The 115,225-nt window shown below is 39.8% G+C and overlaps 6 protein-coding genes across 16 annotated transcripts in view; 3 read left to right on the top strand and 3 right to left on the bottom strand.

Annotated features, from left to right (window-relative positions):
• Window positions 1-9,071: 9,071 nt before the first annotated feature.
• tmem151ba (transmembrane protein 151Ba) lies at window positions 9,072-43,004 on the top strand. 4 transcript variants are annotated; one of them, XR_008603543.1, is made up of 4 exons: window positions 9,072-9,470; window positions 14,189-15,747; window positions 40,120-40,831; window positions 40,929-43,004. XR_008603543.1 is itself a non-coding variant. In XM_023264317.3 (2 exons), the coding sequence occupies exons 1-2, from the start codon at window positions 9,393-9,395 to the stop codon at window positions 15,629-15,631; spliced, it is 1,521 nt and encodes a 506-aa protein (XP_023120085.1). In that variant the 5' UTR covers window positions 9,072-9,392; the 3' UTR covers window positions 15,632-18,732. The 4 variants fall into 4 exon arrangements, 1 of the variants encoding a protein (XP_023120085.1); XR_008603544.1 differs by having other exon boundaries at window positions 14,192-15,747; window positions 40,120-43,004; XR_008603542.1 differs by having other exon boundaries at window positions 40,120-43,004.
• On the bottom strand, window positions 21,971-30,013 carry tcte1 (t-complex-associated-testis-expressed 1). Its single transcript, XM_023264318.3, has 5 exons — window positions 29,866-30,013; window positions 27,128-27,259; window positions 26,467-27,035; window positions 25,469-25,918; window positions 21,971-23,480 (listed from the first exon to the last, which is right to left on the bottom strand). Exons 2-5 carry the CDS (start codon window positions 27,222-27,224, stop codon window positions 23,325-23,327), a joined length of 1,272 nt encoding a protein of 423 aa, XP_023120086.1. The 5' UTR covers window positions 27,225-27,259; window positions 29,866-30,013; the 3' UTR covers window positions 21,971-23,324.
• A 1,261-nt stretch (window positions 43,005-44,265) lies between the features above and the next one.
• On the bottom strand, window positions 44,266-55,569 carry rnf8 (ring finger protein 8, E3 ubiquitin protein ligase). Of its 6 annotated transcripts, none has more exons than XM_023264356.3 (9): window positions 55,427-55,569; window positions 55,095-55,223; window positions 53,477-53,925; window positions 52,512-52,719; window positions 50,234-50,296; window positions 49,980-50,069; window positions 49,771-49,878; window positions 46,883-47,094; window positions 44,266-44,669 (listed from the first exon to the last, which is right to left on the bottom strand). In XM_023264356.3, the coding sequence occupies exons 1-9, from the start codon at window positions 55,547-55,549 to the stop codon at window positions 44,663-44,665; spliced, it is 1,389 nt and encodes a 462-aa protein (XP_023120124.1). In that variant the 5' UTR covers window positions 55,550-55,569; the 3' UTR covers window positions 44,266-44,662. The 6 variants fall into 6 exon arrangements, with proteins under 6 accessions (XP_023120124.1, XP_023120125.1, XP_023120121.1 ...); XM_023264357.3 differs by having other exon boundaries at window positions 44,266-44,666; XM_023264353.3 differs by having other exon boundaries at window positions 46,890-47,094.
• On the top strand, window positions 55,454-74,624 carry aida (axin interactor, dorsalization associated). 2 transcript variants are annotated; one of them, XM_055016013.1, is made up of 12 exons: window positions 55,454-55,592; window positions 60,160-60,524; window positions 62,292-62,358; window positions 62,442-62,495; window positions 63,744-63,798; window positions 63,885-63,948; window positions 65,722-65,825; window positions 65,996-66,004; window positions 67,029-67,151; window positions 67,368-67,490; window positions 70,814-70,931; window positions 71,021-74,624. In XM_055016013.1, exons 2-12 carry the CDS (start codon window positions 60,418-60,420, stop codon window positions 71,118-71,120), a joined length of 924 nt encoding a protein of 307 aa, XP_054871988.1. In that variant the 5' UTR covers window positions 55,454-55,592; window positions 60,160-60,417; the 3' UTR covers window positions 71,121-74,624. The 2 variants fall into 2 exon arrangements, with proteins under 2 accessions (XP_054871988.1, XP_054871989.1); XM_055016014.1 differs by lacking the exon at window positions 65,996-66,004.
• A 2,255-nt stretch (window positions 74,625-76,879) lies between these two features.
• On the bottom strand, window positions 76,880-104,698 carry mia3 (MIA SH3 domain ER export factor 3). The gene is made up of 26 exons (XM_035945472.2): window positions 104,518-104,698; window positions 103,233-103,366; window positions 103,049-103,135; window positions 100,854-102,936; window positions 98,737-99,060; window positions 98,123-98,253; window positions 87,917-88,048; window positions 87,679-87,700; window positions 87,502-87,590; window positions 87,339-87,416; window positions 87,038-87,148; window positions 86,891-86,962; window positions 86,711-86,815; window positions 86,461-86,583; window positions 86,280-86,367; window positions 86,059-86,111; window positions 85,880-85,970; window positions 85,600-85,738; window positions 83,368-83,530; window positions 83,224-83,259; window positions 83,042-83,109; window positions 82,683-82,768; window positions 80,862-80,975; window positions 80,058-80,104; window positions 78,996-79,401; window positions 76,880-77,651 (listed from the first exon to the last, which is right to left on the bottom strand). The coding sequence occupies exons 1-26, from the start codon at window positions 104,636-104,638 to the stop codon at window positions 77,392-77,394; spliced, it is 5,163 nt and encodes a 1,720-aa protein (XP_035801365.2). The 5' UTR covers window positions 104,639-104,698; the 3' UTR covers window positions 76,880-77,391.
• Window positions 104,699-110,151: 5,453 nt separating this feature from the next.
• The window catches only part of taf1a (TATA box binding protein (TBP)-associated factor, RNA polymerase I, A), a 10,430-nt gene continuing 5,356 nt past the window's right edge, over window positions 110,152-115,225 (top strand). The window contains exons 1-7 of one of the 2 annotated variants that reach the window (XM_055015671.1): window positions 110,177-110,310; window positions 111,597-111,667; window positions 112,805-112,998; window positions 113,152-113,315; window positions 114,171-114,284; window positions 114,378-114,573; window positions 114,826-114,944. In XM_055015671.1, coding sequence (XP_054871646.1) covers window positions 112,869-112,998; window positions 113,152-113,315; window positions 114,171-114,284; window positions 114,378-114,573; window positions 114,826-114,944 — 723 coding nt within the window. In that variant the 5' untranslated portion in view covers window positions 110,177-110,310; window positions 111,597-111,667; window positions 112,805-112,868. Of the gene's footprint in view, window positions 110,311-111,596; window positions 111,668-112,804; window positions 112,999-113,151; window positions 113,316-114,170; window positions 114,285-114,377; window positions 114,574-114,825; window positions 114,945-115,225 lie in introns of both variants that reach the window. The other variant, XM_023264384.3, reaches the window with a different exon arrangement.

Genomic DNA, 115,225 nt, shown 5'->3' with positions numbered 1-115,225 from the left:
ATTCTATGTAGGTGTTAAAGTAGGTGGTCAACAGATAACAAATTTAAGATATGCTGATGACACCACCCTGGTCTGTAATAGTAGCAAGGCACTGATGGATGTGCTAAGAGCAGTGAAAACAGTAAGTGAAGAAAGGGGACTGTTGTTGAACACGAAAAAGACCAAAATGGTTGTTGAGGATTGCCACAGTGATGCAGATTGAATATTTTCTCTGGACATTGATGTAATGGAAGAGGTGGCAAGCTTTGAGTTCCTGGGTTTGATCATCAGCACCAAAGAGAACTGCACACAAGAGATCAAAAGAAGACTAGCAATGGCCCGAAGCGTAGTGCAAAACATGACCAACCTATGGAAACGTAAACTTCCTTCATCCCTCAAAGTCAAACTGCTGAGCTCAACAGTCTGTGCAGTAGCATCATATGGCTCAGAATCCTGGACTTATGAGGTCAGCAGATAAAAAGAGACTGGATTCTTTTGAAATGTGGTGCTGCGGACTTGTCTGAGGACACCATGGACAGACAAGAGAACAAATCCATCTCAACTCGAGCTAGGAGTTGAAAAAACACTGCAGGCTAACATCATCACAAGGAAACTCAGCTATTTTGTTCATCCTACCAGACATCACTGCCTTGAGAAAACAATCATTCAAAGAATGGTTAACAGAAAGAGAAAGAGAGGTAGACCTGCAGCAAGTTAGTTTGACAACATCAAAGAGATCACAGGAACTGGCATTGCAGAGGCTGCCAGAGCTGCTGCTGACTGTAGACCAGTGGTTCTTAACCTGGGTTCGATCGAACCCTAGGGGTTCGGTGAGTCAGTCTCAGGGGTTCGACGGAGGTCAAGACACACAGACGACTCATATGATTCGAGATGACATGCCCCGCTTGGTCATCGCTGGCTGCAGGTGATCATGCTACATTGCTTGGCCAATCTGTGCTGCAGGGAATTTGGTGTGCTCAGTAATCTGTGGATGTTCTCAGTCATCCAGGTCATGATAAGTCTCAAGCAAGCATAAGTTATGGCAACTGGACTAACCTCGTGTGAGTCGAAAACGTTTCACCTCTCATCCAAGAGGCTTCTTCAGTTCTGAAAGCCTGGTGGGGAGTACCAGATATTTATCCACCAGGAGGGTGGTGGCAAAAACAAGTGGACAAAGACCCGAAACCAACAGACTCGTTAGGTGTTAATGTGAGTCGTTAGCCTTTGATGGGCGGTCGTTACCCCTCCCAGCCCTCTAGGAGGGTGGTTGGGGGTCACCTGACTGCAAGTGGGACAGATGGCTGCACCTCCTTGGGAGGGCTCTAAGAACGGCGTTGTAAGTGGGAGACAAGTGGTGTCTGAGGCCCCCTCCTCTGTTCAAAGATGGCCGTTCTAGTTTGACATGAATGGCTTCTTTTACCCCTCTCTCAAACCATCTGTCCTCTCTGGCTAGAATGCGCACCTTGTGGTCATCAAAGGAGTGCCCCTTCTCCTTGAGGTGGAGGTGGACTGCTGAGTCCTGGCCTGTGGTCGTGGCCCTCCTGTGTTGTGCCATGCGCTTGTGTAATGGCTGCTTAGTCTCTCCAATGTACAGGTCAGAGCATTCCTCATTGCACTGCACTGCGTACACCACATTGCTCTGTTTCTCCCTTGGAATTTTGTCCTTGGGATGGACCAGCTTTTGCCTCAGAGTGTTGCTGGGCTTGAAGTGTACTGGGATCTGGTGGGTGTTAAAGATCCTCCTGAGTTTCTCTGAAATTCCTGCCACATAGGGGATGACAATGTTGTTTCTCTTTTTTTTTTTTTTTTTTTTTTTTTGTGGTCCTCGTCTTTCTTATCCTCCCTGCGCTTTTTTGCTGTTTTGATAAAAGCCCAGTTTGGATAGCCACAAGTTTGAAGAGCAGAGTGAATATGTTTGTGTTCCCTTCTTTTTCCATCCGCTTCTGATGGGATGTTCTGTGCTCTGTGCTTTAAGGTACGGATCACCCCCAACTTGTGTTCTAGTGGGTGGTGTGAATCAAACAGGAGGTACTGGTCTGTGTGAGTGGGTTTTCTGTAGACCTCAATGTTGAGTTCCCCATTGGTTTCAATGCGTACCACGCAATCTAGAAACGCCAGACAGTTGTCTTGGACATCCTCTCTTGTGAACTTGATGTTTTTATCCACCGAGTTGAGGTGTTCTGTGAAAGGTTCGACCTCACCCTTCCTGATGGTGACCCATGTGTCATCCACATATCTGAACCAGTGCCTCGGGGAGTGGCCACTGAATGTTCTCAGTGCCACAATCTCCATTTCTTCCATGTACAGGTTAGCTACAATGGGGGATACAGGGGATCCCATGGCACAGCCGTGTTTTTGCCTGTAGAAACCATTGTTGTACTGGAAATAAGTGGTGCTGAGGCACCTCCTTAACCTTTGCCTCAGCACCACTTATTTCCAGTACAACAATGGTTTCTACAGGCAAAAACACGGCTGTGCCATGGGATCCCCTGTATCCCCCATTGTAGCTAACCTGTACATGGAAGAAATGGAGATTGTGGCACTGAGAACATTCAGTGGCCACTCCCCGAGGCACTGGTTCAGATATGTGGATGACACATGGGTCACCATCAGGAAGGGTGAGGTCGAACCTTTCACAGAACACCTCAACTCGGTGGATAAAAACATCAAGTTCACAAGAGAGGATGTCCAAGACAACTGTCTGGCGTTTCTAGATTGCGTGGTACGCATTGAAACCAATGGGGAACTCAACATTGAGGTCTACAGAAAACCCACTCACACAGACCAGTACCTCCTGTTTGATTCACACCACCCACTAGAACACAAGTTGGGGGTGATCCGTACCTTAAAGCACAGAGCACAGAACATCCCATCAGAAGCGGATGGAAAAAGAAGGGAACACAAACATATTCACTCTGCTCTTCAAACTTGTGGCTATCCAAACTGGGCTTTTATCAAAACAGCAAAAAAGCGCAGGGAGGATAAGAAAGACGAGGACCACAAAAAAAAGAGAAACAACATTGTCATCCCCTATGTGGCAGGAATTTCAGAGAAACTCAGGAGGATCTTTAACACCCACCAGATCCCAGTACACTTCAAGCCCAGCAACACTCTGAGGCAAAAGCTGGTCCATCCCAAGGACAAAATTCCAAGGGAGAAACAGAGCAATGTGGTGTACGCAGTGCAGTGCAATGAGGAATGCTCTGACCTGTACATTGGAGAGACTAAGCAGCCATTACACAAGCGCATGGCACAACACAGGAGGGCCACGACCACAGGCCAGGACTCAGCAGTCCACCTCCACCTCAAGGAGAAGGGGCACTCCTTTGATGACCACAAGGTGCGCATTCTAGCCAGAGAGGACAGATGGTTTGAGAGAGGGGTAAAAGAAGCCATTCATGTCAAACTAGAACGGCCATCTTTGAACAGAGGAGGGGGCCTCAGACACCACTTGTCTCCCACTTACAACGCCGTTCTTAGAGCCCTCCCAAGGAGGTGCAGCCATCTGTCCCACTTGCAGTCAGGTGACCCCCAACCACCCTCCTAGAGGGCTGGGAGGGGTAACGACCGCCCATCAAAGGCTAACGACTCACATTAACACCTAACGAGTCTGTTGGTTTCGGGTCTTTGTCCACTTGTTTTTGCCACCACCCTCCTGGTGGATAAATATCTGGTACTCCCCACCAGGCTTTCAGAACTGAAGAAGCCTCTTGGATGAGAGGTGAAACGTTTTCGACTCACACGAGGTTAGTCCAGTTGCCATAACTTATGCTTGCTTGAGACTGTGCTCAGTAATCGACTTGTGACTGTCGTGATGGTACGTTGTGTGATTTCTTTCTTAATATTTTAATCCATACTAACTACAGTATGTTGAGCAAAAAAAGAAAGTGGTCGGACGAATATGTACAACATGGATTCACATGTATAATGGAACGTGATGGGAGTCAGCGTCCTATCTGCATGATTTGCAATGCCAAGTTAAGCAATTCTAGTCTAGCACCGGCAAAACTAAAGGAACACTTCCTTAAGCTGCATGGAGATGGGAAATACAAGAACACAAGTGATGTTAATGCATGGTTCATTTTGTGCACCAGTAAAACATATAACTATGTCCTGAATTTGAAAAAAAACATATTTTATTTTTCAGTAAAGAAGGGTTCGGTGAATGCGCATATGAAACTGGTGGGGTTCAGTACCTCCAACAAGGTTAAGAACCACTGCTGTAGACGATGGCACTCTCTCATTCGAATCACACCAGCATTTACTTATGCTACATGACATTAGAGAGAGAGAGAAACATTTAAACCAAGAATAATATTATTTTAGAAATTCATGATTTAACCACCAAAACCTAATTAAACTATATTCTCAAGACATCTTTAGTGTGGGGGAAACTATGTGATTAATCTTGTCTGCTGGTAAAAGTGTAAAGGTATAACTGATTACAAACCATCAAACAAGAACTGCAACCCAAAAATGATTATCATTCCAAAATATGACAAGGTGAAAATCAAAGAAATGTAAAATCAATTGCCTGTCTTTTGTTTTGCATTTCTTATTTTTGATTTGTGACTCTTTTATTTGTTGAAATAAAAATTATAGACCACATAATTGTATGTCCAACTGAATAAATAAAAGAGCAAAATTCCAAATAATAAAACAACTTTAGAAATCATGGACTCTTGATCTAAATATTTCTATACTCTTAATCCTGTGTGAGTTGTTTGTGAAATTTGCGTTATTGTTATGATGTCCTGCAAACCAGACTAATAATCATGCCACAATAAAGAACAATTAACCAAAATAAAACCACTCAATTCATGGTCAGAATTATTTGCAATAATATTAAATATGTATGATTTTTTAAAAAAATAACTAAAACTTGCAACTACAGTTATATGGGGCTTTAAGCCTTCTGGGTTTCATATCTTCATGAATAGATTGTCAGTTGAAAGTGTTTTTAGGGTTCCCGGCAACGTAATTATAATCCATATGGTTAATAAATGATATATGTTCTTCACTCAGACTTATGGTTACTATTAACCAAGTCAAGTTTCATAGTAGTCAAATTTCAGTGCTCACTTTGTGACCCAAGTCTGGTTCCTGCCAAAGTATCAAGTCTCATTAATTTGCTTATTAATAAGACCAAAAACATATGCTTGGTGCAACGTGTTTTTTACTTTTAATACATGTGAATTTTATTTCTGAAATCAACACAAGTCTTATTCCTCAGACTTGCCACTGGTAGCAGCCACAAACCACAGGCACATTATCATTCATTATTTGTCGCTTTTCTAAAAAGCTGCAAAGTCTGAGCTTGCTTATTTAAATTTTTCCTTGTGTAAGTTGACAGTGGTTCAGAGTGATCATTAGTGATGTGATGTGTCTGCACTTTGTTTTGCATACTTATGTAGCACCTTCAGTATCTTTCTATTGATGCACCCAAACAATAACTTGATTTATCTCTCAATAAGTTGCAAAATATTTACAATTATTCACATTTTTCAGTCTTGTATACAGAAAGCTATAAACCATACAAGCAGAATTTAAAGAAGTAACTTCTGATACCCGAAAAGACCAGGAATTACCCAGCTATCATGTCTTGTTTCCCTTTTTTTAAAATTCTTGTTGGGGTTTGCCCTATAGAGGGCTCACTTACACAGCTGCTGTGTTTTCAGAGGGCCAGAAATGTATGAATCCACAACTAAAGGCATAGACTAAAGTTATCTGCAACAAATGCAAATATCTATCTCACTGCTGAATTTGCCAAATCTAATTAGTGTTTATATGAATAAACTCCATATTCTGGAGTTGTAGCTGGAGACAGTGGTTTACAATGACAGTTGTGACAACAAAATGACAATGACAACAAAAACAATGTATGGAATTCACAGTGCAATGTAATTTGGGTATTTTATGATGAACTAAGTAGGGATTTTAATTACTGGGTCATTAGATCCCAAATTTTTGAGCAAACGTTTTTTTTTTACTGCATAATTCCATATGTGTTCATTCATAGTTTTGATTCCTTCAATGAGAATCTACAATGTAAATAGTCATGAAAATAAAGAAAAAACATTAAATGAGAAATTAGGTTCAAACTTTTGACTGGTAATGTATATGTCCAGACTTTAGGGACACCCTATAGTATAACCTAGCAGTTTTTGAAATGGGCCATTTAAATTTAGATGGGGTCACAAATAAAATCATGAAGCTATTAGGATGCAGCTCTGAACTAACCTGCTTTACACTACAGTTCAAAAGTTTGGGGTCACCCAGGCAATTTCATGTTTTCCATGAAAACTCACACTTTTATTCATGTGCTTCAAGAAGTCAAAACTGAGACTTAACTCGAAGTGAGAGAGAGAAAATTTACAGAATAGTCGAAAGCAAATGTGAAGATTCATCACTTCAAACAGTGACACAGTTAGTCCTGTGCTGAGTTCTTTCTGGTTGCCTTATTTCCTCTCATTTGTTATTCTAAGCCCTCACATTTGGATACATTACTAAGAAGATTTCTCGTTTTGTCTTTTAGTTGTAAAAAGAAAATTCACCCTAAAACATTTGCCTGCTTATTTATAAAAAAATCAGTGGATGACGCATTTTTAGGTCACTTTGTGTGTTGCAGAGTTACAGTTTAGCCTTTCTGGAGAACTGTGATAGCAAATGATATGCAAAAATTCAATCAATCACAAAAAGGAGGCAGAGGAGTCAAATCTTAGACCTATACTAGTTTCAATGGACCAGGATAGAGTGTAAGCACAATACTTGTTTATTTCAAGTTTGTGTCTTTCTCAGCTGGAGTTGTTCTGTTTTTCTGTCTATACATCGCCGTTCAAAAGTTTGGGGTCACCCAGGTAATTTCATGTTTTCCATGAAAACCCACTTTATTCATGTGCCAACGTAATTGCACAAGGGTTTTCTAATCATCAATTAACCTATCAACACTATTAGGTAACACAATGTAGCATTAGAACACAGGAGTGATGGTTGCTGGAAATGTTCCTCTGTACCCCTAGATATTCCATTAAAAATCAGCCGTTTCCAAATAGAATAGTCATTTACTACATTAACAATGTCTAGACTGTATTTCTGATTAATTTAATGTGATCTTCATTGAAAAAATGCTTTCCTTTCAAAAATGAGGACATTTCTAAGTTACCCCAGACTTTGGAACAGTAGTTGCTACAGTATGTACATTTAACAAACAGTGGAACCAAACAGATACTGGCTTTCACCCTGGGCTTGTTCAAAAACATTCAAGAAATGAATGGGAGATTGTGACTGAAGTAGAAATGATGTAAGGACAGCTTAATTTGGACTGCAGCTAACTATTATTGTCAGCATGGGATAATGAATTTTCATTTTTAATTTAATTAAATTTTTTGTTTAAATGCTTGAAAATGTCAGAAAATGCTGACTATTGTTTGTACCAACTGAATGTTCATATTGCATGGTTACAAATCAGAAGACATTCCATATGTACACACAAAATTGTTGGTACCCCTCGGTTAATGAAAGAAAACCCACAATGGTCACAGAAATAAATTGAAATCTGACAAAAGTAATAATAAATAAAAATTCTATGAATATGAAACAATGAAAATCAGACATTGCTTTTGAACCATGGTTTAACAGAATTATTTTAAAAAATAAACAGCAGACTGCTCCAGTTGTCTCAGGTTTGAAGGGTGCCTCCTCCAGACGGCATGTTTCAGCTCCTTCCACAGATGTTCAATAGGATTTAGATCAGGGCTCATAGAAGGCCACTTCAGAATAGTCCAGTGATTTCCTTTTAGTCATTCTTGGCTGTTTTTAGTTGTGTGTTTTGTGTCATTATCCTGTTGCAAGACCCAGGACCTGTGACTGAGACCAAGCTTTCTGACACTGGGCAGCACATTTCTCTCTAGAATACTTTGCTAGTCATGAGATTTCGTTGTACTCTGCACAGATTCAAGACACCCTGTGCCAGATGCAGCAAAGCAGCCCCAGAACATAACTGAGCCTCCTCCATGTTTCACATTAGGGACAGTGTTCTTTTCTTCATATGCTTCATTTTTGCATCTGTGAACATAGAGCTGATGTGCCTTGCCAAAACGTTCCAGTTTTGTCTGGTCTGTCCATAGGACATTCTCCCAGAAGCTTTGTGGCTTGTCAACATGCAGTTTGTCAAATTCCAGTCTAGCTTTTTTATGATTTGTTTTCAACAATGGTGTCCTCCTTGGTCGTCTCCAATGAAGTCCACTTTGGCTCAAACAATGTGACGGATGATGCGATCTGACACTGATGTACCTTGACCTTGGAGTTCATCTTTAATGTCTTTAGAGGTTGTTCTGGGCTCTTTTGTTACCGTTCGTATTATCCGTCTCTTCCATTTGTCATCAGTTTTCCCTCCTGTGGCCACGTCCACAGGGAGATGGTCTTATAGCCTTTACCTTTAACATGCTTGTCTATAATTTTCTTTCTAATCTCCTGAGACAACTCTCTCCTTCACTTCCTCTGGTCCATGTTTAGTGTGGTACACACCATGTCAACAAACAGCACAATGACTACTTGTAACCCTATAAATAGGCTGAGGGACTGATTCCAAGTTTGTAGACACCTGTGATGCTAATTAGAGGACACACCTTGATTGAACATGTCCCTATGGTCATATTATTTTCAGTCTTTTCTAGGGGTACCATCATTTTTGTCCAGGCCTGTTTCCTGAGTTTATTTTTTAAAATAATTCTGTTGAACCACGGTTCAAAGGCAATGTCTGATTTTCACTGGTTAATTTTCATAGAATTTTTATTTATTATTACTTTTGTCAGATTCAAATTATTTCTGTGACCATTGTGGGTTTTTCTTTCATTAACCGAGGGGTACCAACAATTTTGTCCACGTGTGTAGATATTCCATTAAGTCAGCCGTTTCCAGCTAGAATAGTCATTTACCACATCAACAATGTCTAGACTGCATTTCTGATTAATTTAATGTCATCTTCATCAAAAATAAGGACATTTCTAAGTGACCCCAATCTTTGAACGGTAGTGTACATCTGAGTGTTATTTCCATGTTGGTTTCTCTCCACAGCATCACTGGCTGCCATGGCCACTGTCCACAGGGAGAGCAGCACTACCGCCTCTGTCATTTCCGAACATTGCATCCTTAGCAGCACTCTTCTTTATCATCTAATTATTGCATTGCGGGAGGAGTCTCAGGCTGTTTTGCGAGGCACAATGACCGAATTCCCCTCGACTATACCCAGCCAAGTCTGCCCTCCTGCTCGGCGCAATTGGGCTGGGATGCGTCTTTGTGTTTGGGCTCCTGCCGGACGGGTTTGTTTTGGATGATGCGCAGAGGGGCTCTCGGCGTGTTCATGTCTCATCCCAACAGGAGATCCATGCACCGCTTTTTGTATCGCTGTCATCATGTCCCCAGCATCGGCTACAACAGAGAACAACACCTCCACCGTGCCCGAAGAGGAGTCCGACAGCTCCCGGGAGGAGGTAAGGACCAGTTGTTGGCAACGTGTTTTCTAAAATTTGCCTTTAATTAGTCAGGTATGTTTAATTAACGGGATTGCGGACCCCACAGTCTCACTTGGGGTTCCATTGGTACACCATTGTGTACACCAAAACACTGACGTGCTTTGTGCTTCTTTAGTGGCTTATTATGGTCTGGCTATTATGATTATTATTATGATTATAGTGCGTGGAGCTGTGCGTCCTAAAGGCGCGTCATGGAGTGAATGTGCTCGTCCCCTTTACTCAGGTGTTTCCAAAATCGGGTCCAGTCGGGTCAATGAAAGTGTAAGGAGAGAATCAAAATAATGAACTGTTGTTTTGACCGACAAGAAGCGGAAACAAAACGGCATAAAGACAATAACCATAAGGGGGGGGGGGGGGGGGGGGGGGGGGGGGGGTTAAAAGATTGTATTCAACATTACAAAAGTAACTCAGTGCAAAAAATTCAATGTAATAATGCATCTTTAAAATATTACAGAAATATTGCACAAATATTGACCAAACTGTCAAAAATGAACACTGTTTTTTGTGATTTCATTGGCAACCCAGATTATTCCTTGTCTGACCTATAGAAACCTACCCAGGAATTAGTCTGATTCTTAGACACTGTGAGCATTTACAACCCCATCATCATTCCAGATCTGGACCATATACAGCATCTAACCTTTGTTCTAAATCTGCACTGTTTAAAGCATTGGTGTCAAACTCATTTTAGTTCGGGGGCATACATTCAGCCCAATGTGATCTCAAGTGGGCCAGACCAGTAAAATTTCAACATAGTAACTTATAAATAACGACAACTCCAAATACTTCCCTATAAGTGCAAAAAAGTACATTTTGAAAATGTTCATATTTAATGAACTATCTTTTTGCAAAACATTATGAACTGAAATTTCTTAAGAAAAATAAAATAAATTTTAACAATATTATGCCTTAGTTTATCATTTACACATTACAACTTGCAGATCACAGTGTATCAACAAAAGGCACAAAGCCTTTAGTCACAGCTATCTGGAACTGAACTATATAGTATTTTACTTTATGATCAAAACAACTTGGCAGGGTCTAGAAATTATTTTAAATTTACATTCATGTTCACATCTGTGTAGTAAATCCTGCGCACACAAACTAAAGTGGGAATTATAAGGAAAGAAGATTAAGTTGTCCCCCTGCTTTGTAAATGTTGTAAATGTATACATAAAAATACATAAAAGTTGTGGCAGTATAGTGGACAAATTTAAAATAGCAGTTACTTTTTTTTGAAAAATTGGAATTAATGTTGTCTGTAATTTTTGCATTTTGCAAAGTCATTCTGCAGGCCAGATTGGACCCTCTGGCCGGCCAGTTTTGACCCGCGGTTTGCATGTTTGACACCCCTGGTTTAAAACCTATGGATTAACTTATTATGCACAATGCAAGAACATAAAAATACAGAGAGGCACATTCAATACCATTCCATTTAAAATCTTGTTTTTTTATTTAAAGCCATCCATGTGGGTTTGTTACTCTAAAAACAAAAGAAAAATCATCATCCAGACAGTAACTTTGACTTAAAACAAAAAAGTGATTGAGGTGTGTTGTTTTCCACATCCCTAGATTGTAAGGACAGCACTAAAACAGATTCATTTGAAAACACACCATTGTTCCTGCAAATGGTGATAATTTTTCCTTTTCATGAGATGTGATTTTTCCTTATCTTCAGTGACATTGTGTAGACTTTAGTGTGTGGACTTCGGCTACAAACACACGTGTTGGTTTAAGTTACATATCCATTACACAAGAGGCTTTTTATATAACCCAGTTGGACTTGTCAAGAAAAAGTGTCCGTCAGTGTGACACTGAGGTACCTCAGTGGTCTAATGAATCGTGAAGACTGACTTGTATAGATGTGAACCTTCCTGAAGTAGTTTTTTAAATGTTAGATACTTTACATAAGATAAGATTAGATAAGATAGCATTATTATTCATCACTCACTAGTGAAATTCACGACACACTAACAAGGTTATATGCAGCACAATTTTAGGTTTCAGTACAGTACTTTCTGCTTTTTGCACTGTATTATCACTGTAGCAATTATCCTTTTGCACTACTGTGTTTATATATTCTTTTCATATGTATAAATATGTGTATGTACTTTTTTTATTTCTATTACTACTATTTTTTTATTATTTTTTCTTTTTCATTTTTATTTTTTTCTCTTCTTCTTTCTATAGTTATTTTATTATTCTCTTTCTTTATTCCTAGAGTGACACCAACATCCGAATCTGAATTCCTTGTATGTTATGTATGTCCTTGGCCATTAAAGCTGATTCTGATTTACTGATATGATTACATGATACTTCCTGTATTTTTACTTCTATGTAGCCTGAACACAACTTGTTTACAGTACAATAAATGCAACAAAACTGTAAACAAGTATCAAAAATAATATCCGAGCCTTCCTTTTAAGAGGCAGATTTTAAATCCAACAGTGCACCTTCAAGTGACACTGTAAGAAAACGTATTTTTGCACCATAAGAGCAATGTAATTCATTAAATACAAATGAGATATTTGTCCTTTCTATATACTTAATTAGAATCTTGTATCACTATTCAGGCAGCAGAAGGAATTTCTTTGTGTAATGTAGTAAAAGCATCAACACCCTTGCATTTATTGTGTTGAGTCATCTCCTATGTATTTTACTATCCACACACCAAATAGACAATGGCGGCAGGATCTCATGCAGAGGTTTTCAATTTAAATATCAATTGTTGTGAAAAAATATCTTCCATTTATGGCTCTTTAAGTCTTGGTTGTTACTCCTTGTCTGTGAATATCGCTTCAGGATTTTTGTTTCTTTTCTTTTTTACGTTTATAATCAAATGCTGCCACATAGACATAAACTAGATTACAGATTATTTGTGTTCTATATGCTAAGTCATGTTTTCTGCTGTACAACTGTTCATCATCACCCTTGCTGCTAAAACAGTGCCTGTAAAATGTAACATGAGCCACAAAGTATGTCATGTTGTATTGATTGTAGTTGTTGAGCATGCACAGGATGCTAGAGAGCAAATACTGGTCCTGTACTAGGTGTATCTCAGCCGGGAGTTACATTGTTAATCTCCTTCGCCCAGTGGGGTGTAGTCTTGAATTGGCAAGGAACTTTGGGACCATGTTACCAAGGTAGAGAAGATAATTATGGAGAAAGAACATCTATTATTTATGCTTGCCTGTCACTCAAAGCGCACAGAGCTGAAATGCTGAGTTCAATACATCAATGCAGTGATCCTGCTAGTTGGATGTACAGACTGTCCAATGTATTTAGACGGCAAATGTAGCATTTATAGTACAATACGAAGAGAAGAGTTTCCTATCTACTAAACAGCAGATTGTGTTCTGTAAATGTTGTTGAATGAATTATGTTACTTTTGATCCTGCCTGGGGCTTATGAATCTCTGCCAGGTTTGTGCAGCTGCATTCTTTTAGGGTGGTAGTAGCTCTTCAGCTCTTGATGCAGCCACTGGGGCTTGCTGTGCCCTGAGATAATAAAGAATGGCACCAGCTTCATGCTGCCAGAGTCAAACAACCGCTTTTTTCTGCCTTGCTTGGTATTAAATGTGGGGTCTACCCCTTAGATTATCTCTATCGCTTTACCTTTGTTCTATTCTTTCTATAAAGCATAGCATAGCATCGCATAGCATAGCATAGCATAGGATAGCACGGCACAGCATGGCATAGCCATATATCTATATCTACAATGCCGTTCAAAGGTTTGGGGTCACCCAGGCAATTTCATGTTTTCCATGAAAACTCACAGTTTTATTCATGTACTAACATAATTGCATAAGGGTTTTCTAATCATCAATTAGCCTTTCAACACCATTAGCTAACACAATGTAGCATTAGAACACAGGAGTGATGTTGCTGGAAATGTTCCTCTGTACCCCTATGTAGATATTCCATTAAAAATCAGTCATTTCCAACTAGAATAGTCATTTTCCACATTAACAATGTCTAGACTGGATTTCTGATGAATTTAATGTTATCTTCATTGAAAAAACACTTTTAAGTGATCCCAAACTTTTGAGCGGTAGTGTAAATATATATAAAACCAAGGTAATATATAACTGTAACTGACAACCATATCCTATCACAGCCTCAATCAGCCCAAATAAACATATTACAATTCAGAACAAGCAGGACAGTATCAACAGAGTATATAATCTGTGAGGAAAAAATATTGTACTGCCTTATGTATTTTTACAAACCATCACCATGAGCACACGAACACACAAATCAAACAGAAGGTCAAGTAGCTATATACTGACAAAAAGGTGTTTTATACTTTTGCATTCATCAGACTTTTTCTTTTCAATTTTCATGATAACAGTGGGTTCTGATTATAACAAGGTTAGAGCATGACATGAGAAGTTGGCTCACAGCTGATGCATTTACTATGCAAAAGCACTTACAACACAGAATATTTCCTTAAATATTTTATATACATGAGGCACTGCTTTTTAACTTTATGCCTGCCATGGATTTAGGTCATGTTCTTCAATATACTTTCCATTTTATACTAACATATATGGTAGCTTGTTGGGTAGAGTTTTCTCTTTCTTACAGTTGTCTTATTTTCAGACAAATTATGTCTGCGCACACTCAGATTTACTAAATATTATTCCTGATCTATTGCTTTTTTCATCTTCTTTGTAGCAGCTGCCTCAGAAACAGTCTCTGACTAAATCCTTGTGTCAGAAAACCCACTGGAAATGCCTGCTAATGTCCCTGCTGATGTACAGCTGTGTCGGGGTGATGGCCTGGTGTCAGGTGACCAAGGTTACACACCTCTCCTTCAACAGTGCTTACAAAGGAAAGTCTATGATGTACCACGACAGTCCCTGCTCCAACGGCTACATCTACATTCCTCTGGCCTTCCTGGTCATGCTCTATGTGCTATATCTGGTGGAGTGCTGGCACTGCTACACCAGGAATGAGATGCAGTACAAGGTGGATGTGGATAACGTGGAAGAGTGCCTACAACGTATGCAGCAGGCTATGCCCTGCATCTGGTGGAAGGCCATCAGCTATCATTATGTCAGGAGGACACGGCAGGTGACCCGTTACCGCAATGGAGATGCCTACACCACTACACAGGTTTACCATGAGAGAGTGAATACCCATGTAGCTGAGGTAGAGTTTGACTATGGCAACTGTGGGGTTAAGGACATCTCAAAGCACCTGCTGGGCCTGAAGAGCTTCCCCATCACTAGGCTGAGGTTCACAAAGTGCTTTAGCTTTGCCAATGTGGAGTCAGAAAACTCCTACCTGACCCAGCGGGCCAGGTTCTTTACTGAAAATGACGGCCTAGATGATTACATGGAGGCCCGAGAGGGGATGCACCTAAAGAATGTAGACTTTAGGGAGCATATGATTGCCTTTTCTGACCCCCACCAACTCCCTTGGTATGCTTCCAACTCTACTTTTTGGGTAGCAGCTGCTTTCACCCTCTCCTGGCCTCTGCGGGTGCTGACAGAGTACCACACTGCCTGTGTGCACTACCATGTAGAGAAGCTGTTTGGCTTTGACTATGTGCCAGTAACACCATCTGAAGAGAGGTCATATTGCAGATGCATCCCAAGAGTCAACACAGTAGACAGCACAGAGCTAGAGTGGCACATCCGCTCCAACCAGCAGCTGGTACCCAGCTACTCGGAGGCAGTTCTCGTGGACCTGAACCAGCTTACAGGGAGGTGTAACAGCTACTCCATTTGTGGAAGCTATGGTAGCTACAGGCAGAACTGTGAATGCTGCCACCGTGCCATCAGCAGTTCCTCCATTTTCTCTCGCAGTGCCCTGAACATCTGTAACACTCGGAGCCCTCGCATTCCCTTCAGCGCCAGTCGCTTTTCATTGGGTCGGTTGTATGGCTCCAGGCGAAGCGGCCTGTGGAGGAGTAACAGGAGCCTGAATGAGCAGTCCTACCCAACAGAAAGTACACTCTGTCTATCAGGCCAGCAGACCAGTGAGGACAACCCTCCAGCATATCAGGATGCTCTGTACTTCCCAGTCCTCATTGTACATCGCAATGAAGGCTGCCTCAACCATGACCCCGGCTCTTTGCACAGAAATGGCTCCTGTATAGAAACGTCACTATGATTCACAGCTGCCACACTTGTCTAAGTAAGGAATACGATGACACGAGCGAAGGCAGAGAAACCTCATGGACCCTGGGCTGGGATAACGTGGAGTCTTGATTCTCTGCTTCACAAGAGGTATAACCAAGGATTCATTCTGATTTTGAAAGAAACTGTAGCCTCAAATAACAACAAGTACAAACAAAATATGTCTGGCAATTTGTCATGGTATATTCAATATGTCAGGGAGAAAGAGACTCAATGAGATTATTGTTTAAAATACGTGGCTTTAAAAGATCATACTTCCAAAGTGTCACATACAGCCCTGAAGCATCTAAAGAGCTGAATATCCAAGGAATAGTAAAGGAAGTCATGTCCCACTGTAAATGCTTTATTTCAAGAACTTAGTCACAGACAATTTGCAAAGATATGAGTAACACTTTCTAGAATCTTAAGCTCAAAATTCTTGAGACATACACATCATGTGATCATGTGACTTTAGTAAATCACGAGGGGCAATGCAAAGATATCAGCTTCCTTGTCAAAAAAATATAATATTTGTTGAAATAAAACACATGCCTTATGGCACTTACAAAATGAAACTGCCATAGACCAGAATATAAGATCTAAACATCTGCATGTAATAAATTTAGATAATGGTCGATTTATTTATGTTTACTTAAAGTCAGAAGTACAAGAAATTCATTCAAAATTTAATTTCCATAGAATAAAAATAAATGTCTTGGTGCAGATCAACTATCCAGTCAGCGGAAATCGGCTTGTTTGCAATGACATTATACTCCCTGGCTTGCCAAATATAGCACAGGAGGAACATGAATAATTTAGTGCAGTAGGACTAAAGGACACGAGAACTTAAAACCAAATCATTAACACTTCTTCAAACTGTTTTAACTGTACATTTTGAATAGTGGCCTGTAAACTGCCTAGTAATAAACCTCACTGTAATATTAATAGAGCAGTGTCATGTAGTTTAAAATCTTTAAGATCCATTTAATTTTACATTTGGCAACATTTTTATTCAGCCTACCTCTTTATTTAAGTGCCTAACATCAACTGTAACTGACAACAATATCCAATTGCAGCCTCAATCATCCCAACTCAACATCTTACAATTAAAAACAAGCAGAACAGCATCACAGAGTATATAATGTATGAAGAAAAAAATATTTGTAGTATCTGATCTCATTATTGTTTAAAAGCCCAAGTTTTTTAAAATTCCTGTCCAAATGCTTTTTAGATGATTTTACTCATAATGTAACATCGATCTTATATAGCCAGCTCTGTGTTGCTGCTGCTGCTGCTGATGCAAATCAGAGAGACAGCCAGAGAGCCAGCCATCAAAAACACTAAAAATAGGCCTGGATTCAGATTTGTCAAATTTAATAATATGACAGGATTACATTAAAGAGACTCAAAAATACTTCCTACTTAAGTGCATGCGGTATCTTTTGGTAAATTTAGTTTTACATTCAGGGCATACACAATAATTGGTGCAATGTTTAATGCAAACACTGCTGAAAATCAGGCAGAGAGACATAAAGTACATTCAGAAGTATGACATTAGTTATTTTGTAGTGTAAGGAAAAATTGACAAGGATTGTTGGTAGACCATTTTCTGTCATTACGACCATTAGAATCATTGAACAGAATGAATCCGGCGTGTGCTCAAGCATTTTGTGCCACGAGTCTTAAGTTGTGGACTATCTTAATAGCAATACTGAATAGGGTGAAAATAGTTAAAGGCAGTAAAATATGTCCAAAAACAAACAATGTCATTAAAAAAAACAAAACACAGATTTTATGAAACCACACATTTCATTAGGTTGAGAATAAGATCAGTTATCACCATTTTTCACAACTCAAAGTCATCTATGCAAGCCCCCCAAATGCAGAATAGTTTTCTGGCCAACAGTTTCACTTACTTGAGTGCTGTACTACAAAGTGACATTAGTGGGTTAGCGAGGTATGTTTAGTCTGAAGTCAGAGTTTTCAGTGTCACGAAGGTGACCATCTTTTAACCTGGTTAGATCTCCATGATGCTGTGGAGCTCACCTGATCTGAAGCAGGTTGTCTTCAGGGTTTAAATCAGCTGTAAGAAGCCTTTCCCAAAACATTTCCTAATGATTCTTCATTAGCGATCAGATTATCACCTTATTAAAACCACTAAATGAAGTCGTGTAGTTACACTATATGCATCGTGTAGCTGGTGATGCAGAAATCACATAAATATGTTTTTATTTTTGGTCCTGATTTGCTGCCAAGTTCATTTACTACAGCTAATAGAACACAAATTAGAAAATGAAATAGTCCATTGGTATTTATTACAGACAATATTTAATCATTAACATTAATTTCACTTTGATTTGGCCAAAAATTAAAGTAATATCCTGCATTATGGGACAGTGTCAGATCTAAATGCACATGAATACAATATGTATAAATACAGGAAGTAGTTGCTACTGCTCTCCATTAAAATAATCTGTTGACTCAAGCAACTACACGATCATTTCAGTTTGTGTGGGAGAAGAGTCACATGACCCGTTAAATATCCACTTTTATGTGAACATGCAGAGTCTTCAGCGGTAAGCCTGAGTTAACAAGGAAAGTTGATATCCAAGGTTGCGACTCCCATTGTCTCTGACTGAGGTTTTGTCAAGCCAACTTACACCAAGAAAGCCCGGCTATGTCAAACTTGTTTGTAGTACATCACTCTTTTTGCCAGCTTCAACTGTACAAGGCTCTCACAAGTATGAGTTGCATAATAACTGGATCATTTCTGAATAAGAGGTTTGTCAACATAAGATGCTTAACCAAATGGTCATATGTGTATTTAGTGTTCTCATTCAAGAAGAGAAGATAGAGGCAGATTGTGTTTGATCTTTAAGTTCTACTTCAGGGTTTGGTTGAACTATCTGTAAATCTAAGTTTTTGTGACTTTGTTTCATGTATTTATGGAAATACGTACAGCTGACACTCACTCACTGACTTCACTCTAAAATGTCAGTGATGTAATCTTTGAAATATGTGTTTTTGTCACAAAAAAATTTCACGCATCTTTGTTTCTTCAAGTTTTCTGGAAATATACATACCGCAATGCTAATATCTGGTTAAAAGTCTCTTGGTTATTTTCACCTTAACTTTGTGCTTTTGTTGTCCACAACCTTCTGGCTAGCTTCTGGTTGGTATTATTGACCACAACTCTTGACAGAATTAGTGCAGCTTGACTAAATTTGCTGGCTTTTTGACACCGACTTCTTTCTTGTTTCCTCAGGTTCTTGACGGGGTTAAATTAATACTTTGAAGAGGGCCAGGTTCATTCTAGCCTGGTGTAGCCATTTCTCACCAGTATTTTTGATGTGTATTTTGGGTCCTGGTCTTGTTGGCACACCCAACTGAGTCCAAGACAGAATTCTGGCCAATATTTCTTACGTTTTCTTTAAAGAATGTGGAGGTAATCTTTAGCTTAGTCCTCTTTGTCACCAGTGGGATATAGGACGTGGATCTGCCTCAATCTGGTTCTGTCTCTGCCTTCATGTTGTGCCTTGCCCCATGTCAGGCCCATCTCCTTTAGCTCTGTGTTAACAGTTTGTCACCAGGTTTTTTTGATACAGCCTGCTTTGTGTTTACCAGGTGCAGTCCATCTCAAAGCTATCTTGGGTATATAGTTCTGGTCCATTCAAAAGACATGCCCAAACCATCATAAACAACGCATGATCTCCAGCACCACTGTCTGGCTCTTGGCCTTTCTGTACAGATCCTGATTTTAGATATTTTCAGACCAGAAGATGTCACAGGTGTTTGTAAGGGACCCATTGTAGAAGGCATCAATCTTGTTTATATTGCTGTTTACCACACACCACCACTATGGGCCATACAAAAGAACAGATTTGACATTGCTGTTATACTGTATAGTCTGACCTTCATTCTCAGGCTATACTCCTTTGACTTCCAGAAGGGCTACAGTCTTGCAAATGCATTGTATATTTTCCTGAGCGTTGCTCTGATATCCTTTTGTGCTGCATTGTCGTTGCTGACAAGACTCACAGCTTTGAAGAGAGAGCAGCTGGGTCATCAGTAACGTCTAACCCTCCAAGTTGGGAAAGTCCACTGGATGCTTCTACGTCTGTCATGACCCAGTCAGTGGCGAGCTGGAAGAGAATGGGAGAGGGGATACAACCCAGTTGTACATTGGACTCTACAGTGATGATCCTACTTCTTTATTAGTCCATTTACCAAACAGCCCCAGTGGTAATACTACCACCACAATGCTTTACGGTAGGTTTGGTGTTCTTGCCATTAAAGGTTTCACCTTCTCTATTCGAAACATATTTATTTATACATATTTCTATTTTTGTTTGGTCTGACAACAGAAGTCTCCTACCAAAGGCCTTTTGTCAATGTAATTAACAGCAAACTTCAGTCGAGCCTTAAAGTGTTACTGAGGTAAAAATTCTTGTATAGCAGCCTCTCAGCCCATGGAGATGGAAAACATGCTCGACTCTGTTTGCACTGATGATTTGGGATCTGTAGTAGCTTTGAAATGACTCCAGGTGACTGTCCTGATTTTTACAAGTCAATGATTTGCTTTTTCAGATCTGTGCAGAGCTCTTTGGACTTTCCCTTTGTAACCTTTGTGGCTGAGTCTGCTCAGTGTATCTGACTAGTCCTATATAAATTGGATCAGATGAGCAACAGCTGTAGTCAATTGTAATCACAACAAGTTGAGAGGTTGTCACACAGAATGTGCTTAACACAACTTTCTATATCTGCAGTATGTTTATTTTTGACCCAGGATATTCTGTCATATTTCCAGAGGATCTACAATAAATTTCTGAAGCAACCAAAATGCATGAGTGCTTTTGGTGATGAAGATGCATGAGTTTTATTGATTACATCATAGAAATTTAAGAGTTATAGAAGTCACTGGAAACTCAAGACTGTAACGATATATGTACAGGGTCTTTACAAGTGTATGTAAACTTCGGACCACAACTGTATGTTTTCCAAAGTTTGTAGAATTCATGCCTAACTGGCATTGTTTGGACAAATATTATTTACCTAAGATTTGTAATTTCCAAATAAAAGAATAATAATAAAAAAAGCTTACATCATTATAATAAAAATCAGCATTTGAGTCAAGTAGCATGCAAGAAAGGCCAGCCACATCTCATATTACCTCTTTAAGGACTAATTTCTACTTTATATGGTGCCATCTGTTTTAAATCAGCGATGTTTAAATCTACAAATACAAGCATGCAAACTCTACAAAGGATTAAAATGTACTGAAATGTTTTTTAAAAAAACATTATTTAACTTGTAGGAGGACACACTGGATGAGCACGTTAGATTTAATTTACTGTGCCACTCTGAAATCTTCACTTTTTTTCTAATTTATGACGAGCCAATAAGCCTCTCTGGTGGCTTCACTGTGATATTCGTACATAATAATGTCTAAGAATAGAATAAAGTGTTTACCAGTGAAATGTTTATGTAAAAACAGAGACAAAAACTATGTAGGGTATTGGAAATGATTATAAATCTGACTAAAAGGGTTATAATATTTGCTCCATAGATGACTGTTAGAATAAAGGCTTTTGTCATGCAAAGCCCTAAACACTTTATCGTGTCTGTTAGGTTGTTAGGATATGTACTCTTTCACTCAGGAGTTCTTTTTCAGCTCATCTTTTTGTATTTAAATATTTTTGTGAATTTTCAAGACTATAGGCTAGAATGGCTTTGTATTGTGAATATAATCGAGATGAGAATGTAGAGTGATTGTCAATGTGAATCTTGCACTCAGATGAATGTGCTTCACACACTCACTAGAGGTTAATAGATCAGGGACATTTAGATGTGCAGATGTTCAGTCGTGAGTTTATTCTGCTGCAGTGCAATCCCTAGTAACATGCTAGAAGCAACACAGCCCACAGTTTCTTTTTGCTGTTTTAAATTTGCTATTGTGAATGGGTTTTGTTTCCTTTAAAAAAAAAAAAAAGTTAAATATTTTAACACACCCTTTGTAACTGCAAATGTTTTCAGAATAATTTGGCTGATTAGGATACTGTACAACCAAACATTTACAGTTTTAGGAGACAGCTGAGTCATTGCTGATAACTGACCTAAATAACAGTGTTCTATTGCAGATTTTTGTATTTTTAGCAGAACCTAAAGGATAGCCTAATCTTCATGTTATTCTAGGGAATGACTAGGGACTTTGCAAGATTAAAAAGTGAATAAACATGACATTAATTACATTGAAGATGTTTTTGTTGCTGACAATCAAAGGAGTGACACTATTAACCGGTAGACATAGGTAAATATAAAACAACACAAGTCTGTATGTATTCCAAAATCACCACAATGTTGCCTTTATGTTACATAAGGTCTAAATAACAAATAAATATATCAAAGTGGGAAAAAGGATCGATAAATTGAAATATTCAGGAAAATGTCTGGTCTATGTTTTAATATATGTAACAGACATATAAGCAAGGCTGTGCTTGCTATTTTGATGCAAATTTTGATACAAGCCCCATCCTACAAGCTGACTGGATTGGTTTCTTTGGTTTGTTACTCCGCCAAGGAACGCGACGGAGTTATGTGACAGTTGGCGTTTGTCTGTTGACATCACTCAAAAACGCACTAACAGACTTGGATGAAATTTCCAGGGAATGTCAGAAGTGACACAAGGACCACCTGATTAGATTTTGGCAGTGATGCGGCTTATTGTCTGGATCCACAGATTTATTAAAGACTTCCGAATCATTACGAGCTAGTGGCACAGCGTCACTGTATCTATGACAACAAGTCATCCTACATCCGCTGCTTGCTGACGATCACGATTGCAATCCAACTACAAATCGACCACTGCGCACCATGAATTTTTTAAAGATTTAATTCGTCAGAAATCATACAGCGACTGAGCAGCCTTGGCAGAGTACTGCACTCTCTGAGTGCTTTTCTTGTTATATGTGTAACCCTGGAAGTCGAAATCTGTGTTTTTCAGACTATCATCAGTATGTTGTTGATTCTAACTGGAAATGCCCAGCCATCATGTTAACTTCTTATTTATATCATGATGTGTCTTCCATCACATGAACAAAAAACATGGACATGTAGAGATTAAAAAAAGAAAAAGTCTTCACCAGAGGGGGTCTTTCAGGGTTTGCCTAAACAAACATGACAGAACCAACAATGTATTAGTCCATTTCTTAAAACTGTACAACTTACCTCTACTCTGTTTTTCACTTCCAAGTTCACTGATTCCTAATAAAGATTTTAAACACATCACAAATAAACATATTCCTTTTCTAAAAACTGTACACTGCTTGCATTTTTAGGTGTGGCTGACACTGTGACTCACTGATGTGAATTTTGATCTTTTCATAGATTTGACAAAAAACCCCCAAAAACTAAATATCACCAGACTAACTTTCAGCAGCAACCTGATACCACATACTAGATTCAAGATAGTACAAAGATCGTAAAGTGGCATCATATTACCTGGATGTAGAAGTAGTACAGGACACAACTATACCTTTTCTGTTTTAGATTAAGTTTGAATTTTGCTATTGGTTAGTGATGCAGTGTTAGTATACAGTAGAAGGGTTTTAGATGAACACATGGGACAAAGGCCATGAATGGTAAAGTCGGGTATATATTACAAAAAGGGGGACTGACGTCCACGTTTTCTTTTATTTAGCATGTTTCTTTTGTTGTAAACTCTGGTTGGTCCAAACCAACTGGTTAATGGAGGAAACACTCTGCTCATTAACTTCTGTCAGGTGGATATCACATTCTGTTACACTGGTGTTATGAGACATTGCCTTCTCCAAAGCTTTTCCTCCAACCTGCAGACACACACACACAAAGAGGGGGAATGAGTGAATGGAAGACAAAAACACATTTGGCACTATACATGTTCATGTTAATCACATTACAGGATATTGTTTACGTGCATATTTGTGAATAAAGTCTGAATAAAGTGAAGAATATTAATGTAAAAGTGACCTACACCACCTGTCAAAAGTTTGGATACACCTTCTCATTTAATGTTTTTTCTTTGTTTTCATAATTATTTACATTGTAGATTCTCACTGAAGGCATCAAAACTACGAATGAACCATGAGAAATTATCTAGTAAACAAAAAGGCAGCAGCAGAGGTGACTCTCGGTCTTCCTTTCCTGAGGCGGTCCTCATGTGAGTCAGCTTCGTCGTAGCGCTTGATGGTTTTTGCGATTGCACTTGAGGATACATTCAAAGTTTTTGCAATTTTCCGGATTGACTGACCTTCAGTTGTTAAAGTAATGACGGACTGTCGTTTCTCTTTACTTAGCTGATTGGTTCTTGCCATAATATGGATTCTAACAGTTGTCAAATAGAGCTGTCAATTGTGTATCAACCTGACTTCTGCACCACACAACTGATGGTCCCAACCAAATTAAGAAGGCAAGCAATTCCGCAAATTAACCTTGACAAGGCACACCTGTGAAGTGAAAACCATTTCAGGTGACTGAAGGTGTTGCAAAGCAGTAATCAAAGCAAAGAGTGGCTATTTTGGAGAATCTAAAATAAAAAACATGTTTTGGCTTTTTGCCCCTTTTTTTTGTTTACTTCATAATTCCATATGTGTTCGTTCATAGTTTTGATGCCTTCAGTGAGAATCTACACTCGGTGGGTTATTTTCCTTTTCATTTAATCTGCTAAATGCCTATTACAAATTTACATGACCAAAGCTAACATATTGTTGTCATATTTTTTCTGTTTTTTGACAAGCAGTCAAAACACACAAAATATAAAGTTTACAATCTAACATATATGCACACTTTTGAAACTGGAAGAGAAAGTTGGTGGTCAGCACTGCCATCTCACAGCTCGAAGTACTTTGGTTCACGTCCCGGCCTTTGATCTTTCTGCATGCAGTTTGCATGTTCTCCCTGTGCATGTGTGGGTTTTCTCTCGGTTGTCTGGCTTCCTACCACAGTCCAAAAACATTCTGAGGTTAATTGGTGATTCTAAATTGTTTGTAGGTGTGATTGTTTGGCTCTCTGTGTAACCCTGTGATAGACTGGTGACCTGTCCAGGGTGTTCCCTGCTTCACTTTATATCAAATGGGATAGACTCCAGCCCCCCCGCGACCCTAATGAGGATTAAACGGTGTATAGCTATTGGATAGCTGGATCGGACCTTCAAAATGAGCATTCAGCTCAAAACATATTAAAGCTCAATTACATCCATCCATTCACATAGCTTAATCCTCATTAGGAGGCTGGAGTCTGAGTGAGTCAGCTGATTTAGGGTGAAGGCAGGGGACCCCCTGGACAGGTCGCTGGTCTATCACAGGGCTACATATACAGACAAGCACACTCACATTCACACCTATGGACAATTTAGAGTTAACAATTAACCTCAGCATGTTTTTGGACTGTGGGAAGGAGCCAGACTACCCGGAGAAAACACACGTGTGCACAGGGAGAACGTGCAAACTCCATGCAGAAAAATCCCAGGAACGCCGGGATGCAAACCGGGGATCTTCTAGCTGCAAGGTGAAAGTGCTAACCACCAAACCACTGTGCAGCCCCCAGCTCAGTTACAGCAGAGGTCAAATAAATTACAACAAAGACAAAGGACAATTGCATGCAATGGAGCCTAATAAGCTGAGACAACGTCAAAATTTTCATTGAACAAAGCTTCAAACCTTTGGACAAACTTGCCCCAGTAGCAGTAGGGACCTTGGAATGGCAGTTCCCTCTTTCTATTATTCTTGTTTTGGGCAAACTTTTTTTCTGTTATCACAGAGACAAATTATTTTGCTATGTTATTAAATGCCTTACTTACCTCACCCAACTTGTTGCTGGAAAGATTGATGCTTTTCAGGGAGTTATTCTGTACTAGCACCTCAGACAGGGCGATAGCAGTAAGCCAAGTCACCTTATTGCCTCCAAGGTGCAGGTGAAGAAGGGTGTTGTTTTTCAGCATAGCCTTGGCAATAGCCTCACCCCCCTCATCCGTCAGATGGTTGAGACGCAGGTTGAGTGACAAAAGACTGGAGGGCTTGGACAAAGCGTGAGCTATAGCTTTGGCTCCCACACCGCTAATGTTGTTGTCACACATGTTAAGGATCTCCAGTTTACTCTTGGTGAGCAGTTTGCCAATTGCTCTGGCTCCACTGTCTCCGATCAGATTGTGGGAAAAGTCAAGTGCCCTCAGAGAGGGATGATCTATAAGGTATTTCACAAGCAGCCGACACTTTTTGTCTTCAATGTGACTTTGATGGAGCCTCAAAAGCTATATAAAGATAGTACATCAGAAGTATTAGCAAAGATCTACAGTGGGTTTTTAACAACAGCACAAGTAACAAATACATTTTGCAGCATGAACCTACTTGTGCTGCTTGCATGCCAGCACTACAGAGCAGTAAGGCATTGAAGTAAATAAATTAGCTGATTAACACATAAATAATCACCAACATCTGAATAGGCAACTACTTGTTTAACTCATTGATTGGGGAAAAATGCCAAACTTCTCAAATATGAAAATTAAATGCTTATGCTCTGAAAAAAAGCACTATCAACGGATCACTCAGTCATTTAGTTGCAGGCCTAAAATTAACTCTAATATACTCATGTAGTTTCATATCCTGCACAAGAAACAGTAGTCCATATATGCTATGCTGTCAGGCAATAGTAACTTCATGTGACAAATAGGCACAGTGATAATTTTTCTGTTTCGTGACATCAGGGAAATGAATCTTGTAGATGCCAAGAAGGTGATAAAGTACAAACAACATTCATGCTTCAGTATGTCATAAGCCAGGAGGAGTAATCAATATTCACCTTCAAGGTCCTACAGGATTTCAGGGCCTTGGCGAGGGACTCGCAGTCTCGGTCGGTCATTTCAAACATCTTCCATTCAAAATTCATACCACATTGTTTAAAGCCGTACGTCAGATGCAGCTCTTCCAAGTTTGTCAGCTCGTCAAGCAGTATGCCAAAGTCAAAGTGGTCTATTCCAGGTCCATCATACTCAATGTCCATTGCCACGTCTGATCCATCCTCCTCTTCCTCCCTCTGGGGCTCCTTGATAGGCGGCAGCAGCTGGGAGATGTCCAGCCTCTTGACATAGTTTTTACACAGTGGGACCATCTGTAGGACTACTTTTGGGTCTGTTTCTTTAGGGATAAAAAGTTCAATAATGTTCTCCAAGTGCCTCTCAAAGAACATTCGTTTCCAGCTGTGACCATAATGAGAGACGTCACATACGTCCCACTTCTGCTCGCAGCACCGCTTCCAGTAGACACCGTCAGTGACCAAGTTGGCTGTCAGGTGCAGGGGAAGAGAAGGGGACAGCCTTTCTTGAATGAAGTCTTTCTGGCTAGCTGTGAGTTCTTCACATATAGGCTTTTCTGCAACACATATACAATATTGCAGTCAAGTTCCAGTGTCATTAAAAGTGTGACTGTGTGTACAGTCAAGGTACAGAAAAACAGCAGTGTACTTTCAAAGTTGTTCACGAGGCATTGCAGACAGAGGTTTGACAAACATGGCACTGCAGTCAGGGTCCAATATGGATCTTCAGCAATAATCCTCCTCATCTTCCTGTAGTCTTCAGCTGAGTGGAGATATGCCCCTGGAAGATGAGGATGTTTGTTGTCTTGTTGATTTCTATAAGACATTTATCTGTCTGTACACATTTAGTTTAAAATTTTTCAGGGATAAAAAGGGAAATTTTAGCAGACGTTGTTTAACTGCTTTTCACCTACACAAATAGCTACGTCAGAAGCATTAGCTAACATCAGATAACATACATGTAAAAGGTTTAAGATGTATTTACACTACCAGTCAAAAGTTTGGAAACACCTTCTCATTTAATGGTTGTTCCTTATTTTCATGATTATTTACATTGTAGATTCTCACCGAAGGCATCAAAACTATGAATGAATGCATATGGAACAAGAAAAACACTCAGAGGGCATAGTACGCCGCCAAGACTGCTCAGTCGTATGATTTCCGACGCATAAATCCTGATAAATCCGCAGCGGTCGATTTGCAGTAGGATCGCAATCAAGTGATCATCAGCAGGCAGCATATTTAGCATTCACTTGTCATAGTTACAGTGACGCCGTGCTGCTATCTCGCAATGATACAGAAATTTTTAACAAATCCATGATCCAGACTATAAGCCACATCACTGCCAAAGTCTGATCAGGTGGTCCTTGTATCATTTCTGACCATCCCTGAAAATTTCATCCAAATCCGTTTTTGAGTAATGTTGCGCACAGACAGATTTATAGACGGATGGACAAACATACACCGACTGACATATAACTCCACTGCGTTCCTTGGCAGAGTGATTATGTAGTAAACAAAAAAGTGTGAAATAAGTCAAAACATGTTTTATATTTTAGATTCTTCAAAATACCCATCCTTTGATTTCATTACTGGTTTGCACACTCTTGGCATTCTCTACATGAGCTTCATGAGGTAAACACCTGAAATGGTTTTCACGTCACAGTGTCTTGTCAGGGTTCATCTGTGGAATTTCTTGCCTTCTTAATTGGGTTGGGACCATCAGTTGTGTTGTGCAGAAGTCAGGTTAGCACACACTTGACAGCCCTATTTGACAAATCCAGATTATGGCAAGAACCAATCAGCTAAGTAAAGAGAAATGACAGTCCATCAATACTTTAACAACTGAAGGTCGGTCAGTGTGGAAAATTGCAAAAACTTTGAAAGTATCACCAGTTAAAATCACAAAAACCATCAAGTGCTATGACGAAACTGGCTCACGAGAACCGCCTTAGGAAAGGGTTAGTTCATCCGAGTCACCAGCCTCAGAAATGGCAAGTTAACGGCACCTCAGATTAGAGCCTAGATAAATGCCACAGAGTTCTAGTAGCAGACACATCTCTACATCAGCTGTTCAGAGGAGACTGCAATATACACCACTGTCTCATTCATTCTGTTATTTATATTGATTCTTATTTATACTGTATATTTGTAAATAGACTGCACTATCTTTAAGATTTCTTTTGCACTGAATAGGAGAAGCTCTCCAATCTCGTTACACACTGTATCATTATAATAAAGCACATTCTATTCTATTCCATTCTACATGCTCAAATGGCTGCTAAGAAAGCACTACTAAGGAAAAGCAACAAGCAGAAGAGATCTGTTTGGGCCAAGAAACACAAGGAATGGACATTAGACCAGTGGAAATCTGTGCTTTGGTCTGATGAGTCCAAATTTGAGATCTACAATTCCACCCGCTGTGTCTTTGTGTGACACGGAAAAGGTGAACGGATGTTCTCTACATGCATGGTTCCCACTGTGCAGCATGATGTGGGGGTGCTTTGCTGGTGACACTGTTGGGGATTTATTCAAAACTGAAGGCACACTGAACCAGCATTCCCAGCACAGCATCCTGCAGTGACATGCCATCCCATCCGGTTTGCGTTTAGTTGGACCATCATTTATTTTTCAATAGGACAATGACCCCAAACACACCTCCAGGCTGTGTAAGGGCTATTTGACCAAGAAGGAGAGTGATCGAGTGGTGCGTCAGATGACCTGGCCTCCACAGTCACCTGACCTAAACCCAATCCAGATGGTTTGGGATCAGATGGACCAGAGTGAAGGCAAAAGGGCCGACAAGTGCTCAGCATCTCTGGGAACTCCTTCAAGACTGTTGGAAAACCATTTCAGGTGACTACTTCATGAAGCTCATCCAGAGAATGATAAGAGTGTGCAAAGCAGTAATCAAAGCAAAGGGTGGCTATTTTGAAGAACCTACAATATAACACGTTTTGACGTATTTCACACTTTTTTGTTTACTACATAATCACTCCGCCAAGGAACGCATGTGTTCATTCAGAGTTTTGATGCCCTCAGTGAGAATCTACAATGTAAACAGTCATGAAAACAAAGAAAAATACATTAAATGAGAAAGTATGTCCAAACTTTTGATTGGTAGTGTATGTGAAGAGAGTTTGTTAAATGTCTTTTTGAACAAAATAAATTGTTAATGAAAAAACAAGCTATCTCGAGGAACTGCTAGCTTGTAGCCCAAACAGATTTTACAGCAGTTAGCTTAGGAGCGAGCAGTCCCTCTACACCTGTCGCTAATCCGCTGGTAGATGAACATACAGCTTCAGCTGGTCACATATTTATTGTTACTTTCATGCAGTTTAGATACGTATTTAATATTTACTGTTCAGACGTTCACGGACACCGTACCTCGTTTGTTGTTCTTCCGTTTCCACAGTTACAGAACGCTCTTAGTTTAGTTCAGAGTTTCAGGGAAATGTCACGTATAGCGCGTGGGGAGGCCGACACCAGGCACCAACTGTCGCTGCGCTGACTTGCCACCAACATGAAAAGGGTATGTCTGCAGAGCCGGAGGCTGCACGGAGAGGGCTGCACACTTCCGGTCGCAAATTTAAAGCATTTTTTAAAAAGTTACCACAAAAGATGATCACTAAAGTACACAAGTTACGGTTTAAATGCAGAACTTACGGATTTAAAGGATGATTTCACTCAAAATATACTTAGAATTTAAAAGGTTTTTTCAAGGAGTATGCCACTGGTATGCCTCGGTAAGTTTGTCTACAGAGGTTGCACTTTCCGGACCACATCGAGGATACCACACAAAGTATAGTAGTTCATATCCTACGTAAGATTTTAAAGGTTTGATTCACCCAAATAGTACTTATTACAATATCATGACTGGGCAGCTCAGACTTGTGTTTAGCAACATGAAATTTATACGCCTTTACGCATTGCGTTTCGTGACATGCTTTTATTCTGAAGGAGATGTGCACCGATACACGGAAGTGAAGTATTCTGTGAGTGCCGGGAAATTGTTGGTTATCGTTTGACGGTCTATGTTGATGAAGTTCCGAATACCTGTTCCATGAAGAAGCCTGGAATTAATTTCTTAACAATCTGTATTTGGACAAATTGTGAAATTATCAGGTAAAAAAATTATGGAATCATATAAGGATCTTTGTGGTGTCAAGATCTCAAACAGCACAATCTGAAAGGTTGGAAAGAGGCAATACACACGGACAACTCTGGAGGCAGATATATATTTATATTTATTTCATACAATAATGTTACATAAAAATAAAAGTTAAATACACAAACACACAAAGGTAAATTAGCTCTATGACTCCCTGACATGCATAAATACAAATGTTTATAACGTTAAACATGCATAAATATAAATGTTTATGATGTTAAACAAATAAAACGTTATAAAACACACAGCCCTCTCCGTGCAGCCTTCTCGGTGCAACCCTCTCCGTGCAGCCTCCGGCTCTGCAGACACATACTATTGGACCACCACACTTCTTTGGTGGATGGCAGACACGGGGAAGTACAGGGACAGCGGAAAATGCAACCATACCACTGGCTGGAAAGCCGATGTGCTGACGGGGCGGGGAAGTCACGTGAATACAAATACACTTTCTCTATACATTTTATATATTACACTTTGGCTGTTGTTGTTGCTGTTGTGCAGTAGCAGCAGCAGTAGTCGCGGTAGCAGCAGCAGTAGCCTCGTTTCCCCCGTTCCCGACGAGGTTTCGAGGTTTTTGTTGATGATGATGATGTTGTTGTTGTTGTTGTTGTTGTTGTTGTTGTTGTTGTTGTGTAGTAGCAGCAGTAGTCTCGTCTCCCCCGGTCCCGACGAGTTCCCGGTTCCCGATAGCAAGGTCTGAGTATGACCATGTTATCCTCTTCCTCCTGCTCTTCCTCATTCCCCTTCTCTTTGTTGTATCCTCTATTGGTGGTCTACTATCCGGGTCTGAGGAGAGCCCCCTGGTCGCGAATAAGGGAAAAAATCCAGTCGGTCTCTCTCACATGTAGGAGGTGGAGTAGGTGGGGGGAACGTCAAGTTTTTATTGTTTTTGTTTAGCCCGACCGACTGCTCCCCAACGACCGGCTTTCTTCTTCCCGACCCATCGGCCCTGTCCTTTTTTTTTTGTTTGTTTTGTTTTTTGGCTTGGTTTTGTTTCGTTTAGCCCGATTGACCAACTGCTCCCGACCAACCAGGTCTTGCTTTTTTTTTCGTTTTTTGGTTTGGTTTTGTTTTTCGTTTAGCCCGACCGACCAGGTTATCGTGCTTTCTTTCTTTCTTTCTTTCATAAAGACAGAAAAACACACACACACACACACACACACACACACACACACACACACACACACACACACACACAAGACAAAACACAATTACCATAGATGTACTCTGGTGTGGTGGTCACATACAGTTGTTGTTTTATGTTGTTTTATATTGTTGTAGTTGCTCACGTTGGCAGAAAACATGTCGAACACAACTTATCACTGTAAACAGGCCCCGGTGTGACTCCCCCTGAACCCCCCTAGGGTCCTTCTTCTTCTTCTTCTCCCCCCCCCCCCCCCCCCCCCCCTTCTTGGTCCAAGTCGCTCTAGTCTCCGCTCTCCTCGTCACTGTCAAACGGGTCAAATCTCCTCTCGACCTTTGACCTTGACTTTGAGCTCAAGGTCGCCTGTGATCTCCCCCGAGAAGCACAGGTCCAGCTGCTCTTCGGTCAGGTCCATGAGCAGTGACTGGTCGAAAAGCTCTGGACGGGGTTCCTTCGTGGCCATGCCTAGAGTGGGGCGCACAGGTAGTTCAGCTTGACCAAATTTTTGTAATTTTTGTACTGCGGGTGCAGCGAGGGAGACTTGAGGATCTTGTAGGCCTTGGCCCGAAGGTTGTCTCCTGCCACCGTGATCGAAGCCGTTAGCTTGTCCCAGCTCGACACCACTACCTTGTAGACGATCGAGAACCGAGCCCCCCAGTCACATGTCCAGGCCACTTTGTGGAACATTGGCAGCTCCGCAGCAGCGTCGGGGATTGGTATCTGTTTCTCTTGTTACTGATGCTCTTGTCGCTATTGCTGTTCTTCCTCATTGCTGTTGGTATTGCTGTTGTTGTAGCCGCTTTCATAGCTATCATCGTCGTCATCGCTATCTGGTCGCGCTGGCTCGCCCATGGCCGTGTCACATCGCGTCTCCGAAGCCTGGCTATCTGCGCTCTCGCCGCTCCCAGGCATCTTTTTTTGTTTGTTGTTTCTCCCCTTGGGTTACTGGCAGACTCTCTGGTTGCTTTGAGGCTGACTCTATTCCCTCCCTGCCCCCCTCTCTTCTCTCCCTCCCCTCTCTCTCTCTCTCTCCTCTCTCTCTCGCTCTCTCTCTCTCGTACGTGTACGCAGGTCATAAACAATAATAAAAAAAAGTTCCGAAGGAGTGGATGTCTGGTACCCTAGATATAAATATGAAGGTAAATGATGTTTAAGTTGATTTGGTTTAAAGGAATAGCAGTTACACCATATTTGACCAAAGTGTGCATTTCAGCTCAGGAGCAGCATTTTAAGCATCTAAAAATCATGAAGGCTGCAGTAACGTGAACTTCATATTGACACACAAATTTAAAAAAAAAATTTTTTTTTGTCTGCATTTGTTGTCATTGTTTAATTCCACAAAAGAGGTGTCAACATTGTATGAGATTGATGCATATTTTAGTCTTGGAGCCAAATATTTTAATATTTACTGCATGTGTGTGACCATCACCGGCCCTCCCTGAGAGCTAAGCAGACATTCTTTATTAGAATTTCCTATTTTGAGCCAGGGAGGGCAGTGCTACACCTCAGTGATGTGTGGGGGAAACAAAGACTGGACAGGACGAACAGGATGAACAGGGATAGAGACTAACAGGTGGTGCTATTGGAATTAAAGATTGTAAAGTGGTGTGTTATTCCCAACTACTAACTGCCCATCAATAAAAAAACAAAACAAAAAGAAAACCAACACAACAGAAAAAAAAGATTCAATAAATAAATAATTAAACAAACGGTACTGAGCACCATAATTGCTGATGTCTTGATAGTATAGAATAGAATAGAATAGGCCAGAAGAGGATACTAGTGAAAGAGAGAATAAGTTTAGGGTAGAGACTCTGGAGAGAGCCTCAGCACATTCTGGCGGGTCCCATCATTTGCTGACAATGGGACTCGGCAGTAGCTGGCGAGACCTGATCAAACATGCAAGTGTGAAGAACCCCCGAAGCCCAGAACAGCAATCACGGCAAAGCAGGGCCAAGCCAACCGGGCACCCCTTCCCCCCGGGACACAGGAGCCACAGGGCGGCGCCCCAAGAGAGCCACCGGGGCCACCGTGAACGACGCGGACCCGGAGAACAAGAGGGAGCAGCTACCGACACCCCCAGCATGCCAAGACCGACCCAGGCGGCCCGGGGCACAAGGACCCACCCGCCACCCCGCCACAAGTATGTGAAGTGCACAGTAAGAGGCAGTCTGGTGTGGATCCGGCCCATGAGGACAGAGCAGCGGGGGAGACAGGTAGTAAGACCACCGGTACTGATACAGAGAGCCCCCAGAGCCCGGAGGCAAGAGGCCGACGTGGGCCCACTCGAACCTGACCGGCCCAGCCAGCACCAAAACCCCCAGAAGTCGCAGCACTAGAGCAGTGCCCCGGTAGATGCCATAGCCCCACCATGGGCCAGCCGCATGCAGCACCCTGCCCCGGAGGGAGGACCAGGCAGCACCACCAGGAAGCAAGGGCCATGAGCCCCCACGCCCACCCCGGAGCCGGCACGTCCAGGATGCAGGGCGCCCACCCCGCAGCATCACCGAGATCCCACCCACCCCACCACTCCCCAGGACAGCACCGGACCCAGACAGAAGCCCCCAGCCAGCAGAAACTGATCTCCAGTGGCGACACAGGCAAGTACCAAAGCCTGTGCCCAGATGAGCCAGAGCCACCCCCCCAGAGAGACCACCCAGCCCCCATGCCAGACCCCCAGGCAGCGGAGGGCTCCAGGCCCCCCCAGGGGAGGGAGAGGGCCGAGGACGAGCGGCCAGGCAGGAGAGGAGGGAGGAGGAGGGAAGCAGAGCGGGAAGGGACAGGGGAGCGACGTGAGGGCCGACCCACCCCAAACCCCAGGGCCAGCCAGGGTGCCCCAGAAGAGACCAGTCGCCGCCACCCCCAAGGCCCCGGGAAAGCGCACAGACCCAGCAGACCCAGGGCTCAAAAGGAGAGACACCGGAGACACCCACCCCCAGGCAGAGGGGCCCGAGCCACGCAGGCCCCGCAGAGCCAGAGAGCGACCCCAAGAGCAATAGGGAAAGGACACCACCAGTGCATGCACACGGCCTTGAAGTCCACGGTGCCATCCTACTTAAAAAGGTAGAGGGTTAATAAACTGAAATAAAGCAGAGAAAAGTCAGACCATACACACAGACAGAATAAGTATCACAATTTTATGAGGGAAGTGGCATATGCCCACATACAAGCAGAGGCTATAGATTAATATTTATTGATTTAATAAATGGAGACCATTTTTCTTTGGAGTCCAATTGTTTTTTCTGATAGCAGATATTCTCTCAAGTGAAATGTATTCTGTGAGGAGGTTCAGCCAATGGATGATGTTGAGGGCTTTCTTATCTTTCCAGTTAACTAAAATAGTTTTTTTTGGCAATGGCGATAGCTGCAAGTGTGGGTTGGATATGAATGTCTGGTAGGGCTGTTTGCATTAGATCGCCAGTTAGGCAAACATTCGGGGAATGCGGAATCCTGCAGTCCAAAATATTGGAGAGTTTCTGTGTGATTGTCACCCAGAATTGATAGACGGGTGTACAAAGCCACAGAGCGTGAAAGTAAGTGTCAGTCATGTTTTGGGTGCATTGCGTACATGTGTCTGAGCGTGAGAAGCCCATTTTATACAGTTTATATTGCGTTATATGCGTTCTGTGAAGCACCTTAAATTGGATCAATTGTAAGTTGGTGTTTTTAGTCATTTTAAATGTGTTTTCACAGATCTGGGTCCAGAAATCAGAGTCAAAAGATTTGGATACATCTTTTTCCCATTTTTGAGTTGGTAGGTGTATAGAGTGTGTCTTTGAAAGTAAACTAAATTTTTGAGAGATTCTTCTTATTTCTTGGAGACAGTTTCACAACGTATTTGACAAATTCAGATGGCTGTAAATCCGTTGGCTGTAAAGTAGTCTGAAGCGAATTCTACTTGTAATCGTCTTCTTTACCTGTAGGTACTGGAGAAAATTTCCATTTCTTACTTCAAATGTTTGGAATAAGTTTATATATGTCCTAAATGTGTTATCATCAAGAAGGTGATGGAGGTGGGTGACTCCTCTCTCTGCCCATGTGCTGAAATAAAGAGCTATTTTGTTGTTTGCAAAATCAGGGTTGTGCCAGATTGGGGAGAGTATACTGGGTTTTAATTGGGAGCCTGTGATTTCCAGTGCTTTCCACCAAGCAGACAAGGTGGTAGCGATCATAGGGTTCTTGAAGCAGGAGTGATGTTTAAGGGCAGAAGTAATAAGGGAAGGTCAGAGATTTTGATCTGGTTGCAATCTAACTGTTCTAGTTCCAGCCAGGAGTTATATTCTTCATGTGGATGTATCCATTTGGTGAGATATTGTATTTGGTTGGATAAATAATAATACATGAAGTTGGGAGCCTCCAGTCCCCCTTCGGATTTATTCTTCTGGAGGGTAGTCAAACTGATTTTAGCCTTTTTATTCTTTGAGTAGAATTTACCAATAGCAGAGTCTTTGATGTGGGTTTAAATGGAATCATGGAGAAGAGATAGTTGATTTTAGGTAATATTTTCATTTTGACTGTAGCTATTCATTCCAAAAGGGAGATGGGGAGGTTGTTCCAACGCCTCAGATCATCACAGACTTTGTCCAAAAGTGGAGTGAAGTTCAGGTGAACTAGTTCTGAGAGTTTGGAGGAAATATTTATGCCCAGATATCTGATGTTGCCAGTAGGAAAAGAATAATGTGAGTTTTGGACTGCGGGATTCCACGAGTTTTCTGTTAAAGGTAATATAATTGATTTTGACCAGTTGACGGAGAAGTCTGAAAGATGCGAGAAGGTTGTGATGAGGTTAACCCTTTGATGCATAACCTGGGTCAAAAGTGACCCAAATCCAATGGAAAATGGGTATCTCCTCATGTGGTCTACGCATCAAAGGGTTACATACTTCCTTTACTGAAGTTTTGGGTTCTTGTAGATAAAGTAAAATGTCATTTGCGTATAGGTTAATTTTATGTTCAGACTCCAGAGCGCAGATACCTTTGATATCGGTGTTCTGACGTACAGCTGTTGCTAATGGTTCGATAAAGATCGCAAACAATAAGGGAGAGAGTGGGCATCCCTGTCTCGTTCTCCTTTGCAGACTGAAGCTTTGTGAAGTGATGCCATTAGTGGTGACTGTAGCCTTGGGTGAGTTGTACAGAGCTGATACCCACTGGATAAACGATTGTCCGAAGCCAAATTTGTGGAGCACAGCGAAGAGAAAGGACCAATTAACTTTGTCAAAGGCTTTTTCTGCGTCCAGTGACATAACAATAGCTTCTTTGTTGTGGCATTGCGTCAAAGAGATTAGATTTAGAAGTCTTCTGACATTGTTGGTGGAGTGTCGGCCATTTATAAATCCTGTTTGATCGCTGTGAATTATTGACGGGATGATTTTCTCCAGCCTAGAGGCGAGAGCTTTTGAGATAATTTTGATGTTGGTGTTGATTAGTGACAGAGGTCGATAGCTAGAGGGAAGCGTAGGATCTTTGTCTGGTTTCAATAATAATTTAATTGCAGCTGTATTCATGTGCGGACTGATATAACCATTATTTTTAATCTCTGTCACTGTCCTGAAGAAAAGGGGTGCTAACATTGACCAGAAATGTTTAAGAAATTCAGCAGGGAAACCATCAGGACCAGGTGCCTTGCCTGCTGGCATACTGTCTAATGCACATTGTAATTCTTTGATGGTCAATGGAGCATCTAATATGTCTCTGTAATTTGTAAATTGTTGAGAAAATTATGAATATCTTCTATGTTTGGGTTAACTGTTGCTGAGTATAAACTCTGGTATAGAAGGTCTGGTTAATTTCCTGAGGTGACTGAGTATATTTTCCTGAGGGATCTTGAATTGCTGTTATGAAGGATTTTTCTTTATTGCGCTGGAGTTGGTTCGCCAGAGATTTTCCTGATTTATGTGTTCGAAATCATTATATCTTAGTTGTTGTAATAAAAACTCTGTTTTCTCGGATAGGATATTATCGAGGTTTAGTTTTGCATTTTGTAGTTCGGACCATAATTGATCACTTGGATTTATTGCATAATTCTCTGTAAGTTTTAATTTTTTCTTCAATTTCTTTCTCTGTTTGTAGATCTTTTCTTTCTTGTACAAGGAGTACGATATTATTTTACCTCTGATTACGGCCTTTCCAGTTTCCCAAAGTAAAGATGGAGATAAATCATTAGATTCATTGTTTTTTAGAAAGTCTGCCCACTCACTCCTTATTACTCGATCAAATTCTGGTCTTTTGAGTAGAGAGATGTTGAGGCACCAAGTCTGAGGAGGTTTAGGGATGGAATCTGTTTGCAGGCTGAGAGATATTGGTGCGTGGTCGCTGATAATGATTGGGTGGATTTTAGTGGTAACTTTATGTCTGATAGAGTTATTTGAGAGGAAAAAGTCAATTCTTGAAAATGTTTGGTGCACCGGAGAGAAAAACATATAGTCCCTCTTTGTAGGGTTTTTGAGTCTCCAGACGTCGTCTAGTCCAAAATCTTTCATATAATCATGTATGACTTTAACTGATTGTGATTGTTTTGCATGTATTGGACTATTAGATCGATCTACTGAAGGGTTTAAAACTATGTTGAAGTCACCACCGATAATAGTTGTTGAGTTAGCAGATAAGTCTGCTAAGTGAGAAAAAACAGTGTGAAAGAAGGCTGGATCATCATTATTCGGAGCATAGAGGTTTGCAATAAAATATAATTTATTAAAGAATGCTGCCTGGATAATAATATATCTGCACTCTGAGTCCATTACTGTACTGTTTAAAGTGAATGGTACTCTCTTATGGACTAGAATGGAGACCCCTCTTTGTCTGCTGTTATAACAAGATGAAAAGATAATACTATAATTCGAGTCTGATAAAGATTTTTCTTCCGACTGTAGTAAATGCGTTTCTTGGAGGAGCAAAATATCTGCTTTTAATTTAGAGACATAGTCCATGATTTTAACTCGTTTTGTTTGTGAGCGTATGCCATGAACATTCCAGGCTACGATATTAAACTTGAACATAGAGAGAGAAGATGTTCTGTCACTGAGTATGTAGCAATGTAATATAACGTCTGTGTGTGTCCTTGTGAGCTGTCTGTTGCTGTCTGTGAGCTGTGGGTGTTGGAGAGAGATGTATACAGCAGGTTGGGATCTATATATACATTATATAATAGCACATCATTGCCTGATAAACTATCAACAAACACATTATAAAACATACAAGCACAATAAACATGGGGGGTACATAGAGTGTGAGTGAGAGTGTAGGGGGGTGTGAGAGGGGGAGAGAGGGGTAAAGGGAGACATATAGAGAGGGAGAGAGAGAAAAGTAGAAGGAGGAGGGGGTTCTCCAGTGGGGGAGTGTATATTAGGAGAGTGAGACGTTTACACCTGTGAGATTTATTTTTTTTTGATTACATTTTCTAGCATAAATTACTAAGTGATATATTAAACGTTTAAACCAGGTTTTTAAAAAAATTTTTTTTTTTTAGAAGAGCCAGTGGGTAATGGAGGGTTCCCGAAATAGCTGCCCATCTATGTACAGTTTGTCCACAACCAGTGCAGTCCATTTACCTTTCTGCCTGTGTTCTTTCATGATGGGGTATAATACTTTGCGCCTCTCGTTGATTTCCCTGGTCGTTCATCCCAAACGCCGTGCCTTTCAGCTCCCGTCCTTTGCTTCTTACGAGCACTTTCTGCTGGAAGTGCTCGACCTTTGCGATGATAGGACGGTGTCGGTTTCCTCCTCGGGGTCCGAGCCGGTGGACGCGGTGGAAAGTGATGTTTTTAACCATTTCCGCAGGGATTTCAAGCGCTGACACCATAAAGTTTTTAACAAGGGTCTCTCTCTATTGATAGCCTTTACCTTTAACAAACTTGTCTGTAATTTTCTTTCTAATCTCCTGAGACAACTCTCTCCTTCGCTTCCTCTGGTCCATGTTTAGTGTGGTACACACCATGTCACCAAACTGCACAGTGACTACTTGTAACCCTATAAATAGGCCGACTGACTGATTCCAAGTTTGGAGACACCTGTGTTGCTAATTAGAGGACACACCTTGATTGAACATGTCCCTATGGTCACATTATTTTCAGTCTTTCCTAGGGGTACCATCATTTTTGTCCAGGTCTGTTTCATGAGTTTATTTTTTAAAATAATTCTGTTGAACCATGGTTCAAAAGCAATGTCTGATTTTCATTGGTTAATTTTCATAGAATTTTTATTTATTATTACTTTTGTCAGATTCAAATTATTTCTGTGACCATTGTTTTTCTTTCATTAACCGAGGGGTACCAACAATTTTGTCCACGTCTGTATCTCTTTTAACTAAACTCTCATCTTTGTTATAGGAGACATTGAAAAGGCAATGACTGGATGGATGATCAGCATCGAGGGCTGAATTATCTGTGAGGTGGTCCAGTCAACATTTATTACAGGACTTGCTGCAGTGTTTGCGACCTTTTACATCTTCAATCTACAGTACCAAGATGAGGCAGCTCAGACACTGGAGTTCATTCAGCGGTAAGGCCTCGTCAGATATTGTGTATTCCTGTGACAGAACTCCAAATTAATATGAAAACTATTTATTTGGAGACAGAGACCATTTTTTTGGATCATTCATTCATTCTGTTATATGTTATTCACATTTTTCTGAGGGAAACAAAATGACTTTGCTTTTCTGTATCAATATGTATTACATAATTGGCAAAAAAAAATGCACACCATATAACAGTAGAGGTAATTTGCAATTTAAAATGGTATATTCTACTATGCAGTAAGTTGTTTTTTTTTTTGTTTTTTTTTTTACTTTGAACTGCCATCCAAGTGGTGCTTTTTTATAATCTACTGAAATGTGATATTACTTTCTGTGAGTTCTTACATTCCCTGATCATGGCTGGTTTGTTCACTGGGATTAACCCTGAGAGGGGGACAAAAACCAGACTTGGAAAGATGGTGTCTAAAAAAAGTGGCAAAGTCGTTCAAAAGAAGACACAGACAGTAAATTAACATGTTGCAACTCTACTAAAAACCCTGCTGAACTTTGAATGGAACTTTGTACAGGTTAGTAAATTCTCTCATCACATTAAAAAGTTGCTGTGCCCTTCTGCTGTTTCGTTTCTCACTCTCGCTCTGTGCTTGTTTCGCTCATTTCATGCAGTGAGCATTCCATGTACAAAGCTGTATGCCAACCCAGGAAGAGGAGACACTTTAAGGCATTGCAAGCTAAGTTAAACAGTTCAACTTTGTGTTCACTGTATATTGTTTTTTTGTTTGATTGAACCAAAAGCTTTTGTGCAAAATTCCAGAAAGTTCATACTTGTGATTTCGGGCAGGCAGCTAATAACAAAATTGGTAACTTTCTTCTAATGCCCTGACATAGGCATTTTCTATTTTTTTTGCGCTTTCAGTTAAATAGTTTTTCCTTGGTTTCTGAGAAATTTAATTGATTCTTATTTGAAGTGCTGCCTTTAAATAAATGTTCTTATTCAACAGAAATGTCAGTTGCCTTATCCTCTATCCTTTGTTGTTTTCTGTGTTTTACTGGTATATGCATTTTTCAATGTTAAGCACAGTTAGATAATTTTTATATGATAATTCTGGTTATTTTTTTAGATTGTGGACTTGTTATTTACAACATTTACAGATTATTTGTAATTCAGAGTACTTTGTCTACATTATTAAAGACAAAAATGTAATTTCCAATGTTCGAAGTGAAACAATGGCAACCACAATTGCCAGTATTTTACTAAAAACTTCAGACTCTACAGTAGAACACAGAATATTTTTTGACAGTAAGTAGCTGTTTAGTCAAATTATGGTAGTAACACTGTGAAAATACAATAAAATACTGGTGACCAGAGCTGCCAGTACTTTACCGTAAACTTCTGATTCTACAGTAGACTGCCATAATAAAATTTTACAGTAATTAACCATTAAAATAAATTACGGTAGTAACAGTGTAAAAATACAGTAAAAATACTGGCGACCACAGCTGCCAGTACTTTACTGTAAACTTCAGATTCTACAGTAGAAGACTGTAATACATTTTACAGCAATTAACTGTTTAAATAAATTACAGTAGTGACACTGTAAAAATACAGTAAAGTACTGGCGACCACAGCTGCCAGTACTTCACTGTAATTTTACAGGGAAATTTCTTAGTGTGTTTTTGTGCAGTTTGCTCATCAAAAATAGGTCTAGTGGACAGCATAGTCATCATATTCATTCACCAAGGATACATCCCATGTAGTTCTCACTCTCCTTGATTATGGTTGTTAGAGCCAATTTGAGAATTATTTGTATTGTAAATCTTTATTTACAATACTGTTTGTTTGCTTAGATGTGTAAATTCATAATTCCATGTCAGTGTCTCTGTTGAATGTTGTATTGCCAAATAAGTGTACTGCATTCATTCCTCGGAAAACATTACATTAAAACCTTTTTCACACATTTCTCAAGGAAAAACGGTTTAGTCCTCACTTAAAACTGTATTTAAATAACTGGACTGGCACTATAATGGCACTTAACTCCAAAAAACTGAAGAGTATTGTGAACATGTTGAACTCAGGAGAAAACATTGACATAAAATTGACATTACTTCTTCCAGTAAATGTCCTTAACTTTGGACATTACTGAGAAGAATCCAGGTTTTCATCCATTGGCTGTCCTCACCAAATAACTGTTTTATGTGTTAACTTAGACAGATTAGATTAGATAGATAGATTAAACCTTTATTGATCCCACAACGGGGAAATTTACAGTGCAACAGCAGCAAATAAAAGAACAGTTTGAATAAAAACAGAGAGCAGCACACAATGCACACAGTGCATAGATATATTTAAAAAATACAATATTTACAGCAAAATTCCTATGAAATTGCACAGCATTATTATTTACATTTTTATTGCACAGTTAGTAAGTGTAAGACACTGTTGATCCAGCAGTCTTGTAGAGCTTCATAATACTAATGGAACAGTCATCTTCTGTCTAGTTCTAGGCTCTGTGCAAGTGCTTCTCTAGAAGAAATGCAGTCCTGATTATGTATTCTTACATTATCGGCTGCAGTTATTACTTTTTCAAAGGATTTTTTTTAATGCTAGGCCATTAACGTAATAACCAACCAATAACCTAATCACTTATTACATTTAAAATGACCAGAGTTATTACGTTATTGGCACGTATTACATTATTGGTCGTTATTCCATTTATGGTTGCTACAGGCCTCTTTAGGCTATAATCCACAGGACTCTACTTTAGTAGATGCAGGATGATTGCAAACCCTTGAGAAGGAAGCCGTTGAACTGTCAGGTGATAAGTACACGCTATGACCACTAGAAGGCTTCCAAGGATGCCAAAATGTAGGTAAAGACTAATTATAAAGTATACTTTCTTGAATTATTTACCACAACAGCACCAGGACACACAAGTTGACAAAATTGTAGTCTTCATATTCTCTGGGAAGACATTGGGATTGATAAAAAAAAAAAAAAAAAGACAAAAAATGTCCATATGTAGGCCACAGCTTATCTTGGACTAACTGATGGATTGGATGCTACTTTCTATTATTATTACAGTTGTTTTTCTACTTTTTTTGCATTCTTGAAAGCCACCCAGTGGTCTTACCATCAACTGACAGTCCAATGGCTTCCTTTTCAGGGCTTTGAAATCATCCTGTATCTACTACAGTAGAATCCTGTGGATTTCAGCCTGAAGAGGCTTGTTCGTGCCGTTGTGTGGGTTGTATCCTGGCTCTAGTCTAACATGTATAGAGGGTGTTATTATTTAACACCCTAATATTCACCACTTTTTGAATAAAAAGGACTAAAAGGTTGAAAGCATTTGCTTGTTGGGCAGTCACAGTTAGAAAAAGGCAGCACCTAGTGATTCAGTTCAGATGATGCTGTTGCTTTGGTCTCTTAAATCAGTTTACACCGCTTGTAGTGTAGTTCATCAAATCTGATTTAGAATCAGCTAATGCCAATCACTCTCAAATATCCCGACACTGCAGCCCAAATATAGCTGCTGAGTATCAAGTGGTTAAATGGTATCAGCACTAAACAAAAAGCACACTTGGAGCAGGAATAATCGTTAGTTTTGTGAGGGTTTAGATCATTAAAAAAAGCACTGGAAAAATTACGTTGGCACTTCTAAAGATGGTGCCAGAAGAAAAGTTAAAGGAGACAAATTATTAGGCTTTAGCTTCTGGGGAACAATGGAGTCTACATAAAATGTATAGGATGAGTCAAAGTGTACCCCCTGGTGGCACTACAGCAAAAGACAAACAACTTGGGGATCACCGAAGTTATTTGGATTCATTCTTTGGTGACTGTATATGTATGGTATGGCTACAAAGAACCACACTAGTATAAAGAAATCTTCTATGTCTCCCTCAAAAAAGGTCCAGTTTTCATGTTAACTTTTGAAAATCTGTAGTAGATCACATTCTAGATTTCTTCAGATGTGCATCACAACAGAGGCAGGAGTTACTGTGAAAATGCATAGGAAGAAACTTTATTTCCCTTTGTAGAAATTAACAAAATAATTAATCATTTTACAAAATGAAACACAAACCTTAGCAGAATCTTGTTACCGGACTCATGATGAGAATAAACTTTGTGTACAATATCATAAATATTCCAGGAATATTTCATTGAAATGCAAAAATAAACAACACAAAGTCCACTGGATTAAAGGGCTCATCTTCAAACTCTGGAAAGGTTTTAGCAGAGTAAACACTACTTACTAGTAGTGTTTACTCTGCTAAACTGGAGTCCAAACAGATACTAGTTTGTGTCTATAGAGATCACAGAGCTGAGGTTGCGATCTATGGACACCATGCTGACATCGATATTGCTGCTTTTGTCATCGTGGATCACGATCACCTCTGTAGTGTCAGCTGCTGGAAAATACAGAAAAAGGATGTGAGTTTCTCTTGGCCAACATTTAAAAAGACTACAGCATCCCTGTGAGTCACTTTCAAGTCCTGTAAATGACTGGTATTCGATATCTTACTTTAAACAAATCTAATGAAAAGACCTGAGGGCTGCACTAGGAAGCAAGATTAGTGTGATTGCTGAGCTGTGGAAGGTGGTGCTGTTCAAAACAACAAACATTTCACATTTGCTGACAACATAATATCAACACAGTCTGCTGAACAAATTCCACATACTGTCAGTGCTCTGCCAAGGAACACAGCAGAGTTATTTGACGATCAGCGTTGGTTTGTCAGTTCATAAAGTAATGATGAACTGTTGTTTTTCCTTTATGTAGCTGATTTGTTCTTGCCCTAATATGGATTCTAACAGTTGTCAAATAGGGCTGTAAACTGTGTACCAACCTGACTTCTGCACAACACAACTGATGGTCCTAAACCCATTAAGGAGGCAAGAAATTCCACAAATTAACCTTGACAAGGCACACCTGGAGAGAATGCCAAAAGTGTGCAAAGCAGCAGTAAAAGCAAAGGGTGGCTATTTTGAGGAATCTAAAATATAAAACAAGTTTTGACTTATTTCACTTTTTTGTTTACTACATAACTTCATGTTTTCATTCATAATTTTGATACCTTCAGTGAGAATCTACAATGTAAATAGTCATGAAATTAAAGAAAAACTATTAAATGAGATGTGTCCAAAATTTTGACTGGTAGTGTATAACAAAATCCTATTTATCCTTATTTAATCGTTATTTATAAGTAGCAAAATGTTGAGTGAGAGATTTTGGTTCAATTTCACTTGTATACTCCCATTTAGAGACAAGATCTGTGCCATACACATCTTAAAATTTGATTTCCAAAACAGCAACAATGTAACTGAATTAACAACAAATCCAATATACAACCTGAAGAAACTTGGCACCAATCATAACATCAGAGCAGCACCACAAGTCATTACTGATGACAAGAAGTGAGTCGGAGACCAAGTAGCAGTGTTTGCAGTCAGTGGAAGAGCCCCTAATCTCCAAGACCAAAAGCAAATCAGGTCAGGACATCAGGAGCATCTTTATTGTTTTCTTGAAGAAACTGTTGAATTTGCTCCCTTGGGTCAGACTGCGCAGGCTGACTTCTACTGTAACATCCAGAGGCGTCTGAGAAAAGCCATTCATCGCAAATGGCCTGAAATGTTGCACAATGACATTTGGGTGCTCCAATTACATTGTGGGCACAGTCACAGTGAGTTGAAATGCATGGGATTTTTTTGGTCAAAACAACAAAATCGCAGAGTGCCCACATAGCTCAGGTGGTTGAGTGGGCAACCCGTAGACAGGGGCTATAGTCTCAGGCGCAGCGGTCAAGCCCATGGCCCATTGCTGCAGGTCCTTCCCCCACGTTTCCTCTCTCTCCACTGTATATAATAAAGGCCAAAAAAAAAAAAAACCAATAGCCCTGCTTGCAAGATTTGGTTCCCTGTAACTTCTTCCTCTTTCCCAAAATGAATTTTAAGTGACATGCGTACAGAGCAGGACTTCCAGGTGTATCAGGAACACTGGGAGGAGAGTATAGCTGACTACTTTGCAGAAGATGGCTGCCACAGCTAAATCAGACGCCATTTTAGCTTTATATAAAGACAGTGACAGAACTTTTTGAACACACCTCATACAACAAGACAATTTAAAATACTCGAGTGACCTAATCTAGTGATTTCATGGACCGAGGCTTGCTTATCTGAAACAAGGAAAACTCATTTTAAGAGGTTAGTGGTTACACTACCGTTCAAAAGTTTGGGGTCACTTTTATTCATGTGCTAACATAATTGCAACAAGGGTTTTCTAATCATCAATTAGCCTTTCAACACCATTAGCTAACACAATGTAGCATTAGAACACAGGAGTGATGGTTGCTGGAAAGGGGTCTCTGTACCCCTATGTAGATATTCCATTCAAAATCAGCCGTTTCCAGCTAGAATAGTCATTTACCACATTAACAACGTCCAGACTGTATTTCTGATTCATTTAATGCTATCGTCATTGAAAATAAATGCTTTTCTTTCAAAAATAAGGACATTTCTAAGTGACCACAAAGTTTTGAATGGTTGTGTATATGTAGAACCAGAGGTCTCACTGATTACATACATCTCTGACTGTATTTACTGTAGGAGACAAATAAGGACGCACCTCTCACCTTTCCTTTCACTGATGAGGGCCTGCCTCCTCGCCTTCATGTCCAGGCTCAGGTTTTCCACCATGCTGTCAATGCAGTTGTCCAGTGCTAGACAGCGGGTCTCAGACTGAATGACCTGTCGGCAGATGGGGCACTCGTCTTTCTTTTTACGCCACAGCTTGATGCAGTAACAGCAGAAACTGTGAGCACAGTTCAGGATGACTGCCTGCAGGGGATATCAATACAGATGCAAAAGGTAGATTGATTTCAAAGATTTTCACTCTTTGTGTCTACCTCACAAAGCAGCACAAAGACAAAGACCATTTTATAGTTGGGTCATTCCATCTAAAATCTGATTTGTATAGCGATTTCTACTCGACCATCTCTAATTTGCCAAAAAAATTAATAGCATAAAATATTAATATTTATAAAGATATTTTGATATTTTTACAATACAATGACTTTATTAATCCCCGAAGGGAAATTCAATTGTCTGGTCTCATCTGTTTACTTTTGAATTAAATAGTTGCTGATGGCAAGAAAGATTTTATGAATCTTTCTGTCCTGCAGCGCAGAGATAGGAGCCATCCACCGATGTTTTGTTGTTCACTGAGGCAGATGTGAAGTAGCTGATACAGGTTTGTCAAAATGGCCTCCATCTTTCTAAGTGCCTGTCTCTCCATCCTCATCCTCCAATGTGTTCAATCTGATTCCAACCACGGAGCCAGCTTTTTAAATCAGTTTGTTCAGACACCTTGCATCCTTGTTTTTTATACTGCCTCCCCAGCAGACTGCAACATAAAACAGGACACTTACTACCACAGACTGATAAAACATCTGCAGCATCTTACTGCAGATGTCTAATGATCGAAGTCTTCTGAGGCAAAAAAGTCGGCTCTGGCCTTTTTTTTAAATGAAGTCTACGTTTTTAGACCAGTCCAACTTATAATCAAGGTGGACACCTAAATATTTATACGATGTCACCACCTCGATGTCCACGCCACAAGGGTTCACTGGCTGAAAAGGGGGTTTGGATCTGCGGAAATCGATGATCACTTCCTTTGTCTTTGAGGCGTTGAGTAGCAGGCAGTTTTTGTGACTCCAGTCACTGAAGGCACTTATCAGATCCCTGTATTCAGCTTCATGTCCATTTCTGATACATGCCACGATAGCAGCGTCATCAGAGTATTTCTGAATGTGGCAGGACTCAGTGCTGTATTTGAAGTCATATGTATACAGTGTGAACAGGAATAGAGCCAGGACTGTTCCTTGTGGAACCCCAGTACTGCTCATTAATGTCCCAGAAACACAGTTCCCCAAACTGACAAACCGTGGCCTTCCTGTCAGGTAATCTATGATCCAAGAAACACAGGAAGGATCCACTCCCATCTCTGTGAGCCTGTCTTTGAGTATGGTGGATTGGATGGAGTTGAATGCGTTTTAAAAATCAAAGAACATAATTCTCACATAAACTCCAGGTTCCTCCAGATAAGACGGGACACGGTGAAGCATGAAGAGGATGGTATCATCCACTCCAATGTGTTCTTTGTATGCAAACTGCAGTGAATCGAGTTCGTCTTTGACCTCAAGCCTCAGTAGGTGAAAATCTACCGCTCCAGAGCTTTCATGATGTGTGAGGTAAGGGCAATAGGTCTGTAGTCATTTAGTTCAGTCGGACATTTGATTTTTGGGTCCGGTACAATACAGGATGTTTTCCATAGAGCAGGCAACCGCCCCAGCTGTAGACTCAGGTTGAAGATCCTGTGGAGAGGTTGACACAGTTGTGCAGCACAGTCTTTAAGCAGCCTTGGACACACACCATCTGGGCCAGCTGTCTTCCCAGAGCAAAGTCTCCCAAGCTCCAACATCACCCCTGTCTCTGTGACAGAGCAGGGTACAGGTGCTAGAAGGGAAGTAGTTGCAGCTGTGGAGACATGTGTAGGAGATGGTGGAGGAGAAGAAGGAGCTATAGTGGGGATTTCAATATGTTGAGGAGAAGGAGGAGGAGCAGCAGTGGAAGTAGGTGTGTCCACAGTGTGAAGTCTGTTGAAGAACAGGTTGAGTTCAACAGCTCTTTCCACATCACCCACTATTGGCTTCCTTTTCTTTTTATTGTTATGTCCAGAGATGATTTAGTTTGATATATCAAATACTGAACGCCTGTTGAACCATATTTAGCACATTTTCGCATATTGAAATTTTAAGTGCTGTTTGAACAACAATATCTCAGGAACTACTAAAGTTATTTTTCATCGTGCTTTTTTTTCTAGAATGTACAATATTGGGCAAGTACATCAGAAAGTCTCTGATTCCAGGCAAACTGAAATATGAAAAAAGCACAGATTAACCAAAAAAATTAACAATGCAGAGGTCAGCCACTGATATGTTCAGAATCACATGTACCTGCATGTCACATTAATACAAAACAAGACATTTAGAATATTTTTTTTAATATGAAATACCCGGTCATGAGAAGGGAAAAAAAAGTATTTTTCATTGGACATGCATGACCGACTAAGTACACTACTGTTAAAAAATTTGTGGTCATTTAGAAATGTCCTTATTTGTGAAAGAAAAGCAGTTTTTTCAATGACGATAACATTAAATTAATCAGAAATACAGTTTAGATATCTATGAAATAAACATTCTGAAAGTGGTTCTATGGACAGTTTTTAAAATTCTAAATATCACAGAAACTACTTGATATGTCAATCTAAAATTTCACATATACCACCTTAAATATCCAATAATTAGGTTTTAAGCTACTCAGCTTTGTAGTTTCACAATTGTTGAAATTTGTTTTTATACTGGTTGTGCCCTTAAACAAGTACTTCCAATTAGGAAATAAAATACAGAAGCAAGGATGATATCATTTCCATGCTAGTCAGACTTTCAACCTCACCTCAATAAAAAGCTCTGAGCAAATGATGCACTGAAGCTCGTTCTCCAGGACTTCAGTCACTTGTGTAACAACCTCCTCTTTTTGGGCCCTTGCCTTTTCTTTCTCCTCCTGTAAAAAAATAAATAAAAAAATGGAAAGAATAAAGCCTCAAAATTGATCAATTACGTATCAGCTAAAATATACAAAAAAGTAAATAATTTTAAGTACACCTTTGTCACTTCTAGCTCCTTGTTTTTGTCCGAGAGGATCTGCTCAAAGGCTTTTCGAGAGAGGGCAAGTTCATCTATCACTTTCTTTTGCTGAAGATGTTGAAAAAAGAATCACATATGAGAACCAATTCAAAGTTTATTTGAATTCTGTACAAATATTTGCACTCTACTCACGTCTCTATAATCCTAAAGCTTTACTGTTACAGAAACACAATTTATTTTTGTTTCCATATCATACATCACAACGTTCTTACCTCTTGTAAAGCCCCTTCCAGTTGTTTTTTCAAAACCTCCTCTTGTTGTTGTGTTTTCTGTTCCTAAAAACAGAAAAAAGTTACATCATGATTACGAAGAATGTTTTTAGCCTAGCAAGTGTTTATCCAAAGATAGTTTTCTGACAGATTATATTTGCATCTACTTCCTAAAATACTGTCCTGCAACAACATTTGTGGACCAACTACTGTCCCATTCCACAAACAGCACAGAAAGTGGAAGTCTGTGTGGTATTGAGAAAAAAAGGACCGTGACTGTTGAGGCATGAAGCCTTCTTTGTAAATGCAACAGAGACTTTCTGTTAGATAACTCTTAGATCCAGAAAGAGCTATGACTTCTGGGCATTTATGACATAGCAAAAGCAACCTGAACCCATGACACCAAAATTAATTTTAAAAAAAAGTACTTGGCACTTCAGAACTTTTATGGCCAATTCATACTTTCCATGTCTGCTTGTTTGTAGAAGTGACAAATTTTCATCATCTACTGAAGTCTGCGGGTGTCAGTATGCAGCCCAAAATTTGAAAATGTGCAGACTGTTTGCACTGCAAGCACATCCATCCATCCAACATCTATACACCACTTAATCCTCATTAGGGTCATGTGGGTCTGGAGTCTATCCCAGCTGACTTAGGGTGAAGGCAGGGGACACCTTATACAGGTCACCAGTCTATCACAGGGCTAAACACAGAGACAAACAATCACACTCACATTCACACCTACGGATAATCTAGAGTTACCAATCAACCTTAACATGTTTTTGGCCTGTGGGAGGAAGTTGGAGTACCTGGAGAAAACCCACACATGCACAGGGAGAACATGCAAACTCCATGCAGAAAGATCCCAGGAAGGCTGGGACACTAACCGAGGATCTCCTAGCTGCACGGTGAAAATGCTAACCACCGAGCCACTGCCGACTGCACATGCACAGGGAAAACAAAAGGTGCTCAAAAGATATGCTTGTTTAGAAGAGAGACCTTATGAAGAGATTCTCAGCCATCCATACTTTTAGAATTCATCGTTAAAAGAGCTGGAATTGAAGTAGTTGCTGCCGCACTTTGGAGATGCTTTGATTTGTACATGCTTTCCACCAACAGAGCCCAAACACATTAGCACGATCTACTGTAAGTTCTCCAAACATCCTGTGCCATGTCAGCGACAAACTTCAGAAATATTCATTGACACAGACCAATCTATGAGTAGCTGCTATACTTATAAATAACTGCCCTGTGTGTTTTTCTATGTTTCATTTGAGGGGCAATGTGACCACCTGACTGGTTCACTCAAACCCCCAAAACAATTTCTCTCACACTGCAAATGTTGCCTAGCCAGGCAGAGTAGTTGGAAAATATTGGCCCCATAACATTTGTGTAAAACACTATGTGCATGGTTAAACAAGAAAAGCACTCAGAGAGCACAGTACTACGCCAAGGCTGTTCATTCCCCCATATGGCTTGTCAGAAATGCAGCATTTGTTTCTAAGTTATTGATGATCATAAATCACAACAACATAGAATGTGGCCATTTAATATAGATGCACCCACAAACAAAATGACCTTGCACTGAGTACGGGTGTGTGTTATGCACGTGTATGTTATGTAAAGATATCGAATTGCGTGACCTAAATATGTAGCAGACAGTGGGAATTGATGGGATTTGGAAAAACCCCCACAATTTAATCAATTGTTCATTGTATTATTTCCAACAGATCAGTCCTGATAAGTCTGCAGTGCTCGATTTGTAGTAGGATTGCAATCATGTGATCATCAGCAGGCAGCTGACGTAGTGTTCACTTGCTGTCATAGTTACAGTGATGTCGTGCCGCTATCTCGCAATGATACAAAAATCTTTATCAAATCCATGGATCCAGACTATAAGCCACACCACTGCCAAAAATCTAATCAGTTGGTCCTTGTGTCATTTCTGACTTTCCTTGAAAATTTCATCCAAATCCATTAGTCCATTTTTGAGTAATGTTGCAAACAGACAGACAAACCAATGCAGATCGTCACATAACTCCACCGCGTTCCTTGATGGAGTAATAATTATGAACTGACGCTTTCATAACATGAACATTTCAGAATCGTTATGATTTAAAATAGTAACATCCAAATTAAACAAGCAGAATTATTTGCTCACAGCAATCTTTAACAAGTACATAACAACTAGGACTTAGCAAAAGAAATGCATTATGTTTCAAGCTGTTGTTAAATAGGGATGTCCTGTGTGTCTAAGATGAAACAAGAAATACCCTCTCACCGCTAGCTGCCTCCTAGTTTCACTGAAGGACTTCTCTAATGTTGCCATCCTGTCCATTTTGGCTCTAAGCATCTGTAGCTGACCATGCAGCTCCCTGACTTGCTCCTCTCCGAATGGGTCAGCTTGTCGGGGTTCTCCCTCTAGAGAAGCAACTTGCCTCTGAGTGTCATCCACCTGCTCCCGCAACAGCAGAATGTTCTGGCTGTACCTGCAGACAGTAAATAAAAATCAGTGTTTATACTCCTAACAGAAGTGAACATCTTTAAGTCAATGGTTGGAATAAAGCAGAAGATGACTTCCTGACAGTTTCTGCCTCTTCCATAGTTTCATTGTACTGGAGCCACACTAAAATCAGCAGGAAAGATTTTTGGTCCAGATATACTGCGCCAATTCACAACATATGTCATCTCATAGTACTGAACATAATAAGGTGAACACTTTAGGAATGTTAAACAGAGAAGAGAGAAACCAAAAATCCAGTTTCCTTTAGATTGCCTATGAGCAAGCTATCTCTTTGACAGAAGGGGGAAAAACGGGGGGGGGGGGGGGGGGGGGGGGGGGGGCAGAGGAGTCTCAGATTTCCAGCAATATCTTTACCGCAAAAACAAGTCTTACTATAGGGGCGCATTCAGGGTAGAGCTCAACTGATTCTCAAGTTGAAGATCAACATCATTTTAATTACTAAATTGAAATTATTGTTCAAATCAGTTTTTAAAACTGACAAAATGTGGCTCTCAAATGCAAATATTCTCTTTTTTTGGCCATTTATGACATTTAGCTGAATGTGTTTGTTGACAAAACAAGATTTTTAAAGCTTAAAGAAGCCATATTGAACTTGTATGCAATTAAATAATCACTTGACAAAGTATTTAGTAAACTGATCTACTGAAAACATTAATACCAAGAAAGCTGTATTTTGAGGTTTGACTGCAAAGAGTTTACCTTTCAGAGAAATTGGGACTTACATCTGCAAGTTGTCCAGGTCTGAAGGAAGGCTGGTGTCATCAGAGGGCCACTCTGCCTCTTGGACTCCTCTGCTGAGTCCAGTTTCCTCTGTCTGTATGTGACTGAACCCCTGTTGGTGTTTCGCTGGAGACAGAGGGCAGGGCTTTGCAAAAGACTTGTCTGCAGAGGAGCAGCAGTAGAGCTTGGGGTTTGAGGTAGAGGGCTCAATTTCTTCCACAGACAATTTCCTCTTGGGATTCTTGGGTATGTGGACTCCTTTAGCACCCTCTCTCTGCACTTTTGCCAGGTAGAGTTTAATGTCTTTAAGTGGCCGCTGGACAAGGATGTAGTCAAACTCCATTTTGTATCCATTTAAAGGAACTCCAAGCTGAATGGAGTCTCCAAGTTTGAGCTGATGGACTTCATCAGCAGTTATACGATTTCCATTCACCCACACTCCATTCAGACTCTGAGAAAAAAAGTAGCCATGTTTATATTGCCTCCTGTTGAAAATACTCATATACTATTAATACAGATGTGTCAGACAAACAAAAAAAAAAATCATAAGTTTAAAATACTTTGTTTAAAAAAAGAATGGATAAAATTACACCATAACACTATATTTTAAATACTGCAGGAAAAATAGGTGTGCTTTTCTTGGCAAGATCCTGTATATACCTGTATGCATGTATCCTGTAAATAATACTATACAGATACAAGCTTCTTGTGCACATGTCAAATATGGGAGTCTTCACCAAGATGATTCATCTGGCATACGCTACTGTTCAAAAGTTTAGGGTCACTTAGAAATGTTATTTTTGAAAGGAATTTTTTTTCAATGAAGATAACATTAAATGAATCAGAAATACAGTCTAGACATTGTTAATGTGGTAAAGGACTATTCTAGCTGGAAACAGATGATTTTTAGATTGTGATAAAAAGTGAGGATTTGATAAGATGTAACTGAACTGGTCAATGAAAAGATAAAAGTCATTTGAAATTCTTTTAATGAGAGCACACAAGCAGCGAGTCCAAAAAACATCATGAAGGCAAAAGTGGCCATAAAATGTGATGAATGAAGCATACTGCACTGAAAATGTTTTAAAATCTGTCAAAACAGGATCAATTATAATTGGTTTTCTTTAATAATCATTTCCTTTATCATTTTTAAAAAGCATCTTCTAGGTATTTTTAGTATGACTTTGTATTTAGTTTTATATTAGCATTTCTTTCACTTGGAGTTTGTGTGCACTACATATACTACCATTCAAAAGTTTACAAAACCGTTGTTGCAATTATGTTAGCACATGAATAAAAGTGTGAGTTTTCATGCAAAACATGACATTTCCTGGGTGACCCCAAACTTTTGAACAGTAGTGTAACTCTAGTGCATGGTATATTTTGATGGTAAATAGTAGGATGTCCCCTACGAAACACAAATAAAATGCAAAATGAAGAAGGCATTTCTTAACAGAACAGTACAAACACATACCAAACACTGGTCCTGTCCTATAATTCTATAATCTATATATTGCTCAGATTTGTTTGCAACTGTGTTTATACAGCAAAGGCAATACAATATAGCTAGGAAAGAAATCATGAAATAGTCATCGTTCAGCTCATCAGAGGCCTAATCACCTTCTTGTCTGTCACTGTCCACTGTCCATCTTCCCTTTGCTTGAAAGTACAGTGCAGTCTAGAGATCATCAGAGGACAACTTGGAGACAGCAGCTGGTAAGTTACATCCACACCTCGACCAACGACGATCTGGGCGGTCAAAAGCAAACACGCCTTTCAACTTCTACTCACCAGCTCTTTAAGCCATTCAAACTTATGGACACTCTTCTACAACGACATGCTCAAGTACAAGAGTACGTTTTCTGTCGGGATTTGAATCTGCCGTGAACTTAAGTAAATTTTATAGTTAATTTACATTTGGCTACTTAGCTAACATTAGCAAAAAACTGTACCTCTGTGTTTTCGAACAGTCGAAGCCAGTCAGAAGTTCTCCCGACTCGCATCAAACAGAACACCTCTACATCAGAACCTGCGTCCTTTTCAGCCGCACAGCTATCCGTCTTGGCATCATCCATCTTATCTCATTCTGTCAGCTACAAACTACACCCAGGACACGGAGTGAGTAGAGTATGTCTGCACTGCGCAGTGCTGGACGCTGCACCGGGAGGACTACTGCACTTCCAGGCTTTTTCTGGTGCCGCACGTTTAGAGAATGTTTTACAGACAGCGCCACCTACCGTAGTGGATGATCACTAAAGTGCACAACTTAGGGTTTTGAAAGATGATTTCACTCTAAATATACACTTAGCAGTCAAACGTTTGCACACACCTTCTCATTTAATGTTTTTTCTTTATTTTCATGACTATCTACATTGTAGATTCTCACTGAGGACATCAAAACTATGAATGAACACATATGGAATTATGTAGCAAACAAAAAAGTGTGAAATAAGTCAAAACATGTTTTATATTTTAATTTCTTCAAAAATAGCCACCCTTTGCTTTGATTACTACTTTGCACACTCTTGGCATTCTCTCCATGAGCTTCATGAGGTAGTCACCTGAAATGGTTTTCCAACAGATGTGTCCTGTCAAGATTAATTTGTAGAGTTTCTTGCCTTCTTAAATAATAATAATAATAATAATAATAATACATTTTATTTAAAGCACCTTTCAAGGAACTCAAGGACACTTTACAAAGGAATAAAAATCAACGACAATAATTAAAAACTATACAAAAAAAAATAACAATAACAAGAATAAAACAAAGAACAACAAAGAGGTGTGACACAGTGAGGTTAGGATGTGAGGGAGTATGCAGTTCTGCACAGGTGAGTTTTGATTTTGGATTGGAAGATTTAGAGGGTGTCACAGTTTCTGATATCCGGGGGAAGTGAGTTCCAGAGCTGGGGAGCAGAGCGGCTGAGGGCTCTGCTCCCCATGGTGCTGAGACGGGTGGAGGGGACAGTGAGGTGGATGGAGGAGGAGGATCTGAGGGAACGGGATGGGGTGTTGACAGCGATGAGGTCGGAAATGTAAGGACACGCGAGATGATGGATGGACTTGAAGGTGAACAGAACGATTTTGAATTGAATTCTTTGCTTAATAGGGAGCCAGTGGAGTCCTTGCAGGATGGGTGTGATGTGGTGGTAGGAGGGGGTTTGGGTTATGATATGGGCGGCAGAGTTGTGAACAAGCGGAAGTTTATGGAGGGACTTGTGAGGGGGGCCGAACAGAAGGGAATTACAGTAATCCAGGCATGAGGTGACAAGGCTGTGCACAAGGATGGAGGTGATGTGGGGAGTGAGGAAGGGGCGGAGATGGTTGATATTACGTAGATGAAAGTAAGCAGACCGGGTGATGTTATTGATGTGTGAATGAAATGATAGTGTGCTGTCGAGGATGACACCCAGACTCTTTACCTGAGGGGAAGGGGAGACTGAGGAGCTGTCAATGGAGAGGGAGAAACTGTCAACTTTACATAGGGTGGATTTGGTGCCGAAGAGGAGGAATTCTGTTTTATTGGGGTTTAATTTTAGAAAGTTAGAAGTGAACCAGGAATTAATTTCAGAGAGACAGGCGGTAAGGGAGGGAAATGTTGAGTTTGGTTTGCAGGAAAAGTAGAGCTGGGTGTCATCTGTGAAGCAGTGAAAGTGAATGTTAAATTTACGGAAAATATGGCCAAGGGGGAGGAGGTATGTAATAAAGAGGAGGGGCCCCAGGACAGAGCCCTGGGGCACACCTGAGGTGACTGGGGAGGGATCGGATATGAAGGACTTGAGTTGAATAAAGTGAGAGCGGTTTTGAGATATGACTGAAACCAGAGGAGGGGGGTGTGAGTGATACCGAGTGAGGAGAGTCGACTGAGGAGGATGGAGTGTGAGATGGTGTCAAAGGCCGCACTCAGGTCAAGGAGGATGAGAAAGGAGATTAAACCAGTGTCGGCTGCAAGGGGAGGTCACTGGTGATTTTGATGAGGGCTGATTCGGTGGAGTGAAGGGGGCGGAAACTGGACTGAAATTGCTCGTATAGGTTATTTTTGGTGAGGTGAGAGTGGAGTTGAGTGGCTACTGTTTTTTCGAGGATTTTAGAGAGGAAGGGTAAGTTGGAGATGGGGCGGAGGTTATTAAAATCATTGGGATCTGAACCAGGTTTTTTGACAATCGGGGTGACAGCAGCAATTTTGAAAAATGAGGGAACAACACCCATGGAGAGTGAGGAGTAAATAATGTCAGTTATGAGGGGAAGCAGAGAGGAAAGGCAGGATTTTACAAAGGTTGAGGGGAGGGGATCTAACTGGGATGTGGAGGGCTTGGATTTCTGTATGATGACAGATATTTCGGAGGGGTCTGGAAGATTAAAACAGAGAAAAAAGAGTGAGACTGTGGAAAGGATTCAGGAGTATGGGGAGGTAAAGAGTCAGAGTGGAGGAGCTGGTGGATGCTTTGGATTTTCTGGTTGAAGAACAACCGTTTGATGCGCAGCATGGGTCAAGAGATACACATTTTCCACTGGATTTGGGTCACTTTTGACCCATGTTGTGCATCGAATGGTTAATGGGGTTGGGACCATCAGTTGTGTTGTGCAGAAGTCAGGTTGGTACACAGCTGACAGCGCTATGGACAACTGTTAGAATCCATATTATGGCAAGAACCAATCAACTAAGTCAAGAGAAACGGCAGTCCATCATTACTTTAAGAACTGAAAGTCAGTCAGTCCGAAAAATTGCAAAAACTTTGAATGTGTCACCTAGTTGAAATCGCAAAAGAAGGAGTTCCCAGAGATGCTGAGCACTTGTTGGCCCTTTTGCCTTCATTCTGCGGTCCATCTCATTCCAAACCATCTGGATTTGGTTTAGTTCAGGTGACTGTGGAGGCCAGGTCATCTGACACAGCACTCCATCACTCTCCAATTGGTCAAATAGCCCTTACACAGCCTGGAGGTGTGTTTGGGGTCATTGTCATTTTGAAACATAAATCAATCAAGAATCATTCAAGAATCTTTATTGTCACTGTGTCTTCACACAGCGAAATTTTGACTGGTGACCCCGAGCTTATAGATAGAAAAAAAAATAGAAAAAGGCACACTAAATACAAATAAAATAAAATCCTCAAAAGATATAAATATATAAACAGAATTAGCCCAAATGAGCAGTAGGATGGGTGGTAAAGTGCCATCCAGTGCAAGATTCAGTTCTTTATTGCACATAATGCATCTGATTGTGTGTGCAAGGGGGAATGGATTGGACAGATGGGATAAAAACTGCTTTTCAGTCTGGTAGTTTGAGTTTTTATGTTTCTGTACCGTTTGCCCAAGAGAAGCGGAACAAACAGCCCATTTCCCAGGTGGGTGGGGATGGCATCCCATCCGGTTGAAGCTCATCGAGAGAATGCCTGTATATCTAAAATATTGCTTTATTAAATAAAAGTAGTGGAGTAAATAGTAGATATTCCTCTGAAAATATCATAAATTCCAACAATCTGTAACTTTGAAGGAACATTCCCTTAAGGGTAGTATTTGCTGGAATAATGTGTAATTACTGTGTCATATTTATTGAGTATTTAATGTGTATATTCTCTAAATGTTCCCAGAAAGTAACTGCTTACTGGGTACAACATAGAGTTTCAATTCTATACTATTCTATGCAGGACTTTGCAGTACTTTACGGGTCATTCCAGAATTGGAGGACATTTTATGTCCCACACTAGTCAAATTTTAAATAATCCATGTAAAAATACTAAAACATGCAGTCGTTGTGTAAATTTACTTGTCCTGAGACCAAATTGAAAAAAAAATAGGAGATAAGAATTTTTGAAAATATTTTTTAAATACCAAATAAGTCTGGAGTTCCCCTTAAAAAAATCATTTTTCTCTTGTCCTACCCCCCTGATGACCAAACTGAATCTCAAATAAAACAGTTAAAATGAAATTTAATTCTCCTTTTTCTGGTATTATTTTTTCATTCATTTATGTCTCTTGTCATTGTGGGAGCATTTTTTAAATCAACATAATATTTTAAATAATAATTATTGTGCGTGGAACGTGTGTCCCACAACAACCCTGTTAGCATAACCTTTTTATCTGGTAGAAGAAAACAGTGAATCACATGAAATACTGGAATTAACATCACTAAACAGTTTTCCAAAGGAATGGGCAGAGCAAGGCTATGTCCTCTTCTATTTTTCATATTTTCATAACATTGTCAGCCTTGCTTGAATGTCTCACTCGACCTCACATTATCAGGATAAGACTAATTCTTTTTACTTTTTTCTTTACTTTTTTCCATCAGTAAGTTTGTCCTCTTAGTCAGCAGTAACAGCTAGCTAAATATCTAGCTTCTACTCCTGAGAAAAAAGCTAACATTCGCATGGATTAGCAATCCTGTTACTGTGATTAGATTAGGGTTAGCAAACAACACATAAAACATGGAATAAAAATGGTACCATTGATGTGTAAACTGAGCCGATCGAGCCTTTGATAGTTTATCACCTATTATTTATGAATATGAAGCAGAAAATTGTCAAAGAAAAGGTTTATTTTTCAAGAATTTTGAAAATGTCCTCCTATTCTGGAATGACCTTTAACATCGTGGTACTGTGGCATAGCATGCAAACTGCAGCTAGTTTAGATTAATATAAATGAATAGGTTTTGTAAATGAAATACCAGCTCACTATGTTTCCACAGACGTGTTTTCCCACCACGCACTCACCCGGGCGAACCCGTGTCCCGAAACGCGCGCACCCCGAGCTCCAGGCGGGACTTCCTTTCTTCAGCGGATACGACAGTGGGGTAAACTGGCAGAACGGTCGGTCGAGTTGTCACCGGTACGTCCGTACCCTTCTGGACAACAGACAACCTGGTTAACGACGCCGCTGTCGCCGAAGCTCGCTAGATGCGCCTCCTCCCCGGCTATGCTGCCCTGAGAGTCACCGCCTCGCCAAAATGTCTGATGTCAACAAGACTGTTCAGAAATGGCAGGCCAGTTTTAAGAAAGGCACAGACTTTGACTCGTGGGGACAATTAGTGGAGGCTATAGATGAGTACCAAATGTAAGTTGCATTCAACATGTGTGTCCTGTCTCTACACGGCTCGGTTGTGATGACTGCAGCGGGGGCGGCGAACTTGTTTTCCTTCCGTTTAGTCTGCTTGTCCCTAAATGTGCGGGGAGATAACATCATGTAGGGGACGGTGGGTGCATGGTACTTCTCAAGAAGTTAGCCTCTTAGCTGTCCGTCAGTAAATAAAGCCTACCCACCCCATGACGTGATGTGGGGCAGTAGTTGCGGAGTGTGCATCCAGCTTCAGTCCCAGCAGCTTCAGGCTAAGCTGATCAAGAGTCCATCTGTGAGGAAGATCCTCCAGGGTTCTTCATGATGTGCCAGGCTGTGCAGAATGAGCCCTCAGAGGATTGGCAAATAGTCAGCCACACCCTCTCATTGTTGCGGGTGGGTTTTTAATCAGTTTAGCAAGGAATACTTTCTGGGTTCTTTTTCAGATGAGATCATTCTCTTTGCATGTTTTTTTTTCTTTTTTGCAATATGTGACTTGCTTTGTTAGCTATCTTTTTGTTTTATTTAAATCTGCAATAATAAATCCAGTATCGAGATCCTGATAGCACATTTTCTTGACCGGAAGGGGGCGCAATGATACGCACAGCAGGGTGTCCCTAAAGTCTGGACGCAGGAAATCTAATTAACTGTAATTTTTTTAGCCTCCACAGATTAAATGTCTTTGTCGAAAGAAGAAAGAGTTGAACTGGTACTTCACAGTGGATATGAAGGATGAACAAAGCCATATTTCATCTGTGGAGGCAAAAAATATAGTTAATGAGATTTCATATGTGTCCAGACTTTAGAGACACCCTGGATATTGAATTTAATATATATTTGATAGAGAAAAAAAAAGATTTTTCATTGAGCTTTCATGACCGACTAAGTACTGTTCAAAAGTTTGGGGTCACTTAGAAATGTCCTTATTTTTGAAAGAAAAACTTTTTTTTAATGAAGATAACTTTAAATGAATCAGAAATACAGTCTAGATATAGTTAATGTGGTAAATGACTATTCTAGCTGGAAACGGCTGATTTTTAATGAATGTGTACATAGAGGTACAGAGGAACATTTCCAGCAACCATCCCTCCTGTGTTATAATGCTACATTGTGTTAGCTAATGGCATTCAAATGATAATTGATGATTAGAAAACCCTTGTACAATTATGTTAGCCCATGAATAAAAGTGTGAGCATTCATGAAAAAGATGAAATTGCCTGGGTGACCCCGAACTTTTGAACAGTAGTGTATATTAAATGTAACAGCCATATTTAAACTCTGGAGGAAAAAAATATATAGTTAAGGAGATGTCCTGTAGGGCAGCGCAGTGGCTTGGTGGTTTCGCCTTGCAGCTAGAAGATCCCGGTTCGCGTCCCCACCCTCCCAGGATCTTTCTGCATGTTCTCCCTGTGCATGCATGGGTTTTTTCCATGTCCGGCTTCCTCCCACAGTCCAAAAATATGCTCAGGCTAATTGGTGATCCTAAATTGTCTGTAGGTGTGAATGTGAGTGTGCTTGTTTGTCTCTATATGTAGCCCTGTGATAGACTGGTGACCTGTCCAGGGTGTCCCCTGCCTTGACCCTAAGTCAGCTGGGATGAACTCCAGCCCTCCTGCCACCCTAATGAGGATTAAGCTGTGTATAGATAATGGATGGATGGAGATTTCCTATGTGTTCAGACTTTAGGGACACCCTGTACAATGAACCTTCAGGAGTCGTCCAGTCAGTTATTAATGCATCTCACTGTGTTCCTGTGGGTTCATTTAGTCTAGCGAGACAACTGCAAAAAGAGGTCCAGTCAACAAATTCATCAGACTTCACGGAGGAACAAAAGGTACTGATTAAATTTTTCTGCAGCTTCTGCACTGACAATGCTGGTGTTCTGCTTTAGCTGACAAGTGTTTCTTTATTTTCAAGAAAACCTTAGGCAAGATTGCAACATGTCTGGAGATGAGGAGTGCCAGTTTGCAGGTTTGTGTTACTGTTTTTCAATCTGAATGAATATAACAAATATTACATATCCACGGTCATATTAAGGATTTTAGACATACTGAGGTCAGTTGGTTAGTGTTTGTTATCTTAAAACAAAACTGATCAGAGGCAAATCAGATGCATCCTCCCTTAAACATAATGTTCACTTCCAAAGTTTACCCACAACCTGAGTGACAGTGAGCAGCGACAACACAAATGAATGTAGACTAAAGTTGAAACGTGTGGGGTCACCCAGGCAATTTCATGTTTTCCATAAAAACTCACACTTTTATTCACGTGTTAACATAATTGCACAAGGGTTTTGTAACCATCAATTAGCCTTGCAACGCCATTAGCTAACACAATATATCATTGGAACACAGGAGGGATGATTGCTTGAAATGGGCCTCTGTACCCCTATGGAGATATTCCATTCAAAATCAGCCGTTTCCAGCTAGAATAGTCATTTACCACATTAACAATGACATTTCTAAGTAACCCCAAACTTTTGATTGGTAGTGTATGGAGTGCACACAAACTCCAAGTGAAAGAAATGCTAATATAAAACTAAATACGAAGTCACAGTAAAAATGCTGGGAAAATGCTCTTTACAAATGATAAAGGAAACGATTATTAAACAAAACTAATTATAATTGATCTTGTTTTGACAGATTTAAAAAAAATTCAGTGCAGTATGCTTCATTCATCACATTTTATGGCCACTTTTGCCTTCATGATGTTTTTTGGACTCGCTGCTTGTGTGCTCTCAGAATTTCAAATGACTTTTATCTTTTCAGTTCCCTGTTCAGTTACAGCTTTTCAAATTCTCGGTTTTTATTACAGTCTAAATTCTGATTCAAATGCTAATTCTGGTGGAGAAAAACATTCCATTCATTCTGTTGAAATTACATGCGTTGTTATTGTTTTTGTTGGCTGGAAAAAGCCAAATTTTAGACATCTGGAATCCAAAGAATTTCAGAAACAGCTTTAAAACCCCAAATGTGCGATTTGTGTTCAGACAGAGAGGTGTGGTAAACGTACTGCAGGAACTAGTCATTCAAATGCTAGTATATGTATGACAGAGATGGTAGCAATAAAGAAGTGGCTTTTTGTCAGATTGTAGCTTACTTTGAACTGTCAGAAGTTTTGATGCATTGATTGCTAATTTCATGTACTTTAATTATCAAAGCTTCATTTCCCAAAAATGATATGTAGTATTAAACTGCTCCTTTGACTGTTCTTCCTCAGTGCACTCAGTCTAAGGAGGAGTTGAAATTAGAAGACCTCAAAAAACTGGAAACCAGTAAGTGTATCATTAATAGCTCTAATAAATGACAGGATATTTTGATGTAATATGCTATAATCAACTTAATTCTTTTCCTCTAACAGTAATTAAGAATATACTTTCCTACAACAAAGAATTTCCCTTTGATGTCCAGCCGGTGCCCTTAAGGTAAAAATCCATCGCTGAATTTGTTATTACTATTTTGAGCTCATATTTTACTGCACCGTTTGAACATTTATATCAAGTGATTACCCTAGGATCACTGTGTGTTAAAATAATCTTGATATGAAACTTCAGCTTACTGTCTATCGGAATTATTAGTAAAGATCAGTGGTTATCAATCACTTAGAGGACTTAGAGGACTGAATTGATGGTGCTACCTGACCGAATGCAAGGGATATGAGCTTCAGTATCTACCTAAGTGTTTTTTTTCAGCCATGTATTTTGGAAAATGTGTTACCAGCCTTCACTTATGCAGCTAGATGTAAACTTTTAAAAGAAATGAGAAGTAGAGTGTTGCTGTGGATACAGTTGTGAAATGATATTTGCATACACTTGTAAAAAAAAAATTATATCATGGTAAATCATTGACTTGAGCATGTCAGGAAAACATTTGGAGCCATTTCATAGCAGCATTTCTTACAGATCCCAAAATCAACTGTGCAAGCAATTGCAAGTATAAAGTGTACGGTACAGTTGTGTCACTGCTACAGTAAGAAAGAAAACACAAAGTGTCACTTCCTCCTGAGAGATAGTTGGTCAGGTTGGTCAAGAGTCGATCAAGAATTATTAGAAAGCCGATCTGCAATAAATTAGAAGCTGCTGGATCACAAGTGTCAGGGTCCACAGTCACATTTGCCATTGGCTGAGAGGCTGTTCTGCGAAAAGGAAGTCCTTCCTCTAGAACCTGAATTTTAAGGCTCAACTGAAGTTGCTGCTGATCACATGGACAAAACAGGCCTTCTGGAGGAAAGTTTAGTGGTCAGATGAAACAAAAATTGAGCATTTTGGCCACAATGACCAGAAATACACCACCGTTCAAAAGTTTGGTGTCACCCAGGCAATTTCATTTTTTCCATGAAAACTCACACTTTTATTCATGTGCTAACATAATTGCACAAGGGTTTTCTAATCATCAATTAGCCTTTCAGCACGGTTAGCTAACACTATGTAGCATTAGAACACAGGAGTGATGGTTGCTGGAAATTTTCCTCTGTACCCCTATATAGATTTTCCATTAAAAATCAACAGTTTTCGGCTAGAATAGTCATTTACCACATTAACAATGTCTAGACAGAATTTCTGATTCATTTAATGTTATCGTCACTGAAAAATGTCTTTTCTTTCAAAAATAAAGACATTTCTAAGTGACCCCAAACTTTTGAACAGTGGTGTGTTTAGAGGAGAGAAATTGAGGCCTTTAACCCAAAGAGCACTAAACCATAATGGTGGTAGGGTAGTATTATGTTCTGACGCTGTTTTGCTGGAATATTGAAGGAGGATTACCTTCACATTCCTCATGAAAACCTAAAATCATCAGCCAAGGTCTGGCCTTGGACACAATTTGTTCTCACTGCAACAAAATGGGCCTTTTTAAATGAGCTTAGGAGTCACCAGCTGTAGTCAGTCTTATTCACCTGTTAAGAAGTGAAGAGGCCATGCCATGGAGAAAGTTTAATTACCAAACCTGTCTACATCACCATAACTGATAATTCAAGTTGCTGTATGTACATACTTGACCAAGCAGATTTTGTCATATTTCTAGAGGACCTATGATTGAATAACCAAAATGTATGACTGTTTTTTGTCACGTGTTTTATTGATTCCATTAAAGAAATCTAAGAGTTACTGAAGTCATTGGAACATCAACTCTGCTATGATATACATGGTCTTTGCAAGTGCATGTGAAAATTAAATGTTTTTTCTTCTCTTCTCTGTTAGGAAAATCCTTGCTCCAGGTGAAGAGGAGAACCTTGAAGTAGAAGAGGAGGAGGATGCTGCAGCAGGAGCAGGTTCAGCAGAAACTTTTCTACCACGAGCTCCTGGTATTTCACACCTTTTAATCAAAGACGTGTTGTTGAGGCTGCGTAAATTCCTGTCTCATTTTGTCACATTGTCCTGTTTTGGAGGGCCCATTGACTGTGTTTTTTTGCCCTTTTTGTCGGTGCTGTGCATGGCTTCATCGCTCATTCCTGCCTGCCTGCTTCATTTGCAGCTTTGCAAGGTATGACAGCATCAAAATTCATCATCTACTGCCTGACAGACTTGTTTTATTGGCCTTGCACCACAGCTTGACATTGAATTGGAAAATTAGGATAAAAAAAGTGTGTCATTGCAAGTTAAGTTTAGATTTAGATGCTTCTTTTTAGCTGTCAGGGAAAGTTAATGATTTGCTCTTTTATTGATGGAGAACCTAAGTCCGTTCCACTTACCAAGTTAGTCGCGTTTCCCTGGCTTTGACCAAACAGTCTGCTTTTTAGTGAGAGGACTTCTTTTAATGATGTTTCTGAAGTAGAAAAATATTATAAATAAGAAAAGAACTCGGAGAGCACAGTACTCTGCCAAGGCTGTCCATTCCCCCATATGGCATTGTCGGAAATGCAGCATTTGTTTATTAGTTATTGATGATCAGAAATCACTAAAACATAGAATATGGCCATTTAATGTGCTCAGCACAAGGTCGTTTTGTACCCACAAACAAGACGACCTTGTGCTGAGCACAGACTTGTGCTATGCATATGTATGTTATGTAAAGCCCAATGTAGCTGGTGAATGTGGTGGAGCATTTAGCGGCTACAGAGCCGAAGATTTCCATCTGGAGTTGCTGAAACAAAGCTAAAAGAAGACTTTCTGGCTACTTGAGTCCCTCAAGTAGCCAGAAACAGGACTTTAAGTGATAAAAGTGCAGTGTATGTGGTATGTGTAGAACTGGCAACTGTTTACTGAGGAACTCAACATAACAACTTAGTGGGTTAGTATATGGTCAGCATCGTGTTTCACTTTCAGGAAGACCATTGAAAGAAGTGCTCTGTGAAAACTTGCAGGAACAACATAAAGCTGTGGAACAGAAGCTAACTAGGAAGTGGAGTAACACTTAACTTCTTCAAATAAATGTGTCACATATCACTTTCAAATTGTAACTAAGTAAGTAAAGCATGACATCAAATGGTAAAAAGCGTCCTGCTAAAACACTATAGGTTGTTGGTTACACTTCAGTGCTCACGTCTTCAACCTTTGTCCTCTTACAGGTACCTTGTTGCCACGGTTACCTTCAGAGCCTGGGATGACACTACTCACAATAAAGATAGCAAAAATTGGGTTGAAGGATGCCGGGCAGTGCATTGATCCATACATGACCATTAGTGTTAAAGGTACAAATACACTGAGCCTGCAGTGTGTGATGAATGAATGTACATTGAGTTTGGTGAGGCAGTGAAGAGCTTCATAGCTGCAAGTTTCAGATTATAGTCACATCCTTTCCCTACTACAGTCTCACATGGTTCTGTAGAGGAAAGCTGCTCCAGTGCTTCTCCTTGCATTCCCAAATCTGAAATTGAATTTGTTGTTGTCTGTTTCCCTGCCTGCAGATTCAAATGGTGTCGATTTGAACCCAGTACAGGACACCCCTGTGGCCACCAGAAAGGAAGACACCTACGTTCACTTCAGTGTTGATGTAGAGATCCAAAGACACGTGGAGAAATTGCCAAAAGGTAATGCCTGACACTAACCAGCTGAAGCTACATTTGCCAGATAACATTATAACTTATAACATATTAACACTACATTGCAAACAACATTGTTTCTACTCCAACTTTACTGAAAAATGTTGCCATACTTCATCATAAAGTGAGCAATAAAACACTCAGATTACACAATGAAACTAGAAAAGCACTCGGAGACTGCAGTTCTCCGTAAAGGCTGTTCATTCCCCATATGGCAGTCAGAAATGCAACATTTTTTTTAGGAATGCAGTATTGGTTCAATAGTTATTGATGATCAGAAATCAACATAGAATGTGGCCATTTAATATAGATGTAACCACAAACAAAATGACCTCGTACTGAGCACAAGTGTGTGTTATGCATGTGTATGTTATGTATGGATACCGAATTACATGACCTAAATATGTAGCGGGTGGTGAGAATTGACGGGACTCGGAAACACCCCCGCAATTTAATTGATTATTCCTTGTATCATCTCTGATGGATAAGTCTGCAGCGGTCAATTTGTTATAGGATTGCAATCATGTGATCGTCAGCAGGCAGCTGACGTAGTGTTCACTTGTCATAGTTATAGTGACGCTGTGCCGGTATCTCGCAATGATAGAGAAATCTTTAACAAATCTGTGAATCCGGACTATAAGCCACATCACTGCCAAAATCTAATCACTTGGTCCTTGTGTCATTTATGACCTTCCCTGAAAATTTCATCCAAATCCATTAATCTGTTTTTGAGTAATGCTGCTAACAGAGAGACAGACAAACCAATGCCGATCGTCACATAACTCCGCTGTGTTCCTTGATGGAGTAAAAAGCCTTTTCTCTGCAGGGAAAACAGTAATTCACTTATGGTGTCCCATCTCACCAGGACAGCTGGGCATATATACTTACACTACTGTTCAAACATTTGGGGTCACCTGGACAATTTTCCATGAAAACTCACTCTTTAGTTCATGTGTTAACATAATTACACAAGGGTTTTCTAATCATCAATTAGCCTTTCAACACCATTAGCTAACACAATGTAGCATTAGAACACAGGAGTGATGGTTGCTGGAAATGGGCCTCTGTACCCCTATGTAGATATTCCATTAAAAATCAGCCGTTTCCAGCTAGAATAATCGTTTACCACATTAACAATGTCTAGACTGTATTTCTGATTAATGTTATCTTCATTGATAAAAACTGCTTTTCTTTTAAAAATAAGGACATTTCTAAGACTGTCAGTAGAGTGCTAATAATGATGCTAATAACAATTATAAGAAGAATTGTGCTCAGAGATTTGTCAAAATCTAACTGGAAGTTTATTCCTTCTTTCCTTGTACTCACGTGATGCTGAATTAAGCTATCTAATTACATCAAATAATTTAACATAACACAAACACCCTGGGACCAGATCATAAACTAAATTCCTTACCTGTGATAATGTCACTGAGATATGTAGCGGAACATGTAGAAATGGTAGAAACTACACTTTATGATTAAAATTGCACTCATTAATTTAGGGGCACCATCCTCAGCTTGCCTGAGGAAAATATCAATTTAAGCCAAGTCTCAAAGAGACTTTGATTAAAATGAAGTTGATCAGTCTCTTTCTGAAAGTCATAAACTCTGATTTCATTGACCTCCAGTTCCCAAAACAAGGAAATACACAGTAGAACCGATGATAATTATACACAAACATTTATTAACTAATACTACAAACGAACAATAAACAACAATGACATGACAACAACAGACAGTGAATAAATGAACGAATAAATGCAGATAAGCTAGTGAACTGTGATCGTCACTGGAAGCAGTTGGTAGAAAAGGTGATAAATTTAGAATTTGAAATTGGAAGACAAATTCTAATTTGTAAATTCACCCGTTTAGCAGAAGGAAAGTGATACTTGTGTAGCCTTTGTAGCAGTGAGAGTGAGGCTGCTGCAGGATGTGGTGCTGTGATGATCTGCTGGATGAGTTGGTTCAGGAACACAGAGACAAGAAAGTACTTTGGCAAGTTTGCATTTGCCAAAGCAAAAACACTAGGAGTGAAAGCTCATAGTTATCAAGAAAATATTTGCGCTGTCGTAGTTCTTAAGTAATTCTTATATCCAGTTGTATTCTTCTAAGAGTCAATTTTTCTAAGATCCTTTGTTACAAGCCCATTCTTACAAGCCCAGTTACAAACCTAAGTTGAATTTTTCTAAAAGCCAAAGTCACATTCTTAAGGTCAAAAACTAAAATAAAACAAAACCAAGTCAAAACCTAAATTGCATTACAGTGACTTAAACCGGCTTTGGAGCCAAATTCAAATCAGCATCTAACCAATCATGGATGTGTTCCTCCCAAGGAGTGGTGCTGAGCTTCACTGTCCAGGAGAGGTCAGAGGCCAAATACCTTTAAAACTTACTCTTAGTTCATTTCTTAAATGTACAAATAGTTATGATGATCACAGATATAAAATAACACCGAATAAATGATTAAAATGACACCAAACACTATGTTTTTATCTCATATGGTTCCTGAGATAATAATAAAATGTGTAAACATAAGAATAAACTTACAAATTGTAGACTTTAGGCTACATGAAGGTAAACTTATAACATGGTTAAACACAAAAGCATATACATTGACTAATAATAAGAAAATGAAGACATAGGGATGATATATTCTTAGAGTAAAAAGTCTCTGTGTCTTTTATGGCTGTGGTCTGTGACAGAGAGAGAGGAGGGGGTGTTGGTGTCTTGTTAGTTCTTGTCCACAAACACTTAAGATTCGATGTGTTCTTCTTCCATACTGGTCCTGATCAACCTGGTATCAGAAACTGAGTCCAGGTCATCATTCCGATGATGGTGCATTTCTTTAATGTTCTGATTTAAACTGTTCTATTCACTCCTGTGTAGAAAGTTCTGTGTGTTAGGTTGGAGATCAGAAGGTCAGAATGCCAATCCTGCAGAGGTGTGGTTTTCCTCACAGTTGATACTTTATGACCCTTATCAGATTCTAGTGGAGGTAGGAGGCATCTTGTTGTCTCCAAAAGTGCCGTGAGGGGTCCTTTAGTAGTAAACATCCGATCAGCAGATGTTCCATTTGGAGGTGAATTTTGGGTTAGCTGTCTCCTGAAATGGTGTCTTACCAAATTTACAGCTTTGGGAGAGGGTCTTTGGATCTCTGTGTGGTGCTCTGGAATGTTCTGCTCCTTAGTACGCTACATACATTACATGTCATGTAATCATCTTGTCAATGTGAAGAAGTTGATGTTCAAATACACCTTATGTTAGCTCTCACATATTCTCATAACATTAATATTATGTTTTACATTTTTCCAGGAGCAGCTATCTTTTTTGAATTCAAGCACTACAAACCCAAAAAGAGGTTCACCAGCACGAAATGTTTTGCCTTCATGGAAATGGACGAAATCAAACCTGGACCGATTGTAATTGAATTGTGAGTCGACTAATGAATATTTTTAGTGATGAGATTCCTTTAATGTCAGTGAGATTGTGGCATAAATGCTGTTCCTTCCTGAATTTCAGGTACAAGAAGCCCACAGACTTTAAAAGGAAGAAACTGCAGCTTCTCACAAAGAAACCGCTTTATCTCCATCTTCATCAGACATTACATAAGGACAGCTAAGTCACAGCACACCTGAATATTCACCTCTTTAAACCTCTCTCATCCATATCCAGCAAAATGTGGTGTACCCTCTCATCACATTCAGCAATACTAAATTAAGGCTGTGGTATTTTTTCCATACCTTAGTCACTTTAATTTACACTCAGATTTTTATATTTTTGATTTTATTCAAAAGTGCATTTCAAAACCCCCAAAACGTTTTTCATAACTGGATGGTTTTCATAATGCAGCAATACCATGTTGAAACAGTTAAACTTCCTCATCTTTAGTCTTCCATGGCTCACTGATTTTGGGAAACGAGGACACAAGTCACTGTAGCTGCTTAACTGGAGCTGAGGTCTTTACAGTTTGGCTCGTCATATCTATGCTGTTGGACTTTGGACTGTCAGGCAAAAGTCAGCAACATGTTAACCCGTCAACATTTAACTCCTGCTTTTACTGCAAGAGACTAAAAACCTGGAAGCATTTTGTTTGTTGGACCACATGGTGATTATGAAGTATGTGCCTCTACAAACGCAAAATGCTATGTGTGCATTCTTATAGTTTGCTGCTAGTACTGCTTCTGTGGTATTGGTATCTTAAAAATTGTTTACACTGTTTGAGGTTTTGTGCTTTTTAACATTGTTTGATTATTGCCGCTGCCGTTTACAATACAGTGGCAGGTCATCTTCCACTCTTATTTTACCAGGAAAAGCAAGAATCTCTTTTCCAAGAACGTCCTGGTCAAAACAGACAGCAGCACAAAATGTGTGTGTGTGTGTGTGTGTGTGTGTGTGTGTGTGTGTGCGTGCGTGCGTGCGTGCGTGCGTGCGTGCGTGCGTGCGTGCGTGCGTGCGTGCGTGCGTGCGTGCGTGCGTGCGTGCGTGCGTGCGTGCGTGCGTGCGTGTGTGTGAGTGACCACATTTCGTGGCCTTGTTAAGGAAGTAATGGCAAATTCACCAAGGCTATTCCCTACATGAACTGAACGCAAAACAGCCTCTATTTTTTTGGACTACAAAGAGCATTATTTGGGGGTCATTCCAGGATTAGAGGACATTTGGGCTTCAAAATTATTGAAAAATAAACCTTCTCTTTTACAATTTTCTGCTACGTATTTATCAATAATAATAGCCTTTGATAATAAACTATCAAAGGCTTGATTGGCTCAGCTTACAATAATTATTATTTAAAATATTATATTGATTAAAACAAAGTTCCCGCAATTACGAGAGACATCAATGAAAAATATAATACCAGAAAAAGGAGGTAAAATTTTTATTTTAACTGTTGTATTTGAAATTCAGTTTGGTCATCAGGGGGGTGGGACAAGAGAAAATGTCATTTTAGGGGGAACTCCAGACTTATTTTACATTTTAAAAAACATTTTCAAACATTCTTTTCTCCTAGTTTTTTTTTTTTTTTTTTTAGATTTGGTCTTAAGACAAGTAAATTTACACAAGTGCATGTTTCAGTATTTTGTACATCGATTCTTTGAAAGTTGATGGGTAGGACGTACGATGTCCTCCAATTCCAGAATGACCCATAGATATTTCAGGATGGTTTACAGAGTCTCATAAACTGGAAGGGCACTTAGCACATTCTCCACCAAGGCTAATATGCTATTTGCAGTTCTAATGAATGGGTTCTGGTTCTGCACTAGAATGTAATGGGTTCTCTCTTTGCTCATGAGCCACTTCTCCACCAAATTTCATGAAATTCAACTTTGTAATTTTTGGAGTTCTTGCAGACAAATAAATGGTAATGATCACACAGCCCTGCCTTGACAGAGGAATGAAGATGAACCACATAACATTTAACATTGTGAATTATAAAACTATTAAGTTCATACTGTTTGGCAGTTAATTTTTTTTATTTTTGTGAAAAGGGTCTAGGAATGTAATTTTTGGTATTCTTACTACGTGCCTGTCATGTATTCCATCTCACCATTTCACATTTATAGTTTCTGTTTTATAACAACTTTGAAGATGAATGTCTTTTATTTAAAGGAATAGTTTGTGTGCTTTGTCACTGAGAGTTATAGAAGTGGATTAATATCAACCTCACAGCTGAGGAGAAATGAAATCTGCCTAACAGCACCTGTGAAGCTCAGTAATTAACATGATGTACAGTACCAGTCAAAAGTGTGGACACACCGTTTGGTGGTTTTTCTTTATTTTAATTATTTTCTACATTGTAGATTAATACTGAAGACATCAAAACTATGGAAGAACACATGGAATTATGTTAAAAAGTTTTAAACAAACCAGAATGTGTTTTATATTTTAGATTCTTCAAAGTAGCCACCCTTTGCTTTGATTGCCTAGTGAGGAATAGTGAGGAATAAATTAATGGAATGGAACATGGCCATTTGGTGATGATGGTATTAATGATTACTTCACACTTCAGTCACTGTACACTGGCCATCAGGCATTCTGGACCTTCCACTGCTACTGCTGCTACTGCTTTGCACACTCTTGGCATTTTCTCAATGACCTTTATGAGGTAGTCAGCTGAAATGGTTTTCACTTCACAGATTCCTTACAACAACAACAAAAAATTGAATGAGAAGGTGTGTTCAAACTTTTGGCAAGTAGTGTATCTTTTCCCTGGAAAATTGAACTGCAGTATATCCGTTTAGAAAGTTGTTAATATTATTGTGATATCAAAACTAAAGAGCTATGTTCAGATAACTTTTAATGGTATCACAAAGAAGAAGATTGTACAAATCCAGTCATTGCAGTGGTACACTACAGACCGTAAAGTGGATTATTATTATTATTTTTTTTTTTTTTAAAGTTATTTTTTTTTGGCCTTTTATTAGATAGGCGCAGTGAGAGAGAGAGAGACAGGAAACAGGGGAGAAGAGTCGGGGGAAGACATGCAGCAAAGGGCCGCGAGCGGGAATCGAACCCGGGCCAGCTGCGTCGGGGACCAGCCCTGTACATGGGTCACCCACTCAACGCGTTGAGCTATACGGGCACCCCGTAAAGTGGATTATTAATTTAAAAGATGCAGTTATATGTTCAATTTAACATTTACATTTGCATCTACAGTTTAACAGTGAGTTAAAATACATACATGTAAAGTTATAATAAAAGATAACATTTATGATGATGATGAAGACAGATTTAAAGACGTCTATTTGTTTTAGCCCAGAATTAATACGACTATGACCGAAGAGGAAGTTAAGGTCTCCACCATTCAGACAATTGCTGCACATCACTGTCACTACTGCAGTGTGGATATAACCTGAGGTGTTTAAATACTGATGCAGAATGTTTTATAAATGTATAAAGAGTAAAATGGTTGAATTATGCTGATGTGTATTCTGTGTGAGCCTGTCTTTTAATTTGTTTTTTTTAAAGCATAAAATACAATGTTAAATCACACAAACTATTTATTACCTGCCAGGAATAGACTTTGAATCCACTGTTACTTTGCAGATCAAATGATTTCTGTATTCAGTTATCTGAATGAAATTCTTGCATGGGACTGTTTAAAAGATAAATCTTTATTGCTCTTGGAGTGACTTTGTAAGACTTTAAGCTGAAAGCCCACTACTTTCATTTTGAAATTTCATGTCATGCAACTTTATTTCCATTCTGACTGACAAATTCATTCATCACTAAAATATCTACATTGTCATATCTGTTTTTCGATTTTCATTTTAAAATGCGACAACATTTTTTTGACTTTTTTAGCTATAATACACTAACTGATGAATATAACTTATGAAGCACTATGCCTCGACAGGACTGAGAACTGTTAAGTGTTTTAGATTTGCTGACAGACTGGGAGGATTGGATTATAGATATACATTGATTTTTTTATTTTCTAATAAGCTGCAATGAGGCATTTTATGATATTTCACCCAGAGCATCATATGGTAAACAGACCATTGCTTCAGGTTGTGTAATTTTTGCAAATATTAGACCCATGAAATACACTGCCTGGCCCAAAAAAAAAAAAAGTCACGCACTAATATTTCGTTGGACTGCCCTTAGGTTTGATTATGGAATGCATTCGTTGTGGCATCGTTTCAATAAGCTGCAGTATCACAGCATTTATGTCCAGAGTTGCATTAATTTTCTACCAAGCTCTTATATTGATGATAGGACAGTCGAACCGCTGTGCAAAGTCTTCTCCAGAACATCCCATAGAATCTCAGTGTGGCTGAGGTCTGTACTCTGTGGAGACCAGTCCATGAGCCCTATGAAACCTGGCATCGCCATTTTGGAACATGCCCATGCCATCAGGAACGAAAAACTCCATTGATATAAAGATCTGGTCATTCAGTATAGCTGACCTCTTTCTTTGGGAACATAACATTGCTGAACCTGACCAACCCCAGATCATAGCCCTGACCCCCACAGGCTTGTAGGAACTAGGCATGATGAGTGCATCACTTCATCCGCCTCTCTTCTTACTCTGATGCACCCATCACTTTGGAACAGGGTAAATCTGGACTCATCAGAGCACATGACCTTCTTCCATTGCTCCAGAGTCCAATCTTTATGCTACCTAGCAAATTGAAGCCATTTCTTTTCTGATTAGCCTCACTGATCAGTGGTTTTCTTAGAGCTGCACGGCTGTTTAGTCCCAATCCTTTGAGTTCCCTTTGCATTGTGAGTGTGGAAATGCTCTTGCTTTCACTATAGAACATTGCCCTTAATTGTACTGTTGTACAGCTCTTAACCTGATTTTTGTAGTTTCAGAAATCTCCTTAGTTGTTTTCTTTGCTTGAAACAGGCCAATAATCTGACCCTTCTGAAACAGATTAACAATTTCCGTGACCACAGGATATATCTTCCAACATGGTTGTTTAAGAAATAAGAAGCTCCTCACTGCATCAGCTAGGGTTAAATAAGTTGTTGCATCAGAAACATATTCATCACTGCAGTAATTATCCAATGGAAGGCTCTTATCTGATAAGTTCAGGTGGTGACATTTTTTTTGGACAGGCAGTGTAACTTCTTTTATTGCTCACACATACCTAAACCTAAACCCAGGACAGTCTATTTCGACTATTTGCCAAGACATTTTTTTCCTAAGCATTTTTAATGCTTTCATTCTTAAAGGTAATTAAGCTCCAATTTCAAAGCACATCTTTTCACTGACCTCCACTTCTAATTGGTCATTTATTTCCTTTTTTCCACTCAGCTTAATTTGATCAGCATATTTTTGATCAACAAATTGAATCTTGGGTTTATGTGATCCATTTTATGTCAAGGTGTGCAGATGTTACTGTTTAATGCGTAAAATTCCATTTTTCAAAACTGAGCACTAATGAAGTTCTATTTAGCATTACTGTGGTTTGATGGACACAGAAAATGTCAAGTTCTTTTAACAGCTGGACAAAAACAAAACTATCCGATTGGCTGATTATGAATGGAGCAGGTAAGCAAGATGTGTTATTTTACTTTGGGTGAAATGACACTTAAAGCTTTGCATGTATGTATTAATTTGGATTTTGGGTAAATTCAAAAGCCAATGTGTCTGAATAAACTTTTCATGTGAAAATGTTGAGTGCTCTTGCCACTTGACAATGGCAAGAAGCAGAAAAGGAGAGGTGACTTATGCTAACCTGAGAAAAGCCTGAAATGGTTACCAAAACACATCACTCCTCTTTTCTGTTCTTGCCCACACCGACAGTATAGCAAGCAGTAGGTATAAATATGGACTATGTCAACTTGGTGGCTTTTTTTTTCTTTAATAAAGGCCTCGCCACACATTTGAGTGTGTGTATAAAGCAAATTCCATGCTGATAACATAACACCAACAGCTTTTACATTCTTTATTATTAAAACGTCTACCAACATAGTAAAATAAGTTATACATTTGGCCATCAAATTACACATTTGCTTTACAGGTCATACTAAAGCAACAGCTTTGGGAAATTATGGTATTCCTGAAATGCTAGAAACTAAAACCGACTTCCTATTCCTTTTTTAAAATAATTTCCACAGGAAATGACATTTCAAAAATTGCCCTTTAAAAATCATTCTATTTATTTGTTTTAAAAGATCAACACAAACGAACGTCCTCTTAAGTATAATTGTTATTGCACAGTAAGCTGTTTATAAAAGTGGCAACCCTCTCAACTCACTGATTTCAGACACATAATTATTGATGATTCTTCACTCTAAGCGTTTTGTTTTTAATGAACAAAGCACTTTTTTAATAACAGAAATATGAAAACAATTATGATCAATGCTTCACTGGATCTAATTTGTTATTGTAATAGATTTGAATATGGGGGTGTTCAAGTCCTCTGATGCAGCTGGTGGCATTTTTAAGGCTTGACCACTGCTGGCCTTGCCGAGTCATGAAGGGCCTCCTGCTTCACATGCACATCCTGTCCAGGGACATTGTGAGTTCCTGCTGAGTTCTGGAGGGCATTTGGTGCAGCCTGACCATACGCATCACCTGGATGTACAGGATGTGGTTGGACACCTGCAGGCAAGTTCACTGGTGGACTGGTGTGGTCACGCGACCCTGAGAAGCGCATGTCAGGAGGGATGGGTGGACATAGTCCGACAGGGCCACGGACACCTAAACAGACCAATGCAAAATGAAAATATGCATGAACTACAGTGAGACAATGTCAAAAAACATCCCAAGAACTTAGTGGTTGGATATACACTACCGTTCAAAAGTTTGGGGTCACTTAGAAATGTCCTTATTTTTGAAAGAAGAGCAGTTTTTTTTCAATGAAGATAATAAATTAAGCAGAAATACAGTCTAGACATTGTTAATGTGATAAATTACTATTCTAACTGGAAACTGCTGATTTTTAATGGAATATCTACATAGGGGTCCAGAGGAAGTTTTCCAGCAACCATCACTCCTGTGTTCTAATAGTACATTAGCTAATTGTGTTGAAAACCTAATTGATTAGAAAACCCTTGTGCTGTTAGCACATGAATAAAAGTGAGAGTTTTCATGGACAACATGAAATTGTCTGGGTGACGCCAAACTTTTGAACAGTAGTGTAAATGAGTGACATACAAAGAGTAACAAACACATTTTTTTCTATTGAAAATTTTGTTAAGTTCAGTATATACAAGTTTGCATGGGTATGCACTGCATTTGCCTTGGACTGCCTTTATACATCATCTAACTGCCAGCTACTAAAATGGAAGGAGTACAACCCTGAAACTGTGAAATACAATGAAAGTTTGACAAATTCTAAAACACTTCCTTGCTCAGTTCAACACAGGTTTTGCAACGGCATCCTTACTAAGTCTGGTATGACCACTGCCGCTCATCAAAAGTGATACTGTCTACATTAAAACAGTTCTGTACTGAGTGATACTTGTATCCCCTCAGGCCTGCCATAGCACTGTGAGGTTAGTAGCATTTTGTCTGGCTGTGTCAGGAATTGTCTCTGTAGAGACTCATGTCCCTTGACTCTTCCTCTACATACTGATCTACAATCATGCACTAAAGAATAATGAACCCACAGTTAACAGGGTTATTCACTCATACCAGAGTCAGCCTGTGCATAACATTCCCTTCTACCCACCAAGTGAGATGACTTCTGCATTTCAATCTGTAAGCTACTTAAAATAAGTGCAAGTGTTAATGATTGATTAAAGGGTTTCCTTATTTCAAGTTACTTTTTCTTCTTCTGCTGTTTTTGAAACAAGTTCTTGATAGAGTTCCAGAAAAAACAACATTCTGATGAAATGTAATGACAATAATCATAGTAAGTCAAGTGAAACAGCTTTACGATTAACAGCTTTATCCTGCCTACAACTTAAAACACTCCTCAGTACCAGCAAATCTGTGAATCTCAAGTGACTGAAAAGATGAGACATTTAGAGGTTTGGACCAGGTATATATGGAGGCAAGAAAACATGATGTGCCGACAAGAAAACAAAAAGCTCAACATACCGTGTGGTGGAGGCATCGGTCCAAAGTGATGAGGTGGAGGGGGACGGAAGTGTGGTGGTAGTGGACCACAAGGATCATGCACAGGGCCTGGTCTGGGGTGGAATGTATGTTCATTGGCTGGTCGAGCTCCAAACTCTCCTCCTACTGGCCCAGCCAATGGTACACCTGGGTGTCCATTGGCTGTTAATGGAGGCCCATGCAAAGGAGGAGGTACATTTGGAAGAGGAGGGCCAGGTGGGAGGTGGTAAAGTCCTGGTCGTTGTGGCCTGTAAGGTCCAGGTAGTGGAAGACGGCCATGGGCTCCAGGAGGGAGCAGTGGATTGTGAGGTCCAGGGCCAGGTGGAGGTCCTTGGACATTAGGGCCAGATGAGTCCCTGATTGGTGATGCTATGAAGGATCCAGGTACCTAATAACAACAAAGTCAGACAACCAGAAAATATAATACGATGATTGTAATCACAATTTTCCTGTGAGTATAGCATGAATTGAAACTGTAGTCCTGCTGTAAAGAGATCCACAAACCACAGTTTACTCCCAAAAACGAACTGCATTTAGTCAGGGCTCAATCACATAACCAGTAACCACACACCACGATCATTTGGATGAAAGATCAAACCACTTTCACAAACAGTCTGACACACATACGTTGCAACTGTTACAAACCCAAACATTTCCAACACACATTTTAGTTGTAGTTGACTTGAAAAGAGCTGCTTCCATCAGTGCTGTGAGAACAGGTCAATCATTCACTGTAAGAATTAAGAAGGGCCCAGAGAAGCAAAAATGCCTTCAATCTCTTCCATTATCCAAATCCAGCATTAGGGAAGACGGGGTGAAGCACCTGCATCCATCTTCACACAAAGCACCTGGACTATACTCACTGGCTCGGGACTCTCTGTGGAGCCCTCAACCTGACTCTTTGCTTCTATCTGTGGATCTGCTACTTCTGTCTGTTTTAGAGCAAGGACAGCGGAAAATGTCGGTGGGAGCTCTCGGCTTACAGATGGAAGGAACGATGGTGTCATGTAAAAATGCATCTGATCAGATAATAAAATGACTTACAGGTCCATCCAAGTTGGCTGGAGATGAGCTACGAGGCCCCATCATGTCTGAAAGAGGAGAGATAACACAGTATTACAAGCAGGTTAAAAGCAAACATGAACTTATCTTAAATGTGAAGACTAAAAAGAGACATAAGCATCCCAGGAATGTGTTTGTTTTCAGGGTATCGAGCATGTGGCTCTGATGCAGACTGAGGACCTCAAGGCAGAGGAAAATAAGATAATGAATAATGAAAAACTTCAGGACTCTACAGCACCTCTTCAGGGAAAACAAGGATGCATTCCATGATTATGAAAGGCAAAGGTGCATTACATTTTGGAGTACTATAAATCCTCTGAAAAGTTGGTTTCAAATTTAATTCTCTTTAATGAAAAAAACAAGCTAAAAATTTGGAAATGTTTTAGTAAGAAAGGGTGAAGCACAAAAATTCAGCTAATCTGCTTTATCAGGACTGCTTAGGTGCAGGACTCCATCACCTATAGTGAGAAACTGATTGAGCAAATGCATTTTCAAGACACAAATGGTGAAGCACATTTCAACAGCAACACAAGAAAAATAGTCCACATCAGAAAGGACAGTTCTAAATTGTCCAACTAAAAGGAACAGAACAAGGGCAGGTACCAGGGAGTGGCAGGATGCAATACACAGCAGAAAGAAATAAAGGAACAAGCTGAGGTGACAGTTGAAAAGAAAAACAAAGTCAAATGTGAAAGAGGAGAGAGATTTAAGGACATGAGGCTGCAGCGGAGGGATGATGAACTTCGGCCAAAACGAAGGGAGGTGAAGTAATCCTCTTTGACTCACCATACGGGTCAATTCTTCGCCCAACTGGGGCAGAAGGAGGGCGCCTGGGACCCTCTATCATTAATGGTGGGGACGGTGCACCCCCACTTACAGGTGAGGGCCCATATGAATCACCTGTCATGATCAAACTATTAAGTTATCAAAGAAACAGCTGACGATACACCAAAGTCTGTGAATTCTGAGCTTCTCATAGCAGGTTCTCAGAGAAGGTCAGGTACACTGCAATGATATACAGGGTGTAACTAAAGTCTAGACACATAAGAAATCTCATTAACTATATATTTTTTGCCTCCACAGATTAAATACAGCTTTGTCGAAAGATTAAATTCATCTGCTAACTTTTGATATGTCCATCCTTCACATCCACTGAGAAGTACCATCTGTGGAGGCAAAAAAATATATCGTTAATGAGACTTCCTATGTGTGCAGACTTTAGGGACACCCTGTAGTACAACCAAAATGTGACAAAACCGTGAGTGTTTTTTTCATTTGGCAGAAACAGAACATAAGAAAAAAGAAAAAAAAACAGGATTAGAAAACAGCACAATAATCCTCTGTAGTTCTGAAGAATGAAAACTAGGGCTGGGCGATAAATCGATTTTATCGATTAATTCGACTTTGTACTTAATGTGGATTTGTTTTAATGAAAATCGATTTTCTCATCAACATCCGCCACCAACGCCTTCCCGCTGGGCTCCCGTAGTAGGGAGTGTGCACCCCCCTCCTCCCCGCGCTTGATACACAAACAACATGGTGGCGAGCGGTGCAGATCTAAAGGCGCATGTCCACTAGATACTATTTTCCTGCACGGCAACGCACCGCATCTGAAAATAGCACGGACGGCGGTCACTAGCGGACCACAACATGGTCACATGACAGCGCTGAGCAACAGCAGGCCGCTATGTGGTCACGTGACCGAGCTTTCAGCTGGACAGTCCGGCAGACAAGTCGGATAAACACAGCAGCTCGGCCGCAAACTTTCCCTTTTATTTCAAAAACACGTCACCGAAAAGTATTTCTGAAAGCATTTGAGGCGAGAAATAATCTGTGCAGCAGCTGAATCTGTCCTCGTTTTAGGTCACCGACGCCTAGTTTAGAAGTTTGAGGACAGTTTCACGATGTGTGGAATCTCCGCACGCCTCATGCAATTTGCATAAAGTAGAAGTCAGTCTACTTTATGCAAATGAGCTGCAGCCCTCTCCGGTAAACACACCGGATCACAGCTGGAAACGCACTGCAACCGGACCAGCATGCCACATGCAGCGCATTTCCAGCTGCGATCCGGTGTGTTTACCCGAAGAGGGCTGCAGCTCAATTGCATAAAGTAGACTGGACTCCGGCGTGCAGAGATTAGGTAGAGGGCAAAAAAAAAAAAAAAATCGGATAAATCGTGAATCGGGATTTTTTGTGAAAAAATCTGAGTTTTTTTTTTTAGGCCATATCGCCCAGCCCTACACCACAGACCAATCTATGAGTAGCTGCTATATCTTATAAATAACTGCCCTGTGTGTTTTTCTGTGTTTCATTTGAGGGGCAATGTGACCACCTGACTGGTTCACTCAAACCCCCAAAACAATTTCTCTCACACTGCAAATGTTGCCTAGCCAGGCAGAGTAGTTGGAAAATATTGGCCCCATAACATTTGTGTAAAAACACTATGTGCATGGTTAAACAAGAAAATCACTTGATAAGCACTGGATAAATTGTGAATCTGGATTTTTTGTGAAAAAATCGGAGATTATTTTTTTAGGCCATATCGCCCAGCCCTAACAAAAACTTTCCTACTCAAAAGAAAACAGTGGGCAGGTTGGAATTGCTTACCTTGGCAAGGGCCTGCAGGCTGACCAGAGTTGGGCCTGAACAGAGGAGCACGCCGCTCATTAAGCTGGGAGGTAAGTATAGCCAGTCTATTAACAGAGAAAAAATAGATACCACATGTAAGGCTGTACTAAGGACAATTTGAATGTTCAATTAATCTGCTAAAAGTAAAATGCCCATAATTTGCCAATGTCAAAAATGCCATCAAAACTTGGTTTCGAGAATATCTCCCAACACTAGTCAAAAAATTCCACACAGTTTACAGTGAAATTTCAAACTGAAAAATAGCACTTTCTCTCAACTGAAGAGCTGTAACTTTTTTTTTTTTAAAAAACTATTTTGAATATTCTACTAAAACTCACTTTTCCCGGAGCTTTGATGATTCAAGCTTCTCTTGATTCAGAGCTCGCTCTGCATTACGAGCATTCACCTGGAGATAACATTAGAATATTTATGCAACTCCAATTTTGACTTGGCTTGTTATTAAATCGTAAACAAGCTTAAATATCTGCTTCGACATATTGTTTTAATCCATGGAGCTTACCCAGTTTGAATGAGTTTTGTTTTCCTGTTCTTTTATCTAAAAAAAAAACACCAAAAAAATAAAACAAAACATTTAGTCAGTTTTCAAGTTTTGGTCATTTTTTTCTTTGTTTATTAAAAAAAATATGAATCTTAATGAATCTACCTGTTCTTTATAGACTTCCTCCGTCTTTTTCATCTGCTCCTCCATTTCATTAATGCGCTGTCTCAAGACTTTAACCTGCTCCTCGGCTTCCACAGCTTTTCCTCCCACCTCAGATAGTAGATTCTCTTTGCTGCGTCGCTCCATCTCCTCTTTTGTTAGTTTCCTGTGAAGTCACAAAAGCACATTCCTTCAAACAACAGCAACCAAGTCCTGGCACCTCATTTCCATTTCAAAAGTCACCATTATGAGATGCTGTTTTGCTAAAACAGTACGGCTTTTTCATAATCATCAAAGTCAGTAAATTTTACAACAATGAAAATGCAACATCTATGTCTGTCTAGACCAGTGTTTCTCAAAGTGCAGCAGAGGCATGACAGCAGGGTGCGTTTACATGGAAATAATTAGCTTAACTATCGTTTTAACGTCGGCCTGGTAACTGCAGCGCACGACAATACTCAAACTGCGCTGTCACAGTAACCGTCACTAAATCATTTTGCTCCGCCCACAGTGATTAGCTGTCAGTCACTGCAGAGAATGGAGAAATATTTGACCAGGACAAAAAGGAAAATAGAGCAGGAGACAAACAAGACATAACCTCCTGAAAAAAGCCAAGAAAATGTGACGAGGCTATTTAGTCCGCCAAGGAACGCAGTGGAATTATGTGACGATCGGCGTATGCTTGTCAGTCTGTCTGTTCGCAACATTACTCAAAAACGGTCTAACGGATTTGGATGAAATTTTCAGGGAAGGCCAGAAATGACACAAGGACCAAGTGATTACATTTTGGCAGTGATGCGGCTTATAGTCCGGATCCACGGATTTGTTAAGGATTTCTGTATCATTGCGAGATAGTGTCACTGTAACTAGGACTACAAGTGAATGCTACATCAGTTGCCTGCTGACGATGACACAATTGCGATCCTACTACAAATCCACCACTGCAGACTTATCGGGACTTATCTGTTGGAAATGATACAAAGAACAATTGAATAAATTGTGGGGGTTTTTCCGAGTCCCATCAATTCCCGCTGCCCGCTACATATTCAGGTCACGTGATTCAGTATCTGTATATATATCTATATATGTACACATGCATAACACACACCTGTGCTCAGGGCGAGGTCATTTTGTTTGTGGGTACATCTATATTAAATGGCCACATTATATGGTGCCGTGATTTCTACCACAAATTTTTTCAAGACCTCAGCTGTCGGAAATGATACGACTGAGCAGCCTTGGCGGAGTACTGCGCTCTCTGAGTGCTTTTCTTGTCTTGTTCTTGGCTTCACAGGGAATGTGGCAGGAGATGAAGTGACTCCTGTGTGATTTATAGGGCTGGCTATTCGGATCTTAAAATAAATATCCGGATACCACCGTCACGACCGAATATTCGGGTCCAGCCCTAGTGTTTTAGGTCAGAAAACTCTCGCAGCAGACAGTATAAGACCAAACAAATTAAGAAGCGACATAGAGACATTACATCCCAGTCACATTAAGAAGCCACTTGACTTCTTACAGAGAAAACTAGATGAAAACTGTAAACAGGAACATTGCATGGTAAAAGCTGCATCAGTGAACAGCCAAGCACAAATAGCGTCATACAAGGTTGCATACAGAATCACCGAGTGGAAGAAACCCCATACAATAGCTGAGGATCTCACACACGCCTAATTAAATTGTCCTGGAAAAGTTTACCTTAAAAAAAAACTAAAAAACACTTGTAGCTTACCTTTTTCCACTAAAGAATGTAAAGATGTTTTGAGCAAATGTTAAAGTGATACCCACCTCAGGCCCACTGGATTGCTGATGTTTTCTGCCTGACACATTTGTTAACACAAGATTATAAAAACAACACTCCTTTGTTGAAATTGATGTTTTTGAAGAAGAATGCTCCTTAACTTGTATCGTATTTTGTCCTTTAGCTTGAAGTAGTGAATGACTGTAGGTGGCTAAATTCGTTAGGCATCTCGTTTTATATATGTATTTATATATGCATTGATTGGATGTTTTCAAGTCCCAAAGTATGTTATGCATTTTGTAGCAACCACACGTCATGGGAAAATGCTAGTTTGTCATGTGTAGTTTTCTCTGTTGTGTGAACTAAACCATTTATACTGTTGTATCACAAAATTTTCCTACACTGAATATCATTAAAACATTTTAAGAACTCCCAGACATGCAGGAAAATGTGGTGACATTTTACAAGGTGTGTAACAACAGCGCTTCACTTACTGCTGCAGAGCGTTTTCCTTCTGCTGGTACATTTCAACCATGATTTCATTTTTCTGCTGGAGGATCTTGAACTGGTTTTCCACATGGCTTTTTTCACTCTTTAAGGTTGCAATTGCATGCTCCAGCTCTTGGTGTTGTTCTGTTCAAAATAAAACGAAATGTTTTGTTGTAACCCAGGTAAACAGATTCAACAGCTTCACTTCTGTGTGATTACATTCTCAGTATTGTAACTCAATTATACAATTTTGCCACAAAACTGATTTCTTCACGATCAACATACCTTCCAAAGCCTTCCTAGACTTTTCTTCATTCAGCAGTTTTGCCATGAAGCGATCGCGCTCATCTTCAACTACAGTGAGAGTGGTCTGGACCTGACAGGAAACATAGACTTTTTATCATTCGCACGTTTAACATTTGGTACAACTTTACTGAGCTTTAAAGTATTTGTTGGCATCTTACCCTAGAAACATCCATCATCTGTTTAATTCTACTCTTTATGGCTGTCTTCTTATCTGTAAATGCCACAGCAAGACCATTAGACACATTGTACTCTAAAACAGCGGTTAACCGAACAACTCAACACAATTTAACCCCCCCACTGTGGAGTTTTTGGCAGCTCTTAATAAACAAATAATGTGTTTTCTTTATTCTTGCTAAATTACTAACAAAGTGGAACTTACCAGATACGACTTCACCATTGGCTAAAACTTTGGTGTCACCCTTTTGCAAATCACAAGCATCTAGGTCTGCCAGAAGTTCAGACAACACCTGCCAGCACACATTTTTATGTGGTGTGAGTAAATAATTTGATACGTCAACAAACCAACAAAAGGTGTGACAGTAGCTCAAGAAAAGACTGACCTCCACATTGTGATCTTTGAGCACCACAGAGTCCTCCAGCTCTTTCTGGGACTTTTGATAGACTTTAATCTTCTCATTTAGCTCCTTGTGTTTGTCCTCCCAGCCTTTAATAGTAGCCTTAAGCTGTAACAATTTAGCACTTTTAAAGTTATCCACTTTCAATGACCTCCAATGAAAAAGTTTAATTATAGACAAAATAAGATCTCTAGCAATGGGCTTCAGAGATCAACAAATCTAAATATTGTCTTACTGTTTTGTTTTCATCCTTTAATGCAGCAAACTCTTTCTCAAGACATTTGTGTTGAACATTTCTGGCGGTTTCACAAATCTTTGCTTCATCCAGGAGAACAGTAGTCTATGAGCAAAACCACACAGTTTATTAGATACGCTAAAAGCAAAAGGTTACAAAATACTGTGCAAGAATTTGTACCTTAGTGAGGGCTTCCTGAATCTTTTTCCTGCTCAGCTGCAGCTTTTCATTGGTCTTCTCTAATTTTTCAATCTGTTAAAAGACACTTACCATCATACATCTGAGAAGACAGTCAAAATAATAACAAGAAGGGAAAAAAACAATTACCCTAGTTTCATTTTTGAGAGCGTTTGCCTGCGCTTCTTCAAGTAGTTTTGCATATTTGTTCTTTTCCTCAGCCATGTGTTCATTCAGTGTCTCTGCCTCTAAAACCTTACTCTGCAAAAGACAACAAGAGAAACCTCATAAGAATAAATAAGCCATTTACAGGCATAGCAAGAGTACCAATAATTGTGCAAGACAAAGCCAACAGCCAACAAAAAGATCTTTTTCAAATTAAAACATTTAGCACAGTACAAAAGAGTACATATATGAAAACAATCAAAATAAATTATTTCCTAGTTCTTACCTCAAGATCTTGCATCCTTTTCATTGTACAACTAACTGTTTCTTTTGACTGTTTTTGATTTTCTTTCAGTTGATCAGCCTTTAAAAAAAACAGAGGGAAAAACTTGTTTAAAGTGTTTTTCAAAGTAGCTTATGATATTTGATTGTATTTGTTTTTCGCCTACCTGTTTTTGTAGTTCAGACATTTTGGTGAGAGTATCATTCTTCTCTTTTTTAAGTGCATGTATTTGCTCTGTAAGCCCTTTTTCGTCCACTTTGTCCATAACACAAAGCACACAATCAGTGACACTGTAGACATCTGCATTTTGTAATGTAATGTGAAAAACAAAGTTGAAACTTACCAAGGTATTCACTCTTCTTTACCTAGAAAATCATTCAAAATGTCAGCATTCATTTGATGTCTTTTCAAGACAGTTTGTTTAGGCGCCAACACTAGCAACTCAACTGAGACTACCTCTTTAAATTCCAAACTTCATAACGTAAACGTAAGCAAGTACTATTAACATTTTATCTATGTTGTTGTCAAATTATAACACACAGTTCAAGCAAAGATGAGAGCAGTAATATCCCAATACTCACTGCCAACACAGTCCTCCAGAAGAAGAGGATGAAGGTAACAACTCCAGCTAAAGCAGTGATGACAACAGCTTGCCAAGGACAGCCATACAAAGTTTCCCCTGGTTTCCACTCTTCTGGCAATAATGAAATCATCTGAAGACACAAAAACATAACCACAGTGTTCAAACTGAAAAATAAATGGTGCTGGAAAAAGATGGTTACAGGCCCTTTCCAGTTGGTGACTAAACCCCTAAAAACTCATGACTTAAAGGTTTTTCTATTTAAATTATCCCTTCCTGCCTTCATATGGCTTGGATAAAACTCTACACTATTACTTCATTTAGACCATGTGTCAAACTCAAGGCCTGTGGGCTGTATACGGCATGCCACATCATTTTATGTGGCCCGTGTGAGAGGTGTATTTCCTAATCTGATAAATGAATGGGATTTATGCTATTATAACAGGGCTCCAGACTGCTACCAACATGGTTGCATATGTGACCTTTTTTTAAAAGAGTGTGTGAGTTGAAACGTGGTTGCATTGTGAAACTGAATGATGATCGTTAGCTGATCTGGTGGACCTTACATCACCACAGGTTGCTAGTGTGCAAGTAATTGGGCTAGAAGTAATACTACTCCTTCCATATTGACTCAGTCTCTCCCTGCCTGACATGTAAAACAGTTAATTTCATTGATTATGTTAAAGAACCCAGTGAGGAGAGAGGAGGAGGCTGGAGGAGAGGGAGAGGTTCCACACACCTGCTGATAAAAGCATTCAGGTACAGACAGATCTCGACTGAGTCTGTTAAGAAGAAAAAGCAGCCCCCATATTTAATCAGGATGGCTCAAATTTTAACAGCGGTTCACAGTTTTGACTATATAAGCACGACTGAATCTGTTTCATCTACCATGAGCTTGAATTATGCTGAAACTGCTTTATGAAACACAAATAACCTCACAATAAGTCAGACCAACTGAAACTAGCCTGGTTTATATGTAAATTCACTATATGGAACAGGCCGCTGCTCACTTATAACTCCACTTAACAGTTAAACTACTCTATGCTACACAATGGCAAGTTGTAATATTGGGGTATTTTAGACATATATGCTTGTTGTCAGAACCAATTCTGAAGAAGAATCATAAAAAATGCTCATACATAGGAACAGAGGACAAGTAAATCGTAATGATAATGCTGCAGTTAAAAATGGGTTGAGCCTCAAATCACCTTCTGATGTTTCCATGTGCCTCAAGACAAAAATACTGTGTATTCACGAACAAAATTCTGATCAACAATAAAAACATTTCAGTGATGAGTCATTCCTGCAAAAAGGGTTATCATATTACCAAGAGCATTAATATAAAATAATAATAAAACCAAGTGCTACTCTATTAGGCGGTGCACTTAAGCCAGAGTTGCGGAAACTGTTAATTGTTTACACACAAGAGTACGCCAACATGTACAAGAAGGCATTAACTTGTAAAATGAATGAAGTCTTTTACAGGTTTCCTCTTAATCCAGTGGACCTCCCTACTTCAGACCCTTGTTTTAACCGGGCAGTGAATTTTATTAATGTTCAAGTATAGCAAGTATAGCTGCACACACTGGTCAGACCACAAAGGCACCTTTGAACTAAGCATGTGGCTGTAAAGACCCACTCCATGGCTATGGTGAAACTGAGATATTATGGTTAACTCATTCCTGACAAGAATGAAAACATTCTCTTAAGCCTGTTCAGAGTTGCATTTTAAAAGTCTAGCTAGTCAGCGTAGCCTTGAGTGCAATCTACAGACTAATCAGGGTCAGAAAACTAATCATGAAAGAGGAACAGGAGAGTGGAATCCCTTCTGCCATCTAACAGATTGTCGAGTAAATTTAAGTCAAGTGGTCACAGCGGGTTTAAAAACGGTACACAGCAGGAGTTGACCCGAGGTGCTAACCAGTCGAGGTACATGGATTAACGATATGGGGATACATGAACAAAAGCAGTAACACGTACGAATTCACGCCTTAGTCAGGGTCCATCAGCCATTGCTCATCAATAAGTCAGTGGGCCACAATAGCATAATTAATGCTTGACATGTGGGTCAGTCGTTTTTCACTTACATGTTGCAGTTCCGTAAGAAAAAACAAATAAACGTGATCCGGTTCCAGAACAGGTCGGGATAATGTCTCGCTCTCCATAGCCGCGTTAAGAACAGAAACGGAACTTGCTATCACATTAGCGATTATGAACTATACAGTTAAGCTAACGTTCGCTAGCCGTTAGCGCCAGAGTCCACGTCGTACTAAAAATAGATAACGCGTCATTACAAACACTGACAACGTTAAACAGTCGAGGCAGGTGGAAAGCAGAGTTGGCAGTAACAGACAGCTAACGGTAATCTTGGATGAGGCGTCAAATCCCACTCCACACCGACGTTAGCTGCACTATGGGTTCAAATACTAAATTTAGAACAGAAAGCGCTTAAAATGTTAAAATACTTTAACAACCTACAGTCTATCGCAAGGGCGTGTCTTAATAATTATCTGCCTCTACTTGCGAAAATAAGGCCCACCGGTTGCACTAGTGGTTAGCCCAGCACCGGCCGTGTTTAACTACAGCCGTAAACCGCAACAGTCAACAAGACAGGGGGAGGGGAGGGCCGTGCAACGTTCAGGGGAAATCGGAAAGGTTTTCAGACAGCGACCTGCCCACGTCGTTCGAGGTGAAAACTGCGACCCGACTGGAAAGGGGAGGCCAGCAGCAGGCACCGTGAAGGCTGGAATATACTTTCCGCACGAACGAGCCGCGCGGAAATCAGCCGCACGGAAATCCGTGCGAGAGAACGTGTGTGCATTTATACTCCGTGCGCGTCTGCTTCAAAATTGCAGGGGGCAGTGTATCGCAAACACACGTCTACCTGGTCTACTCTAGTAATAAACTAGAGAAGAAGAAGTCTGCTTCCAAACTGCAGGGGGTAGTGTATCTCAAACACACGTCTACCTGGTCTACTCTGGTACTAAACTAGAGAAGAAGTTTGCCATGGTTTACACCACTTACAACATGGCATTTTACCGAATAAAAGCATTTCAGCAGTTAGTTTGAATTTCACACCATGAATTGTTCATGACACGGTTACCACGGTGATCTCTGTGTGATGAATCGTATAAGTTCCCGTATTTCTAGACATCAGTTACGAGTAGGTCCTGGCTCGAACGAGCCTAATATTGGGAACGTAACTCTATGACATCGTATTTGTTGGAATAGGCTAATAAAGTGAGGGTTGGACTTCTTGGGAGTGTTCACTGTTCATTCACACACACAAAAAAAGTAATTACTGGAACAAAATAAAAAGATCTATCAACCCACCATATGATAAACAATTATGAATTATGTGTATAAGATTTGATGTTTCGGTTATAAAATTATTATTATGTTATGATTCAATGCTCTTTATGATTTCAAACTACTGTATAACTGTGTGACTGTGAACTCTTATAACCCAATGTACTCAGTAAATTTCCATGATCTAACTTTGACCATGAAACAGTAACACGTTGATCCTGCAAGCAGCTGGTTTCAGTTTTTCAGAAACTGATAATACCAATGTAACTTGTTTATGCACCTGCTTAAAAACTTAAAAACTGTTTCCACCTATTGCCAGTCACTCGTTCAGACTCTGCTCTGTTCAAGTGATTCCTTGCGCAAGTAAAACTTTGCTTTGACTTGAGAGACGACTCTGAGTATTTATTTGGAGAAGTCAGGACTCCACTGAAGAATTTTCCTGACATTATTGGTCCTTCGAGCCGGATCCCAATATCTCTCCGCTGGACAGGCTTGGGGCTGAAACCGTGCACAGCGGAGTCTGAGACTCCTGAAACAAAGACCTTCATCTTAAATTAGACACTCAAAAGTCCAGCTGCCATTGTCCACAGGAGGGTGACGGGATCCTAAAGAACTAAAGCAGTCGTCACAAGTCAAAAGGTAGGCCTAATTTTGTTGTCTCTTTCAGGCAGCGCTACAAAATGAGCAACAGGAGGGAGCAGTAGGGGGAGTAACTGATGTGTAAATACGTCATCCCCCTCCAACCTTGCCTGTTCTTAAAAGGTTATCCTGAATTACAAAAACGTCAAGTGCTTCATTGACAAATTGGTTTAAAACATCAGCTCATTTAACCTCACCAGTGTCAGCCCATACAAGAGCTAATATTGGTAAAATCACTAACCCATTTCTACAAGGCACTGAGCATTATTGGGCTCAAAATCCAGAACAAATAGAAGTACTGCAGTGTCCAATGATAGAGGTTCCAAATTCAATTCAAGGAACAATACAGAACTCTCAAGCACCCACCATGTGCATATTTCACCCATGGGCCCAAGAAGACACAGGAAAAGCTGCTGAAGGTATCATACTGTACAAAGTAAATATAAATGAATGGGAGACATGGGTGAGAGAACTAATACAGAGCTACCACCTGAATGGAGCAGTGATCTAAGGACCATTCATGCTCCTTCTCGGACACGATTGGTACAGAGTCCGTGGAGCTTATACAGGTATGGAGCTCAGATTATAGTACCAGATTCAGTTGAATTAAATAGAGCAGTTGATTTGGTTCTAACTCGTTGCAGAAACACATTCCAGTCCCGGACTGGACCAAAAAAAACTTTAAAAGATCAGTGAAACAACTCAAGATACAGATGAAACAGTGCAACAACAGAGTCGGACTCCATAAAGTGTTTGATGCACACAGCAGAGTGAAAGTACCTGATGTAGCAGACCCAGCAGGCTCATATGAACAACACCTAAAAAATGCATTCATGTCTGACCTTAACCCTCAAATAGCCGACTATGTGCACAAAGAAATGGTAACACACCGCACTGGCCCATTAAAAGATGGACTGCAATATGCTGAACATTTTGAAACATGCTCAAAAGTTAAAGCTAAGAAACCTCAAATTGACACATTCTATGGTGAAACTCCAACAGCCCCCTCAGCCCCCGATGATGCTAGTTTACTGGGCAGAGAGACCCTCTGGTGCACAGGGAGGCAGAAGGAGAGGCTGAGGTAGAGGCAAAAACAGAGGAACTCACAGAGCAGGGCCAGGAAAACTACAATATGATCACGCATGTTACAGTTGTGGCAAACTTGGCCATTACGTCAACGACTGTTGCAGCAAAACAGGAGATAGTGCATGGCTAACTGACTGCACTCCTCTCCTACACCTCGGGGTGTGGAAGCAAAACAATGACTCTCCAAAACCAGACAAAGACAGCTACAGAGAAGTTGAAGTAAAGTCTGAAACAGCTTGTGAAATTCTCAAACTGTATGTGAAACTTGAAGTACAACTTAGCATTAATAGCAGACAATTGACATTTCTGTGTGATTCAGGAGTGGCTTCCACTGCAGTAAAGATAAAACAACTAAGAAAAAAATAACAAGAATTTCCAAAACTGAAACACACAGGTGAAAGAGTGCTAGTTAGCAGTAACCTGCATACAGAACACTACATAGAACCATTGCAAATAAATGACCTGCAGACAGGGAAATCCTGTGTTGTAACAGTGTCCAGCATGTCCTGTTATCCTTTTGGGAAAAGATTTGCTGGAGAAACTACAACTTGGGGTGATATCAACTCAAAAAGGCATGAAGGCCACAGAAACGGCATGCCAAAATGTCCTGTATGAACCAGGTCAGCCATACTATTGGTACAGTCTGGACCTATAAAACAAAGTATCAGGCAGTATTAATGCTGAATTACTTAAACTGGTACAAGATAGCACACCACAAGCTGAAGATGTAATGCCTACTGATGAATTACACTGTACAACGTATTACAGAGGAGCACCTGGACCAGACGCAGAATATGAAAAATGTTTTTCAAGCACATACATGGCACTGTACAGTTGTTTAGGGTTAAACCCAGCAACACTGTTGCCCACTACAGAAGATAGTGAGCATCATGACTGTGTAGCAGAGGTAAGAGCAGCTGTGTTACCAAGACCTGATCTCACTGACTTGCCACTGCATGAGCTAGATTTAGAATGTTTTGTAGATGGCTCGTGCCTAAACAAACAGACGACACTAATGTCACAGGTTATGCAGTAGTTACACATACTGAAGTGGTGGAAGCCAGACCACTTCCACGTCACCTGTCTGCACAAGCAGCAGAAATAACAGCGTTAACAGCTGCATGTAAGTTAGCTAAAGACAAAACTGTCACAATTTCTACAGACAGCCAATACGCATTTCCACGATTACAACTTTGCAACTCAATGGAATAGAAAAGGAATGGTTACCTCTACCGGTAAACTTATGAATCACCAGCAACTAATTAAAGATCTTTTAGCAGCAGCTTAACTTCCAAAGAAAATAGCCATATGCAAATGCACAGCACACACATCTAATAAAGACCCAATCTTTAGAGGAAATGCCAAAGCAGATCACGCTGCTAAAAAACCTATTGAGAACAACACCAATTAACACCACAATCTTTAGACACTGACCTACTGAGACATGCAACAAAATGTTCTAAAGAAAAACACAATTGGTATAACCATTGCAAACCTGATCAAACAAATCTTTTCAGATCATCAGAAGACAAAATTTTTCTCCCATTCTCTCTCCACACAAATGCAGCAATTTTGAGCCATGGCAGAGCCATGTCTCAACAGGAGGGATGGTGAGGCTGGTAGAACAACAGTTTAAGACCTTTGGGTATTCAAATTACTCGAAACATTTTTTGTGATAAATGCTTGATCCGTGCTAAAAATAACAGTAAAGGAGCCATAAGGCCTAAGAGAGGACAATTTCCAAAACCCAACATCCATTCCAACACCTTTGGATAGATTGTATCAAACTGAATAAAAGGGAAGGTAAAAAATGGTGTCTTGTCATTATAGATCCATGCTCCAAATGGGTTAAAGCACACCCATGTACATCTCCAGATGCTATAATGGTAACAAAAATACTAGCAAGAGAAATGATATCCAGGTTTGGCATTCCAGAGAAATTATCCAGTGACAATAGAGCACGTTTTGTAAATGAAGTCATAACCAAGCTAGGACAATGTCTGAACATAGACTTAAAAAAAACACTGTGTGTACCATCCACAGTCAGCTGGACTAGTGGAAAAGAAGCAATGGCATATTAAAGTCCAAACTGAGGAAATGTTTGGAAGAAACAGGAAAGAGTTGGCTTTATTGTTTACCACTAGCCCTACAAAGCATGAGAATCTTACCTACAGCAGAAGGCCTAGCTGTTAGAAATAGTATTTGGACGACCATACAAATTATCCCAATTTAAACTGATCGATGACGTAGGAAAAGATGAAGAGATGACTTTAGCTGATTATATGAAAACCATTCTAACGAAAAGAGAAGCCGTCTCCTCTGTTTCTCCTCCCACAGAAATACCAAACGTTCCTACAGGTCCAGAAGTGAGACCAGGTGATTGGATCCTCCAAAAATTATTAGGAAGAAGTCTTGGTTGTCAAGGTGGGAAGGACCCTACCAGGTGTTGCTGGCCACCCCTACAGTCGTGAGAATCGCAGAAAGGTCAACCTGGGTCCATCTGTTGCACTGCAAAAAGGCACAAGTTAACTTCACAGATTCATTGAGTGAAGTCTGGGCTACAAAGGGAGCTGATAACTGTAGGTGCAGCCGTCTCAAACCCAGTGAAGAAACCGCAGCTCTTGAATCATTAGGAGTGACACTTGAGCCAACTGCTGCACGGATAGGATGCTACCACCAGCAGATGAAGAGAAACAATAGGAGAGAAACCAAAGGAGATGGCAACAGTGTGAGTTGTACACATGTATGACAGTAGTTATCAGTCAGTATTTTGGTTATTGACATTACAGTTCCAAGGTAGTCGCTCCATCTTTAAGAGACATGAGATAGACCACATGGTCTATCTCATCATCATCTACATAGATGAACATGACAATTCGTGGTACCAGACAGCGCTTCAATTATCCAGACGCCACACAAATCAGAGTTGCTATATGTGTTCTAAACCTCATTCGTCTCAGACCAGCCCCATTCTTATGCCATAGCTTGTTCAAATAAATACCATTTTAAGCTTTAAGCTGGAGGAGTCATGGGCCATAGGTACGGGAAACTGACACCGCAAGCACCTCTCTGTGTACAAAGACACTACATGAGGACCACTTACCTAAATTTAGGAAATTATACTAGTTATCAGATCACAGTTATGGCAGCCTGTGTGGAAAGCTCTTCATGCACACGAAAGCCAAGCAAATATTTGTTGTCCGGCAATATAATGTCGACATATCTACCATTCTTATTAATGTTTAATCTGACTGCTCTTAATCTGAATGGCACAAAGATGACAGTATATGCACCTTCAGATTTTGGTTAGAGCTGTCCTACCAACATGGTCTGGGTATGTGGTAGACGTAGCTACTTCTACCTACCTAAAGGTTGGTGTGGGCGCTGTCATCTAGTTTACCTGATCCCTGACATCCAAATTTACTCCAATCTGACATTTTGGCCTCATGCTAGTCATACACGTGTAAAGCAAGGCTGAATTTATTCCGATACTAGGCTCACAACTGTTTTTTTCCCTGTGGTACGGCATTGTAAATAATGCTCATGAAATCAACAAATTGGTGACTCATGCTGCACGTGGATCCCCGATGTGACTCAGAATTTGACTTCCCTCCACGGTCATCTGAAAGGACTTACAGAACAGATGAAAAGGAGAGATTCTCATGCGGAAAAAGGCTGGGACTTGTGGAATTGGTTTAAGTCAGGACCGTGGTTTCAGGTCCTAATGAAATTTATCATCCCAGTTAAAATTACATTGATTCTATTCTGTCTGTTCACCTTATCTGTCTTTCTATGTCTCAAAGCCATAATATCTAGAATCATCTATTTCACAGTATCACAATATACTCTCCTTCAAGAAGACAGGCATTCTGTGTACTCGTCAGACGAAGGATTATCAGACGGAGAAGACAAAGTGTAAACAGAATGTGAACCTTATATGATCTCTCTTATGAAAGCCTAGCAAAGTGTAAGAGAATGACAATGCCAGGGATGTACACACATCCAAAGCTATATATATTTTCAAGCTAATTCTGCTTCTACCTTACTTTATCCTATTTTGCTCAACATATAACCTATGCTTTTTTTATGTTTTCTCTCCCCTCCTGAGATGCTGACAAGTAAAACTTTGCTTTGACTTGAGAGGTGACTAAGTATTTATTTGGAGAAGTCAGGACTCCACTGAAGAATTTTCCTGACAGTTTCCCACTGAGAGAGTGAAGTTACTGGGAACAGTGTTCTTATAGTGATGTATGCAGGGTTATCACAACCCGAACTAAAGGTAGGTTGCCTATATTAAAGCAACATTTGTTTCTATTAACACCAGCAGATCAAGTTGGCTGTGTCAGACTAGTGTCCTGATTTAAAATAAATGAAAAGTCAACTCAAGTTTGCCCAATATCAAAGATAATGGAAGGCCTCACCTAATGCACAGTCAAGATGATCCAGAATGCAGCAGCACATCTCATTTTCAATTAGCCGAAAACAGCACGTAACTCCGCTGTTCAGATCGCTTCACTGGCTTCCAGTTGCTGCCCGCATAAAATTCAAAACTCTGACACTTGTATTAAAAACTACAATGCAAACAGCTCATTCCTACCTGAACTCACTCTCCAGGTCTACACTCAGCCAACAAGAGGCTCCTGATACAACAACCCCAACAGGGCCGGTCGATAGCTAGACTCTACTGTGGTTCTAGGGTGGTGAAACAAGTGACCAAACTCTACAGAGTCCCTCTCAGTCTTTAAGAAAAGACTAAAAACCCAGCTCTTCACTGAACACCTTTGCACTAGACAGACGGCAAAAATAATAAAAAAGTCCCATTACATCTGCACTGCCTGTAGACACCACGGTCCTATTATCACACTTGGACTTGTTTTATGGCACTTATCCAGGTTGTTTTCCCCTGACTAGATCCTTGCTTGTGTTGTATCTACTCTCAGATGTGCGTCGCTTTGGATAAAAGTGCCCGCTAAATGAAATTGTAAAATTGGAATGGTAACAGTGATCTACTTTAACTCAAGCAAGTTCCAATTTACTGCTGCAAAAATAGCTTAGAAAATTCAACAATTATCTTTCAACATGTTGTCAAATCAAAGCATTTACAGCAAATATTACATCATTGATTTTATAAATTTAAATGTTTCATGAATACGTGGTCAAAGCATAGACTTACCAAAACGGTCCACTCGGCAGTTTTATTCTTGATCAGTGAAAGGATGCTGCCTGTGTAAACAATTCCAGTTGAGAATAATCCCACTTCTTCTTCGTGAATCTCAGACACTGGCTCCGTTGAGTCCATAGATCCTTATGGAACAAAGTTTGCAGTTTGTGTGTGTTGTGGATGGACAACAATCAAAATCTTTCATTACAGTGAACAAGCAAATATCATAATATAAAGACAGAACCAAACAAGGCTCAATTATGGCTTTGATCAAAAAAAAAAACTTATAAAGCTTAATGTGTACTGGTTTGTTGACCGTAAAAATGACCTTTTGAAACCAAGAGTGCCGTTTTATTCTACCCAAATACCAAACTTCTCAATATAGTTAAGGAGGTATTAACAGAAATGCCAAAATTAAAGTGAGGGCTTGGTAAAAGACTTCATCAATCTTGTAAGCTCTTGTGATTGGAATCTGAAGCTAAGGAAAAACAATAACTGACATCCTGTTTTTCTTTGTGTTGCTATTTTGCAGATGAGGTTTCAAGCTCCAAATTTAAATGAAGTCCATGAAAAAAAGGAACAAATCTAGAAGAAGGCGCATCAGTTATTATGTTTAGATTACCAACCTGAGGATGACTGCTCAACCTCAATACCAAGGCCCATGTCAAGGGGATGTTCCAGGTTGGCTTGAGAGACCTTTGGCAACTCATGTGATGCACTGAAGCCTGGTTGATTGTCCTTATTTTTATTAAAGTGCCCGCCATCCTCCTCCACGCTGACGTCTAATCCAGTGGGTACCTCGTCCAAAACTATCCGCTCCTCAATCTCAGCTGGCCTTTCTTCATGCTCGGTTGCTGTGAGGTTGTCATCACTCTTGGTTTCAGGAATGCTGTCAAATTTTTCTTCAACAATGGGACGGGTGTTCTCTTCAACATTTAATTCATGTTTATCTACAATGCAAAAATAGAAAATTAAACAAGCTGGTAATTAAGATGTCAAGGTTATTTTTCAGGTCTGTTTAAAAAAAAAGGAATGTATTTCTGGTAGGGGACTTTTGTTTTCTCTGTGAGGTGTGTATTTGTTAACAACTTGGATTTCCAGTTGGTCATGGTGGTCAGATTTGACCAACAGACAACAAGTGTGATCTCATGATTTGTCAGGAAAGTGGTATTTGCCAGCATCTGTAAGGACTGCTGTGAACCATCAGGCACCAGAGTGAGTTGTAACAGTGACAAAGCCTTGTTTACAGTCAAACTCAGCCAGTTATGGTTGGAGAAGGAAGAGGCATTTAGGGACAGAGACAGGTTTAAGGAAGCAGTTGGATAGCTCAAGAACTAGTATCACCGACTTTGGCACAGGAGACTGGTAGTTCAAATCCCGGTCAGGGTGCAGTTGCCGAATGAGGCAACTGGTCCTTAGGCTGGCCCGCCTACCTACCTTGTGTTGCATCTATTCTCAGTCTGCTATATGAATATATTATCTGAAATTGTAATTAAGGAACTCGCTTTAGCCAAACAACTGTACTCTTGAGACAGATCACCAAAAGCCACCCACTCCATTAATGGCCTGAACAAGTTCTACTGTCACTCTGAAAGACATTGGGAAAGTCCTGCACCCATCCCCAGTGACTTCAGTCACCAGTCACCCCACTTAATTAGGAGCCTGGGCCCATCCACAACATCACACCACACAGACCCCCCCATCCGCCACTACCACAGAGACCCTCTCACCATCCTGGAGAGAGACATCAACAGACTCTTCAAGAGACAGAACCCTCACAAAGCAGTCAGGTTGGATTTTGTGTCTCCATCTACCTTGAAGCACTACACTGATCAGCTGTCTTCAGTGTTTATCACTATCTTCACTTGCCATACACCATCCTGCTTCTAGACCTCCATCATCATCCCCATTCCAAAAAAAAAAAAAAAAATAAGGACCACTGGACTGAATGACCACAGACTCGTCACACTGACCTCTTTGGCGATGAAGTCATTTGAGTGTCTTGTGTTATCCCATCTCAAATCCATCACTGACCCATTCCTGGACCCCCTGCAGTTCACCTACAGAGCCAACAGGTCTGTAGACAATGCTGCCAACATAGCTATTAATTCCATACTTCATCATCTGGACTCTTCAGGAACCTATACAGGATCCTCTTTTCAATTTCAGCTCTGCTTTTAATGTAATCATCCCAACTCTGCTGCAGGACAAGCTCTCCCAGCTGCACGTGCCTGACTCCACCTGCAGGTGGATCACTGATTTCCTGTCTGACAGAAGGCAGCTGATGAAGCCGGACATAATCACCACAAGGCTTTCTCCCTTGCTCTTCTCCCTGTACATCAACTGCTACACCTTCAGTCAACAGTCTGTCAAGCTCCTGAAGTTCACACACAAGACCACCCTCATTGGACTCATCTGTGGTGGGGATAAGTCTGCCTATAGATGGGAGATTCCCCATCTAGTGACCAGGTGCAGGCAGAACAACTTGGAGCTCAACACTTGAAAGACAGTGGTGATGACAGTCAACTTCAGGAAGGACTCAACCCCACTTGACCCCATCACCCTCTGTGACTCCCAAGTGAGCACTGTGGAGCACTGCCGCTTCCTGGGCACCATCACCCAGGACCTCAAGTTGCACCTGAACATCAGCTTCCCCATCAAGAAGGCTCAGCAGAGGATGTACTTCACGAGCCTTTATGCACACAAGAAACTCAAATTTAAAAAGAAAAAAAATCTAACCCACCTTGCTCAAAATCTGAAGATTTTTCTGTTGCTAATGCCGTACTGTCACTGGCTGTTGAATACTTTTGTCGTAAACTGAAAGCAAGCTCCTGAAAGTCATCCAGTATTTCAGTTTCCTCATCCAAAACACTTGAGTCCATATGGTCATTATAGTTGCGCTTTGTGTCCCGGCTGTCCAGCATCTTCTCAATCTCATCCAAGATAGCATTCTCTGAGGCCTCAAAGATAGCCTCAAGCACATTTTCAATGCCCTGTGTAGTCCCTGTGTGTGTCAGATGAATCGCCTGAAACTCTGTGTCCAGATCAGAAAACATGGCCTCCAATTTAAAGAGATTTTTCAAACCCAGAAGCTTTTGGAACCGCTCCATGTTCTCCTCTATGAAGTGGTCTCTCAGCAGACTCAGTCTCATTATGTTATCACTGTATTCTGGCTCTGGAGTTGGCACAGGGGGTAGACTTGTTTCAGGTGAAGTATCTGACAGTGAGAAAGAAAGTGCATTTTCATCTTCAAGTAATTCTTCTCTCTCTTCCATCTCGGCATCCTTTTCATCTTCTCTTTTCCCTGTATGTGGTTCCTCAAAGGCCTCTGGTTCCTCAATAGGTAATTCTACTTGACTGTTATTACTTTCTGAATAAGTCATTGAATGTTTGTGTATATCATCTGGCAGGCTATCATCTGCTATACTTTCACTATTTTTGACCTCTGAAGAATCTGACTGCCTCTCTTGGGTGAGCAGGTCCTGATCTTTTGTATTTACAGTAATGGCCAGCTCTTGATCTGTCATTGTTTTGCTTTCATCTAATGCATTGTCTAAATCCTGCTCAACCCTACCGAACTCTGTATTTGCATTGTCCTCTTTGACCTCTGAATGCTTCGACATCCCCTCTCCTATGTCCTCAGTGGGTTTCTGTGTTGTTTCACTATCAGAATTTTCAGACTCGTGGCTGCCTAAAATGTCCTGTGGTATTGGATCTACTGATGGTACACTCATTTCATTTTCTTTATGGTGTATCAGATCATCAGTTAGTTCTAATGTTTCATCCCCAGCCTTCTCATGTCCCATCACTTCTCCATCATTCTCATCATCATGGTCAAACAACAGTTTGTCAGAGAGACTGGAAGTTTTTTCAACATCTGTCTGTACAGAGCCAGGATGAGAAGGATCTTCTTGCTGATCTTCTGGCTGGATGTTCTTAAACTCTTTTTGGAATTCTTTTGGTAGTGGCTCTCTCTTTGCTTCCTCAAAACTCCAAGGAACTTCTGCAGGAGAGTCTTCTTCATGATACTCCTCATCCTCATCATTGTCCTCTTCCTCTACACTCAAAGCTAGTGCTGGCATCTCTCCCCCAGTGACAACTGAAAATACGGTATCTCCAAGTGACGACCATATGGTCTTCTCCTCTGACGTCTTTGACATATCATCTTGTGTTGTTGGCGGACTTTCCATTTTTTTAAGAGAATCAGTTTCCAGACTGTTTACGGTTTCTTCAGAGAAAGACAGCAGAGGAGTTTCCTCTTCAACATCAACAACATCTTTGGGAGGATTTTCCAAATCTTCATTGTCATCATCCTCATATGAGGTAACTTTCTTTGTGATTTCTTCTTCAGTGATGACAGCATCAAAAGTTGTTCCAAGGGTTGTTTTCACCTCAGGAATTTGCACTCCTTCAGAAACGGATTCATTTTCAGAAACAAAATCATAATTTGGCATAGATTCCACTTCAGACTTTGTAGGTGTATCTTTGGTGTCATTCATTTCTGATACAGACACTAGCCCGTGTTTTTGCTCAACTTCTTCTTCTGTAGCTCGTTCAGTAGCATCAGGTATAGCTGCTGTATGGGACTCATCATCAACTTCATTAAGATCCTCTGAGCTATCATGATCCTCAGTTGGTTTTTCACTTGGAGATGCTTCCTCCTCTGATGGCTGTGTTGTTTTCTGTGTGCCCTCTGCCCCTTGGATTTGGCCAGGCGTTTCAGTATTCTCACTATCATTTTTCTCCACTGACATGCCTAAGAGCAAATCTACGTTGTAATTGTCAAACTTGTCATATCCAGTGTCAAAACAGACAAAATCTGTTTCCTGAGAAAAAGTAAAAAAAAAAGAAAATTAAAAACGGCATGTCAGTCACATTTCTATATGCTGGTAGTTCACGTTTCCAAATTTTTCAGGTAATCTATCATTTTTTTTATACCTCTGCTGGAACTTCAAGTTCTTTGTCAGTATAAAGGTGGTTGACAGCAAGAAGGTCCTTTGGGAAATAGCCAAAGTGACTTCCAACCTACAGACAAGACAGCACATAGAGGATTATAACTAAATAAGCAAATCTATGTAGATGAAATCCAGTCATGAACAAATGTTTACGATAGCGTACTTACACTTCCAGCCCAAATGTCAGCCCTTCTTCCTGACAGTTTGTAGTATACGTAGATAGTTTCAGATTTCTTGAATGACAGGAACCGACAGTCAGGTCCAGAGAAATCTGTCACAGCTTTTCCCCGACATAGAAGCACTGGAAAAACAAGACATAAACATTTTGTATTGTGTTAATAATGTCAATTTTCAAACGGTGCCCATTTCATGCATGCAAAACAGGCAGTAGCTTTTCAGAGGTGCATTCATACAACCCAAAATTTACATTTTTATTGTCAGTTATTTTCTTGAATATTTGGAAATGACGTTACTTCATATAGTATCAGAGAATATCAAAATGCTCATCATAACTTCCCTGAAACCAGTAGTTTTGGCCATTTTTTTCACAAAATTACTTAACTGGCTGTTTCATAAGATTAGACTTATTTTTGTATAGTTTTGTGTCCATGAACTCTTACAGTATACTGTTGCTTTGACAAGAAAACAAGATAAGATCTAACTATCCAGTACATGTGATATGCCACTGGTGGCTCAACCTAAAATCCTACAGTGGTAGTCCCACTTTCGGTCTAAAGTTTATTTGCAACTCGAATGTTTTCCACAACTGTACCTTTCTCGCTAACTGTGCAGCTTAGTTTTATGTGTTAATGTAATCTTTACTGTTTTATGAGGCCAAACTTGCTTTCTTGATAAGAAGTCATCAATAAAATGACTTCTTATCATGTAAGCAACAGTCCTCTCAAGTTTGCCCTGGGTTTTCTTAAATCTAGAAATTCCCACTAGGGTGTAAAGGTTGATAAGAGTTAATTCTGTATCACTGTATAATATTACATTTACATTTGCTAAGCTAGTAATCCTTACGCAGTGTTTGTCTCAAGCGACGTTGCCAACGGGATGAGATAAAGGTTAACAATCAAGCTAATGTGGTTCAGAGTTCAGAGCACGCATGGCTTCTTGTTTAATAAACGAACTATGTCTGTCGTTGCATAGTTAGCTGCTAACATTAGCTTCCACTATCAACCCATTATAGCAGGCCGGAGCTGCCAGGCAACCGGCCAACGCAGGATGCATCTCAACGAATAGCCCAACCAAGCTAATGACAATATTAACATTAGCTCACGTTCACTGAGCATCACACAGCTAAACAGCACAAGGACAAAAGAGAATAAAGGTCGCAAATATCGACTGGCAACAGGTCAAGAGATAAGGCACAGTTTATGGCTAACTGTAGTATCGGGATGATCCCTGTAGTCCTCCTGAGAGCTAGTAGTTCCAAGTCAGCAAACTTACTGCTGCACTCCTCGTCGGCGCATCTTTTAAAGTCTGAGAACCTTTTCTCAAAGGCTGCGGTTGAAATAAAGTTAAATAAAAGTAATAAAAGGCCTTGCCGGTAGAAGTGTATTGCTGCCATGCTGGCAGTTTTGTTGACTAGCTTTACTCTGCTGCTGGAACATGAGAACTGGGCAGCAGGAGCCGACACGTCAGCAGAACAGATTCGGCTGGGTGTAGCACGTCCAGCTCCTCATAGCAGGAATCTCACTGCCTCCACTGGCTGAGGGAAATAGCTTCAAGCAGAAGCAGGGACAAGAGAGACGGACTTTGTGAAATTTACTCTAGAATCAGCTCGAGGAACTTTCCTCAAATTTCACGGACTAAGCCCAGGTGTTTTTCATCACGCATGTTTGAATATTTCTAGAGCAGAGCACTGTATAAACCAAGAGACGGTGGAATATTTCCATCATCAAAAATATGTTAAAAAAATATGTGATTAATGCTAACTTTTAATTTAACTATTCCTCCATGTTGTAGAAGAAAAAAACTGTGCCTAACCCTGAAAGGCCCACTGTTGCAAAAATACATTACATTTTTTTAATTAATTATATATGTATACACACACACACACACACACACACACACACACACACACACACACACTATAACATTGTAGATTAATACTGAAGATTAAGACTGTTTTTTGTTTACAACACAATTCCACTGTGTTCGTTTATGGTTTCAGTGTCTTCAGTATTAATCTACAATGTATAAAATAACTAAATAAAAAACATTGAATGAAGAGATGTGTCCAAACTTTTGAACGTTAGTGTATACACACACACACACACACACACACACACACACACACACACACCTACACACATGAATGAACTACAGTGAGACGATGTCAGAAAACATCCCAAGAACTTAGCGGTTGGATATACACTATCGTTCAAAAGTTTGGGGTCACTTAGAAATGTCCTTATTTTTGAAAGAAATACGGGTTTTTTCAATGAAGATAACATTAAATGAATCAGAAATACAGTCTAGACATTGTTAATGTGGTAAATGACTATTCTAGGTGGAAATGGCTGATATTCAATGGAATATGTACATATTACTACATACACACGTGGACAAAATTGTTGGTACCTCTCAGTTAATGAAAGAAAAACCCACAATGGTCACAGAAATAACTTGAATCTGACAAAATAAAAATTAAATGAAAATTAACCGATGAAAATCAGACATTGCTTTTGAACCGTGGTTCAACAGAATTATTTTGAAAAATAAACTCATGAAACAGGCCTGGACAAAAATGATGGTTCTCCTAGAAAAGACTGAAATTAATGTGACCATAGGGACATGTTCAATCAAGGTGTGTCCTCTAATTAGTATCACAGGTGTCTGCAAACTTGGAATCAGTCAGTCGGCCTATTTATAGGGTTACAAGTAGTCACTGTGCTGTTTGGTGACATGGTGTGTACCACACTAAACATGGACCAGAGGAAGCGAAGGAGAGAGTTGTCTCAGGAGGTTAGAAAGAAGATTATAGACAAGCATGTTAAAGGCAAAGGCTATAAGACCATCTCCCTGTGGATGTGGCCACAGGATGGAAAATTGATGACAAATGGAAGAGACGGATAATACGAACGGTAACAAAAGAGCCCAGAACAACCTCTAAAGACATTAAAGATGAACTCCAAGGTCAGATCGCACCATCCGTCATTGTTTGAGCCAAAGTGGACTTCATGGGAGACGACCAAGGAGGACACCATTGTTGAAAACAAACCATAAAAAAGCCAGACTGGAATTTGCCAAACTGCAATGTTGACAAGCCACAAAGCTTCTGGGAGAATGTCCTATGGACAGACCAGACAAACCTGGAACTTTTTGGCGAGGCACATCAGCTCTATGTTCACAGACGCAAAAATGAAGCATATCAAGAAAAGAACATTGTCCCTACTGTGAAACATGGAGGAGGTTCTGTTATGTTCTGGGGCTGCTTTGCTGCATCTGGCACAGGGCGTCTTGAATCTGTGCAGAGTACAACGAAATCTCATGACTATCAAGTTATTTTAGAGAGAAATGTGCTGCCCAGTGTTAGAAAGCTTGGTCTCAGTCACAGGTCATGGGTCTTGCAACAGGATAATGACACAAAACACACAACTAAAAACAGCCAAGAATGGCTAAGAGGAAAACATTGGACTATTCTGAAGTGGCCTTCTATGAGCCCTGATCTAAATCCTATTGAACATCTGTGGAAGGAGCTGAAACATGCTGTCTGGAGGAGGCACCCTTCAAACCTGGGACAACTGGAGCAGTCTGCTCATGAGGAGTGGACCAAAATACCTGCTGAGAGGTGCAGAAGTCTCATTGACAGTTACAGAAGTCATTTGATTGCAGTGGTTGCTTCAAAAGGTTGTGCAACAAAATATTCAGTTAAGGGTACCATCATTTTTGTCCGGGCCTGTTTCATGAGTTTATTTTTTTAAATAATTCTGTTGAACCACGGTTCAAAAGCAATGTCTGATTTTCATTGGTTAATTTTCATAGAATTGTTTTTCATTATTACTTTTGTCAGATTCAGATTATTTCTGTGACCATTGTGGGTTTTCCTTTCATCAACCGAGGGGTACCAAAAATTTTGTCCATGTGTGTACATACATACGTACAGAGGCCCATTTCCTGCAACCATCACTCCTGTGTTCTAATGCTACATTGTGTTAGCTAATGGTGTTGAAAAGCTAATTGATGATTAGAAAACCCTTGTAAAATGATGTTAGCACATGAATAAAAATGTGAGTTTTCACAGAACACATGAAATTGTCTGGGTGACCTCAAACCTTTGAACGGCAGTGTGTATATATATTATTTATTTATATATATATATAAAACATTATTTTTGCTTATTTTTTTCTATATTTGGGTTTTACAGGGTTAAAATCCAAATATTAAGCAAACGATGTCTTGTGGCTCATCATCATTCTGTTTAAACAAAGTTTTGCATAGCCGGACTACTACTCAGCACCAAATGTTGAGCAGTTTGACACAGGCAAAGCCAAAAAATGAAGCACGTTTGTTCGATGATGAACCCTTTTCACAGCAAATACTTTGATTTGCCTCAGTTGTTCAGTCCCAAGAAGCCATGATTGTACAACACCTGCACAAAATAAGGAAATCCTCATTATCACACAAATGCTGTCCCAATTAAAATCACTGTTAGTACACAGCATTGCCAAATTGTTGCTCAAATCCTCATATCCTCATTTGTTTGATATACTAGACAAAAATATAAATGCTGCATGTAATATTTTCTTAAATTCAATCCATTCTTTCAAACATAGGGGACTAAGTGTTTGTTATTCCAAAACACAAAATCTCTACAAAAGAGTGGGGGTCATAAAGCATCCAAATATGACTATATGGTGAAATGTATTATTTGATGATTTATGAAAGTTTATTAGGAAATGGTCAGGAATTCATTAAACCCCCTAACAAGAAACTGGAAATGTATGCTTAAGAAACTACTGTGAGATTAATGTCCATCATTAGACATTGTTTTTAAAGGCATTGTGTTTGCAGAGATAAAGGGGAAGGTAGTGGTCAAGGGTGTATAAGGTTTTAAAAGCAATAAATACCATACAGAGTTTTGGTAAAGGGAACTGACAAAAATTACAGTCCCTGTAAGAGGTCTTTAATGGATGAATCCATTACACATTTATAAGGGAATCTGATAGGGTGCTGTGATTTTACAGTCCATGTAAAGTTACGGGGAAACTGTAATGACAATGGAATGGTTGTAGAATAGTTCATGGGATTAAATATCTAGTGTTTCAGAACAATATAGTCGCACAAAATTTAGTATCCAAAAAAGCATAGAATTGGTTGTTGTTCTGTCATTAATGTCAGGTTGATTGATGGAGGTTTGCTCATTGGGAGTCGTTAGAAAGACAACTGTAGGAAATGATGACTATCCTATAGTGGTTGATACGGTGGCTGAGAGGTGCAAACCAAATTTACATAATGCAAAACACTTTTACAACCTCCAAGACAAATTTACAAGCGATAAAACACTTTTACAAGTCCAAAAGCACTTTTACAAATCCAAAATCCAAATTTACATAATGCAAAACACTTTTACAACCTCCAAGACAAATTTACAAGCGGCAAAACACTTTTACAACCTCCAAGACAAATTTACAAGCGACAAAACACTTTTACAAGTCCGAAAACACTTTTACAAATCCAAATTTAGCCGGAAAGGGAATGTCCCAACTCCGGGGTATAACCGGAAGTGACAACAGGAGCGGCTAATGCACTCTGTCGGTCTGATCTGCGACATTTAAACACTCTAAAGACCGACCACACGAAAAACAAAACCGCGTCAGTCGGTTCATATGTTACCCACAAACGGGCAAAACATCACTGTGGTATACTGAGATTTAATATTATTGTTTTAAATGTTATACCAAGGCTTGTTCCAAGTTAAATGTAGTAGTATACTGTGGACAGTAATTATTACAATGTTATATTGTTGTTATACGGTTTCTCCAGTAGAGGGCGTACGAGCGTAATGTTACCTACTGAATGTTGCTGTTGTGAGAGAACCACAGAAGAAGCGGTACCTAAAAGATATGTGCTTGGTGATTGTGCACGAGCTTCAGTAAAAACAACTGAACTAAACTTGAGATGTTGTGCAAAGTTATTTGGGCCACGATGCAACAATCACCCGCTCGCTTGGTTCACCATTAACAACAACGAAAAGTTGCATTAGCCGCTCCTCGTTGTCACTTCCGGCTATACCCCGGAGTTGGGACATTCCCTTTCCGGTTAAATTTGGATTTGTAAAAATGTTTTCAGACTTGTAAAAGTGTTTTGTCGCTTGTAAATTTGTCTTGGAGGTTGTGTAAGTGTTTTGTCGCTTGTAAATTTGTCTTGGAGGTTGTAAAAGTGTTTTGCATTATGTAAATTTGGATGTTGGATTTGTAAAAGTGCTTTTGGACTTGTAAAAGTGTTTTATCGCTTGTAAATTTGTCTTGGAGGTTGTAAAAGTGTTTTGCATTATGTAAATTTGGTTTGCACCTCTCGGCCACCGTAAAAGTGTTTTGCATTATGTAAATTTGGTTTGCACCTCTCGGCCACCGTAGGTTGAAGAAGGTTTAGAGGAAAACAATAAAGGAGGATTGCAAAAAAGGGGATTTTCAGTGGTGCTGATTTGGAGAAATTTGGAGATATTGGTAATGAAAAAATGCACAAAATTGATATTAGTGAAGATGTTGATCATTTAAATGTTCTGTTTGACAACCACTTCATTCAGATACCAGAGCAAACAGCTCAACAGAAATACAATAAACATTATACAGATTGAAAATAATGGGTTTTATGGTAATGAGTAGCATTTTGATGGGTATCAGCACATATTGACATTACATTAAATTAATTCAATTAAGTTACACTTATACAAAAAACTTCTACAAAAAGAACACAAGAAATTAGTGTTATCAGATCAGATTTCAGTATGAGCTGCCTAATTTGATTAACAGGATATACTCTTTTTTTTTTTATATGTTGTCAATACATTCCTAACCACACTCCACACCAGTTGGGGGCGGTAATGCACCAAATGGATGATGACGAAGAACTGCAGCAGCAAAGGAGGAAGGAACAGAAGAATACGAGGCAGAAGAAGAAGTGCCAAGCTAGTTACTTTAAAGTTTGCTCGCTTATACAGGTTAGCTGCTAATTTAGCATCGGCACACTGTCGGTTTCCATTAGCAACATGTGCGCAAGCTTTACTGCTGGAAGGTAAGTTAGGACCTGAGCTCACTTTGTTTCACAGGAGAAGAAGCATGCCCTATTTAAATTAGAAATATCTCACCTTGATACAGCTGATACAAGTGTTGCTTTGTTTGTGTATATTTATTCACTCCTTAGCTAGTGAATTAGCACCAAAACTCTCTTTTTACAACTGAGTTTTGGTTAGTTAGCTGGTTAGCTGACCTATTCCTTTCTCTTTACCACCGAGTTGCACGAGCGTGTGTTTTATTTTTATTTTTCCTTGTAAAGCACAATACTTTTCCATACAGTAAGTAAAGCTTTGGGCTATGTGTATGCATATCTCGACTCTATATTAATATCACCTTAATTTGCCTTGCATGGTTTGACCTTATTTTTTGGCTTTCTGCTATTGTTTTTGCCTTTTGGGTATCCTGCTTTTGATTTTTATATATATAGATATATAGATATATAGATTTATATATATATATATATATATATATATATATATATATATATATATATATATATATATATATATATACATATATATATATATATATATATATATATAAATAAAAAAAACAAACAAGTATAAGTATTAAAATATACCTGAAAGAGGAATGAAATACAGAATAATTTTCATTCATCAGTTAACTTTATAGGGAGTACAATACACTGGAAAAAAAACTGAATGGGTGACCACCATTTGCCTTACACACATGGACAAAATTGTTGGTACTTCTTGGTTGATGAAAGAAAAACCCACAATGGTCACAGAAATAATTTGAATCTGACAAAAGTAATAATAAATAAAAATTCTATGAAAATTAACCAATGAAAATCAGACATTGCTTTTGAACCGTGGTTCAACAGAATTATTTAAAAAAAAATGAACTCATGAAACAGGCCCGGACAAAAATGATGGTACCCTTAACTGAATATTTTGTTGCACAACCTTTTGAAGCAACCACTGCAATCAAATGTTTTCTGTAACTGTCAATGAGACTTCTGCACCTCTCAGCAGATATTTTGGCCAGTTGTCTCAGGTTTGAAGGGTGCCTCCTCCAGACGGCATGTTTCAGCTCCTTCCACAGATGTTCAATAGGATTTAGATCAGGGCTCATAGAAGGCCACTTCAGAATAGTCCAGTGTTTTCCTCTTAGCCATTCTTGGCTGCTTTTAGCTGTGTGTTTTGTGTCATGATCCTGTTGCAAGACCCATGACCTGCGACAGACCAAGCTTTCTGACACTGGGCAGCACATTTCTCTCTAGAATACCTTGATAGTCATGAGATTTCATTGTACCCTGCACAGATTCAAGACACCCTGTGCCAGATGCAGCAAAGCAGCCCCAGAACATAACAGAGCCTCCTCCATGTTTCACAGTAGGGACAGTGTTCTTTTCTTGATATGCTTCATTTTTGCGTCTGTGAACATAGAGCTGATGTGCCTTCCCAAAAAGTTCCAGTTTTGTCTGGTCTGTCTATAGGACATTCTCCCAGAAGCTTTGTGGCTTGTCAACATGCAGTTTGACAGATTCCAGTCTGGCTTTTTTATGATTTGTTGTCAATAGTGGTGTCCTCCTTGGTCGTCTCCCATGAAGTCCACTTTGACTCAAACGACAGATGGTGCGATCTGACACTGATGTACCTTGACCTTGGAGTTCATCTTTAATGTCTTCAGATGTTGTTCTCGGCTCTTTTGTTACCATTCGTATTATCCGTCTCTTCCATTTGTCATCAATTTTCCTCCTGGGGTACCAGGGGTTCTAGGGGTACCATCATTTTTGTCCAGGCCTGTTTCATGAGTTTATTTTTCAAAATAATTCTGTTGAACCACGGTTCAAAAGCAATGTCTGATTTTCATTGCTTCATTTTCATAGATTTTTTTATTTTCTTATTACTTTGGTCAGATTCAAGTTATTTCTGTGACCATTGTGGGTTTTCTTTCATTAACCGAGGGGTACCAACAATTTTGTTCACGTGTGTAAAAGCAAGTTGTTTCAGAGATCTGGAAGAAATTGTCACAATTGTATGAATTCAGACTGGGTTGCTTTTGTTTCCTCATGGGATCCCGGACTGATTTCATCATGTTGAGCTGCTTTTTGTTGTAATGATTCAAGATAGTTATTTTTTTTATAGGTATTTACCGCTTGCTGGTCAGAATAAATCTGAAACTAATCACATGCCTCCTTAATGGTGCTTCTTGATGGAAAATATTCTAAAGTGCCTTAAGTTTTTGTCCAGGACCACACTACCAGTCAAAAGTTTTAGAACACCCCATTTTCCCAGTTTTTTATTGGAAATTATGCATGTTAATGTCTGATTGTTCTCTGAAATGAAAGCATAGAACAAGTAAACAAATGGAGTTAATACACCAAATTACAGTCTTTATTAATATGAAAGGAAAACCTTTGTTAAATGGTTATTAATGCACTAGTTGCTTGAGTGGTGATTGCCAGAAGATACCTATTATGTTATTAGGTAACTGCAGGCTAAACACAAGCTTTTTTCTTCCTCTAGGGCATGCTTCGTAAAGCAGTAAATAGCAGTTGATGAGCAGCTCAGTGGATTTTGTGTGCTGATTATGGATGACTTGGATAGAGAGCTTGGGCCTTATGAACCTGTAGAAGATTTCAGTGATTTCTCAGTTGACAACTCTTCAAAAGGAGGGACAAATGTAAAGCACCCCAATGTTAATCCCACCATGTGTCTAGGTGAGTAATACTGGAAAAAAATATTAGACCACCCTTGTTTTCTTTTTATATATATATATATATATATATATATATATATATATATATATATATATATATATATATATACACGAATAAATGATTGTCAAAATGCATGCAAACTTTTATCTTTAGAGACACCACGTGAAACTGGGTTTCACCGGAGTACCAGAATCTGTCTGGAGCAGATCAGAGAAGCGATACTGCATCATAGATGGCAGGAGGCAGCAGAATATATGGCATGCTACCCCCAATTACTAGAGGACACATGTCTTCCTCTAGCACAGCAAAATAAAGAGGTTGGTTGATTTTTGTTGTATATTTTGTCATACATCCAGTGCTCAGTCAAATGGGTAGAATGCACATAATCATACCCAACAGTATGAGGACTTTTCTTTCCTGGCTGTAAAACAGTGCCACCATAACAATAAAAGCACTCAGAGAGCACAGTATTCTGGCAAGGCTGCTAAGGCTTTGTATCATTTCCAATGGATGAAATCTTTAATAAAAAAAGACCTTGCGCTGTGCACAGCTGTGTGTTATGCATGTGTATGTTATGTATGGATACCGAAACACGTGGCCTAAATATGTAGCGGGCGATGGGAATTGATGGGACTCGGAAACACCCCCACAACTTAATCAATTGTTCCTTGTATCATTTCCAATGGATAAGTCCTGATAAGTCCGCAATGGTCGATTTGTAATAGGATCGCAATCATGTGATCATCAGCAGGCAGCTGACGTAGTGTTTGCTTGTAGTCATAGTTACAGTGACGCTGTGCCTCCATCTCACAATAATACAGAAATCTTTAACAAATCCAAGGTTCCAGACTATAAGCTGCATCACTGCCAAAATCGAATCACTTGGTCCTTGTGTCATTTCTGACCTTCCCTGAAAATTTCATCCAAATCCATTAATCCGTTTTTAAGTAATGTTGTGCACAAACAGACGAAGGTATGCTGATTGTCACATTACTCCGCTGCGTTCCTTGATGGGGTAATAAGCTTAATTTACAAAGAATTTTTCAACAATAAAGCTACAGAGTGGTTTAAAATACAAAAAAGTGACTTACGGTAACAATTTAAGAATACGTTGTTTGCAACTTTTATGTACCGTTCTAAGGTAATAACGCTCTTTGTAATTCCCTCTCCAGCTTCTTTGGAGAATCTCCATTAATATCCTTCATCATCATCCCAACTCAACAATGGAAGATTACAACAACATCTGTGAACGAATGAAACATTCTGGCATCAGACATCATTTAATGGTATGTTTGCTACATAAAAAAACTGACTACAAGGCACAGTTTTTATGTTGATTTACTTTTTTTATTAGGCTTGTTCTTTTTGTATGTTTCAAGATTTGTCTGGAACATTCTTTCCACCTGCTGCTACATGGTCAGGCTGAAGATGCGAAGTGGCAACTGTCTTCAGCTGAGAGCTGGAGACATGGGAAGGAGTCAGCAGCTCAGCATCAGAGGGCAAAACTGATCCAGGCATACAGGAGCTTGCTGGATTATGTCATCTGGTGTGACAAAAGGTTTTCAAACTCCAATAGTAAGGCGATACACAGTTTACCACCCCAGTGCGTCAATTATTTACTTCTCTTAGTTTGACAGGCAGCCGCAAGTGCTTGTGTGATATCACACTCCCACCTACTGGTCAGATACAGTAACTGCATGCATAACAATAACTTCAAAGCGGCTTTTGAAAAACGTGTACAGTCACAACGTTATAAAAACTGTATATCATTCATTTCAAATCACATGTAAACTGTACATTATGTAATTTATTCCTACCTCTCTTTAGATTATTTTGACTCTGACAACCAAGGCATGCATAACAACTTCAGACAGGCTTCTCTCAATCTAAAGGAGATTTTGAAAAGTCCTGGTGTCTGGGATTCCTTCATACTGAGTTACATTGATGTAAGCACAATTTTTTTTAACACTTTGATGAGAGAAACTTATATTTACAGCTGCAACATTTAGATTGGTTATCTGGTAGTTGATTACCTATTATCCAACATATTTGGATAATGAATTACTGACTGAAGTCATTTTAAAGCAGAAATGTCAATTCTGAAAATGTAAATATATTTTGCTTAAGTAGTTTTTTTCATAGTGAACATAGTATCTCTGGCTCTGGAATTATTAGTCTGATGAAATAGGACATTTGAAGAAATTACGTTGGGTTCTGGGAACTTCTG

This window comes from Amphiprion ocellaris, chromosome 12 (assembly GCF_022539595.1).
Source record: "Amphiprion ocellaris isolate individual 3 ecotype Okinawa chromosome 12, ASM2253959v1, whole genome shotgun sequence".
Taxonomy (NCBI): Eukaryota; Metazoa; Chordata; class Actinopteri; family Pomacentridae; genus Amphiprion; species Amphiprion ocellaris.
This window is presented reverse-complemented; position numbering and strand designations above follow the sequence as displayed.

What these genes read in the sequence shown, in the direction of transcription:
- tmem151ba (XM_023264317.3), top strand. Translation starts at nt 9,393, where the DNA reads ATGTCCCCAGCATCGGCTACAACAGAGAACAACACCTCCACCGTGCCC. An exon ending in CCGACAGCTCCCGGGAGGAG is followed by an intron (nt 9,471 to 14,188) that starts GTAAGGACCAGT and finishes TCTTCTTTGTAG; the next exon opens with CAGCTGCCTCAGAAACAGTC.
- tcte1 (XM_023264318.3), bottom strand. Translation starts at nt 27,224, where the DNA reads ATGAGGAGGATTATTGCTGAAGATCCATATTGGACCCTGACTGCAGTG. An exon ending in CCTCGTGAACAACTTTGAAA is followed by an intron (nt 27,036 to 27,127) that starts GTACACTGCTGT and finishes TATGTGTTGCAG; the next exon opens with AAAAGCCTATATGTGAAGAA. An exon ending in CCAGCAACAAGTTGGGTGAG is followed by an intron (nt 23,481 to 25,468) that starts GTAAGTAAGGCA and finishes GTGTGTCTGCAG; the next exon opens with GTTGGAGGAAAAGCTTTGGA.
- rnf8 (XM_023264353.3), bottom strand. Translation starts at nt 55,549, where the DNA reads ATGGATGATGCCAAGACGGATAGCTGTGCGGCTGAAAAGGACGCAGGT. An exon ending in GACTGTTCGAAAACACAGAG is followed by an intron (nt 55,224 to 55,426) that starts GTACAGTTTTTT and finishes TTGACCGCCCAG; the next exon opens with ATCGTCGTTGGTCGAGGTGT. An exon ending in CCTCATCAGTGAAAGGAAAG is followed by an intron (nt 44,670 to 46,889) that starts GTGAGAGGTGCG and finishes TGTATTTTCCAG; the next exon opens with CAGCTGACACTACAGAGGTG.
- aida (XM_055016013.1), top strand. Translation starts at nt 60,418, where the DNA reads ATGTCTGATGTCAACAAGACTGTTCAGAAATGGCAGGCCAGTTTTAAG. An exon ending in GCTATAGATGAGTACCAAAT is followed by an intron (nt 60,525 to 62,291) that starts GTAAGTTGCATT and finishes GGGTTCATTTAG; the next exon opens with TCTAGCGAGACAACTGCAAA. An exon ending in GGACCGATTGTAATTGAATT is followed by an intron (nt 70,932 to 71,020) that starts GTGAGTCGACTA and finishes CCTGAATTTCAG; the next exon opens with GTACAAGAAGCCCACAGACT.
- mia3 (XM_035945472.2), bottom strand. Translation starts at nt 104,638, where the DNA reads ATGGCAGCAATACACTTCTACCGGCAAGGCCTTTTATTACTTTTATTT. An exon ending in CGCCGACGAGGAGTGCAGCA is followed by an intron (nt 103,367 to 104,517) that starts GTAAGTTTGCTG and finishes TTGTTTTTCCAG; the next exon opens with TGCTTCTATGTCGGGGAAAA. An exon ending in TGTCTGAACTACAAAAACAG is followed by an intron (nt 87,417 to 87,501) that starts GTAGGCGAAAAA and finishes TTTTTTTTAAAG; the next exon opens with GCTGATCAACTGAAAGAAAA.